Genomic DNA, 144,179 nt, shown 5'->3' on the forward strand with positions numbered 1-144,179 from the left:
AAAGGCATCTTAATGAATTCATATTGACCTCGTGGTGTTACAAATGATGTATACTTCTGACTATTAATATGAACATTCACATGTAAAAATCCATTTTTTAAATCAAGCGAGGTAAACATTTTTGCATAAGTTAATCTGTCTAATTGATCTTCAATGAGTGGTAGTGGATATCTTTCTTTAATAATCTTCTTATTCAATTTCCTGTAATCAACACACAATCTATAGTTTCCATTCTTCTTTTTTGCAAGCACAATTGGACTAGCATAATCAGACTTACTTGTTTTTATTATTCCTTCATCAAGCCATTCTTTAATCTTTAATCGTTTGTCAACAATGTTAAGCTCCAAAGGTGACAATCGTCGTGGATTCTGATAAACTGGTACATCATCGGTTAATAATATTTTAAGTTTTACATTTGATGCTTTAGTACATCTTTTGGGGTTATATTCTTTTATAATATTCTGTATTTTATTCTTATATTCTTTATTTTCAACATTTGTGATATCTTCATTTTCATTCTCTAGCATTGTAAGGTGTAATATTCTTGTTGCAGTGATAGTTCCAGATTTAAAATTGATTTCTACTTCTTTCAGTACAGGATTTCCTAATATAATGTTGACAGGGATAGCGCCATCATCAACAACATAAAATAAAGTTTCAAAATAACAATCATCAATTTCAATTTTTGCTGTGAAAGATCCTTTTGTATAAATTTCCTTTTCAGCTATTCCAGTTAAAGTTTCTGTTGTTCCTGAACTATAAGATAACAATTTTTCACCTTGAATCTTCCTAAAATAAGACATAATTATTAAATTAGCATCGCTTCCGGTATCAATCAGGGCTTCTACATCAATATTATTTATTTTCAGCTTCTTGAAAGGTCTCACATCAATATTATTTTTAGTTGACATAATTTCCAAACTCTTTTTTATACTTTTAGAACATTCAGTTGATTTATGGCCAAACATGTTGCATTTAAAACATTTAATGCCTTTAGTACAATTAGGCGACTCATGATCTAAATCTCCACAATTGAAACATCTCTTTACTCGTAGTGTTTTTTGAATTTTCATGCCAATGGACTTTGATACTGAATTACTTTGAATCTTATTAGGTGAATATGATTTTTTCTTAATTTCTGAATAAATGTCTAATTTCTTTCTGAATTCTTTAATGTTACAAGCGCCATATAAAATATTTTTGTTGGACTCACTGTCTTTAATACCGTCGATGACATATTCCATCAGGGCTTCATCTTCAACATTCCCAAGTACTGCAAGTTCCTTCATATGTAAAAAATATTGCTGATGAGTCTCATTCATCTTCATCCGGCGAGTTGAAAGTCTCTTGTGAACAGTTGCACTGTTCAACTTCTTACCAAATTCCTCACGGAGCTCAGACTTAAGTGTATCCCACGTGGTGGTCCCACTTAGTGAACGTAAAAATAGCTTGGCGGTTCCCGCGAGAAGCCGCTTCGAAAATATGAGTTTTTCTATTTCGCCCCATTGCATTAAAGAGGAAATATCTTCAAAATCTTTTACGAATGTTTCGATGCCATAGGCATCATCACCCGAAAATGGCGTCATTGATTTCTCTAAGTCATTGAAGGAAATACGCGGCGATGGTTCACCACAATCATCATCATCTTTTACTCGTTTCGGCGGCATGTTGAATAATGTAAATAAAAAGTTTTATAGTCTTCAAGTCGTAATCGTATAATCATAAGCTTCTTTAAATCTTAGTCTTCGTTCGTAATTCGTAAATTCATAATCAGGTTAAATCACCGGCATCATAGTCTTCGTCTGTTTTTTCTTTATTCCACCATCCCGTATCCCGGACGAGCCCCCAAATTATGTGGGGATGGTGTAAATGAAAAGCCAAATTCGCCCAATCGATTTATTTCCCAGACACCGGTTACATATCAAAAATACATTTCAACAATCCTCCATTACATCGTACCACAAAACACAAAGTCAAGTCATAGACAACCAAAAATCTACAGTCTACAGATAACATGTCCACAGATTAAATAATAGAAAAACACAGACTAAAAATAAAACTAGTAATCATGAAATACATCTTAATATTTTATCCTATTCCCACATATATTAAGATATATATAATATTAAGATTACTTACCTACCTTTAAATTGTTACCTTGAATTCCTGTGATTATAATAAACATGTTGTAAACATGTAGATAATATTTTTGTAAGTTGACCACAGAAGTAATAATAGACTCTATTTTCAGGGTCCTTAAAATTCGGATACATTTTGTGTTAACGTTATTATCCCAAATGTAGTTAAGTTATAGAAATTACGCCCTACTTCGCCTTGGTCTATAAAATGTCAATTATATAATATGAACCCATTTTAATCCCCATTAATTAATAGAGTAAGAACGTTTAAAAGCTTTGTGGTTTCAAATGTATGAAATCTACACTAATATTATGAAGAGGAAAACTTTGTTTGTTTGTTTGTTTGATTGTAATGAATAGGCTCATAAACTACTGGGCCGATTTTAAAAATTCTTTCACCATTCGAAAGCTACATTATCCACGAGTAACATAGGCTAGGTTTTATCCCGGAAATCCCACGGGAACGGGAACTATGCGGGTTTTTCTTTGAAAAAGCGGGCGAAGCTAGTGTAAAATATGGTCAAAAATAGTTTAATTTACTATTATCAAACTTTTTAACTACTTAGGTAGATACACCTATTGATTTGAAAACAAAAATGTTGTCACTTCAACAAAAACGGATCTTTGGCAAATAATTGATCTAGTATATATACATTTATTATACCTAATACTAGTTTTCCGCGCGTGGCTTCGCCCGCTGTGTCTTAATGTGCTGTGTGTGTTATTAGGTAATAAATGATATAAAAACCTTTCTCTTGAATCACTCTATCTATTAAAAAATCCACATCAAAATCAGTTGCGTAGTTTTAAAGGTTACATACGCATACAAAGGGACATAGGGACAGAGAAAGCGACTTTGTTTTATACTATTAGATTTCCGCCCGCGGCTTCGCCCGCGTTTGCAAAGGAAAACACATAAAACTCAAAACTCAAACTCAAACTCTCTCTCTTATACTATGTAGTGATATAATATGTAAATATGTAATACCTTTTCCGTTTATGGAAGGTAAAATTAAAGTAATTAGGAACTAAGGGTAATATCGAAACTTGTAATTTTCCGATGCCGAGGGCTATTTGAATTTAATAGAGGTTTAATATGATGTAATCAATAGGTTGGTTATAATAGCACCTTAACAAGTTAAATTTGAAGTATACCTATCAGTATTATGCCACATACTTATTGTATTTTTTAATTAAATACATATTTCCTAAATGATTCGTGTCTTGTTAAATAAAACGTTATATTATAGTCATACTAAATATGTGTTACTCTTATTCCTTTATTTCCTAATCTAATTTAAATCCTAGTAATTTATACTTCAATTAATAATCAATTTAATCAGTAACTTTAACATTATTGTGACGCACCAGTTCATAGGGACAAAACATAATACATATAGGTATCCTACGTTACTAATTATACAGTGTGGAAATTTTCGATGGGAATGTTTCTTTCCAAAAATAAAGGAATGTTTCCTTTCAGCAACATTTGCTATCTTTAGTATTTTCTTTCCCTCCAGGGCCCATCAAAAATTTCCACGCTGTAGATATAACTTACAAAGAATAAAATAATTTAAAATCGGGTTTTTAATTCGAAACCAACGAACAAAAATTAATCATTTCGTTTATATAATATATAATTTCTAAAAAATAAACCTAGTAGGTAGTATTTCCTAAGCTTGAAGTAAAATGTATTCAGAGAACGACACTTTAACACGACCAAAGTCCAAATAAATTATTCCCTCGATACAATTTACATCTATACTGGATAAATTTACTTTGAACGAGAAATAACTTTTAAACTACTAGATTTGAATACAGTTTGTATTTGCGTATTTATTGACAACTCTAGAATATAGGGTTGAACAAAACGGCAATTTAAAAATGGCCTATTATAAGGGTTTTCCTTGATCGTATTTTTAATACAAATAAAAAACTATGAAAGTTGTTATGTTATTTTAGTAGGACCACTAACTATTAATAGTAGGATTTGGCGTTTAAATAATGTCAGTAGGTAGTAATTAGGATTATAATAGGCCTATACGTCTAGTTAAGTGGTCTTTTTGCTTTTAAAGGCAATTATCAATAGAAAAAATGTATGTACCTATATAACATTACTATAAAATACTTTTCATACAGTAGGTAACACTTAAGATGGATACACTTTTATTGCGTATTTTGCGTCAACATCTTAAAATAATGGGGAAAACCTGTCAAGTGGTATGCCTTGTCTATATATCTAATGTTTGTGTTTAGTTTTTTATTTTGTTCTCGTTATTGGAGTATTAATAGGTACTTTATTTATTGGTGATCGAAGCTTTTTTAAATCGTAAAACATTATTTATAAATAGGCTCCACTTTATTTTGACATACTACCTACGTAGGTATAATTGCGCAAAAAACGAGTCGATCCAAAAAGTGTTATTTTTACAGAAACAATCTCATTTGCCTCCTACTCCACCTTTATAAGCAAACCGTAAGCCAATACAAAGCCCATGCACTTGTGAAACTTAAGGATACTGAAGCTTTTACTAGAATGAGAAAAACATCACTTTATAGAGAAGGAAGTTTTTTTTTTAATAATTGGAACAATTAACACGACAGGTTTATACATTTATATAAAACTAGCAGTCCGCCCCGGCTTCGCCCGTGGTACATTTTTACGTTTTCTCTCCATAAGAACCATCCTCGTACTTCAGGAAATGTAATAAAAAAAGAATTAACGAAATCGGTTCAGTTGTTCTCGAGTTATGCGCTTACCAACACATTTTGCGATTCATTTTTATATTATAGAAGACTAGGTGCATCAGCAAACGTTCTGACTCATCGCCCCTTTTTCGTGTCTTTTTCTGTATAAGAATCTTCCGAATGAAGTTTGGACAAAAACTATTGTATTGGTACTATTGTATTGGTAGTATGTGGTCTGTGGACAGTGAACCTGTTAACAAATACTTAGCTTATATGGATAGTTTTAAACAAACCTATCCATACAGGGTGCAACTGCATTTAGTTAGCTCCGAACAATAATTTTAAAAACAATAACGTCGCACCAATGTCAATTGTCGTAAATTTAAACCGTGCGAATGAATTTTTCCCTCGTACTGTGCCAACATGTATTGCGAATGGCAACTACAATTATTATTCATGAAATACAAACTTTACTTTGTAACAATATTGATGTCGATAAAATTTTTATAAGTTCCTTGTTAGTTTTGAGTGCTGTTTGCGGTTGTTTGAATGTTTTATGTTGGATGATAATGAATTCAATTTTGTAGTGAGTTTCAATCATATTAATTATAATTTAACTTGAGTATTTATTAATTTCAGTATTGCATTCATTGTTAGAGTTCTCAGAGCAGTTACTATTTCATATTTGATCTACAAATAGAAAGGAAGTGTCGGATAATTAACAAGTAAATAAAATCGCATTTTACATACGCTGTAATGTCCTAATTTTTTATTGTATAGAAAAATATTATAATGTTCCTATTTTGAATCAAAATCTTAGTTAAGTTATGTCAGTATTAGAACCACATTTTTCCAATATAAGTCAACAATTACTTATGCATATTGGTCTTTAGAACTTAATCATACAATCGCTACGTCACACGTGTTTCACAATTCTTCGTAGTTACAGTTGATGATGTTCGAATATTCTCTTAGACTGGCGTCCAATTAACATCTGTTGGCTGTTGGCTGTGTCGAGACTTTGCATCAGATGCGGATTTACAGACTTTGACTTACAAAGTACTTGCTTGTGTATGGGAGGAAGCGAGAGCGATTTAATTTTGTTGTATATTTCGGTATAATGTGTCAGGGAAAGGTAACTTCTGTGAGTTTTGAGTTCAATTACATTTTTCAATAATATTTAATGTATCACTCTTTTCTCAATTTCTGGCTCGCCGATGATAGAGAGATGGTATATGACAGACATATCTACATTCTACACATACACATGACAGACACATGAGAGAATTCTGCAGTGAAATTACTTTTTCTACATTACTTCAGATCGAAATATCATATTTTATGTACTAAGAAAACATAGCTTTGGAGGTGTTCGTAATTCGTAAACAGGTTACGTTAGAGCTGCAGAACCGATGAACCGATGGATAGTAGTAGATGGTAGTAGCCACAACCATTGTTATAAACATTTTCAGAAACAACTCCTCTCTACGACTGCTAGCTGTAAAAGAAAAAAATACAGTTAGTGCCATAGACGAACATTCTAAAATTCGCCATTCGCTTCGCATAGACAACAACATTCTAGAAGCTACCACGCCATTCGCTTTGCTTGTCGCTAATCGTTGTTATTGAAACAGCTATATAAGATAGTTTTAATTAACGAGGAAGACTTACATTACACACGGTAATTGAAACGTGTGTGTGTACTAACAATTTGCGAGGTAAAATGCGAGACCAAATGAGTTAGTGTCTTCAATTATTTGTAGATACGATTTCCTTTTTGGTCAATCTGGCGAGGAACAATACCTACTCAAATAAATAATTAATGCCAAATTTACATTTTATCAAAAGTTTTTGTATTTTTTTAAATATCGTTCCTTTTATATAATCCTCCGATGACCTTTTACCTGAAATAGAGGTGATAATATTATAAACAGAAATAGAAGTAAACAATAAATACTTTTTTTTTAATAAATAATAAGTATTTTAAATGTAAAATACCGTTTCTAATATTAAATATCTGTAAAGTAATAACAAAAATTATCTTCGCATAATTACACCACAATAAATATGTGGACATGGCCGTATCATTTTTGTTTTACAAAAATGCATACGTAAATATTGAAATTACTGATTTCTCTTTATTCTAATTTCCAACAAAGGCCATATATAATTCATAAAAACATATAGAGATCGTTTTGTTAAGCCGTTTTCTTAGAAGCTCTTCAAAAATAATTCCCTTTAACAATCTGATCGGATCAACATCTTAACAACTATCTCTTGGTACCTTCTGTGGGATTGAATCCTCTCCAGCTAGTATTAGAGCTGCTAATTGGCTCCTTATCGATAAACGTTAGTCTAAACGTTTAGTGATGTGATGGTTTATCGATAAGTTATATAATTTGTATTTCAAATTTACCGTTGAAATAAATGAAGGTCGTGTGTATAATACAAACAATTACTTTATCCAAAATCTATCATTCTATTTGACTTCAATACCACACCTAATATCCAATACATGTACTGCCGACCTAATTTAGAGTTTTCTGCCAACATAATTCACTGCATAATAAGTCCGCACTGTGCCTTGTAGATAGCTAAGTTCTGTTGCATGTTTTTTTTTTCAAAAGTAAAATATAAATAAACACGTCTTATCGATAAAGTCGCACATCACTACTGTAATAACACCCTAGGTGAGGTTATAAAAGTACCTTCTTAATGATCCAATTATACCATCGAGTACGTATTTCAACGATATTCTTGGGGAAATTATATAATCAGCTGTCATAGAATTTTAATATTTTCAGCAAAAATTGGATTACCTTATTAGGGTGCGTTAATCTTATTTATTGACGTCCATAAAGCATCAATTTGTAGCGATTTTTTTAAATCTAGAAATAATTTGTCGCCGATTGTATACTATTTTTTTCTTAATAATATGAGATTGTTATAATTACCTGAAGAAACAGACGTCGCAGACGTTAATCGTTGCCTTGACCTATAATCTGGTTAAAACCAAGATTCATCTTTAGAATCTCTGATGAGCCTCGCTAAAACCAAACTAGCTAAAAATATTTATATCTAATCGATATATCAATACAATTTTCAATCTAATATCAGTCGACCTTAATAGTGAACTAAAATGGAATATTTTATACCTTTTCTAGTTAAAAAAAGACTCACAAACGAAAAATGTTGTCACCAAAAAAATTTGTATTCTTGAAAATTACGGAACCCAGAAAGTTCCTTAAAACATACCATGAATATTAAATTGAACCTTTTTAAATTAGAGAATAATGTTCCCCTGTCTTTGTTTTTTATGGCTCAAACTTAATTTTGGAGGAAGCAGGAAGCGGAAAGACAAAGCGCAGAGCACCAGGTGTAGACGAAATGAAAACAAAAATAAAAATGAATTCAATTGCATAAGCAATTTTTAAAATTAGAAGCGAAACTTTTTTATGTGTACCAAATTGAAGATGGTAAAACAAGGGATAATGTTATTGATACAATTTTCATGTTTGTGGAAATTATGGAAGAAATTAAAAAAAAAAATTACAATTATTTTAATACCTATATTTTTACCCGCTTCTTCACCTACGGTATATGATTACGCATTATTTTCAGGCATTTTGAAAAATAATTTTGATTTACAATTTCATCTAAAAACTATCTAATTTAGTCTATCTAATATAGACGCAATTTTTTTTGTTCATGAATTGTATTTTATACTAAGCAAGTATTATTTCCGCTCTTAGCTATATTTATTATTATTTAACTACAATAATTGTGCATATAATATAACCATTCGTAAAACTTCAACATTCTTTCTATTACAGGAAAACCAACCTGTGGTTCGTATCAAGTCGTGCGCAAAATATTTATTCCATTGTTATTCATACAAATCGGTCGGTGTTTATTCAATTGAGGCTGGATAGCATGATACAATATACGTAGATTATTTAGATCGACCTTCACTAAAATGCGATGGCGTGTGGCAGGATCACGTAATGTGGGATGAGGCGGCGTGAGACGTGTTCCGCTCACGCCACTCCATGAGGGTAGAGCTGGCAGGCTCTTAGCTTGTTTGGGCCCGGCGACGGGCTGCCGCTGATGGGGTCACGGATGAATTCTACACATACCCGTGGCCCTGTCGCTGATGCGGCTTGACGGAACACAGTGGGGTTTTGGTCGGTAGGAATCCGACATAACCCACGGCCTCTTCCCCGGAGGCCGTGGGTATCTATGCAAGATTTCCCCACTAAAAAAAAAAAAAAGGATCACATAATGTAAACATGAGGAATCATGAAAAACAAATAAGTTTTGCGTAGGTTATACTACCATATGGGTTATACTACGTACGGCTTATAGGTAGTAGTTAGTAGGTACGGCATTAAGCACATAAATGACAAAACCATTTTTCAAAAATTTTCTATCTGTAGATTACTAATTCTAGGTTAGCTTATAACTCTTCATGTTCCTTTTCTCTCCTGATTTAATTAAGAGCAGAGCAAGAGAGGGTGGTATAGTTTTAACTAGCTTTAATTTTTTATTACTTTAATTACATATTTCATTAATGTAAAAAGTCCTTATATTTGAATGAATGTAAAAGTAAACAATTGATGCTCTTTTAATTTAAAATTGAATTTTTACCTAAGCTTTTTACAGGAAAGCGCCTATCCTTAACGGTGATAAAACGTTCGAACTACTTCCACAAGTCATTCCTGTTAATCGACTTCTATTAAAACTTCACTCGATTTGTGGTGTGAAAAGATGTACAGAAACACCCCTGGGGCAATAGCGATCAATCTTTGGGTCTCCATTTCTTCAGTACTGCAATACGTAGACTTAGCTTAGGTCGGGGCCCGACCGCCGCACGGCATTATTCGTTGTGACGCGGCCGCCGGCAGCCGACTGACTACTAAACGGTAAGCGGGCATCCATGTTCGAATTTTATTTTTTTTTACAACGTAACGGCCAGTAATAAAATATTATAAGAATAATTTATATTCTTTTTTATTTGGAAGCGTTCGAATTTTAAATTTTTGACTGCGTAAAAAGGTTTCATGCTGTTCAATAGTTGGAAAAAACTTTTTAAGAACTTTGAAACGCAAAATTTAAACTCTAAAAATCATATAATTCATTATTTATTTGGAAAAAATATAACTAATATTGAATGAAATAAATTAAAATCAACCAATTAAAGCTTTTGTCAACTCATCCAGATGCGTAAAAGGATAAAATTAATGTAATACAATAATTCTATACGACGTTATATTATATACAGAAAGAAACAAAGGCAGAATACCGTTTCAGTTTTAACTTCTATGTGTAAAACTTTGATTCCTTTCAACGTGTATCGTACGAAGTTTGAAGGAATTTTTCATAAAGTTGTATGTGAACGTTTGCGAGCGTTTCGTAACTCATATCTTGTTACGGTTTCAAATATTGTCTCTTACTCCCGTTCTTTTATTTTTAAATGTTACATAGATTATGTAACAAGAAGTCATTTTGTTAGTTTGTATTTTGTGTAAAGTTTTTAATTGTTATTTATTGGCCTGTGGTCTGGTCGTTTTTGGTGAGTTTTTCGATTATATTATAGCATTTCAGTAATAATGTAATCTACTTACAAGAGTATGTAAAAGCCCCGCCCTTTTAAAGACCATCCGTTGTAAGAAAAAATAATCGTATTGCATTTCGTTCTTTTAAAATTGTGGATTGCTAAATAACATAAGAAAAGTCTTTTTAACAAAGCATTTATAAACATTATTGAATTATAAAGGCACTTTAAAAATTAATATTTGTCGATATTAATAACAATGAAAAATTAATAATTAAACCAGAATACACAAAATATAACTTTTAAAAATGTACAAATACTATAATAAAATGAATTGCACAGGGTACGTAACTAGTAACTACCTACCTATCTCAAATTTTCGTGAATAATGTTTAAAATTACTTAGTCCCTTTTACCTCTTCATCATCACTACATACCTAGTAGGTATAAAACAAAGTCGCTTTCTCTGTCCCTATGTCCCTTTGTATGCTTAAATCTTTAAAACTACGCAACGGATTTTGATGCGGTTTTTTTAATAGATAGAGTGATTCAAGAGGAAGGTTTTAGTATATAATTTATTAGGTTTTAGACAAAGCGGGCGAAGCCGCGGGCCGTAAGCTAGTTTATCATAAAAAAAGTTACGTGATCGAAGTTACCACTACAGTCTTATAATAAAACACAGCATGCCCAACCCATTTGTCTAGTTGTTTTAATTAAAGCAATACTGGACGTTTTGTACGAGAAAGAATTTAATAATTTCATATCCAATGTTTACGAGGCATGATATCACTCGTAGTTTGATGACGTCATAATGTATTATTGGTACCCCTTTAGTATTTCATTTGGTTGATGTATGGGCAATATTTTTGACAATTTGTATGGAAATTTGGGAATAAATTGTATAATTTATGATTGTGTACTATCGCTAGATATACACATATATCTATTGTAATAATGTTGTGTAGGTAATGTTCTTTGTAACTACTGAATATTCAGCTGTAAATCTAGGTCAAAAACAAAAAGCTCATAAAACTATTTCATCTGTTTTCTAAATTATAAAAATTCTTTTGAGTTTGTAAGACAAGCCCACATAAGTGGTGAAAAATAAAATAAAATAAAATTCAAACGAACACCAAAAATTTCAGTTCCGTATTTCATGAACTTCACTCGGTCAAAATAACAATCTGTAGGTAATCGTGATTTATATATTTTCTCATTGACATTTTACTTCCCGATTCGAATAATATTGCAATTGATCAAATAAATAACTTTTTACTAGCTGTGCTTCGTGTTTTTACCAGCAGTGTTCCGATCCTGTTGGCCTTCCTCGATAAATGGGCTATCTAACACTGAAAGAATTTTTCAAATCGGACCAGTAGTTCCCGAGATTAGCGCTTTCAAACAAACAAACAAACAAACTCTTCAGCTTTATAATATTAGTATAGATTGTATAATGGTACAGATCATACGACATCGTACGTTTCTATCAATTGATAGTTGTTATTGCATCCTTGTTATTTGCAATAAGGAATACTGTCAGGGCTGCCAACCCTAACTGCGCTTTACTTTTATAAATTTAATAGACAAGTTATTAAACAGGTACAAATAAAAGGTTTTTTTGCTAAGAATAAGGTTAATTAATAATTTAGGAAAAGTTAGATAAAGAATACCTAGTGTTTACAGAATGTAATAAATCGGTTAATCGGGAGTTTCCTTTGGTACCTATAGGTAATAATAATATGCGAATCTTCTGAAAATGGAATTAAAACTTAAGATGCATTCGAATTTTATGACCATTATTTTAATACTAATATTTTTTTTATATAAAACTTTAGCTTTACCTCTAATTAAAATAAAGAGTTACTAATTTATTCTTGATATGAACGGCGGCAGTCCAGTATTTTGTTCTTTTATAAAAAAAAACTTTTAAATATCGTCGTTTTCAACACATTTTTAAAATAAAACGACTTAGGATAAGACCACCCACATTCACACATACTTTTTTAACATTTTTTTAATACACATCGTATACAACGCTATTTTTTCCCTAAAAATGAACGCACCCCGATCCTTGACTGTTCTATATTGCCTGTCGCGAGCTTAAGTAAGGGCCATTTATAAAGATTTTTAAAACTGAAGTGTGCTAAATAGAACCATAAAAATAAATGGGCCAGGCGATTGCCAGGAAGAATAAATTGGAGCGGTTCTAACACACTTCAGCACCTGGGAGTTCTCGTTGAATTTTAATAATTTTATACGAAATAGCTTTTTGCAAGCTTTTGAATGTCGAAACAATATCGGGATTCTTCGCCGATTCGTGTGTCCTTTCTAAGTATTTGTATTGAATGCTTTCAGTAAAGGTTTTCCTAGATTTTATACAGTAATGTGATTTTATATGTAATGTTTTTGTTCCTTTTGTATTGGAATTACTAAATTATTCAAAATTCAAATAAATGCAGTAGATTTTTGGATAATTATGATAAAATACATCATCTCATAAACCGCTTTCTTTTACGGCTTTTACCTTAAAATTAGTATAAAAATATAGCTTCCCTTTCATCTATCTATCTAAATCATTAGGCCAGTTAAAGCATGATTGACAAACAATCATACACATTTAAAATTATAGGTTAGATTTAATTGGAAAAACGATTGCACATAAAACATAAGATTGACACTTCTTGTTCAAAGAGCATTTTGTAGTTAATAGTTTGATTGATAAATTGTGTATTCATTGATAAAACGATACGTCTTAGTACCGTCACACCCCGGACACTCCATACAAAATTATCCTTTTGACAGTCACACTGTAGAGACTGCAAATGTGTGTGTTAACGCTTTATGGTTGGCACATCACAAAATCGATAATCACAAATCCAAAATAATAAAATTACTTTAAGTCAATTTGATTAATGTTGTCAATCTTCGTTGCGTATCGTCCTTGTAGAAAAATATGGACCATTTTATGTCTGATCGTGCGGGGTGAGGTAAGTGTTTAATATTGGCGGGAGGCGGAGAGTGTCCGTTCTGTAGCGTTTAGCTACTATTATGTATTCTGTGGTACCGTGTTGATATATATAGAGAGCATATGGGTTCAAATTATGTGCATCGGTATAAAATATTATCAAGTTCCATTTTTGAACGAATATAATATTATGTGCTTTTTAACGCTAAAATTATTATAATCAATTTTTATACTGAACTAGCGATCCACCCCGGCTTCGTCCATCGTTTACGTTTTCAATCCATAAGAACCATCATCGTATTTGAATAAATAGATATTATAAAAAAATAATCAACGAAATCGGTTCAGCCGTTCTCGAGTTATACGCTTAGTTACCAACACATTTTGCGATTCATTTTTATATTATACTTACTTAGATAGATATTAGATATATCATATTTTTATATTAAAGGTACGACAAAATATTATGATTATTTACATTACTTTTTGCACATTTTCTGTTTGTATCAATTTATTGTTTTTACGTTTATCATCAATACTTACAAAATAATTATAAATTTTCATTTTAGTTAAATGGATTTTAGAATTTTAATAATCTTATTTGCTTCTAATTAACGCTCAAAATATGTTTAAAATCTTGAAGAAATTACGTTTGGTTTTGCAGTAATTATATGTATAAGAAAAAATAAGGTTAAAAGTCAAGTGTTTATTTTTATAAAATCTGCATTAATTTTCGAAGAAAACAAGTCCATGATACGTTATTCTTCTTCTAATATATAAAAATCAATGCCACTTTTCGTTGTAATTCCATATAGAGAAAACGTTAATATGTACCACGGGCGAAGCCGGGGCGGACCGCTAGTTTTTTATGAAATTTAGTGGGTAGTTCTCTCAATTAAAAATAAAAGTATTAGCAAAGCTTGCAATTTCGTTCATTTTGTCTTTATCACGAATATTATTACTATTTATTTATCAACTATAGGTACATAAAAAATCATAATATATTCTAAATGAGAAAAGCCCTAACGGATTTTATAACTCTCTTGGAAAACAATTTTTTTTCCAGACTTACAATACGATTTATCCATAACTTATAATATTACTTTATTCAAAATAGGCAGTGACTACCATTAGTTATTTGCTAAAGACTTGACAACTGTGCCAAATTTGTCAAAGTATTGGCAAACTTAATGTCGACATTCTACAAACTTATTGACAAGTGAAAATTAAACAATGCAGCTGTAAATAGTTACAGTAAGTTTATGTACAACTAGCTGTGCCTTGCGGTTTTACTCGCAGTGCTCCGCTCCTGTTGGTCTTATCGTGATGATATAAAGCCTATAGCCTTCCTCGACAAATGGGCTATCTAACGCTGAAAGAATTTTTCAAATTGGACCAGTAGTTCCTGAGATTAGCGCGTTCAAACATGAAACAAACAAACAAACCCTTTAGCTTTATAATATTAGTATGGGTTTAATATACAATTTATAAGATTAGATACAAGTTTTCGATAAAATAAATCTTTTCCTGTTGTTAATACAATCAAATATATATTATAAAGGCGAAAGTTCATACATCCATACAGGATGTATGGATGTATGGATGTTTGTTACTCTTTCACGTAAAAACTACTGAACCGATTACAATGAAATTTAGAACACATATAGAGAGTAACTTGGATTAACACATAGGATATTTTTTATCCCGGAAATCCCACGGGAACGGGAACTATGCGGGTTTTCCTTTGCAAACGCGGGCGAAGCCGCGGGCGGAAATCTAGTTGTAAAATAACGTAATTTTTCCGGCATGTACCTGATTTATTGTCGTTTTGGTGCACGATATTTGCTCGAGCTGGTCATCTTTGGCTGCAAAGAGGGGGTTGGTCTTTGAATGTTCCTCTTGTATTGTATATTTCGTGAAGCAGCTAAGATATGACAGCTTAAAAAAATAATAATAAGTATCTCGATTTGTTACTAAATAATAATTCTTATAATTCCCTATACTTATACCTCCTCGAATTATCTCCTTATAGTGTGGGTGATAATTTTGCCATAATAGATCCGCTTTACTGTAAAAGGTACTGAATAATTTTGATTTTGAGTAATAATAGACTAAAAAATTTGTAACGTTAGTTCTTCCTACATACTACCCTATTGTTTTTAGGTAGGCACTATAAATGAACCTTCTCAAACATAAATATTATCTCTACAATCTTTAAAAGTTGTTTGAATCTAGATGATCGAGCATAATATTAATTAAGAAAATTAGTTTTCTATAAAGTATTATATTATCTGTGCTATAATTAAAATAAAACCTTCATCTCTCGACCTCTTTGATGATATCTTCCCTTTGAGAGATATGCGCTTTTTGAGATGCTCAGATTGCTGATAAGCCATGAAGGCGTAGAAGGCTTGATATGGAATGCCAATCAGTAAGCCACTTTGATGAATTTTAATTATAATGTTCAATTCAGTCAGCACTTTGAAGAATTACAGTGCACTTTAAAATCATCAATTGGTATATAATTTGACATAATATATTTTAGCTTTAATTTATATAGAAAATTATATAATTATGTAATTGTAATTTTAAAACCCCAGATAAAAAAAGGATTACAATATCTAGTAAAAAATGTAGAAATATACTAATTCCGTATTACCAGGTAATTATTAAAATTAAAAAAAATTATACCGGCAGAATTGATAACCTCCTCCTTTTTTTCGAAGTCGGTTAAAAATAATTATTAAATATTACTAGAACATCAAAAATTAGAAAAATTATTTTTCTTATAAAAAACGTTCAGTCAATTTTTATAAATTGTTCATGGCTATTGCGAATTAAAAATAATTTTAAAGATAAATTTAATTTAAAAATAAAAAAGGTATTTGCATCGGCCGGGAATCGAACCCGGGCCGCCCGCGTGGCAGGCGAGCATTCTACCACTGAACCACCGATGCTTGCTGATCGTAATCGAAACATGTAATACTTTCAAATAAATTCACTACTTTCACTCGATTCTACACTTTATTCGTATTAGAGTAATGATGATATCTCAAATTTCTCAGTATGAATGGTCTGATGACGTCACGATCGTTTGCGCAACTGTAGAGAGGTCATAATGAAGAATTGATAACGTTTTATTTTTGTTACCATTATTATTTACTACTTAAATTTGATTAATCCATACTAATATTATAAATGCGAAAGTAACTCTGTCTGTCTGTCTGTCTGTTACTCAATCACGCCTTAACTACTGAACCAATTTGCATGAAATTTGGTATAGAGATATTTTGATACCCGAGAAAGGACATAGGATAGGTTTTATCCCGGAAATCCTACGGGAACGGGGTTTTCTTTGAAAACGCGGGTGAAGCCGCGGGCGGAAAGCTAGTATTATCTAAATTATAGATTTTTAATAAACTGTACCATCTTTTGGACATACCTACATATTTTTGCCAATACATAGAATCAAAAATCCTCTAAAACTGTCTAAAAGATGAAATATTGCATTTCTCATAGAGCTCAAATATCAATAAATATTAAATACCTACAATTTTTTCTTTAAAATATTAATTTTATAGATCCACAATCAGAAACCACCTAGATTTTAGCACCAATGGCTTTATTTACCACTAAAAATGTGTATACTAAGTTAACAATAATAATTTTTGACCTACACTCCATATTTTAACTTTACGGTTCATTATAATCAGAGATAACTTTTAAACAAGCTCACAAATTCACAATGTCAATTAATGTCAAAGTTACATCCGTATTCAGTATTAAATTACGGATAACGAGTTGAATATTAATTATTTTCCACACCTAATTCATTTCATGAAGTCAAACGCATTATTTGTATTAATATGTTGTATCAAAAGTGAATACGGATTACACAAAAATAATCATATTTCGAATTTAATCGTTACTGATTTTAGTATAAACTAGACGTTTTTCTGCTCTATTACCCCGTGTGTCTGAACAAAAACCTAAAAACGTTAAAAAATTAGCCGAATTGGTAGAGCCGTTCTCGAGTTTTACGCTTAGCAACACATTTAGGTATTCATTTTTATTAATTAATTAATAATTAATAAAAAAAAACTTAACATTGCCCTTATAACTAGTATGTTTTAATATTTTAGGCGGGTAGTTTATAATAAAATTAAACATCGCGTATTAAAACTACATACATTTATTCTTAATCAGAACATTGAGCCAGTTTTATTTACCTAACCAAAAAAATGTGTGTACAAATAACCTTATAGGTACTGTTTCCTGCGGTTTCACCCGCATTGTTCCGCTCCTGTTAGTCTTAGTATGATGATATATAAGCTATATATCAACACGCTAAGACTATAGGCTATATAATATAGCCTATAGCCTTCCTCGATAAATGGGCTATCTAACACCGAAAGAATTTTTCAAATTGGACCAGTAGTTCCTGAGATTAGCGCGATCAAACAAACAAACAAACTCTTCAGCTTTATAATATTAGTATAGATAAATAAATGTTAGGCACTCAGAAACTTCTGATATATAACGTCAGCAATAAATTCAAAAAAGTAAGGAGTTAGGGAAACTAATTTCAAACTCAAACTGTTATCGAAACGTGTTCGCAGATCTTATGAAAATATTAATAAATTTTGATTTGGTTCTTTTATTAATCTTGTTATTGAGAAAATCTTTACAAACAATCTTCATATCAAAGTACTTCATATACTTAAGACATTTTGTTTGTTACGTTTCCACGACTAAATCATAGCAACATTTTGGACAAAATCTTGGAGCAAAAGAACTCGAATGCGCAGCACAAATAGTTCAAAAAATACATCTCTATAGTTACCTAGCGGTTGAAATAAGAGATGAAATTTTTACCGTGTTTTTTCTTGAGATAAAACTAGTATCGTAATATAGTAGCTTCAGATAATTTTATAAGAACGTGCCGTATTACATAACAATTTTTAACTAGTTTATTAGGTAGAGTCATCTCATTTTAACTTGGCAAGTTACATGTTACAGTTCTTTCACTAACTTCACTTCTGTGTAAAACTACTTATCTAATGATATTACTGGCCCGTCTATCGTCATTCTGCCAGGACATTTACGAACATTTATAAACCAGACATACCGAAGGAGTACAAGTGATAACTGCGTTAAAAACAACCGACTTCAAACTTGCACTTGCAAAATTTACAAATACCTACAGACAAAAATGCTCATAAAATAAAAACTACTGGGCCTATCCGAATAAAATTTTTATGGGACCAATTCGACACCATCCCGCATCGAACAAAAAAAGAATCACGTAAATCGGTTCAGAAACCTCGGAGTAATCGGTGTACATACATAAAAAAAAAAATATACCGGCCGAATTGATAACCTCCTCCTTTTTTTGAAGTCGGTTAATAATTAAAAACTGGGTAGCGAAACATCGTTCAAAAATTAATTATGCATAAGAAGTCTTTAATAGTAGGAAACTATTTTTTGTCCTTTCCATGTTATTAAGATGTGCAATGTGTCCTGTTGTAAATATTTAAAACGTGCCAACTACAAAGACTATAGATCTAAAATCAATGTTATCTACAATACCAACTTTACGCAAAAGAGTATCTTTCAAATTTCAATCAAACCTTTGTAATTTGTTCTATTTCCATAAATTTAAGTTCCAAACAATCAGTATTTTCACATAATATACCCGTGAAGTATGAATATTCAAAACACATGCAAGATAACTACCAACTTGTAACTCACTTTGAAATCGTATGCAAATGCGACGCGATAAACATACTTAGAAACACATTTGGGGTGAAATGTTCAAATAGTTGAAAGGCTTAAAGGCGTTACGATGGTAAAAAGTTGTTTTATTTTTACTGTACATTTGTAATGTATGATGTACTAGCTTGTAGCCCGCGGCTTTAACAGTGCCGGATTAAGCCAGCGCGGGGCCTGTAGCAAATTCTGTCAAGAGGCCCTTCGTTTGCTATAGTTTCTCAAGTTAAAGGGTATTAAATAAAACTGTACGTACACGGTGCTTCTGTGTGGGTGTTATGTTACCAGATATTGAAAATTTTTCCCCGACTACGGAAGAAAGAGGGTTATGTTTTTCGAGTGTATCTATGTATAATATTTATTTGGCACGCCCTGCAGTATAAACCGCTGAACCGATTTTGATTTATGAGGTGACATTGCAATCATCTGAATTAATATGGTAGCGGCGGTGTTAGTGCCGTTCTACATAAATTAGCTGTCAGGGTTTAATTTTAATTTTAATATAAATATTTGTATATGATAATTTTTTTAATATGTTAAAAATTCTTTTGTTACATAAACGATAAATTTTTAATTAAATAAATTACATAAAAAAAAATGTTTCAAAATTACAATGATTACCTATATTATTTTTTATTTTCAAAATATATAAATGCGGATAGCGGTAGTTTTTAGTCTAGAACACGGGACATTTTATTTTTAGAAAGAAAGAAGGAAGAAATCATTTATTCCAATACACACAAACACACAAAAATAGCATTGTAAATTATGAATAATAGGTAATAGAAAACATAAATTTATGTATGGTTGCTTGCGCTAAAAAAGGAAGCCACTCAGGATACCTGAGGCATAATACCTTAACACTGATTTTCAGTGACACCTTACGACATCCACATTGTCAGCTGCTTTACTGGATAATAATTAAATATAATTCCTGAATAATAATAATTTTGTCATATCCATCACGGAGTTCAAATGAATTAAATCGCGGGCGAAAACGACTCTGACGTTTTTAAGCTATATAAAAGTAACAAAATAAAAGTATTATGCTTATTAAAATTATCTTATAATGATCATAAACCTTTATTGCACTATAAAAATAATCACATTCACGATCGAAAAATCCAACAGCACTACTATCTTTTAACCATTTTACCGTTTTACCCATAAAAATGGCAAATTCATTTTCAAAATACTGGCAGCATACGTTGAAGTTTTGTATTCCTTCGTTATTCGTATATGTAAAATTATTATTTGTATAAAAAATGAAATAAGCCAAATAATCTACAGAGAACCTGTAAAACGATCTTTTTGTTTGTTTTCGGGAACAAATTTTACAGCGTTTTAATATCACATTTTTTACTAAAATAGTAAACCCCTTTGACGTATTGCATGACACTATAGTAGGGGAGCCCAAGAGGGGATTTTGGGATTTACTCGAGCGCGTCAGATTACTATAAGGGACGGTACCTTAGCTATTCATTAGTACCTCTAGTCAATATGAGCAGTTATGGTTGGTGGGTGCGCTCAGGGGCCCCGCTGGAAAATTTGAATAATCCATAATTCCCTAAGGTTGAGCTCGAATCGTCAGATTAGCGAAATGGGGACTTCTTATATTGTAATTAACCCCCCCATATATTAATCTGACGCGCTCGAATAATATTACTTTAATTTTTTACCCTTTCTTCATAGCGATTAAATCGCCACTTAAATCGTCAGATTAACGTATACTATTTTTCAGTGACGTCCTGGAGCATGCAAAATATCAATATCTAACGCGCTTGAGTATTTCCAAGCCAATTTTTTTCTTTTTTAAATTAAAAAAAAATCAAAAAACCCTTCCCCACCGCTAAAAGTGAAAACATTATAGGACCTTTTTTTCTCGCTATGGTCTAATCTACCAATTCTAATAGGTTCCCGTGACGCTCGAGTAAATCCACATTTAGCATCCTGGGCTCCCCTACTACTATAATCGCTGTAGCACTGGCGGAGGTTCGTATTCGTTATTGATTTCGTATTTTCTTTGACAAGGGCGATGGATGATTGTCATGCTCCATCTGCCTTTTATTTTGTAATCTAAGGTTTGATAGTCGATAGGATCCTATTTTATTTGATCGGGTTGTTACGACTAGTTCGTTCGATGACAATATCAGGGGATTCCCCTGTTAGTTTTGCCGTGCTACCAACTTGCGTGTAGCGCAGTGCAAGCAATACAACACAACTTTTGGTGTAGCCAGCGCTCAATTGTAGAAACGTGGTAAAATTTTAAATTATTGTTGTAGATTTTGATACCAACGTTTCTCGTGGTAGGTGTATTTTTTTACGGTACGTGTATTATAAATTGATATTTTTTTACGGTCAGACAGGTATTAGACCGCGGGGCCCCCCGAGTCGCGGGGCCCGTAGCATTTGCTACTCTTGCTACGTGGCTAATCGGGCACTGTGCTTTAACCACTTTGTCTAAAACTTAACAAATAATACCTTCCTCATGAACCAATCTATTTATTTGTGCTAGTTGTTCAAATGTTTAGATCATTCATGACATACCTAGATAGTAATATAATCGTAAAAAAAGTTACATTAAACGTCTTAGGTTCAGGAATCATCATCATCATCATCATCATTGTGAAAGAACTTTTGTGATTAAATGAAATTAAAAAAAGACGTGTGGCACTCGGGGCCTGCCGCGGTAAAGCTATTGCATAGCATGCCTTCAGGCTACACCTCCGAGCCCGTCGGAGTGGGGAGCGTGAGGTTTTTTCGTTACGGAATTTCTCGATTTAGTCCCCGCGCTCAAGGCCCGTGATAGAAGCTATGAAATAGCTTAAAAACATCGAAGAAAAAAGTTGTACTTCTCTTGCCCATTGAAAACTTAATTTCATCTGATTCTAACGTACCTATGATCTTTTTTGAAACAAAACAGTTTTGTAAATGGGAAAAGCTTAACGTCTTTCATCTTTCTTAGGCTTACTTTTAATAAATTCCTAACTTTATGATTTAACGTAAAAAAGATGCACATAAATTTGAAAATCAATAAGCCCTCACCATTATTGAAAGTGGTATACCGTATCCTATATTATGATAATCCGCCTTTGTAAGGGCCTTGTGTCCTGAACACACATTCTGTTATTGGAATCACGATTTTTATTGGATATCCTTAACGTTTTTATCGGAAAAGGGTTCTCAATTTTTTCTTTAGAGGCTGTGAAGTGGTCTAGTCGTTATCAATAGGTATGAAAGTTAAAAACAAACATTAAATCTATTACTAGATTTGAGCTATCCTTTTTATATAGTTACCTAGTAGATATTGTAAAGTTACCTTTTTACAATGTAACAATAATATTTATTTACTAGCTCACCGCCCGCGGCTTCGCCCGCTTTGTCTAAAACCTATTAATTATATACCTCCTTAAACCTTCCTCTTGAATCACTCTATCTATTAAAATAACCGCATCAAAATCCTTTGTGTAGTTTTAAAGATTTTAAAGTGACAGAGAAAACGACTTTGTTTTATTGGTCTAAGATCCGAATATAAGTCGAAAATCGAAATGCAACGGCGTGATATAATAGAATGAGACCAATTTTATAATAAATTTAGTGTATTAAAAAATGTATTAAAAATGGGTTGACTGGGAAAATCCTGGACAGGATATTTTTTATTAATTATTAAAAAATCTTTTATTTTCATTGCAGTTTCGAGATAATAAAACAATTTTTTTAGTTGCATTTCGACTTATATTCGGATCTTAGACCATATTATACTATAGTGGTGTTATACATAATTAAAACATACATTTAATTGGATTACAAGATGGTTATAATATTTTTATTAACTTATTATTTTTAGTGTTAAAAATATTGATTACATAATTATGATAGGTATGTATTTAAACAACAAAAAATACCTACCAAAACATTTTTTTTGGAAAATAAAACCTCTCTTTCTTTACAAATAAACATTGTGTAAAAGTTTTATAAGAAAGTATATTTAACGATTCTTTTTGTTTTCAGATACTTGACGCTCTTCGAAAAACACGTAAGTGAATTTTTTATTTACTGCTTTCAGTACTTTAACTGGAGTGTTTAAAATATTTTTGTTGACTTTTCTTTTAGGTATAAATTTTGAATTGTCTAAGTTCGCGTATTTGAGTAAATTTCTTGTTAATACGGTTTATCACTTGGTTCCGTATATTATATACAATTAATATACAGAATATATAATATATAAGGTATATTGTAGGTATAGGCGTGTTCGAATAAACTAAATACATAGGTTTATAACTGATATTTTATTCTATGTGAAACTGAAATATTATCATATTTATTTAGTTTAGATTCCATGGTGCTATGCTTATTAAAAAATAATAATAACTCAGTCGAATTATACTTACCAATAAAGTATTTCTTTAATAAAAAAGTATTGTATTTGTGTCAGGAAATTCGTTTCTCAGTCCGTCTTTCAATTTCAGGAAATTATATTTTATCTGTAACAATTTTAATCTGTGATGAAATTCTTTTTGGGACATCTGCTTATCAATGAATAATGAGAACATTTTACTTGATAAAATTTCCTGAAAATGATGATTAAATTTGGATAATTTTACATAGATAATAGAATTTCCTTAAAATGATTCCTTAAAAGAACAGACATTATTTTTCGACAAGGCCTTGATATGCGAAATAATTTTCTATTATATTTTACAAAACACCTATTTAACGCTTGTTATTCCTAGTTCTTAATATGTTTTGGTTTGTTATATTTATGTCGACCTTGATTATGATTAACTATTGAGAATTTAAAAGCCTACAAAAAACAACAACTCTAACTCATAGTAAATTAATAAAACGACTACCGTACATTAACATTCCTACATAATAAATAAACAGTAAAAAGACATTTCACGGATTACAATTTGCTTTCCACTTAACTCAGTGCACTCGAGCTCAAGTAGTTTAAGTTGCATTAACCTAAATAGTCATTTAAAATAGCAGTTTAAAACGTGCTCGTGTTACAACGAACGTGTTAATACAGCCTCCAGTCTGGTGGAAAATTATAACAAGGATTTAAAGTAGTTTTTAAGCTATATAGCTTAAAAATAGAAGTTTTTTTAGCATAGCTTCTATCGCGGGCCTTAAGCGCGGGGACCGAATCCAGAAATTCCGTAACGAAAAAACCTCACGCTCCCCACTCCGACGGGCACGGAGGTGTGACTTGAAGGCATAGCATGCAATAGCTTTACCGCGGCCAGTCCCCGAGTGCCACACGTCTTTTTTGAACGTTTTTGTGACAGACTTTTCTTAGTCGAAATGTTCATACGAAGACGAAGAGATGTATATGCCTGACCAGCTGCGCCCCGCGGTTTCACCCGCGTTGCTCCGCTTATGTTGGTCTTAGCGTGATGATAATATATGCCTATAGCAGTCCTCTACAAATGGGCTATCTAACACCGAAAGAATTTTTCAAATCGGTCCAGTAGTTCCTGAGATTAGCGTGTTCAAACAAACAAACTCTTCAGCTTTTTATTATTAGTATAGTTAATCATGGTTTTACGTTAAAGTTTTCATCAAATAAATGACACAGAAATAATCATAATAGTTTTGCATTCGAATGCTATTAGAATTCAAATCATACTTAATTAATCAAATTCTAATCCAATTCAGTTGTTGATTCATCATCCCTTGGGACCACTTTGAAAGTTTGATTTCCTTTGATTGGACCCTTCACCTTATGCAAACTATACCCTATTACCAATACCTCTATAAATTAACTGATCGCATAATTTTGGTTTCCAATAAAAGGAATCTTTTCCCATTTTTCCAGCATTTATCAAAGACTTCAAAAAACGGAGAATTCTCAATACCTGCTTGAACTTTTGACTGGTTAAACTGAATTAGATTATACTCTTTTTATTTGAAAACTGATGTCTATGGTAAAAGTTAACGCCTTCTTAATATGACAACTAAAGCTGGTTGCAGAGCTTGACCGACCATCAGTGCGTACGTCAGTCGCGCTTGTCATATGTATGGAAATTCATAAAACCGTTCATAGCTAGACCGACCATACGCACGCGTATTGTCATGCGTATTAGTGTCATAGTCATACAATTATTGTTGATGCGTATCGTCAGGACCGACGGTACGCACTGACGGTCGGTCAAGCTCTGCAACCAGTCTTATACTAACGCCAGAGTACAGTTTCATCACTTTAAGCTTTAAGTTGAACTCTATGAGCTTTTATTATTAAAACGTAACATAACAATAAATTCCAATATATCCAGAATTTTCCATCTACACTAATATTATAAAGAGGAAAACTTTGTTTGTTTGTTTGATTGTAATGAATAGGCTCATAAACTACTGAACCGATTTTAAAAAATCTTTCACCATTCGAAAGCTACATTATCCACGAGTATTATAGGCTAGGTTTTATCCCGGAAATCCCACGGGAACGGGAACTATGCGGGTTTTTCTTTGAAAACGCGGGCGAAGCCGCGGGCGGAAACCTAGTTTTCCATATACAAACAAATAACATATAATCCTCTTTACCATAATTAACATATTGCTATTAAAGCGTACACAGAATACGTCCCGAAATTAATGTTTTCTCGTAAAACAAAAGTGAGCTCCATTTGGACGTCAAATGAGTGTTTTAATTTAATGAATATTGGACGCTGCATGTGCATAAACTTTGTTAATTAACATTTAATATTTGAGTTTTACACCCATTATTTACCTACGATATGTCATGTTACCGCGATACACACAAACATACAAAAAAATCTTCGTAGTTCAGTTCTTCAAGTTTTTTTTTTTTATATCTTTCGAATATTATAATTAACGTTAAAAATTTGTGAACATCATTAGATTTCTTCACTCTTTCACGCATAAAACGGTGATCGGATCTCTATAAAGTATGGAAGAGAGACAAATTACCCTGGATTATCCCATTTTTTACTTCGGGCTTTTATCCGGGCGCCACGCATGGGAAGCTTACAGATTGATTATAATACCTATACTTGCCACTCGTCCTGAATAAAAAATTAAATATTGCCCATGTCCAGTAACAAGTGTGTGAAGTCCCATGTCCCCGTAGTGGGGTAAGGGGCAGATGCATTATGCATACATCTGTTTCACTGATCGATTTTTCTTTAGGGACAAGTAGGCCTTCTGAAGGGACAAGTAGACTTCTACCAGACCGAGACATTTTTTTTCTTCGTCTCCACCGGGAATCGAACCCAGGGCCCCTCGGTTCTACGCTCACTCGTCAACCACTGTACCAGTAACAAGAATGTATATTAAATACTAGTGGTCCGCCCCGGCTTCGCCCGTGGTACCTACATGTTTAAACTATCCTATCTCTCAAGTTGGATCGAACTGCACATGGTGTGCGAATTTTATTATAATCGGTTGAGTGGTTTAGGAGTCCATTGAGGACAAACATTGTGACACGAGATTTATATATATTATTAAGATTAAGATAAGATTAAGATAAGATTTCTGCTGGTTAAATTATTTTTAAATCCCCTATAAATATTTTGACAAAACTTGTTACAAACGAACAATCGTATACATAAGATATATTAAGAAGAGCTGGAACGTCAACACATTTACACATTGCACATGTTAGGCCGGGAGATACTGACACAAAAATTCGGGTCATTTGTAACAGGATGGTGGTCTAGAAGGGTCTTATAGTACGCAATGACAAAAAGAAAAATGATGGACAGAACGCTGGTACCGGCGGACTACATCTTTTTTATAGGCTATCGGTAAATTCTAAAATTTTTGTGTTACAAATCGTTTGACTTTCGCTATTTATACGACGAGTTCAACTAACGCCCACGCGACTAGTCCGCCGGTACCAGCGTTCTGACCATCATTTTTCTTTTAGTCATTGCGTAATAAGACCTCTGTAGAACCGCCATTCTGTTACAAATGACCCGAAATTTTGTGTCAGTATCTCCCGGCCTATGTATGTGTCATATTTTGCAATTGTTTATAAATACAGGGTGATGGTGTAGTAGGAATATCTAAAAATCTATGAAGAATTTTGTGATACAGTAAATGGAAGAATTATAGACTATTTTACAGTATTTAATAAAATCATTTAATTTTTTGTTCATTTTCATTAGAAATGTCAATTTTTCTCACCAAGATTGGAGGATAAGGATCTTGTTAGAAAAATATAAATTTTGACTAAAATCGGCATTTTTTTTTCAAAAATCAAATTACTAATTAATAATCAGAGTTATCACATTATTAAAAAAAATAAGCCAAACTATACACAATTTTTACTTGATGCAATCCTCAAAGATCATGGACATAGTGTATTGCGCCTTCCACCATACCATCCAGAACTCAACCCAATAGAGTTACTATGGGGCATAATTAAAGGGAAAGTAGCATCACAAAATGTGAACTTTAACTTGAAAACTGTGGAAGAATTATTTAGAAAGGAAGCAAATGCCATATTAGTCTGGATATGTTTAGTGACGTTTGGAGAAAGACGCGAGAACATGAGGAAAAATATATTCAATTAGAACCAAAAGTAGATAATTACACTGACTCATTTACTGACGGCGAGTTCTTCGAGCGATGAAAGTTTCAGTGAAGTAGAAGATTACGATTAGGTATGATTAAATAGATTCTTCTTCTTCTCTATAGATACTGCTCTCTGAATTGGTGGTAAATGTTAAAACTGTTAAACTGCTAAGACGATTCAAAAGTGCTTCTAGAAGAAGTCTAATTGTATAAATGTTTGAGTTTGAGTTAAAAACCAATAGTGTGAAAATTATACAATATACATGTAACACATATTTGTTAGCGCGTATTGGTAGGTATTACGTACTTACTACAAATATAATATTTCTTAGATATCTTTACTCGACTAAAGTCAGGACAAGACTGCTCCGCAACTGCAGAAGACGTCCGTTATTTAAATCATTATCAAAACAACCATCCGTGTGTTGGGAGTGAGCGCACGTGTTATTTGTATTGTTTTTATGACCTGAAATTTAATTATTATTTGATAATTGAATGATTATTAATACTTTTATCCAATTGATTATTATTAGAATAAATAATTAACTTCATCAATTGATTTACTTTTAAAGTATAATTTTACAGGTGAATTATGAGAGCTTTCATAATTATATTTGCATAATATATTTATCTACAACGCACCCATTTTACAATTCAAGTCTAAAATGAAACTAGAGTCGCATTTATTTTTGAACATACTGTAAGTGAAATTGCATAAGTGTGAGTACTGTGAACATGCCAGCTTTCCTTAATTGACCTTGTAGATTTGCGTTTAATGTATGTCAATTCACATCAGAATATTGATTTGCTTGCGCTAGAATTCCAACACATCCTCATGTACTCATTTATATTAACAGTAGATTATTATCTTAACGAGAAACTAATTTGATCAAACAATAATTAATATTCAAATTGGGCTAGCATAACCGCATTGTTATAGCTAAATACATTCTAAATACAGATAGTGTTTATCATCAATGCATGCCGGTTTAACAATTTAGCAACATTTTCATATTAAATGTTCTGGAACAAATGCTATAGCGACAATCCGACGCATCTGCTGTGTCAACCACATTAGTATAATATTTTACGCTTGCTTTGATTATAAATTTGAAAATAATATATTGAACATACTTATGATTTTAACGGATTTTAAACGTGATTTATTCATTATACATTATTAACGACGTTAGACGTTTCTCACACTTTGCGGTGAAAATGGTCACGGGGAGACGAAGATTTTTTTTATCAAAGTACAACTAATGACGGAATATCTCTTCGTTTATGTCACAATATATGATTAGGAAGGTTTCCATGTTTTTAATAATAGGTATAGTACATAACAACGATTACACATAACAAAGATTTTCACCATTTTTTGTTGTTATATTTGTTATAAAAAGAAGGAGACTAAAGAAAACAATTCAAAATAATGGGAAATTAGAAAATTTAATAAAACTTTTACGTCAGCTACATAGTTATTTATAGCACATAACAACGATTACACATAACAAAGATTTTCACCATTTTTTGTTGTTATATTTGTTATAAAAAGAAGGAGACCAAAACAATTCAAAATAATGGGAAATTAGAAAATTTAATAAAACTTTTACGTCAGCTACATAGTTATTTATAGCACATAACAACGATTACACATAACAAAGATTTTCACCATTTTTTGTTGTTATATTTGTTATAAAAAGAAGGAGACCAAAACAATTCAAAATAATGGGAAATTAGAAAATTTAATAAAACTTTTACGTCAGCTACATAGTTATTTTAATTTAAGATCGAGTGATTTTGTCATTTGAGTATGTTGTGATAAATAACCATGTTTTGGTCCGTTCCGATAGGGAAGCGACTTAATTGGAATTAAAGTCAATATTTTCCTGTTACTTCAGGCCATAACGAGCAAGTACCGTCGTTGCCTGAAGGTAAATTACTTTTTCTTCTTCGATTTTATCCTATCCTTTGTTATATAAATGTGTATGAAAATGAATTTTCGTTTTGAAAAGACCATTTTCCGCAACATTTAATAAGTACGATAAAATCGTCATAGACGCAGAAAATGTGATACTGAAAAGAACAATTAGTCAGTATAATAATGTATGTACCGTTAAAAAAAATATCTGACTATTAAAACCACGTAAATCTCTTTATTATCTAAAAATAATCCCTATTTCTCTTGGTCTACATCATGCGTGGACAATGGACCGCTTTTGATAATTATTTTTTTGATGTGTTCGTTATTGTCAGAAGAATCCTTCTTCTGGAAAAAAAACTAAAGAATTTGGTCTAAATATAGGACAACATCTGGCAGATTACCGGGTACAGTTGGTATATAAATAACTAGCTGTGCCCCGCGGTTTCACCCGCATTGCACCGCTCCCGTTGGTCTTAGCGTGATGATATTATATAGCCTATAGCCTTCCTCGATAAATGGGCTATCTAACACCGTACGAATTTTTCAAATCGGACCAGTAGTTCCCGTGATTAGCGCGTTCAAACAAACAAACTCTTCAGCTTTATAATATTAGTAGTATAGATAAAATAGCATATTACCCATCCCTCCTTCGTATCTACAACACAAATACTAAGACACCGTCCTGACATTTATTTACGTTTTTCATATCTTTAAAAATGTTTGTACAAAAAGGCCCATTATTTTTTGTTTACACATTAAATTACTTCCCTTTGTCTGCGTTAATCTGTAAGTTATGCGTGGCAAAATTGACCTTCACACTCAAAAGGGTTTGCGATACGATACACCTTTTAAATATTTTTTTTAAATAATAAATCGAGCGCCAATAAAAGGATCATGTTAAATATAGTAAGATCAACTAAATGTGATGATTACTATTATTTTTATAAAAGTGCGATTGGCATAAACCTAGTGTATTTTTAAGCTATTGCATAGCTTCTATCGCGGGCCTTGAGCGCGGGGACCGAATCGAGAAATTCCGCAACGAAAAAACCTCACGCTCCACACTCCGACGGGCGGAGGTGTGGCTTGAAGGCATAGCATGCAATAGCTTTACCGCGGCAGTCCCCGAACACGTCGTTTTCTGATATATTTTTCTGTCTGTCTTTGTTTATGATTTCCCAACGATATATTCGACTACAACAATCCTGAAATACAAATATTATTTCTATTTTCGCATGTTTTTAATAACAACTGGCAAAGTTAACAGTATTAAATTTCACCAGATCAATATTTTAAACGTTTTTCATAGAATGCTGAACTATTGGCGGTTAATAAAAAACAAATATTGTTTTTACCCTTCATAAACCCTGTATAATTACACGAATTAATTGCTCGGGCAAGGGTCGGGAACGTCAAATAAAAAATTGCCAGCCCGGGATGCAAATGAGCTGAAGAAAATAGCTCCTGTTTCAAAAATTTTCATTTAAGAATAATTGTATTATTCCTTTGGCTTGAATCGTGAATAGGATGAAAATAGCTTTGGTATTTGATTATTTATGGCTCTAGGCGTATTATAGAATTGAATTATATTGAATTGTATTGTTTATTTGTTCTTTTAGATGTTACCAGTAGCTGGGGTTTCAGAGAGGAATTTCAAAAATTAATAAAAAAAATCTAGATGATACTTAGTAATAAATGAAATAGTAGATCTTTGGTACAATTGCATCAGTTTTCTGACAGCTGTAAAAAATAAAGTTTATCTGCTTAGTTAATAAATAGTTATCTGCCCCATTAAGGCTGCAGTTAGACGACGAGCGCGGTCATCGGTGGCTGTTCAGTTATAGCAAATTTATGTTTTATTAACAAGGACGTAAAGTTGAAATTAATTTTGAGTAACTAACTGTTATGTAAAGTAAGTAACGCTCGATCGCGTGGCGGCCGCGCGGCCACCGCGCAGTTAGTTACTCAAATTAATTTCAACTTTACGTTCAACTGGAAATGGTCCAGGTTCGCAGTGGCGTGGCTGAGCGCGCGGCGGCCGCGCGGTCACCGTACTTTCGCCGCGCGGTAACATTCCATGTCATATAAACGCGCCCTAAGACTTAACGTTTCTATGAGTGAAATCATTTGGAAATCATTTGTGTGTTAATCCATTATAATCCTTAACTTAGTATAAGGCACCTGGAACGTACAATTATATGTACCTTTCAAGCAATAAATTTTTGACATGGAAAAGCGTCTAGTTGTAAAACACTCAATATCTAACTTTAACTACTGTTATTACAAGCCACAATCTCGCAGACTTCAATTCATCATTTGGTTGAATAACTATCCTATTCAATTATTCATTCAGATCATATTCAGTGAATAATCGAATAGTGAATTTTCAATGCAAGATCTAGTTAGGTTTAGAATTTGTATGTTAACTTTGAATACTGATTGATTTCATACATACCCTTGGTAAACTATTCAAATGTTTGATTTGAAATTCAATTCAAGGAATATAATTTAATCGTATGCAATTGAATTTGTATAAACTTAACTTGTATTCCATATTTAACTCCATTATTTTAGACGCTCTTAATTGATAACGTATGTTATCGATGAAGAACAAGTGATAACTGCGTTAAAAACAACCGACTTCAAACTTGCACTTGCAAAATTTACAAATACATACAAAAATGCTCATAAAATAAAAACTACTGGGCCTATCCGAATAAAAATTTTATGGGACCAATTCGACACCATTCCGCATCGAACAAAAAAAGAATCACGTAAATCGGTTCAGAAACCTCGGAGTAATCGGTGTACATACATAAAAAAAAACATACCGGCCGAATTGATAACCTCCTCCTTTTTTTTTGAAGTCGGTTAAAAAATATAGATAGCTACTTAGGTACTAATTGTTGGTCTTCAATACAATTTATTACTTACTTTAAGCTTATTGTATTTTTTTATAATATGGTTTACCTACATCTTTATCCTTTAACATTCTTTAAACATTTTTATATTTCTTCAATACAATGGACATGAAGTATGAAAACAAAACATAAGAAAAATTGGTTGACTCATTCTTACACTGATTTTTAAATATGTGTTTACAAAAAGGCTAAACAGAAATTGTTATCCAATAACAATACGCTCACAAAGCGACTCCTAAAAACCTCAATCGTAGGTATATCGGAAACTCCAATTGAACCCTTTCTGAGAGATTTGCGAAACGCTTACCAAGCAAATGAGATTGCTCTCTGAGCTCAAACTTTCATAAAACGCGGGATTTTCTTGTTGATGAAAAACGTTGGAAGTTATTAAGTAATAAATATGTTTTTTTTAATTAGATGAGGTTCAGATTTAAGAAGTTTTTTTGGCTGAGTTTGAATATTATTAGCAAGGAATAGAAAATAGGCGGGTCCACACAGAACAAGATACTGCAATTGGATATTTAAATCGTTGAAGCAGGTTCGAAATAAGTCAATATTTTCGCAATTATTTCATATCTATACGAAAAAAAATGAACGATTTTTTGTAGAAGATTAACAAATTATGCAATCATTGTTTAAATACACATGAAAAAAGCTATAACCTATCTCCTTCATTATATACCGTGTAATCTATGACAATATCATCAAAAGAGGAAAAATACAGATTTTATAAAGAGAAATAAAGAACAAAGGCGATGCCGCCATCATTATGGCTCGATTTCTTTTGTTAGTATTTAGCATTTTTCTCTTTAGTGCGTTGGTATATTTCCGAATTATGTGCATAATGTAAACGCACCTTTAACGTTGTATCGTTCGGAATTTCATATTTGAATTCCTTTGATCCCGGTTTGGTTTTCATGTTTTTGTTATTAACATACTTTTTTAATTACACGACATTTTATGCTAATGAAATTGTTATTTTCAATTTGTGATATTAATTCTTTTGTCAGATATAAGGGTGCTTTTCTACCAAGTGCGAGTATGTGTAGCGAGGAATGTGTTTGTCAACCAATAGCATCGCTTCAAACTTCAAACTAAATGAAGCGATATGATTGGTTATTTAAAATTATTAGGGCCGATTTTTCAATCCTTGGTTAAAATTTATCCGTCCAATAAAGTATTACACGAACATTTTAAAATGTCACCTGTAAACTGTCAAATACGGACAATTAGAATACATTTTTGAAATGGTAGTTTAATACGTTATTCGATGAATAAGTTTTAACCAAGGATTGAAAAATCAGCCCTTAGTGGAATAGCACCTAAGGCAGCTTGGGCCGATTTGATTACTTTTCTAGCAAATAAAAAAAAAACTCTTCGTCTTTATTTGAGTATGTATAGTAATGGCATACAACGTAGTTGTGAATGTAATTTATACAGAAACTAACATTAAAACTTTAACGTAATTACTCAAACTTGTCAGAGCAAACAGTACGGAAGCTTCAAGTTGCAAGTTTATTTTGGCAGTAACCTTGCTTGTACAAAGTTTATTTGTCACATGTGCTTGTTTTATTTTATATAATTAACGATAGAAGTATTTTAATTGTACGATGTCGATTTGATTATTATGAACTGACTTTAAAATGAAATGAGTTTTTATGGAACTCAATTTTTTCTTAGGTACCTACGAGTAGATACTCGTTAATTATTACCTATAGTATATAATTTAAATATAATATATAAAATATTTTAAAATATGTATAATTTGGGACTTTTTATTATAAAAATCATTCGTTTCAAGAAACATAACCGTTTGAAAGGTAGACATAGGTACTTTTTATCTCTATCTTCTTCAAAAATGTATGAATTATTATTTAGTTATTTATGTGAAATTATTCATAAAGAAAATAAAATCACGAAGTAAAGGGCGTCAAAATATTCCAGAGTGTATAATAAATATAATCAAGCATTAGACTTATTCAATTACCTTCTTTACTTTACTACCATGGCAACCCGTGCCATAATAAAAATAAAAAGATATTCATGTTTTTATATCTATATCTAGCTTTCCGCCCGCGGCTTCGCCCGCTTTGTCTAAAACCAAATAAATTATGTACTATAACGTTCCTGTTGAATCCCTCTATCCATTAAAAAAAACCGCATCAAAATCCGTTGCGTAGTTTTAAAGATTTAAGCATACATAGGGACATAGGGATTGAGAAAGCGACTTTGTTTTATACTATGTAGTAATTATGTAGACGAGAAATATGTGTAAATGCGTTGTGATGTTTTAAAACAAAACTTCTATTTTACGAACTAAATAAATTTTAATTAAGAGCTGACGTGTGTAACGACTCTATCCCAGGGGGATACTTCTGTTCATTTATTTACATGTGAAGGTACCTAAGAATGTAGTTACGGAAATAAATGTATACTGTGGCGCACTATGTCAATGGGATTAGTAGAACTTTCCTACACTTCTCATTAAGGGTGCCTTTCCACCTTATAATTTAGTTTGAACTTTGAAGCGTTTAGCGTTTGAAGCAATACTATTGGTTATTTACATATCATTCCTCGCTACATATCCTCGCACATTATGGATGTTAGACTATTTAATTTTATGTACGGTTTTCCGTTACTAAAGAAATATGTAGCATTCTAATTCTGTAACAAAAAAAATACCTAAGGCTCCTTATAAACCACATTTGTAAATGTGTAAATATTTCTTACTTTTTTAAACTGTAGTATAAAAATATTCTAATCAACTCGGTAATGTGCGACTGTTATTTTTTACATGACTATTATGTTTGCTTGATTTGTATTCAATGACCTATTATACTAGTAGACGCGGCATACGCCAACATCATTGCACTAAAAACAGCGTAATTAATACATACCTACTTACTAACGCATTATCACCAATACAGTTGTTCTCTCTTTCACTCTCACGCACGAGACATATTACATGTCTCACTCATGTACTTCGTAATAACAACTGTCGATTAAAATACAAAAAGAACGTCCAGCCACGACGCTGAATGGTGCGTGACTAAGTGAAACTCGGGCACTTACCTGAGTTTTTTCTTGCCAAAATAGAGAGCGGGTAACGTATCTAGCTCTTTTATATATCATAGTTTGTATTACTTTTCTTGTATACTCGTAGATAATATAGGAAAATTATTGTCTCGAAAACAAATCTTCAAAGAAAATATGGCGTATACATTAGTATGGGAAGCGCTGGTCCTGCGATAACGAGTAAAGTACGTGAGCGAAGCCGCGGGCGTAAGGAAGCTTTAATCTTCCCTGTAGTCGGAAAAATATATTTTAGAAAAAGGCACACTTTTACATTAAATGAAGGAATTTTACATTCACTAAGAACATCCATACTAATATTATAATTGCGAAAGTAACTCTGTCTGTCTGTCTGTTACTCAATCACGCCTTAACTACTGCACCAATTTGCATGAAATTTGGTATAGAGATGTTTTGATACCTGAGAAAGGACATAGGCTACTTTTTACCCCGGGACATAGGATCTGTTTTATCCCGGAAATCCCTAGGGACCGGGAACTATGCGGGTTTTTCTTTGACTGCGCGGGCGAAACCACGGATGGAAAGCTAGTATTATATAAACTATTTATTTTACCAGTTTTATTGTCGAATAACAGCAAATCTTGTGAGTACTTAATCATTCAAAATTTCTAAAATGCCAACGTAAATTAATTATTCTAATGTTATGAAAGGTAATTTATTTCGTAATACGAAATATAATAATAAGGCTGAGAGGCTGGAATGCTTTGTAATTACTATTATTTATTATTTTAACTTTAACAATTAATCGCGTTATTGCTTCAGAGAAAGATGAATGACTCAATTTAGATTAAATCATTTTATTTAAAATCTAAATTCAATCTTAAAAAGCGTCGTATTATTATATAGGTAATTAGTTATAAAATTAAATTCCTGTGACCCCGTTTGGTACGGGATACCTCATTAAAAATGGGATACATAAATAGATGCTAGATGACTTGTATAATATGGAATACGGAACAAAAATGATATAGAATTATTTATGATACATATTCATTCTATTCCATTTCAAAAAGCACTTACAAATTTACAAATATTATCATATTCAAAAACTCCACAAAAAACTTCAAACACGGATATACGTAATACGAATAAGGAAACATTTCCAAAATCCACTTGTATTCCATTATCCAAAACGTATGTATCATAAATTCTGTCCTATCGGTCCCATCTCCCGACCTTCCGTGTTTATACAAACCTTTTTCAATGCACGAATCCAACAATACATCCCTATAAAGTATGCCACTTGGATATTTCGACAGATTTCTGAAAGAACACGATCACGTGCGAATATAAATTTTCCTTTCATAATATGGGACAGCAAAAGCATTCACGTAACACGATGGAAGGTATAAAGTGCGCTAACAATAATATTATAAGTAAATGTAGATAGGTTACCAACACAACATTCGATTTTAAACGGCACACACACACACGGTTAGACGTCAAAGATGGCATGATTTAGTTATCGTGAGCAAAAAAGACAACTGAAGTAAAATGTTGCTATTAACCTATACCTTATAACTCACTAGTTGTGCCCCGCGGTTTCAACCGCATTGCTCCGCTCCTGTTAGTCTGGGTGAAAATATATAACTTATAACCTTCCTCGATAAATGGGCTATCTAACACAGAAATTTTCATATCGGACCAGTAGTTCCTGAGATTAGCGCGTTCAAACAAACAAACAAACAAGCTCTTCAGCTTTATAACATTATTAGTATTAGTATCAGTATCAGTATTAGTATTAGTATTAATATCATTGCTCGTCAATATTTTGCTTCGCGTGTGTGACAACTGTGAAGCCCTGGATAGGTTTTTATTACGTCCCTAGGGGACACTAACAAAACATGACAGCCTGCCAAAGACATACGGCATGACTCTTCCATTTCATTTTATAACATAATTAAAAGATAACACGGAAAATCACTCAGTGAAAAACAAATTATGACTGCTGAAACAATAACTAAAGTAAAAAAACGGGTTACTGTAATGATCCCAGTTAGGTCTTAAGGCATTGAAACTTAAACACCGATAAATCAAATATTGATCTAAATGCACTTCAAGATCGTTAAATTTATTGGAAGCAATCTAAAACCGACAACCATATAAATGAATGTAAATCCGAATCGTTAATGCTATTTGGAGTATTTGGTATACGGAAGCTTTCTAGTTTTGATTGCAACCACACAAATTGAATTTATTTTCTGGCTCTAGTTCCGATATTCTAACAGCGTCTAGGTTATCGAGATCCTGAATATTAATGGACGTGAACCGATTCGAATAGGAACTATTCAAGACGGTGACTTGGGAATAGAACTATTTATTGACTGTACGGAATAATGCTGGGTTAAGTGTGTGTCCTTGAGGCACCCCAACCTTTGTATCGTATCATAATATGTTGTGACAGAGACTATTATTATGTAAAATTTCAATGAATAATTAATTAATTTTGTCTCAAACTGTTTATTCATATTTTGTTTTTGTTGATATCTATTAAACTACTATTACTTTCATACTGGAACAAATAAATAAACAATTGCAAATCAATTTTGCTTAACTACCATTAGACACGTCCGTTATACATTACAATACAAGCGGGCAGGAAAAAGCATTATTATAGAAGTTTGTTTGTTTTAGCCTTATGGCATGAAACAACATACATACATTTCTACAAGAAATATTTCATAATTTATAATAATATGAAATAGGTACCACCTACTACGATACCTATAGGTTTCTAATTTCACCCAGAAATCTATATGTTGGTGATGATAATTTCACAACTGTTTCACATAATTTTTCTTTAGGTACCAGCTTTCTGTGTGCTTTGAGATCAAGATTTTTTTGTATTTAGTCTCCTTCAGATACTGAAATCCAGACTCCTTAGTTTTTAACTCAATCTTTAACCATTTTACGATAAAATCAATGTTAAATTCACAGCACAGCTGTATTAAAAGTAAAAGAAAAGTTTCGAATAAAGTTACTCATATGAACTAGAATATTCCTACACAATCTTAAGTTCCAAAGTAGCTAATATTAAATTGCATTTAAAACTTATACAAAAGGAAATTGTGAAAGAAAACTTAGCAACATTGTTATCGGGATCGTCTCGAGTCTAGCTGAAGCGACTGAATTTTAATAGAGAACTATGTGTGGCTAATTAATTGCTCAACAATTTTGAGCCTTCTTCACATTATGTTAGAGTAGCAATTCATTATTCATGATGATAACTAGATTCCGAGGAAAGTTTGTTTCAAAATTCAGGTAAGTATAGGTAAATCTTTTTTCGTCAAAAGCTTAATAAAAGTAACGCGAATAATACATTATGTACTAAAAAACCCTAGATTAGTTACGAATAACTCATGAAATTATTAGATAAACAATGGTAAATCTTATTTAATTAAAAAAAATCACAAAACAAGTAAGCATAGTCACGTGTCTAACCTAGTAACCTTACATTTAATACCTTACCTTAATACCTTACCTTTAATATTGACCGCTAAACAGTTCGTATACAGATTACCATCTCAGGTTATCGTGACCCTCGTTGAAAACATAAACACGCAATTTTAATTCAAAGGTGTAATAACTTGCCATAAATTGGGCTAACAATTCGATAGAGGTTGTGAAGTAGGCATTGTGATTAAATTATGCTTAAGGCACAGAATACATAATAGTAGCTAAACGCTACAGAATGGACACTCTCCGCCTCCCGCCAAAATAAAACACTTACCTCACCCCGCACGATCAACCTAAAAATGGTCCGTATTTTTCTGCAAAGACGATATTTATTATTTTGGATTTGTGATTATCGTTTTTCGTAGAAAATGGTTAGATATTGTGCTGTTTACGGATGTATTTCATCAGAAAAACGCGATTTTTTTTTTACGCTAGTCACAAATGTGCCAACCATAAAGCGTTAACACACACATTTGCAGTCTCTACAGTGTGATTGTCAAAACGATAATTTTGTATGGAGTGTCCGGGGTGTCCGAGAAAGGACATAGGCTACCTTTTATTGCTAAATATGTACCACGGGCGAAGCCGGGGCGGACCACTAGTGAGGGAATAAAAAAATGATCCCTTACATCAAGTTACGCCAATCATAAAACGTATAATTTATTGTATATTACTAAAAGACTTTTTACCGCATTTCACGACTCGCTCGTAACTTTTTTACGTCATTTGATTACATGAAATGTACATTAGAACTTAGAAGTTAGAAAACAATCAGGCACAAAACATGATATTATAGTTATAATAATGATACCTTTTCTTATGGTGATAAGTAATCTATCCATTAACTTTTTGACTTGTAAACGTTACGTTAAAATATAATAATTTTGGTTGATGTTAACAAATTTCATATATTTTCTAATATTAACTCACTTTTTTTAAATTTAATGACTTCACTGTGAAGACTTTTTAGATTTTAATACTTAATTTTGAGCCAACTCCATGTAGTATAATCAGTATTCAAATATTTATCAGCTCATGCAATCTTTCAGAATTATTATTATAATCTAAAACACAGGAGTATAATAAAATAATACAAATATTTTTAGTCGTGTCTTGTTAAACGATAAAGATCATGCAATTTATATATTGAGAAGAAAGGTTCTAAGGGTAAGGTTTACAAAGGTTTAGGTAAGGATATGGATAACCCATTCATCAATATAAATAGTAAATAAGGACAAAAAAGCTTATCTTCTCAAGGGTGAACCTTCCAGCTACAAATATAATAACGTTATATGCGCTAGAGCATTTATTTATTCAAATAATTATTTGTTTTAGGATCATTTTTGAATGAATATAATACGGAAGGCAATTTTTACAGAGAAAATCTAGCAAAAATATCTTTATAATATGCTCTTTTTGAATCATATACTTACCTCAATTTTCCTCAATACACAGTTATGCCAATAATAAAATTTACACAGAAACACAAATAATAATTTTAAGACAAACTTAGCATTAAAAAAATATTAAAGTATATTAATTTGCGTTGCATTTATACTTTTGGTTCAAAATTATTTAATTAAAAAGTCAACGAATAGAAAATGGTTTATGGTTTTATGAATAAAATGAACTAGTTTTCTTAAACCACTCCTCCAAATGTCGGTAAATGCAGCGAGTGTGAAACATTGTCTTCCTTATTTTAGTTTTTATATCAGAAATATTAGCATTTGAAAAAGCTTTCAAAGTTAGTCAAGAATATTACTCTTTTCTCTGAAATATTCCGGTATGTTCTCGTATATACAGTTATGTATTTAACAGGATATTTAAGGTAGGTATTAGGTATGAAATATATAAATGTTTTATTATCTATTATATATCTATAACGGTAATACAAATGCATGAAAGACTATGATCATACATAAGTGTCCTGAAATAATTATAGGTAAGGTAAAGTATTGGAGTAAGGACCGCAAAAAATCTAATTATTTTATTTATATACCTACACATAAACACATAATATAACGCTGCATTTACATCAAATGAATATAGAGCTAGAGCTGGAGCAAGAACATTCTTTCGTGGTCTTTAAGTGTAAACAAAAACTCGTATTCAGTGTTGTTCAGCATTAGAACTGTAAGTAGAATCTTTTCGAACGCACTAAGAACAAAGAAAGAATGTTCTACGCCTGTAAACACTAACAGAATTTGACATAGTGGGGTTAGAATGACCACTCGTTTGATGTAAACGCACCATAAGAAGAATATTATGTTAATATTATTTTGCTTCTTGATGAAAACACAACCTATAAGTATACTTTCTCTTTGTTTTCTTTGTTTTCAAACCTTGAAGGCATTGGCATGTCGGATCATATAATATGATTGGATTTGATAAGAACAATCAATTCTTTTTCCCATTCAACGTCGCATGTAACATGCAATACACAAATTTTCAACTTCGATAACGGGCACGGGTCTCGATTTAAAGAAATTTATGGCAAGTAATTGTAAGCTTGAATAAGAAAATCATAAACAAATATTACGTTTATTTGAACACTAGCTGCTCCGCGCGGTTTCATCCCCGTGGCTCCACTACTGTTGGTCGTAGCGTCATGATAGCCTATAACCTTCCTCGATAAATGGGCTATCTAACACCAAAATAATTTTTCAAATCGGAGCCGCAGTTCCCGAGATTAGCGCGTTCAAACAAACAAACAAACTTTTCAGCTTTATAATATTAGTATAGATGTATGGAAAAAGGTACTTGTTCCTACGCAACAACGCAAAATGAGCAAGGATACGATTCGCACCTTTTAAAAAGTTTGATGATGTAGGAAGAGGAACTGATACTGTCAACAGAAACTTTAATAAAAAAAAGTAAAGTTAGAATGAAGTCATTCTTTAAAGCTTAGTCCCTTTTATTAGCTGCTTGAGCTGGAATAAAAACTAAAAGAGAGAACAATATAGCTCTACCTTAGGCAAATCTTTGCAGTAATGGGTTTTTTTTTATAACGGTTGTATCGTTTTTGAGCTTTTGTCTGAAAAATAAAACCTTTTATTTACTAACTTGATCGTGTTTTAATTTCTAAATATATTTTTAATTTTATGCTCACTATTCGATAGTTATTTAATAATTGACAACCCGCTTTGCAACCCCTTCATACAAAAACAGCATAATCCCACCAACACGTCTTTACAAGGAATTTTTAATATCGCTGACCCAAATCAGATTAAATTTATCGACTCAAAGATTTATTACACTAGTCGGCAAATATAAGGTAATTTTGGATCCATCAATCAAGATGGCCGCCGTCGTGTAACAGTCACGTGGGTTTAATATAATTACGTTGGGGTCATAGCTGGGATTTACCCTTTAATTTATTAAACACTTGTGGTATAGAGAAGTGTTTTTATTGCAGAGTAAGTGTAACTCTATTCATCGTACAGGATATGATATTTTGTCAATGTATGTACCTATGTACGAAAGTAATGTTTTTCTTTACCATCATAATAGAATTTCTGCAATAGAAGCATGAAGATTCACGTGATTGTAACTGCCTATTAATATAACAACACATGAGTTGATTGATTTTAAATAAGGACAAAAACAGTTCAGAAAAATTAATTAATCTAATAACTCTATGTGCTCAGTAATACACTTGGCCAACATGAAATATAATTGTATAACAAATTCTTTGTCTTTCTAGAAAGAAAAAAACGACGTGTGGCACTCGGGGACTGCCGCGGTAAAGCTATTGCATGCTATGCCTTCAAGCCACACCTCCGCCCGTCGGAGAGGGGAGCGTGAGGATTTTTCGTTACGGAATTTCTCGATTTTGTCCCCGCGCTCAAGGCCCGCGATAGAAGCTATGCAATAGCTTAAAAATACTTCTTTGAAGCTGACTTGTTAGTATAATGAAATGAAATGAAAATTTATTTGTATGAATTGTGGTTACAAAGTTATAATACATTTTTCGTCCGCACAATTCGCCAACAATTGGCATACAAATATTTTAATTTTATAATTTAATTATTTAAACAATATATTATTTACATTAGTTCATTTTACATTTATTTACTACATACACATTATAAATTATAATATAGCAATATGACAATTTGATTATTACATTTTATTACATTATAATTGATTTCTTACGTCAATTTTTGTCAAGTTAGGTACATTTATCGTTTCGGTAATTATAATCTAAAAAATTCGTTTATGGAATAGAAACAGTGATTAATAAGCCACGCTTTTAATTTTTTGTGCATTAAATTTTTTGGTAGTTCCCTTATATGTTTTGGTATATGGTTAAAAATCTTTACACACATTACACTTGCATTCTTTTGGTAGAGTGCTGAACGGCAGTTAGGCATCATTAGACGTGTTGGATCTCTTAGTCCCAGTTTAGAGTGGTCTTTCATGTTTTTAAAAAGTTCACCATGTTTTTTGACAAATATACAAATTTCCAAAATGTATAATCCCGTGAGTGTTAAAAGATGGTGCTTTTTGAATAATGGTCGACAAGATTCTAAGGGACCAATATTGCACATAGCCCTTATACACCTCTTCTGTGCCAAGAATACATTTGTCACGTCTGTCGAGTTGCCCCAGAATATAATTCCATACCGTATCACAGATGTAACGTATCCGTAATATGCGGTAAGCGCAGCATTAAAGGACACTGTTTTTCGTAGTCTTCTTAATGCATAGACGAACTTATTTATTTTTCCAGTAATCATGTCACAATGTGCTTTCCAGTTGCAATTTTGATCTACATTTAACCCTAGGAACTTTATGTAATGTGTTTGTTCGATGGTATGGAATTTGTCCGTTACATTAAGTGGTGTATGTCGAGCTTTATAATTTGAAAATTGAATAAATTTTGTTTTAGTCATATTAGCAGATAGATTATTATCATTAAACCATGTCAATACTAATTCTAAATTATTATTAATTGTCATGTTATAATTTATCTCTTTGTGATCGTCAGAATAAATTATTGAAATGTCATCTGCAAACAATATACACTTTTGGTCCATAATGTCAGGTAGGTCATTTATGTAAATTAAAAATAATAAAGGCCCCAATATGCTGCCCTGTGGCACACCGAAACTATTAGGTAAATAGGGGGACTTGTATGTAGTGAACTCTAGCTTGGTATTTATTTTATTTATTTCAACACTCTGTTGTCTCTGAAACAAATAATCATGAATCCATTCAAGAGCAGGACCTCTAATGCCATATTTTTCACATTTATATAAAAGTAGTTTGTGGTCCACAAAGTCAAAAGCTTTTGACATGTCGAAGAAGATTGATGCAACTGGAATTTTATTATTAATGCATCTCGTTACTTCCTCAATTAAATAGAACGTAGCCAATGCAGTAGATTTATTTGTCTGAAACCCTGTTTGTTCTTTTTTAATTATACTATATTTGTTTATAAATTTTATGAGTCTGGCACTCATAGCTTTTTCTAGAATTTTTGAAAAAATGGATATAAGTGTAATCGGGCGGTAATTTTTTATATCAGTTTTGCTACCTTTTTTGTAGAATGGCTTAACAATAGATACTTTCAGGTTTTCAGGGAAGACGCCTTGTGAGAATGATTTATTAATTAAATTAGCCAATACATAGGAAAAGCTGTGTTTACATTCTTTAAGTATGCTTGTATCTATTGAGTCATAACCTACCGCCTTTGTATTCCTAAGAGAATTTATGATTTTAATAATCTCTTGCTCTGTGCATGGTGAGAGAAATATGCTGCTATTTATTGAATTTATTTTATATTTGTAATTATTTGATTGATTATTGGAATTTATTTTACTTGAATTATTATATGTCAAATTAGTAAAGAAATTATTAAATGTCATAGCAATTTCTAATGGATCTGTTATATCAACGTCATTGTGTGAGATTAGGTCAATACAGTTGCTATCAGACATATTATGCGTCCCTCTATTCTTTATCAAGTCCCATGTAGCTTTTGTTTTGTTTTTGGAATTTAATATTAGCCTATTATTTATTATTCTTTTTGAGCAGTCTATACAAGATCGGAGTATCTTATTGTATTTTTGAAATTCTAATTTTTTTTGAAAGGACTTTGATTTATAATGAATAAATCTTAGTTGTCTTTTCCTTGCACATGCTATTCTAATGCCTTTTGATATCCATTTCATGTGACTGAGAGTAATCGATATCTTTTTTTTGTACAAAGGGAAACATAAATTATACAGTAGGCAGAAAAACTCATGAAATATTTTGAAAGCTACGTTAGCATTTACTTCATTTAAAACATCGGTCCAATAAATAGAATTTAAATACATTTCAAATTTCCTTATATTCTCCTGGCAATAATCTCTTCGTGTTACAAACCAATACGATGGTTTATGGCTAGCTTGCTTTGGAAGATTTACTAATTGACATGTTTCATGATCTGAGAGAAATACTTTTAGTACCTTACCTTCTGCTCGCGGTATATTTGTTGCTATTATATCTAGACATGCCAGTTTACGAGTGGGTTGATTAATAATTATATTCATGTTGTAATTTTTAAGTAAGTTTTTAAACCATTTTGAAGACTGATTTTCTTTCATTATGTCAATATTAAAGTCTCCAGCCAATATGATATTTTTATTTTTGTTTGCGGTTAATTTATGAAGGAAAAGTTCAAATTTTTCGAAAAATTTTGATATGTTTGAGTTAGGTGTTCTATATATACAAACCACATAACAATTCATGCTTCGTATCTCAACAGCACAACATTCAAATATTTTTTCTACTGTATATTCGACACAGTAGTTAATAGTCTTGCAATCGAGGGACTTGTCTACTAAAATACAACAACCTCCACGCCTTTCTTGTGATCTACAGAAAGATGAAGCAACATAAAAATTTCCTAGAATGAGGTTGCATTCCTCTCCTTTTTTGATAAAAGTTTCGGTAAGACACAGTATACTAATGTTTTCTTCAATTTCTGCCAAGCACAACTCAAGCCACTCTATTTTATTCAGTATGCCTGCAATGTTTTGGTGCAAAAGATATTTACCGTCATATACTTTATGCTCGAAAAAACTCGGTCTCTTTAACATAATTTTCTGCGTCAATGGTTTGCGTAGCTTTATCGCTAGTATTATTAACATAATATGGTAACGAATTGTCAGCTTGGGTAGATGTATCTTTAAAATATTTATTTTTTAAGTTGGTAGCTGTACTGAATTGAATTTTATTAGTTGATTTTAATTTTTTTAACCAGTCTTTACAAACCAAAAATTCGTTACTGTAATGTTGGAATTCTAGTTCTGTATTAATTTTATAACAAATTCTATTAAGGTAATTACTATGCGAGTTACAATAATTGTCATTAAAATTCAAGAATGTGCAGTTCGGGTAATTTAAACATATTTGTCTTAAATAATTGTTAATAAGAATTTCATTTAAATATTTGTTTTTAACAACATTAAGTATAATTACACTAGTGTCTTTTAAATATCGGAGTATAGCCGCAGTTTCGGCCATAAAGTGGAAAGGGTTCTCGTCGTGTTCTCCTAAACTTAAAATAAATTTATCCGTCGGTCTTGTTTTTATTTTGTAACATGGTGCTGTTATGTTTTCCGTGTGGGCAAAAGGTTTGGTTATTGATGATATTTCATATTTTGCTGTTAAGTTAAATGTGGAACGGTGAAGTCGAGCAGCCAAGCCTACACATTGTTGGCCGCCGAAAATAAAAAGACGTTCCTTAGATTTATTTTCCATTATTCTATTGTTGGTGCTCGGATCTGGTTTTTGCAAGGCTGTTAAATTTTTTGACTGATTGTTTAAGGTTAATTCTGTAGGGTTTTCTTTATCAAAATCGATTCTTCGTTTAACTTTTAAGATATTTAGCGATGAAAAAGTTGTGATCCTTTTTTTAGTTTTTTGATCTGTGTATAACTTATTAAATACGGTAATTTTTCTTTCTAGGTCGTTTATTTTTTTCTTTAAACTATTATTTTCTAAAATAAGTTGGTCTATTTCGCTATTCGCGCTGTCTAATAAGGTCTGTAAACTAGTGATTTTTTCTTTTAATTCGTCTAATTCAAAGTTCATTGTAGAAAGATCTGGTAAACTTTTTGAATCATCGTTGTAGGTAGGTGAATTAGTCTCTAAACAAATATCATCCAAACTCCGATTAACCTTGCGTTTGCGAAATGTAACATATTGCGATTCCATGATTATTACTTCTTATAAGAAAATTGCAAATATAAAATTTTAAAATTAAAAATTATAATAATGTCTTGGGGAGAACTGTTAGGATTCGATCTCCGGGCCTTACGGTTGCGAATACTTCAGTTGTTCACTTACTGTACGGAGCCATCATTGCTTATTAGTTGCTTTCGAATTGTTAGTATAGTTTATACGTTACAATGTTGATTCATGACATAAGTGAGTCATCTTCTTTTGTTCTGACAGCTGTTGATACACTTGAACACTGTTAACGGTTTTTATATTGACAAAACAAAATAATGCTTTTTTGCCACTTATTATCACTGCAATGATTAATTACTTTGATTCTATGTTTATTCACAATAGTATATGTATATAGTTCTTTTTTCTAAAGATAAACATACCTAGCAAAAACTTTTAAGACACTTTTACTTGCCGTGATAAAAATAAACAACAACAAGTGATAACTGCGTTAAAAACAACCGACTTCAAACTTGCACTTGCAAAATTTACAAATACCTACAGACAAAAATGCTCATAAAATAAAAACTACTGGGCCTATCCGAATAAAATTTTTATGGGACCAATTTGACACCATCCCGCATCGAACAAAAAAAGAATCACGTAAATCGGTTCAGAAACCTCGGAGTAATCGGTGTACATACATAAAAAAAAAAAAATATACCGGCCGAATTGATAACCTCCTCCTTTTTTTTGAAGTCGGTTAAAGAACATTTGTAATACATTAAACTTCTAAAGACTTAAAATATACGTCACTATAGTGTAACAGACATAGCTAGACTAAATCTGTGTCAAGCTAAAAATTGTCAAGAACTGCTCAAAGTTTTAAGACGCCTGACATTCCATTTGCTTTTTTCAGTTCCTATTCGAGTAGATTTCTACCCGTGAATGCGTTCCTATGAACTACGTTTTTATTGATTTAGCTCTTGCCTTTTCTTTCTCTAAAAGTCCTTTCTTAGTGCTTTCCTACATTGTAAAAGGCAGAGCGTTGCCAAAATTGTTTGATTGTAATGCTCTCTAATGGTAGTTTGGCTGTGCGTTGATATTTTAGTGTACCTAATCAATCTTCAATTAATTAATAAAATATTTTTAAGCTATTGCATAGCTTCTATCGCGGGCCTTGAGCGCGGGGACCGAATCCAGAATTATCATGACGAAAAACCTCACGCTCCCCACTCCGACGGGCGGAGGTGTGGCTTGAAGGCATGCTATACAATAAACAATAGCTTTACCGCGGCAGTCCCCGAGTGCCACACGTATTTTTAGTTTTCCTTTTGATGTATTAGATGCGTATTTAGAATAATTAAAGAAATGGGTTTAAAAAGTCAGTAGTTTTCAACCCGTTTTAAACTTCATCACGGTTTTTTAAATAATTTTAGCACGTAAAAGGGGGAAAATAATATTTTGTGTTTTCATTGCATATTATTCACCGATGACGTAGCGATTATTTGGTATATTCTAATTACCAATAATAATTAATATCCAACCATCTGTTATCAACAGATAATGATTTCACCAATGAAACCGCGCTCAATTACTTCATGTCTATTTCATACTGCGATTTCATATCATTTACTTTGTGTAGTTTGAAATTTAATTACAGCATGCAGATTAATTTGTATAATTATGTGTACACTCATATGTATGGAATATTAGTTTGATTGTAATTACTATTGTTTTGAGCCTTCGAGTTATAGTTGTAGTTTACATTTTTCGATCCCTACAAAAACTCATTTTATGAAAAAAGAAAGTACTTTGTTAATAAAATTGGAAGTTTACCTTTTTATGTCAATTTAGAAAACGAAAGCGTATAAAAATTTGCGTAATTATTTTTAAAGATGTTCAACTTTTTAAGAGAATCATTATCTTTTGAATATTGAATTGTAAGACTTTTTTATTCATTGGAAATTATAAAAACTGTTTCTTAACAATGTCTAAAGACCGTTGTATCTGTGGTTGTATCGAATTATTTTTATAATTAACGATAAGTCTCTTTTGTAGTTAAAAACAAACGCCTTGTTATTATTTTTTTATTCTGTTCTTTTTTAGCAATCAACACATTATATTATTTTAGAATAGAGTAATACTTTATTAACTTTTTCATCAATCTTTTATAAATCTAGGTACATATTTGAATTTACGTCTCTATACATATGAACGATAACGCAGAAGCAGTTAATGATTTTTTTTTTCTTTAGATAATGAAATAAGGTTACTTATTTCTGATTTCCAAATGTCATCTATCTTTTTATGAAAAGTTTGCAAACCCCTACCAAAATTCAGACGAAAGAACAATTACAGTCGCATATCTGCAGTTTAATTATAACAAATAAAATAACAAATATTTCTCGTGTTTAACCCAGTATGATGAAAATAAGGATGAAAAAGACAAATACTGTCCAGCGACGAAATATCACCAAAAATAAAAATAAAGGACATTCTTTAGAAACTGCACACAACAAAAAGATAAGTGAATCACCAACTACACTAAATGTGAAACTTGAAGCAGAATAACTTCATTTTGAGATAACATACTTTAAAACTTTGAAAAGAAAACAGTGTTTATTTTTATAAAGACAAGCGAGCAGAATGTATTGCTTGCGGGTGAACATTTTGTAAGGCAGTTTATACAAGAACATTTTTAAAATAACATTTATTCTTGAGTCTTGGGTAAGGATATATTATTGTTTGAAAAACTGAAGAGACTAGAAGCCCTTATAATAAAAATGAATCGTCAAATGCGTCGCTAAGCGCAAAACTCGAGGAAGGCTGAACCGATTTCGTTATTTTTTTTTTTTTTTTTAGTATTCCTTGAAGTACGAGGATGGTTCTTACGGAGAAAACGTAAGCATGTACCACGAACGAAGCTGGGACGTACCGCTTGTGTATTTCGTAGGTTAGTACAAAGAAAGGAATTATATTCCAAGGAAGTTAAGAGCTACTGAAGATAATAATCTTGCTACTCAAAATAGATTCTTCACATGCGATAAAGATTGCGAAGTCTTGTACCAGGGCAATTTATGATAGTCTAGCAATTACCAACACGCATGAAAACCCAGAATATACTTGGCTAATTTGTGAAAATAGTATTAGTATTTAGGTATTTTTAATACACCTCAAAATTAACATTATGGATTATTAGTGTCATTACCTATATTCAGAAAAGTTCTCAAAATATCTACGGTTAACATCTAAGTAAAATACTCAAACATTTATTTATTCAATAAGACTTCTTCGAGAAGCACTTTTGAAACGTCAATACATATTTTTAACACTAGCTGCTCCGCGCGGTTTCACCCCCGTGGCTCCACTCCTGTTGCCCGTAGCGTGATGAAATATAGCCTATAACATTCCTCGATAAATGGGCTATCTAACACCGAAAGAATTTTTCAAATCGGACCAGTAGTTCCCGAGATTAGTGCGTTCAAACAAACAAACAAACAACAAACAAACTCTTCAGCTTTATAATATTAGTATAGATTTACCACCGAGTTGTAATCCCAGAATAGATATTTAGGGGCATTTGGCGTCTTCTCTTCAGTAACATATCGGATATAATTTGAATTTGAATTTGAATTTGATATGCTAAGCACATTTCGAAGTACACAATACTGATACATATGTACACTTTCTTATACAAACATGTCTGAAAGTTTACGTGAAGCTATCGATCGTACTTGCCTTGCCAAACGTTACATAACGGTTTACGGTACCGAGTTTTGAACGCTCCTCGTAAATATACCTATATTGTAGTATAAGATCTTCGAGGCTAGTACTGGCCTGTAATACTACAAAGCTCTGGTTTGCGTATTTAGTAAGCTCCACTGTCTCTTTGTGGTATGATGTAGTTTGTGCTATCCCTTTCTGCTCGTAAAGATATACCTATATTGTAGTATCTCTGGGGCTAGTACTAGCCTGTAATGCTACAAAGCTCTGGTTTGCGTATTTAGTAAGGTCCAATGTCTCTTTGTGGTGTAGGTAGTTTGTACTATCCCTTGTTAGATGACAGTGTGATGAGAGCGATGTAAGCCTCTATTGGAATATTTATGTGGGTACTTTGATGTCTCCTGTTAGAGATCTCTGATATAGAAGACACATTACGATGTTACAGAGGAGGTTATAAACGTTTAAATTCAACATACTGTATCTTGTTCTCCCAAAAGACAAATTTAGGGAATAAATCTTTACTAATATTATAAAGCTTAAAGAGTTTGTTTGTTTGTTTGAACGCGTTAATCTCAGGAAATACTAGTCGGATTTGAAAAAAAAATTCGGTGTTAGATAGCCCATTTATCGAGGAAAGCTATATAATATCCAACTGGAACGGAGCAATGCGGGTGGAACCGCGGAGCACAGCTAGTAAAATACAAAATAATAGAAAATTCCTAAGTTTAAATATTAGGTTAGAAGGAGAATTTCCTCACGTGAGATTTTATTCCTTCATTCTGCCCTCAGAGGCCTTATTTCCGTGGGAATCGAAATCGAAATTTGGCCTGCTGTATCATTAATTCGCAAACCGCAGCACGAAAGAGATTGTGTAACGCGGTTTGGTTAGATTGGTCTCGTGTGTTTAATTTTGGTTTGTGTATTTGGGAACTCTAGGTTCGAATAAGTTTCTTATCGAATCTTATTCGAACCTAGAGTATTTGATATCGAGTAAACAGCTAAGAATATTGTGTACTAAGAACGTTAATTGCACTTCAAGATCTTTCCTCGAAACGTAACATAACACACAGGCGAAAAGCTAGTTATGTTATAAGCAATGTATGTTATATCTATACGTTCTCAGCTGAGATGGTGATAGAGATAATTTTCGGAAATGTTACAAACTCCATTATAATACACGAGGGTACTTGAATTCATCCAATTCTCATTTTACCAACAAAAAGGTTACCATATCCATTAAAAATCCAAACACCATGAACAAATAGTGCCAATATCCAACAAAAACATACCAGCCTATCACAACAGCCATAAAAATAGTTCAACCAAGGGGTTGAAAGTAAGGACTTTGAGACGCCATTTCAATAGCTCAGAGGCCTCCCTAATTATACTCTTGGACTCAATGGCTCATAAACAAGAAATATAGGCGTATAGAGAATTTCAGCACCTAACATTACTGACGTAATGAAAACCACAACCCGTGTTCATTTGAAACAGTTGCCTGCACGTTGATTGCGAGGCGACAAAGCTACTCATTTGGAATGAAAGATTTGGAATATTATGTATTTTGTATGGAAAATAAGTGTCGCAAATTGTATTAATTTGTTGTTTTAGATGTCATTTACTTTTTGATAATTGATTTGGTTTAATCTAATTAGGTATTTTTCTTAAAAAAAGTCATAAATTCACCTTTTATTATTTCCTTATTTAGATGATGTTGGTATTCGTAAAATACTATACCTAGTAGCAAATTGAGTTTCACTTTGACTTATTTTTGTTTTTTTTTTTTAGAAGTTTTTATTTGGTGTGACTATTTCTTTTAATATAAAGTAGATAAATTATATGGTTACTGATGGAATTTATTACTAAATAAAATAATTCAAATAATTTTCATCTAAATTTAGACAGAATTATTCTACTAGAACTAGAGACTACCCGGTTTTGTTGGTTTTAAGCTCGTAGTAATTTTCCTTTATGTTTTTATTATAATTGAAACCAAAGGTTTTCCGGAAGCAATGCAATTCCGCACTTTTAACTTAGCAACAGCTTATACTTATAGCATTGAAATAGCTAATAATAAACATAACAATTGTAGTATAGTAGATATTAAACAAAATGGCACAGCTGTAGACACCATTCACGCCATACTCGAGTTAAGTATTTCGCAATTCACGTATGCATAAGAACAAACTGTTTTCCATAACTTTCATAGAATTTAATTTAGTTTTTTTCTTTCAAAAAGAAGCTTCTAATAATCAATGTCAAATGTATACGATAGTGAATTTGTATTATTTTAAATTATTTATTTAATTACCAAAATATAGCTATTGGAGTTTCAGAAGAAGGTGTAATATAATAATTAATATATTTTCATAAAACTTCCGTATATGTAAATTAGTCGAGTTTTTTCCAAGATATTTACTCTCCAATATAATACCAGTAATTCAAGAAACAGTACCTAATCTAACAAACTAACCTAACCTTCATTAGTCGCTAAATACCTCAATTTTCAAAGGACACAACCAAAACATCTCGCAGGGACCAAAATCAATAGGTTATAGAAACACGCATAGTGCCATAAAGGACCTAACAGCTATAAATTTTGCCCAAAACTATTTATTACCTGTGTAGCTAAGCGACCCTTGTGATTATGAACACCTGGTCCGGATTGGATATTGGTAAAATATTTCTGAATATCTCCATAGGCGCTATGTTTCAGTAAAAGTGTAGGAATTTTGTTGAAAATCAATTCTTCTCTTTCTTTTTTGGATCACTAGATAGATTTTCATAGTAATTGTTTAGTAAGGGAACGAAATTTAGCAACAGAAAGGGCCATAATTTGCTATTTGACAACATAGTATAAAACAAAGTCGTTTTCTGTGTCTCTAAGTTAACCTATGCTTATATGCTAAGCCAAGCGTATGTAACATGTGCAACAAAAATACAATTGAAACTGTAAACACAATATGGTTTTTAAATAAATATACATATTTTTCATTTTTTCATGCTTAAAACTTTAAAACTACGCAATGGATTTAGTTGCATTTACATTAATTAAGCCAATAATTATGACCTAAACAAAACCTTACATGACAATAAAGGTAAACCTCATTAAGCACAACACAAAAACATCATTTTTATGAAAAAAAAAAGTACTTATAAGAAAAAAGAGAGCATCGTACAATTAAAGCGCTCGAAGCAATTAATTTTCGCAACGTTTATGTTTTATAGCAGAGTTAATTGAAAGCGAGTGAAAGTTGATAAAATCGTTTATTCACATCGATATATGAATTTCATGATTCCAATACCTAAAGTAATTGAAGTGACTGCAGTGAAACTTTGCTTTGACGATAAAGCCTGGGGACATGACAGCTTGTTTTGATTGTATCGTTTATATTTTGCTAGCAAACATTTATTGCACTAACAGTTACAGTTAGGAATTTTACGAAAAGTTAAAATGATTGTTTATATCTCATTGATATTTTCTTCCAAACTTTTATTGTAAAATAATAGTAGGCAATTTAGATTATTGTTAATGAAGACGCACTACACACACTTCTTTACGCACTTATTATAGGTACCATAATTATAAATTAAAGATAAATAAAAATTTATGTAAATTCTGAATCTGTTTTAAATATATTTATTTTGTTACAGATCAAACATGTCCATCTCCGAGTTCAGACGGAAGAAGCTCCTCTATGTCTTCAACGTTTTCTTTGGTAAGTTTTTTATTATATTTTAATCCTAACTAACCCATTAACTTTAGAATTTCGTATTGTTAAATGCTATACTTTCCTAATGTTTAATTTATTTTTTAGGTAAATCTTTCGATTTTTAATATCTATACATATAATAAATCTGTAGAAGGGTCAATTCTGTACATTGAAAATATTGAAAAAATAAATAGCAGGGGGTGTTACTGGATCGATACCAAACCCAAATATGTGATTAAAAAATTTTTTGTCTGTCTGTCTGTCTGTATGTGAAGGCATCACGTGAAAACTAGCGGTTCGATTTCGATGAAACTTGGTATAATTATACCTTATTATCGTGGGCGTAAAATAGGATATTTTTTATCCTGGAAAAATACGTAGAAAAAAATTAATCTTAATTTTTCAGTTTTATCCATAGACGTTGTTCCGTAGAACCGCGAACATACGTTGCGTATTATTATAGGCCTAGCCGTATTTGGGAATTGGGTCCAATATATATTTATAAGATGTTATTGACAGAGGTACTCAAAATGGAGAAATAACCATCCACGCGAAGACCGACATCCGCGCGGACGGAGTCGCGGGCGGAAGCTAGTTTATAAAATAAAATTTAATTAAATCAATTATTATTGAAAGAAGGTCAAAATTATAAATTGTGAACACTATAACGTAATGACATTAGTACTTTTCTTGAGTATATATTTGAAGTGATCACGATTTAAATTGTAAAGGTAATAAGAAGAGAAATCTAACATTTTAATTATAATGTTTTATTTTTAGATGTCAATCAGAGCGGTACCATTGAACGAAAAGACTTCGAGCTGGCCATAGAGGTAACGTGCAACATTTTGATCATAATAATATATCTAAGTATAAAGCAATTTTATTCTTATATTTTTCAACAAAACTATAAACTAAGAATTCCTTTTAAAATAGATGTGAGACTTGTGAATTTAATGTTTCTTAATTTTGAATAATAAATAGGCTCTATCTGCTGTTTATCATGATCTATTATTAATATTATTCCTAACGAGCATAAGAAACGTTAAATATTCTAATTGCGATGATCGGGAACATTCCACATTCAAGACCTTCACCCATTAATTATAAAACGGTCACATACATATAATATTCTACAGAAAATCTGCAGCCTTCGCGGCTGGAAGCCCGGCGATGCCAAGCATTCAGAGACGCACGAAGTTATGATCCAAGTCTGGGACGGGCTTAGAAAACGAGCTGACTCCAATAAAGATGGACAGGTATGTCTGTTTATTAATACTAGCGGTACGCCCCGGCTTCGCCCGGGTTGACCCGGGATAAAATATCATAAAATATAGCTTATGTTCATCAGGGTAATGTAGGAATCGGAGCTTAATCAATTTAAACAAAAAAAAAACAATCAAATATTTATAATATTAGTGTAGACTAGCTGTGCACCGCGATTTTACCCGTATTGATTTGAGGAATATTGGTCGTAGTGCGATGTATATACTTAATATAAATACTTCTTAATATACTTATATTGATATTAAGAAATTGAATTTTTAACGGGTATTAATGCGATTTATTCATTATATTTTCGCGTTGTAAAATCCATACTAATATTATAAATGCGAAAGTAACTCTGTCTGTCTGTCTGTAACTCAATCACGCCTAAACTACTGAACCAATTTGCATGAAATTTGGTATGGAGATATTCTGATACCCGAGAAAGCACATAGGCTAACTTTTATTGCGAATTATTACCACGGGCGAAGCCGGGGCGGCCCACTAGTTGTTTATATGTTCAATAAGTCAAAATAAATTATATAATAAATACTCGTTCACAACTACCTTTCATTTGTTCACATTATTTACTGAATGTAATAGCCTCTTAAATCAAACCTTATTCAAAGCATTCAGAAGACTTTTCTCAAGTTTTCTACATCTAGGCGGGAAAATGGCAATCCAACTGCAAATCCATATCACTTGGTAGTAGATGGCCCTACACTAGTATGTCAAGCTGATTCGTGACCTTTGAACGACCATTTCTTAACCTCTTACAGAGAAAACTTATAATATAATCGTTTCTAAAAATAAATGATGAGGTAATTTTATGTTGTGTTAGTGCTAGTCGTTAAAAACGTTTTCGTGTTAAATCCCTTCAAAAAATTAATTGTCTACGTAATGATGTTAAAATTTAGCTTTTTAGTATCACACCTGAATTATGACTAATTTAGTTATAGATATTTTCTAAATTTAATTCAATTTTATAAACTTATGAAATGAAACATTGACCGCGTTGATTTTTGCTTGTGTTATAGGAATGAAACGACTGTTTAAATGTTATATTGTTAAGCTATTGCATAGCTTCTATCGCGGGCCTTGAGCGCGGGGACCGAATCGAGAAATTCCGTAACGAAAAAAACCTCACGCTCCCCACTCCGACGGGCGGAGGTGTGGCTTGAAGGCATAGAATGCAATAGCTTTACCACGGCTGTCCCCGAGTGCCACACGTCGTTTTTTATACATTCTTACTAGATATACATATTATGTACAATATACATAGTTACAAAAAAAAAACACTAGGTATATCTATACAAAAATATTTATTTTCTTACCTGGCATCGAATCCACAACCTTTGATAATAATAACACAGCACCTCAGCATCAATAAAAATGTCATATATATTTCCATAGCCCCTTTGGAATTTACTATCAGCACGTGGTATAATAATCGATATTCATGGTCCCAGTGTAGCATCGGTTGATCGTAAAGAGGATTTGTAAATGCTATTCGAAATAAGCCCTATGGGATGATAAGAGGGCTTAGAATTGTTTCCTTTGTACTAAAATAATAAGGACTTCTACTGATAAATTTAATAAGGAGATGGTGTAGGTGTGATTAATTTGTCGATTTTATGTAATACTAGCTTACCACCCGCGGCTTCGCCCGTTTGGTCTAAAACCTAATAAATTATATACTAAAACCTTCCTCTTAAATCACTCTATCTATTAAAAAAACCGCATCAAAATCAGTTGCGTAGTTTTAAGAGGGACATAGGGACAGACAAAGCGACTTTGTTCTTTACCACATTATACTATGTAGTGATGATAATAATACTTTTTGTTTAGATTCTGATAGATTGAATATATCTAATACTACTAACTTACTCTTATAACATGGAATCCTTTAAAAAGTGTACCTTTAAGTATCTGAAAAAACCAGCAGCAAGCCAAGGCTAATTAATTCCTACGATATCCCTCTCTTTCCTTTTTATGGACAGCAACGCATCCATTTCCCAGTGGAGTGGATGTTTATGGGCGGCGTGTATCGCTTAACACCAGGCGACACGTCTGCTCGTTTGCTATCTGACAACATAAAAATAAAAAAAATAAAAAAAATACTACCTTAATAGTTCATACAATCAGAAAGTATTATTATGTCGCATAATCGATAACTAAATCTATAAATTACGCTAACAAAAAAGAAAAATGGTTTAAATCCATTTTTACTCGAACATCGTACCTCTAAATCTTTTTTGTCTCTTTTAACACCATAATTTGGCGGGCCGGAACCCATAAAATAAAATGTTGCGGTAGCCCATTTATCACTGGACTACCCATAAAAATTAATCCCATCAGTCTCGCTTTAATCATTCTGAACACATTTTTCACTGGAATGGCTCGCAGTTGGCTTTCATTTGGACAATGAAGCTTAATTTTTATTTATACATGGATCAATTATTGTTTGCAATTTTATCTACGTACTTAAAATAAAGGATAATAATCATTGTTTATTACGACTACCGAAAATATGGTTTAAAGATATTGGGTAATATGCATTACATACTTAACATCGTTTCATTTATGTAATCGCAGTATTAAACAAGTAAATATTATATTTTAGTAGATAAGCAGTGTCAGAATTGTAATATGTAAATAGTACTATCTACTTTACACGGTTTTGAACAATTTTATTTTATTTCAGTATTTTTCATGATTTCTGACATAAAATATATATATTTCCAACTAGCTTTCCACCCGCGGCTTCGCCCTCACAGTCAAAGAAAAACCCGCATAGTTCCCGTTCCTGTGAAATTACGGGATAAAACCTATCCTATGTCCCGGGGTAAAAATGTCCTTTCTCGGGTATCAAAATATCTCTATACCAAATTTCATGCAAATTGGTTCAGTAGTTAAGGCGTGATTGAGTAACAGACAGACAGACAGAGTTACTTTTGCATTAATTATAATATTATTATAGTATGGATTGAGATAATATCTAACAAAACATATTTAAAAGCTCTATATTTATCCTTTATACTACTACAAAAATATTCCAGACAGTTTTATCACCGGATTAAAGTATTGCGCAGATAAAATAGGTTTCAGGTTGTAGAAAAACCTAAATAAAGAACCCGTTAAGCAAGACACTTTACGATGTACCACTTTATCTCACTTCTATAAACTGTTGTTTTAATGTCCTGAGATTAAAGATCTTTGGAAAGATTAACTGACTATAAGACAGATTTATTTTATATGAGAGATGTTTTTGTTACTCTACGTCTCTCTTATGGCACCTTTTTCTTGAGGATCATTATAGAATTTTATCTAACAGGAACAGCGTTTTATTTAGAGATTAGTTGTTAAGCGACACAAAAACAAATATTAAGGTTATTTATATTAAATAACTTAAAATTTGTATCGCGCCCAAACCTCTCCCTTGGGAATTTCCTTTGACCAATCGGGTAGCTTTCCACCCGCAATAGTTATATTTTCTTAGTAATATTATAAATGCGAAGGTGTGTTTGTTTCTCTGTCACATCGCACCAGAGTGATTTTATGATATGATTTCTGTCATCATGGCAAATCAAGTCTCATCATCGTTTGACTCTCTGAAATGATATGATTTGTGTCCTCTCATTACCATGACAAATTCCTTTAACCAGGCCTATATAAAAGCTCATATAAATAATTACCTGTGACCACGCTATTAAAACTTTTATGCACTCCCAGGTATCCGTAGAAGAATGGGTGTCCATGTGGAACGACTACGCGCAGAACCCCTCAGCAGCCCTGAAGTGGCAGCAGCAGTACTGCCACTTCATGTTTCAGCTGGAGGACGCCAGCGCAGATGGGACCATCGACTGTGACGAGTTCACTACCGTGTGTTCGTCGTATGGCATCAACCCGCAGGAGTGTAAGGCCGCTTTTGGGAAGATGGCTAAGGTAATTTGGTAATCTATGTATTGAGATCTTTTCACATACTTATTACTAGTAGGTATAAAAAGATTTTTACATCTATGTAATAAATATTAACTACATATTTAGGGGTTATGATACTGGTCATAACGTTGTACAGAAGACAGGGCAATGTGGCTTTTGGCAAGATGGCTAAGTAATGTTTTATAATAATACTAGGTATGCAAATTGTTTTGACGTCTTCTAGGGTATAGATATAGGTATCTATATCTCATCTAGTTCAGAAGACAGAAGTTCAAAGTTGATAAAAACATTTTATATAGGTATTATTTTTTAATGAAAATAATAATTTATCAAAATGTAAAACTTTGTATTCATCCCTTAAAAAAAACCTTATTTCGTACGAATTAAACAGTTCATTTTTCGTATTATTACTTTTTTTATTAAAATAAATATTGAACAAACAGTAAATAAACACTCATTTCGTTTTATACCACCATCCAACACAATATTTCGTGACTACGCCTCATTCTATAGTTTATAGCATAGCAAGAATATATTTCGACTTTCAACGATCACTTATTTACGAGAAAATAAAATAGCTTATCGAATATTTTCTTTGGGCAAGCACACAGCCGTGTCAATATACCTAAATATTATTTTTATAATATTTTGGTATACTTATGAAAACTAATAAATGAACCCTATTGTTATCAAAATTATGATTTCTTTTTTAAATATTAAACAGTACATATAGTATATTTCCATATAATATTTCAGGTATTGCTCATAGCCTCGTGTGTGCGCAACTAAATTCGTGCCGAAACATAAATATTCGTGTAATATATGAAAAATAATCATAACATAGGGATTCCCTTGATAAGCATATTTTAATCAGGCGTATATTTTCAGAAATTGTAGCAAAAATGGAACGCTTTGTAGAAATAAGCCAAGCGAAATGCAACCTTATGTGCCACAGCATAAAGCACTCTAAAGCTGAGATTTATACAAACACAACCGTTAATTAAATTTTCTGAGAACATGTAATTCACTCCAACAGGGCAAGGCGAACGTCTCCTGGGAGGAATTCCAGGAACTTTGGAAGGAGTATTTCTCCACCGAGGATCCTAACGCACCAGGAAACTTCATTTTCGGCAGAACCAGCTTCTAAAGGGAACCCGTGGCAAGATCTAGAACATTCCATTTAGATTCGAGGACCGTTTTAAATCGAGTCCGACGCGGGCACAATTGGATTAAATTTTCTGAAATAATGAACGCCCGCGTCAACATTACATTTTAATTTTGCGTGGTGTTCAGAACGTATTAGTGTAATTTACTCTTCTATAGTCTTTCTAGACTCGTTTTCATCCTCTTAAAGCTCAAATTAGACATTTTCAATCTTAGCTATTTACAACGAACGTTTACGAATGTATTTGTAATTGTAATTGTGGTTTTAAATTCCTTAAAATAGTGTTTAATTTTAATATTGTCGAAATTAAGATAACTGCCATCGACGCATATGCAATTCCAATTTTAACATTTATTATATACTATTGGAATTTAAGTATTTGTTTGAAATTTTAAAATATATCATTATAATCCGCTATTACACACCTAGATCAATTTATTGTATGTATATATTATAATTAAATAATTGAAATAAATGATTTAATGTCCTTCCAATGCGTGTTTTATTTTAACATCCCCCTTACACCTGCACAAACAAGAGCTGAAGATGTAGATAATTGCATTCTTGATCATAGTTATTAGCACAATAGTTTAAATAACACAAAAGATAAGAATAAGAAACTTTTTAAAACAATAATATAATCATGCACCCTACTGTACATAAGATATAAGTTACCTTTATCAGATTTTAGCGTAGAGATTGAAGAATCTTTTAAGCGTTGGTACTATACTATCCATAATTTTAAATTAAAAAGAATACACATACATTTCTCTAAACAGAAAATTACGGAGTAACATTTTTTCGAGTTGAAACATAAACACCCATACAACTTTTAATCACGTAAATATCACCAAACATTGAGAGCACATTTATCAACAGAAAACTTCGAAAACAGTCATAATACCAAATTTCCAAAAAGAACTCGTATCAAAGAACATTATCACAAAGCAGAGATATAAAGTTGAATTTATGCGGTTGAATTGAGGCCATCATGAAAATTACCCTAATTTGCCAACCATTTTTGAAGTTACCGCAAGTTATAAAACATACCGGAATGGTTTTGCCTGACTATCACACCGTAGCGCAAAATATACCTTTGGTAATGAATATTAAGGTTATTTTTGTTTTGACAAAATAGCTAATATTAATCGTGCTAAATGAAATTGGGGGAAGCATTTGTTTACTTATTATAGTATACTAGGGGTCCGCCCCGGCTTCGCCCGTGGTACATATTTCGCAATAAAAGGTAGCCTTTGTCTTTTCTGAGGTATCAAAATATCTCCATACCAAATTTCATGCAAATTGGTTCAGTAGTTTAGGCGTGATTGAGTAACAGACAGACAGAGTTACTTTCGCATTTATAATATTATAGTATGGATTTATTAAAGGCGGAAAATAAGTAGGTAAACGACACGATAACAACGACTATCTTTACTCTATCCTAAAAATATGTCTTTAGAGTCATTTTTCTATTTATAGCTTAAAATACTGATATTAAAAGTTTTAAAATTATTATAAATTAGGTCATGCTTGAGTCTCGTGGGCAAACTTTTATTATGTCTTCAACTAAAATTGATTAAAATAACCATAATTGACTTCAAAATTAGACTGTCAGAGCATCGTTATATTGAGTGGTTCTCCTTAGAGATTCACGGCTTGTAGAATGTATAAAATACCAACTGTATTTTCAAGAAAAGTCCTGGTAGTGTTTCAAAATAAAATGTTTTTTTTTAGGTTTTTTACGATATTTTTGTCAGTCTTTCACCGTATAAACATTTACTAATATTATTAAGCTGAAGAGTTTGTTTGTTTAAACGTGCTAATCTCGGGAACTACTGGCCCGATTTGAAAACTTATTTCGGTGTTAGATAGCCCATTTATCGAGGAAGGTTATAGGCTATAATATTATATCATCACGCTACGACTAACAAGATTGGAGCCACGGGGGTGAAACCGCGCGGAGCAGCTAGTAAACATATAAAATGTTTACGTGAATATAATTCTGATAAAAATTTCGATAGAATATGTAGAAATTTAAATGCCGTAAAATAATATTTTATTCGCTATTTTTTACATATTTTAAAAACTTCTGTAGATGTTATTATGAAATCCTTTGATGTTTTATTACTTATTCCTAAATTGATTAAAACAATTAAATCTAATATAAAATGAGAACTGTGTCTAATGATGGTGTGACACAACACCATACCGCAACTCATAAGCGAACAAAAACTTATCCCATAAAACCCCATTAATTATAAACATTTTAGGCAAAAAGCAAACGATCCTACCCACAATGTGTGTTGACTTTGGAATTATGAAGGGAAAAACGAATATTTGTGAAAACATGTGAAATTTTTTTGCAAGATTAAAATAAAAAAAAATTAACATAAGTTTTTAAAATTTATTTTAAACTGCCATCCCGTAAAATAAGTTCTTATTTCTGCGTTTTTTTATATATACATATTACCTATTCTATTAGTCAAATATTAGACCGATTTAGAAAATTATGTATTTTGTTTGAAAAGTATTGAAACGAAAAGTGACCACGGAGATCTCTATCAGTAAACTCTCCAAAAGTAATTCGTCACTAGGTTCATGGCAGAAAGTTTTTGCCATGAATGATGAAGATTCACAAAGTAGGTACATAACAATATTTCAAGAAAAAAGGGAAAAAGATACGTTACCTACTACCTAGTCGAAACTAACAAAGGCTCAGTTTGACATTCTAAAGAAAGGGCGAAAGACGCGGGTTCGAATCCTGCCTCGTGACCGATTTTTTTGTGATCTTCAAGAATTTTTAAGCTAAAAAAATCAATCAATACAATATAGATGCAAAATCATAACATAACTTCCTTAGAATTATTATCAAACAAAAAAAAAACAATTCCATTTATCCCCTTTGCAAACTAATTTATCATTTTATATTTATTCAACTGATTGTAAATCAATATTTGTATTTCATTAAACCTTGGCTTGGCACCAATAAGGTTTGGCTTCGGAGTTATTGAAAAGTATTTTTTTGTTATTTTTTAATTATTTTTGTGTGAATAAGCGATAATGCCTTAATAAAGATTTTGTCAAAAAATATGTTTTTGTTGAAGGCCACTTTTCAGAAAATATTAAACATTTTTTAACTCTACGAGTATAAAATGACGTTGGTTAGTAATTAGTATGTTAGTGTTTTAGTTACTTTTATTTATTTATTTATTTACAAAGGATAGCCAACAATTGTTTACACTATATATGGCATAAAAGGAAAAATACAATTTAACGTATCAAGTGTAACAATTACTTACAGGCTAACACTACATGCTTTTGAAAACGGTTATGACTTATGAACATTAAAAAAAACTGATAAATACACAAGATAACGTTTAACAAATTATCAACAGAATATCTATTTAAAAACTAATGTCAGTCATATTAAAATAAAATCGGCATACAAAAATTACAATTTTAAAATATTAAATTAAAGTAGTCTAGTAAATTTATAGTCAAATGAGTAGTTAATTTTTAAAGTAGTTGTTAATTTAACATAATATGATTTTGATTTGACAAATAAATCATATACATGATAGGTAGAGTTAATGAAAAAATAATATAAATAATGGTTGCAGGGTGTTTTGAAACATTAATCATTTTATAAAACAAGACGTATTAACTAAACACGAATGTTTGGACATTTCTTGTTTGCAAGTAAATACGATAAAAACAATAAAATTAAAAACGAACTATTGTATTGATCAATATGAAATTATGCGTTAGACATGTGATGAACATAGATGTTTAGATGTTTGCTCGTGTCTGGGTGTTGAATATTTATATAAGTATTTATTTTAAATTATATATGTATGTTTATCTGCAGCCATCTGGTTCCCATAACACAAGCGAAAGCTTAGTATAGGATCCGATCGTGCCGTGTGTGGAAAACTGTCCTGAAAATATTTATTTATTATTATTATTATTTACTTTCTTTAACTTGAATATATTATGTGAATAAAGAGACATCAAAATAAATATCTTGAGGTTTTCTTTATGAAAACTAATAATACGGTTCACAAACCTGACAAATGATACCCCTTTATTCAGTAAATAAACAGGTATGAAAAATCATGACAAATGAATGTATCTTTCCAACCGGAGCTAATGTATGCGAAGAATAAATCATTTTGGAGTCAACTCAATGCGATTCATGTATGCGACAGGGATTTATATTGTGCATTCGATAAATACTTTTATTTTCACGGTTTAAAAGTTTGTTTATAGAGAAATTCGCTTATTTGGATATTTTATGCCACAATTTATAGGGTAAAAGCCGGATAGTTGCGCCAGTGGGATACTTGCCGCAGTTTCGAATACATTATGTTACGGACATTAGTGGCAATAACGCCTTACTATAATTGTAAGTACCCTTCCCGCAGACCTTAGTGCCACGTCAATCGTTAGTGAAGACGCAAGCGTTTCATTCCTGCGAGCGAAATTGTTCCGCGGTGAAACTTCGATAGGCGTTGAAACTATATTGGCAAGTCATTTGTATTGAATATTTTTGTTACTTATTGTGATTTCAATATAGTTTATGTTTCTTTGCGTGCATTAGACTTTAAATTATACTGTTAATTACATTTTATTGCAAAATATTGTTGATTTATTTCGCAAATAAAAAGGGCAAGTATCCGTATCAAAAAGGATAGTCGCCTTAGAAACTTGTGCGGATAGTTGCTCTCGGGGCAACTATCCGCAACTATAAATTCTTTCACTAGCAAAGGCAGATATTTTCTGTTTGCGTTGTTTTTACTCATTGTGACTATAACTTAGCTTGAATAAAATGTGACTATAACTTAGCTTGAATAAAATAAGTATTCTGATTATAGGTCCATCTCATCCATGTAAAATCAAATAAATTGTTAACGGTTTTAGGTGAGCAAAATGCCTCGCAAATATCAACGTAAAGCAGGCGTGGCACAACGCCACATAAGCTGGACAGAAGAAAGCTTAGGAAGAATATTTAATATGGATGAAACTGGGGACCAACTCAATAATAAACCTGGTAAAGTATTAGCCAAGAAAGGTGCAAGACCCGTTATCAAGAATCTGACACAGATTATATTTAATTGACCAAAGGCTCTTCCTTTGGTCAATTCCCTTTAAGAAAGATAAGAATACAATATTACAGTTCTGACAGTGAAAATGAAGAAAATATATATGTAAGTCCGAAAGCATTCAAAGGAAAAGCCAATGAAGGACTACCAATACAAGTGATAACTGCGTTAAAAACAACCGACTTCAAACTTGCAATTGCAACATTTACAACTAGATACAATAATGCTTTACAAAAATGTTTTGGGAATTATAATTTTACTAAATCGAAATCAGATTGGATTCAATGTGAGATGTGTCAAATGTGGTTACATGAAACTTGTACAAAATTTGCAAATTATTGCATGCAATGTGGAAAGATGAAATCCCTCGCTTCTGATGATTAATGCCAAAGTTGATAGCCAGATTTGATTATTCTTCTTAATGATTGTGATTATAACTAAGTAGCTTGCCACCCGCGGCATCGCCCGCGCAGTCAAAGAAAAACCCGCATAGTTCCCGTTCCCGTGGGATTTCCGGGATAAAACCTATCCTATGTCCTTTCTCGGGTATTAAAATATCTCTATACCAAATTTCATGCAAATTGGATCAGTAATTAAGGCGTGATTGAGTAACAGACAGGCAGACAGAGTTACTTTCGCATTTATAATATTAGTATGGATTTAGATGCTATTTTTGTTATATTGTTATAGTTTTATAGAAAAAAAATGTATAATGTTGATTAGTTCTTAATTAAAAAGCAAAACAAATAATAAAGACTGATTAAGTGAATTGATATAAATTTGTTTTTATTTAAAAAAATATTGTGAGGCGTCTATCCCCTCACGAGGCAAGTATCCTCTGAAGTATTATTTACGATAGGCAACTATCCGCTAGATTAGGCAACTATCCTTTATTTGAGAGGTCAAATAAAACAGGATTTACTCAAAACTTTTAATAATTATGTTTAATAAAATAAGGTAATATGATGGTTCAAAGATCTATGTTTTGATATACATGTTGCATTATTCTTGTACATAATTTTTCATAATATAGCTTTTTTGAAAAGTGGCGCAACTATCCGGCTTTTACCCTAGGGATTAAAAAGAGAAATATGCACTATTAAAAAGATAAATATATACTTTGGACGGTATATCTTCTATTATTCAGAGAATAATTTTAACGAGATTATCCTAAACATATAATTCCTATTTCCATAATTATTTTGCAAATGGCGCTTGACCACGATCTTGTGGCCGATAGAGCGAAATCCCAAAGTTTATTATTAATTTTAATGAGTAACCTATACTATTTTTATTTCCAAAAATGATTATCTTATAAATTAACGTCCTTCACGTTCGTTCTTTAGTATGAATAAAACACAAACACTAAAAGTAACGACACAAGTGCACAGAGATTGTAGCTGCCAATCTAAGTCTAACAGGGACGAATAAAACCTTATTGTGCGCTATAAATTTGCTATTACGACACGATAAAGTGCTTAAATAAAATAATAATGTACTGTGGATTTTACGAGGGGTTTGATCTTGATTCAGTTTAGATGTTACGCCAATAAGGCCTTTCATTTTCGACGGTTTTAAACGTTAACTAAAAACGGGAGAGATTGCCTTTTCGAAGTTGATTGAAGTGCTTATTTGAGTTTATTTACTTGTCTAAATTCTTCACATCTTAATATGACATGGGCAAATAAAACTAGTTTTAGTATCTACCTCGGGATATTCTGTAGTCTATATTTATTAAAACAACCGTCAATTTGTAGATTTTAGCTTTACCTTAATAAGACGAGAGTGAATAGGCTCTTTCTGGACAGGCATCGTTTGCGATCGACCGCATCTACGCTTACCACCAGGCGGGATCGCAGACAAATGCCTGCTCTATTATGGATAAAAAAAACACGAGAGAACACCGAGAAATAGACTGGACTAATGAGCTTTTGTAACCTCCTAATACCCTTTTCAAAACACACAAATCATAACGCATCAAAATTCAATCGAGTAGAAAAAATGTATCACGAAGCCAAAGAAAATTCAATTAAAGATGTGTTCTTTAGTGTTACATGTAATCCCAAAAACATATCCCATAACTCTTGTCCACTGTCCAACGTCACGTTTTTTCTCTAAAGGTTAATAAAAAAAGTAATATTGACATTTTGACTTTACTACGTATCTAAAATGGGATTCCTTCATTTCATCACGATCATACTGAACGTGACAAAACTCGCTGTTATAGTATTCGTACCGTTGCATAATGTTTACTGAGTAAATCGCCCCTAAATTTATATAAAGATACATGCATAGCTTAAAATATAATATATAGACGTACTATTTACAAAATTGTGGTTCAAATAGTGCGAGCAACCTCGCGAAGCATTTTGTGCGCGAAACAGCTTGACCTGTCGTCTGAACGTGCCACGCAAGCGGAAAATTGTGTTTTCTTCGGCTGAGCCAGATCTACACTGGCTGAGCATTTTCGCACATTAGGACCTGCCTATAAAGTCTTCAGTGTTTGATAAAAAGTCTTCAATGAGTAAAAATTATTTTACGTAGGTTATATAGCTACGTATAAAAAATCGATCAACTATGAGTCGGTCTAATGACACTGTGTTCCGTACAAATAAGGTAAAAATATTGTCAGCCTTTAAAAATTATGACCGTGCCGAACGTTATTAAACATCGATTATTTTTTTTATAGCAGTAACAGAAATTTACATCTCTATAAAAATTTCAAAACTCACGGTGCTAGACAGCCTCGTTTCAGAGGGGCAGACATATTTTGCTATTTTGGTACGGACCCCTAAAAAAAACAAAATTACCAATTACTGTGTTTCACAACATTGAGATAAAACTCGCTATTTGCATATTACTCGTAAAGCAAACATTCATCTTTCATTTATTTATTGCCTCCGAGCGTTATATCATTTTTCAAATACTCCCGGGGTAATTTTATTTTCTGACCTTTGTTTCCACGTGACATTTCATATGAAGCTCATGTTGATTTTCTGTCCAAATGTAATTCGAATCTTTTCATGAATGTCGTTACTATTTATGAGGTGCTTTTTGTTATTTTGGTGTTTACTTTTATGAAACACTAGCTGCGCTTCGCGGTTTCACCCGCGTGGCTCTACTCCTGTTGGTCTTAGCGTGATGATATAATATAGCTTTCCTCGATAAATGGGCTATCTAAAACCGAAATAATTTTTCAAATCGGACCAGTAGTTCCTGAGATTAGCGCGTTCAAGCGCAAACAAACAAACAAATTCTTCAGCTTTATAATGTTAGTTTAAATATAATATCTATTCACAGTACTTATTAAGTTTGAAACATGATAAACTCAAGCAGATATCGAAACAAGTTGAAACATTCTACATCTTACATAGGAATATTCCAAAATTTGTCGATTTTAATTAATAGTTTAGGGCTTAGACTCTACTTCACTATTCTTTAGGCTGACTTATCATGTTATAATCAAAATGTACTTTAAAAACTGGCCTTAAAAGTGGTAGCATTAACTGTTACTTTAATGTATGTAGATTGTAGGATAGAATGACTGAAGAATACTTCTTCTTCTAGTCTATAATCATGTTTCAACATTCATTTCACAATTCATTCTAGTTTAACATTAGAATTTATGGACTTATGGTTAATACTTGTGCCTAGTTTTAGAACGATTATTATGAAAGAGTGATACAAATCTTATCCAGAATAATCTTTGAGAGTTTCACAAAATAGTTTCTATCTAATCGACTCACTGTCTATCCAATTTAAAATGAAATTCAAAGCGTCAAAGACAATTTTATTTACACTAATCTATAATATAAAAATGAATCGCAAAATGTGTTGGTAAGCGCATAACTCGAGAACAACTGAACCGATTTCGTTAATTCTTTTTTTGTTACATTTCTTGAAGTACGAGGATGGTTCTTATGGAGAGAAAACGTAAAAATGTACCACGGGCGAAGCCGGGGCGGACCGCTACTGAAATAATAAAAGGCCAAATCATTAAAGCAGTAACAAAAATAGCCTTTACAACCCTAAAATATTAAAAACTCATCTTGTTACACTTAATTAAGAACGGACAAAAATTAAAGTCTAGTTTAAAACTTTAGAAGCTTCATTTAATTCTACTAAGAGCACGTTTATATTACAAGTTTATATAACACTAGATATCCGCCCGCGGATTCGCCCGCGTTTTCAAAGAAAAACTCGCATATCCGGGATAAAAACTATCCTATATGTTAATTCAAGTTACCCGCTATATGTGTGCTAAATTTCATTGAAATCGGTTCAGTAGTATTTGCTTGAAAGAGTAACAAACACACACACACATCCTCACAGACTTTCGTATTTATAATATTAGTATTAGTATGAAGTCTTTTTCATTTTTTTTTTGTTATTTCTTGTTGTATTCTATTTGTGTTAACAAACTACTTACTACGTACAACGATAAGCGAGCAAACATGTTTATAATTTTTATTATTATTTCTCTGTAAGTGATTCAAATGTAATCTTTTTGAGAAATAAATGTCTTAAACCGTAAGTCTACTACTATTAGTATTATGAAAGCATTAGCAAAATTACTGCTTTTATTTTAATGCCCTAATTCCTTTTATTATACATTTGGAACAATTAAGTACCATGTGTTACCGTTTCGAATGAGTCCTTTTAAATGTATATAAAATGTTTTATATGTCCATAATATTAGTAGATCGTTTAACAGCCATGATAAACCTGAAATCTAACACTTGGATGACGAAGAGAAATTATGAAATTACACTTTTCAAAATTTGAAAATAGTTTTGTTTTAGAAACAAAATATGATATCATACGTTCTCTGTATGAATATGATATGTATATGATACGTTACGTAAGTACCTATATGATACGTAAGTATATGATACGTTCACTCAAAAAACAATAAGTATATCTGGAGAATAATTTTCAAAAAAAGTTATCTTCTTTGCACGTAGTAATCTGTCACATAGTCTGTTTCATAGATTAATTATGCTACCCAATCATACAGAAACGTCTGAACAAATGATGAAATTTGATACACCTAACAATAACTGACAAATCTAAATGTATATCATCTTCATCATCTTAGTTTTAGGTTAAAAGCTAGTTCATCTCAGGAATTCTTCAAACCAGGTAAATCCAAGAAAAGTGGCTAGTTTACAATCACAATCAAGATTACCTTTAAACCCTTCTAAATAGCTTTCTAGGTTGTTTCGTTTTTCATATTGCTATTATACGAGCAGTTCGTGAGACAAACTTTTAATTAAAGGCTTATCGGAATTTAGGGTTTGTACAGAGTAAATAAAACACAGAGTCAGTTCATTTTCATTTAATTGTTAAAAATACAATGTATATGTAATTTTGGGAATAGATATCTTCACTTTAGATTAAACTTCAACCTATATAAGGAAACTAGATAGCAATATTGGGTGAAAGTAAAAAAAGTTTTGTTTCTTAAAAAAATATGTAAAATGTCAATCAAAACAAGCCTCGACGGCCATCTTCTTTGATAAACCTCCACTTTATTATGATTTTTTTGAAACTTGAGAATATATTAAATAGGTAAGTTAGGTTATTCAATAAATAAATATTTTTTTCTTCTCGTTTAGGTACTATCTTCAATCACAAGAAGCTTATACGTTCTTACTTCCTATTAAAATTGTCACTCAATTTACAAAAGTTTACGTGACGATTAACACCAAAACGCCGCCTTCAAAACGACACCATGAATTTTTAAACCTACTCGATGACACGTTACGTGCATACAAATTCCGCTTCGCTGTGAAATGTCACGCCATTTCGTGCGTGAATCTCCGGCTAGTCGGCGTGCTACGTGACAAGTGACAGCTGGATTAAGTGTCACCGCTCGCAGGGAACGGGTTACGGAAAAATTACACTATTTCTTGTTCATTTGGTTGTTATTACGCTTTGGATTTGTGGGTATATTTCATGTGAAATGTGGAACATTTTTAAACTATACGATACAGGCAATGCATGCATGAGTAAACCCTTATTTAAGTTCTTTTGCAGATATTCACAGTCTATGTAGTCGAAGATAGTTATTAGAAATAAAATGTTACCCATTTTGTGAATAATATTCACTTAACTTAGATTAAGGTTTATTTTCATTTGTGTTTATAAACAAGCATAATATTATGAACACATAGTAATTTTATTTAAATCAGAAGCACAAATATTATATTACTAAACTGGTGATTTCTCAAATTTGTTAAAAAAAATTCAATACCTAATAATTTGATTTTATACATTTCAATAATTATTGCTCTAAAGTTAATCTATTCCTCATTACTCTATACAGGAACATAAAATTATGATTTAGCTATCGCTTGTCCGGTGAATTAAATTGGACAATGGCGGCCTTTTGCTTTAAAGTTGGACAATAAGATAGATTGATTAACTAAAGCTTATTAATTAGAAAAAACTCTGTCACTCCAATTTAGGAACATCTCTAACCCTAAAATTTTATCTATACCTACTTAATATTATGAAGCTGAAGAGTTTGTTTATTTGAACGTGCTAATCTCGAAAACTACTGGTCCGATTTGAAAAATTCTTTCGGTGTTAGATAGCCCATTTACAGAGGAAGCTATATATCATCCCCAACGGGAGCGGAGAACTTTGGGTAAAACCACGGAGCACAGCTAGTGTAAAATATTTATCATACCAAGCAAATAACATAAAAAGCAAGTCCAAAATCAAAGTCCAAGTTTTATAATTTACTAACCCAATGCACTAACAACGAATAGCAGTAATTTTTGCAATGAAAACTGATAAATTGCAGCCATTTGGCACCTCTATGCATCACGGGAGTGTCCTACAGACTCCCGAGGGTATTTTTGGACAAATTTCAAGCTCTGTGATGGAAAAAGTTGAGAAATTGCGGTCAATATATTATAACTGCATTTGGTAGCTCTCCAGAGTATTTTGTTGGAATCAAGCTTTCTGACATGGAAAGGGTTAGTTATAAATAACTTTAGATAAGTCTCTTTTTTTTTTTTTACTTAGGTTAGGGAAGCGCTTGACCACAATCTCGCCTGATGGAAAGCTGAGATGCGGTCTAAGATGGTACGCGCTTCCCTAGTAGGTACCGGTTCACTCTTCGCTTGAAGAAGATTCTTTGATATCTGTACTAATATTATAAAGCTGAAGAGTTGGTTTGTTTGAACGCGCCAATCACAGGAAGTACTGGTCCGATTTGAAAAATTATTTCTGTGTTAGAAGCCCATATATTATCACGCTAAGACCAACAGGAGCTGAACAATGCGGGTAAAACCTCTTTTTTTTTTTTTTTGTAAGGTGTTTTTCAATGTTAGCCAGAAGGGCTTCTACATTTTAACGCGGACGCGGGGGTGAACTGAAGGTTCACCCTGGTAGCGACATGCACAAGGGCGTCCCCCCTTGACGGGGATCTCGAACCTCGGCTTGGGCTGTCGCTTGAGTGGAGGAGGCCAGAAGGGCCCTAATCGGACGGGCGGGTAAAACCTCGGGGCACAGCTAGTATAATATGGTTAACTGATTGCGAGATAGTCTAAATATTTGTGTTTTTTTATAAAATAATACATTCTAACACGAATGCAGCAAATATTTTCAATACAAGCCGATTGACCTTCGAGTATTAAAATATATGTTCATGCAAAAAACTCGATTATAATATTTTCATCCCCAGTCCCTACTTTTCGAATACTTAACGAAATAGACTTTCATTATGAACTTTTTGAAACGCAATTCCATGAATAATATTTATTTTTAATCCTATAATAACTCTTAAAATTCTTCCTAATCCGTTCAGTTGAGTCGTCAAAGCGAAACAAACAGAAAGAGTAACTTTTCACATAATTAGAATGAATTTAATCCTCTCGGTGTCTGTTCTTAATTGCAATAATAAGTCATACAATAAAACCTTAATTCAGATATAAAGAAAGGCTATTAACAGATAAATGTAAACCCTTTTACTCTGTCCTTTTGTATTAACTGTGTCATTTGTTTTTAACTGATAATTGTTGAAGAAAATGATTTCTTCACTACATAGTATAAAACAAAGTCGCTTTCTATGTCCCTGTCTCATTGTATGCTTAAATCTTTAAAACTACGCTACGGATTTTGATTCGGTTTTTTTTATTAGATAGTGAGATTCAAGAGGAAGGTTTTAGTAAGTATAATATTATAATTTATTAGGTTTTAGACAAAGCAGGCGAAGCCGCGGGCGGTCAACTAGTTAAAAATATAATAGGTATATTATATGATCAAGTAGATATTATATGATCTTAATATATAAAAAACTAACTGTGCCTCGCGGTTTTACCCGCATTGCTCCTCTCCTATTAGTCTTATGATAGACTTCCTCGATAAATGGGATATCACACCGAAACAATTTTAGAAATCTGACCAGTAGTTCCTGAGATTAGCGCGTTCAAACAAAAAAACTCTTCAGCTTTATAATATTATTATAGCAAACTATAGATAATATTATAAAGCTGAAGAATTTAAAGGTGTGTATCTATTTAATATAAATCTAGTAAATAAAATCACTATTTAACTTTATGTTGCCTCACAAAGAAACTGTATAGATTTATACATAAAATATCGTATTTTATTTTATTTTATTTTTATTAACAACTAGCGGTCCGCCCCGGCTTCGCCCGTGGTACATGTTTACGTTTTCTCTACATAAGATCCATCCTCGTGCTTCAAGAAATATAATAAAAAAAGAATTATCGAAATCGGTTCAGCCGTTCTCGAGTTATGCGCTTACCAACACATTTTGCGATTCATTTTTATATATGTATAAGATTTCCAACAAAGAAAACATAATTTAAAAACTCTTAATACTAAAATTGCTTATCGTATAATAACAATATAATATGTTTCTTTACTTATATGAAATTACAACAATCGTATATTTAAACGGATAACATGATATTGTTATCCGTTTAAATATCCGTATAAATATATTATGTATGTATAACTTAAGGGCCCTGAGTAGGTGAACACGGCAAAATGGACTGTTTTCTATGAGCTATAATTGAAAATATTGAAGTTTTTTCGCACTGGAATTTCTAATATGTATTACAGAACGTATGTGTGATGGGATGACTGTTTCCAAAACACGATTGGAAAAATTTTGCTCGATAAAAAAAATTCCTGAAGTTATGTCTAAAATATCATATAAATGCTCATTACAACCGTATTTTACGATAATAATTCGTATAAAATCACAAATATATAGGTATTTACCTTGTCGATTTCGTGACTGTTTTAGATTTTGAAAATACTAAATATTTTCATTCACTTTTTGATAAAAATGTGAATGGCGCTTACGATTTTTAGTTTCGAGCACGTTGATTCCATACTAAACGCGGACCCCCTCACCGCTTACCTCAGGCCCGAATAGCTGAATTTTCGCTGACCGCCTAACCCCCCTTAAAACATAACTCAACTTGTCTCTTCCTAATGCAAACTATTTCACAAGAATTTATTCTCATGTCTGTCTCCAGGGTAATAAAAATTATCCCCTTGATAGTTCTAAAATATGCATGGAAGACATTTCATACTTTATAGATAGGGAGGCGAGGTAGCTAAATGGCGTAATTAAACGGCGCCGTCGAGACTTATCAAAATCGATAGATAAAATAATTTCGAAAAGAAAAGCTTCTATGGTAAAAACCATTTTAGCGGTGGGTTTGGCGTGTACGGATTTACAAAAATGTAAAAAAAAATAGTTACTTGGGCATTCTCGAGCGCGTCAGATATTCATACTACGTATGCCCCAAGTGCCTCTGATAACAACGGTATACTAATCTGCCGGTTTGCGTGGTGGGGCTAGGCATATTAATTCGTCAAAAATGCACAAAAAAAAAATTTACTCGAGCGCGTCAGATTTTCGGATGGGGTGTTAAGTAGGCCCCAAGGAAGCTCCCCTTAAAAAAACTGACGATTTCGGCGTGACGATAAGTTACGATGAATTTTTGAAAATGCAGAAAAAAAAAGTCCTTTTGAAATACTCGAGCGCGTCAGATTTTCATAGGGGAGGTTTATCTCGGTCTCCTGAAAGCATATTTTCTTAATCTGACAAAAATGTTGGTGGGTTCTCTTAATCTGACCGTAAAAGGTTTGAGAGTTTCTTTTTTTTAATCATCGTTATTTCATATCAATTTTTCATAACACCCTCAGTTTTCGAGATATACTCAAAAAACCGGGAGTTTGAGTTTTTATGATGCTTCAAGTCAAAAAGTTTTAACTTTGGACAAAAATTTAAAGAGACCTTTTTTGTGTAAAATAAAATTACCTTTTTTGTTTATTCAAACTTTTTTTTTGTAAAATGTATCGTTCGCGACTTATATACTGCAACGCGTTTTTCGGAAGACGAAATGGCTCCTCCAGACTTCCGGTCACGCGGAAACCGGCAGATTTTGTATTTTTAGTAAGTTTTAGATTATATTCTTCAAAATAAAAATAAAAACAATCGCGCTCGAGAATGCCGGATTAACGTTTTTTTTTTACAAGTTCGCGACCCTATAACTTGGCGGCGTCAAGGACTTATCGTCAGATTAGTTAAATTTAGTCTTAAAACACTAAAATCAACCCCCAATATCTTAATCTGACGCGCTCGAGTATTTCAGACTATCGATTTTTTTTTACTAATCTGATCGTCTATCCTGGGCGCGCGTCACTACTTAAAGAGCTAAATAGTTAACAAGGTTGTTCTATTAGGTCTAAGGTATCTCTCATATCTTAAACTGCCACGCTCGAGTATTGCAGAAAATTCCCCTCTTCGCCTCCCTATCTATTACAACTGTAAGTGGTCGCGTCAAAGATGCACTAGAATAATTCCGTCTGGGAATTAGGTTGCTTTTACACCAGAGATGTGCTTTGCAGCTATTTATTTATTTATTTATTTTTATTTTATTTATTTATTTATTTCTATGAAATGAATGAATGAAAAATTATTTAATGCACACTAAATACATAAAATAAGAGCTCTACAAGTAATAACATGTACAGAGGGCGGTCTTATCGCTGTAAGCGATTTCTGCCAGACACCCGAAAATTTAGAAGGATGCTACGAAAATGTAAAAATTATGTTATGCAACAATGTGACTGTTTCCACTGATACTAAGCTATGTAGCGGTGTGAGCCGCAGATAGCTGTTCGAGTAAGAGCGCGAGCTATGCGATGTACCTATCGATAGTAGGTGCTCTGCACGCAGCACGCATCCATAGCACACAACCATAGCACACATACATAGCAAACATCCATAGCAAACATCCATAGCACGCATTCACAGCACGCATCCATAGCACACATGCGCACACATCATCCTTTCATATTAAAAACATTGCTGAGACCGTTTCCACCAGAGCTACACTATGTGCATGAATGAATATAATTGGTGGATAACAACCACATCCACAGCAATATAGCAGTACATCTCTGGTGTAAACGCAACCTTAGGGTGAGTGCAGATAATCTCATTCTGACATTACCCTTGGTAATACGATTGGAAACTTACATTGTGTACGAGGCTTTATCGATCTTTGTTAAGCTAATTGGGCGCATGTTCTTCGTTTTGGCATGGTTGTAGAAGTTTGGTTCATGTAAGTTTTGATAGGAGATATGAAATAAGCAATAGGGTAACCTTTGCAGTTCATGTAAATTTCAATACAGTTTTTAGTTTTATAGTACTGTAATATTTGGATATTTTTAAGGAATAGGTATAAAAATTATCATAAATTAAGATGATATATGATGATTATCTGATGGTGATAGCTGCAAGTTCGAATTCCGACTCATGATCAATATTTTCTACTAGCTGCTGCGCACGGTTTCACCCCCGTGGCTCCACCCCTGTTGGTCGTAGCGTGATGACACATAGCCTATAACCTTCCTCGATAAATGGGCTATATAACAGCGAAAGAATTTTTCAAATCCGACCAGTAGTTCCCGAGATTAGCGCGTTCAAACAAACAAACAAACAAACATACAAACAAACAAACTCTTCAACTTTATAATATTAGTATAGATTCATAACAATTTTTCAAGTTACATCTAGTTAAATAGATTTTTATTCGCTTTTTGCTTGAAAGATCTATGTTTCAACGTAGCTTTATAGACGTTAATTAAACTGTAAATATATTCCTTATAACGTATATAAGATATGAAACAACTGAAAAATAATTTTATGTGATTGTAGTAATAACTTATACGTAATAATTAGAACACGGTCTCTACATTTTTCTATTAATATAATGTAATTGTAGAGTAGAAGTAAAAATTAAACAAAAATATAAATTATAAATTATCTGCAAACCAAAAGGTAAGGAAAGTAGAAAATATATGAACTGTATTATCATCCATATATTAATTTATTTCACAGTAATTGAATTCGGTATTTCGAAACAAAACCTATCAGGGGCTATTCAATATGTACCGTGCACAATAGAAACGGAACAATGCAGTATTCGGGTTTACACAAAAGGTAGTTAAATACAATGGGATGCAATGACTGATAATACAATAATATTTAATATGAATCTACTTATTGAATTTTGGCTGCTGCGGGCAGTAAATAATAAAAAAAAGTGTAGGTATTTGTGACTCAGAGCTATCGCGCAAGAGCAACTTTTGTCTCCGCAACTATTTTGTCTCTCCCATCAACTCTATGGGCTAGTAATAAAGTGCGCGCACGTAGCGACGCAACTTCGTATAGAGTTGATGGGAGAGACAAAATAGTTGCGGAGACAAAAGTTGCTCTTGCGCGCTAGCTCTTATTGGGTTCGTTTACAACAGTACTTTATAAACTCTACATTTTTCTATGAAACATTTTACTGTTAAATGAATAAATATTATAATTTTTAAATAAACTTCCCGTGTTTCTATTACACAATATCATAAATCATATTAGCCATATAAATTCACACCGTTTATTAACTGTGTCTAAAATTTTCATATCTGTCTTTATAACCCAACACCACCAAATCGGCTTGATCCATTCTTTAACAATTATTGTGCAAGTATATTAGGTAGGTGTAAGAAAAGGTCATAAACAACTTTATACCCGTAACCAATAAAAGTGTCCTGGAAAAACAACGTTCCGGTCACTGTGTACTATTTTTGATACACACAACTGTGTAGAATGTACATACACATATTTTCAGTAGTTAACTACTAACAGTTCCAAATAGGGAAGTACTCATACTTCATGGCTACCCTTTGTTTGACAATCATTGATGCCTCATTACGTATCCACAATACAGAACCAATTGCCTCTAGGGACTCTATTTCATCGCATATGAACTGATATTTGTACCAACGCTTAATTTATGCACAATTTCTAGGAATGCTTTGCATAATTTACTCTTAAATTTCATTGGAATTACATTTGTGTTATTAGAACTGAAATCATTCGATTTCAACTTTGTGGACAATATTCTAGAGAACATATTCTTGGTAATATTTAAAGTAATATTACAGGATAGTAACGCAATCTCTAGTTTCTGGATACTAGAGGTTAAAGTGAAAGCTAGTGTATTAAAAATAGTATAAAAATAAGTTTGGGGAAGCAATTATTCCATTTCGAAGTTGAGGTAAATAAGTCTGTGTAATCTACACTAAGATTATAAAGAGGAAAACTTTGTTTGTTTGATTGTAATGAATAGGCTCATAAACTACTGGACCGATTTTAAAAATTCTTTCATCATTTGAAAGCTACATTATCCACGAGTAATATAGGCTATATACCAACAGGAGCGGAGAAACGCGGGTGAAACCGCGCGGCACAGTTATTATATAATTTAATATATTTTTTCATAACCATAAATGCGTTAATACAAAAAAAATAAGACATATTGTATTGTGAATACAAACTAATAAGCCCAATATTCAGTATCGTGGTACATAAAATTTGTTTGTAATTTTCTTGCAAACACTACGATCGTGTAGAAAACGAAGGAAGAAGGTAAAGTTAGTTTCAAAAACTTATTCAACGACACTATAAAATACTGTATTTGTTAACATAATAAAAGTAAAATTGGATCCTACAGTACAAGTTTTAACAACGAAAGACTAAAGTTATTCTTGTTAGACGTCTTATAAGACGAAAAGAATGAGCGTAGGTATGTTATACAATAGTTTTTATATCATACTGTACGTTATTTTTTATTTTTCTGAGTTAGTTAAGTAGGTACTTGTCTTCAAGTAAGTGTAGAAATTTCGTGTCTCCTTATAGGGCTGACCTTTCACATTAAATTTCATAAGTGAATTTTTCTTCTATTTTCTGTGTACCCGAGAAAGAAGGAAAGCAGAAGGTAGAATTTTTATACTTTGTCTCCACCGGTGATTTTATCTAGGATCTTCCAGTTATGTGTACATGCGTTTAACATTGTACTAAGGAGGCAGAAGACATCTAGTTGATTTCCTGCAACAAATAGAAAACATTTTAAATTGGAGAAAGGGTCATTCAGTAGCTATTCACCATCTCTTTCTCGCTGCTGAGTGATCACCTAGCTCTGTCCTTATCGTAGAGTTACATATTATGTTCAAATTTCATTTATTTTTTAGTTATTTAGATTAATTATTATAAATTCATTAAAAAATCTATTTAAAACCCATTCATTGTTATCCGAAACTCATATACAAATGCAATAATCTTGTGGCTGAAAGCTGTGAAAATTATTCAGAGAGTAACGAACTACGCGACATTAATATTGTATGAATATAACAGCTTGAATTATACTATTGTACGTTATAATTTATTACATAGTTTTATTATTGGATTGTGTGATTAATATTTATTATGAATTAAAAAGTCCTAATTCTATGGAGACAAGAAAGCGAAATGTAACAATATCTAATTTTAATAATATTTATAAAAAAATCCTATTATGTATTCGTTTACAGTCCTTCATTCCGGAAAGGGTCACTTAATAGTACTGTCAGAATTGCGTCGCAAATAAGACGAGATAGCATTACAAGGAGCAACTTTTATCCCGGCTCATTAAGATTGTTCTACCGACCTCCTTCAAGGTAGAGCTTTGCAATGTGGAGTTCGTAAATTATAGAGAGAACTTACCGAACATGATTGTGAAGAAAATGGTGCTGGGCCTGGACGTGCTTGTAAGTGGTTCAATTAGTCTGTTTTCTATGAAGATGATAAAAATTTGAGTAGCCTGGAAGAGACCATTGTTATGTGATTAGCCCATTTTGTGCTTGTTAAATTTAAAGATTAATCTAAAAGGCTGCTTTGGTTGTAAGTGCAATGAAAAATACATAAATTACTCAAAATCGAGGTGAAAAATCTCATTCCTATGGAATTTCCTATGGCTACGCGGAGAAGCAAGGTAAATATGGTAAAATTAAATTTTCAAATGTCCAGGTGGATTATCATGCCGTTTTAAAGCAGTATTATTTACACAATAGGAAAAAGATGGCGCTATGTTTGTGACCTATATGCCTATATGACTGTCATTTTTCACACTGGAAGGAATACTGCTTTAAGACATCGTTTCAACTCCCCATAGAGCAGGCTCCAAGGAGATGTTCGTTTGCAAAAATAGCGGACCTAAATCTGACTTCTGATATATATTGTATAGATCCCAGACATCCTATAGACAGATGTTGCCAACCAGTTTTGTGGTCCTCCTCCCCCCACCCCGGTAATTAAATATGGCATACAAAGAAAAAATAAAAATTTCCAAAACATGTCGTGTGTGAAATCAAATGAAAGAGCTTATTGAGTAGATCACGAATATATAGCATACTATAACATTTCTTACACTTTCTCCAAGATTTTTTAGAAAATTTACGAAAATGCTCCATTTTTGAGTTAACTTTAAACCACTATAGATTGAAAACTCATGAATATATTTTTTAAATTATTATTTTAAATAATTAACAATAGTCCATGTGAAGTAAATAAATGTACACATTTATTATAATAATGTAGATGTTTTCATGTGGCTTTGGGTTTATTATGTTACATAATATAAACCGGTACATTCATTGTACACCTAAATAAACATAAATACAATGACACGATCTTTCTTTGTTATTTTTTATTTATTCTTAATAATTCTTCCCCCCTCCTAAAATCTCCTAGGGTAAACAAATAACATTACTTCATAAAATATAAAAAGCTAAATAAAAAACATTATTTTTGTTGCATAAACCATTAACCTTATTCTTTTTCATACTTATTAAGTTTGAACCCACATTGATAAACCAATTATTAAACAAATTATAATTAGACATAATTATTTAAACTCCAATATTGTATCAAAATGCTAGTTACATTCCATGTGTTTGTAGTTAGAAGAACGGGCGAGATCTGACTACGTGTTGCCGGATAAGAGAGATACCAAAGGCTTTCATGTTACATTGTGTCATAATATAGCATAGATTGTGAAATGGTGCGAGAATAGGTATTTTAGTCTTAAGATATTTGTGTTTAAAACAGGTTATAAGGTGGGAAGAATTGTGTATGTATTGCTAAATATTTAATCATAACTTATTTAATGGATACCTACGTCTTTTTAACCGACTTCAAAAAAAAGGAGGAGGTTATCAATTCGGCCGGTATATTTTTTTTTTTTTTTTTTTTTTTATGTATGTACACCGATTACTCCGAGGTTTCTGAACCGATTTACGTGATTCTTTTTTTGTTCGATGCGGGATGGTGTCGAATTGGTCCCATAAAAATTTTATTCGAATAGGCCCAGTAGTTTTTATTTTATGAGCATTTTTGTCTGTAGGTATTTGTAAATTTTGCAAGTGCAAGTTTGAAGTCGGTTGTTTTTAACGCAGTTATCACTTGTTAGTAATTGTTGTGATAAAATTATTGTTTGTTTAAAATAGTCAAACCTTATGGTTCTTGATATTTTATAATGTGGTTAATCCATACTTAATATTATAAATGCGAAAATAACTCTGTCTGTCTGTCTGTTACTCAATCTTGCATGAAATTTGGTATATAGATATTTTGATACCCGAGAAAGGACATAGGATAGGTTTTATCCCGGAAATCCCACGGGAACGGGAACTATGCGGGTTTTTCTTTGAATGCGCGGGCGATGCCGCGGGTGGAAAGCTAGTCTAGATATATGGAAGCTATAAAACTAGTCTAGATATATGGAAGTCGGAAAACAAGATTAGAGGTGGGTGAAATAGGAAATTGATATTTTTTAAAAACATCGATAACGGAAAACTAGTATTTTACAATATTTATAACATCATACAATCTGAAAATTCAAATGTATGTTATACTAGCTTTCCACCCGCGGCATCGCCCGCGCAGTCAAAGAAAAACTGCATAGTTCCCGTTCCCGTGGGATTTCCGGGATAAAACCTTTCCTATGTCCTTTCTCGGGTATCAAAATATCTATATACCAAATTTCATGCAAGATTGAGTAACAGACAGACAGACAGAGCTATTTTCGCATTTATAATATTAAGTATGGATTAACCACATTATAAAATATCAAGAACCATAAGGTTTGACTATTTTAAACAAACAATAATTTTATCACAACAATTACTAACAAGTGATAACTGCGTTAAAAACAACCGACTTCAAACTTGCACTTGCAAAATTTACAAATACCTACAGACAAAAATGCTCATAAAATAAAAACTACTGGGCCTATTCGAATAAAATTTTTATTCTTTCTCGGGTATCAAAATATCTATATACCAAATTTCATGCAAGATTGAGTAACAGACAGACAGACAGAGTTACTTTCGCATTTATAATATTAAGTATGGATTAACCACATTATAGCCCGGTCAATTTAAACATTCGGTGCTACATAAAGTCCCAACAGGCTGAATTTCTGTGAAGTTGTTGAAAACATAATTATAAACAATGTCTAAAAGTTCCCCATCATTCCACTGTAAGCTAAAAATTTTATTCACGGTCAAAGGTCAAAAAAATGAGTTTTTCGCGATTTTCAGCAAAACGGTAAGTTTTATCATAAAGTACCTCAGGCAAAGATTGTAGATCATAAAATTATCTATAACAAATGTATCAATACTTTTTTTCTTACGAGCCACCGTTTCTGAGATATAACGATTCAAAAAGTTATAAAAGTTGTTATCGTCATAATATGCATGGTCAACAATATATTAGAGCCAGTTCAAACTTTACTTCCACCTGCGCCGGAAAAACTGCTGAACACTATTTTTTGCAACTGCAAAAAGGGATGCAGTGCTAAATGTGGTTGCAAAAAGTCGGACTGTCTTGTTCTTTGGCATGCACAAATTGTCAAGGCCGGTCGTGCTCTAATATTGAATCACAAACAATGGAGGATTCGTTTGACTCCGACGAAGTATCATGCGATACATCGCTATTGACGCAATTTACTTGCATCCAAAATGAAGATGAAGAAGAAGCAGGAGAAGAAGAACAAGAAGAAGAACAAGAAGAAGATCAAGAAGAAGAACAAGAATTTGAAACTTACGAATAAGACGAATAAACTTCAACCTTTTTTTTTTCATTTACATCGCTTTTATTTTTCCCAATCTTTGAAAATTTCCGTTATTTCGCAATAGTTTTACATTTAACAGGATCACAACTGACCCGTGGAGTAGGCCTACTGGGGAAACCACGTTAAAAAGCTAGCGCGTTTTTTAACGTGGTTTCCCTACCTCATAGGTGGCGTGGAAACGTGTGCATATTATGACGATAACAACTTTTATAACTTTTTGAATCGTTATATCTCAGAAACGGTGGCTCGTAAGAAAAAAAGTATTGATACATTTGTTATAGATAATTTTATGATCTACAATCTTTGCCTGAGGTACTTTATGATAAAACTTACCGTTTTGCTGAAAATCGCGAAAAACTCATTTTTTTGACCTTTGACCGTGAATAAAATTTTTAGCTTACAGTGGAATGATGGGGAACTTTTAGACATTGTTTATAATTATGTTTTCAACAACTTCACAGAAATTCAGCCTGTTGGGACTTTATGTAGCACCGAATGTTTAAATTGACCGGGCTATAATGTGGTTAATCCATACTTAATATTATAAATGCGAAAGTAACTCTGTCTGTCTGTCTGTTACTCAATCTTGCATGAAATTTGGTATATAGATATTTTGATACCCGAGAAAGGACATAGGATAGGTTTTATCCCGGAAATCCCACGGGAACGGGAACTATGCGGGTTTTTCTTTGAATGCGCGGGCGATGCCGCGGGTGGAAAGCTAGTCTAGATATATGGAAGCTATAAAACTAGTCTAGATATATGGAAGTCGGAAAACAAGATTAAAGGTGGGTGAAATAGGAAATTGATATTTTTTAAAAACATCGATAACGGAAAACTAGTATTTTACAATATTTATAACATCATACAATCTGAAAATTCAAATGTATGTTATACTAGCTTTCCACCCGCGGCATCGCCCGCGCAGTCAAAGAAAAACTGCATAGTTCCCGTTCCCGTGGGATTTCCGGGATAAAACCTATCCTATGTCCTTTGTCGGGTATCAAAATATCTCTATACCAAATTTCATGCAAATTGGTTCAGTAGTTAAAGCGTGATAGAGTAACAGACAGACAAACAGAGTTACTTTCGCATTTATAATATTAGTATGGATTATGTAAACTTGAGAAAACAATTCTAAATTGAGTTGTATTGAAAATAAATTTCAAAATGAAAAATTTTAGCGTTTAGTACAGAAATATAAATGAAATAGCGTTGGCAAAACATACTGAAATCGGGCCAAGTCTTATCGGATGTGCCAAAAGCATGCGCGCTATCAACAGTCATCTACAATAAATTGTATTATCTTAGATTTCTCGAGAAATCTCGAAATGGAATTAAATTTATGATCGAAATTTATTCATATTTATTTTATATGTTTTATCCATACAAAAATTATCTTAATCGTATTATGATGAATCGTAATAATTGAACAAATTATCTTTAAAATAAGGAAATGACAAAAATCTATAAAAAAGTAAATTTAAAATCAATAATTAATAGAAACACAAATACAAAATATACATGTGACATGTAATAATAATAATAATAATAAAGCTCATTTATTCCGTGTAATAAATCAAAATTTACATTTCAAATGTTTTGTTAGTTGTTAGTTTAACTTAATCTATTTTAGTATCTAATGTTAGTTTAATTTTTTTTCTTATTTCCACGGACCCCTTATTGGGTAAAAGCCTCCTCTCTCCTCTTCCATGTAATCCTATCCTGTGAAATTTTCATCCAGTTTTTGCCCACCGTTTCTATTAAATCATCAGCCCATCGCTTTCTTGGTTTACCTTTTTTCCTTTTTCCTGTTGGTCCTGCCCATTTAGTTGTCAGTAATGTCCATCTGTTATCTGTATATCTCGATATGTGCCCCGCCCATTGCCATTTGAGATGTAGAGCTTGGCGGAGAGCATCTGTTAGTTTAGTTTTATTTCTTATGTCTTTGCTTCTAATCTTCTGTATTTTTTTTATTTTTAATATACTTCGTTCCATTGAACGTTGGCATGTGGTAATTTTGTTTTTAATTTTCTTTGTATATGTCCATGTCTGGCTCCCGTATGTCAAACTAGGTAAAATACAGGTATCCATCACTATTCTCTTCAATCCTATGTGGTAGTCTCCTTTTAAAATTTCTTTTTGAGCCCAAAATTTTTTCCATGTCCCATTAATTCTTCTATCAACTTCTTCTTCATTACAGTTTTCGTTAAATGATACTAGCTTTCCCAGATATATGTAGCTGTTAACATATTCGATTTTATTACCGGATATTTGTATTAGTTTAGTTCGAGAATTGGTCATTATTTTAGTTTTTTGAAGGTTCATATGTAGGCCTACTTCCTGGCTGGAGTTCGATAACAGTTGTAGCATTTGTTCTAGTTCGTTGGCTGAGTTGGCAAATAGAACTATGTCATCTGCGAATCTTAGATGACTAAGATATCGGCCTGAAATCCACAGCCCTTTGTTTTTCCAGTCAATACTCTGGAAGACATCCTCCAATACTGCGATGAACAGCTTTGGCGATAAGGGGTCGCCTTGTCTAACTCCTCGTCCGATTTGTATCTCTTCTCCTTTGTTTTCTAACCGTATTCTGCTTACGCTATGAGAGTAGATGTTCTTTAGAATATTTATATATGTGGTACTTATTTTGCATGATTCGAGCGCTTTCCAAATTGAACAGTGAGTAATGGAGTCGAATGCTTTTGAGTAGTCAACAAAAGCTACATAAAGCGGGTGATTGAACTCTTTATATTTCTCTAGTACTTGGTCTAACGTGTGGATATGATCTATAGTTGAAAAGGCTGAACGAAAGCCTGCTTGTTCAATTGGTTGTTGGGAATCTATTAGTGGTGTTAACCGACTCAAAAGTATGGATGTGAAAAGTTTATAAATACTAGATAGAAGGCTAATAGGTCTATAATTAGCAATATCTAATGGATCGCCTTTTTTGTAGAGCAAAACTATCTCTGAGCTGTACCATTGTTTAGGTACATTTTCGGTTTGAAGTACTAAGTTATAAAGTTGTGCGAGATATGGAGTGAGTACTGGTGCACCTATTTTTAAAGCTTCATTGGTAATATTATCTGGGCCTGGACTTTTGTCAGATTTTAGTTTTTTGATATGTTTTAATACTTCGTCCTCACTAACAAATTCTTTTACAATATCTTCCTTATGTTGCGTACTCAAGGACTTTTTCTGTGTAGTTTGTATCATTATTTCTGGTTTCTTATATAATTCTTTATAAAATGAAGTTGCGTAGTTAATAATATCCTGACGTGTTTTAGTTGTGCCTTGTGACATGTATGGTTTTTTAAAAAAACTTTCATGAAATGACATAAACTAACACAATCAATATTTCATTAAAAAAAATCATAATTTGTCCGATCTCCGCCTACATCAATCTCCGAAAGTCCAAAAATGTTTTCATAACAATTTTAATCCTGTCGATAGCGCTAGCGAGTGAAGCATGCATGATTGGTAAATTTTCTCCAAGCCTCAAACCGTCACTTTCATGCTTTTCAATTTTCACCCTTATAAACACTATCACAAGGCTTATAATATTGTAATACTGTGGCTTTAGTCTCAAGCCCGATTAGCCAAGAAAATTCCTTTCTTGGTCACAATTTTTCCTGCAAATTTAGTAATAAGTTTATGCGAAAAATGTTGACAGTGATTGTTTCTGGCTTATATCATCATCGTGTGCCGTGGGGAAATATATCTATTTACTTTGAGATCTAAACATTAACCAAAGATCTTGGGAAATAGTTGCCTTACCTTCTTATTTAAATTTTTACTCTTTTATGTACCACTATGGGAATATCTTCCATATTTTATTTATGACGGTCTTGTGCATGGCTTAGGTTAAAAGGTTTAAGTTATATTTGGAAAGAAAAAATGTAATTTGAACCCATCTCTTGTAAATTATTCGCTCATAATATTATGACTCCATGTTCTCTCGTCTCTTGTAATGCTTATCTTTAAAACTACGCAACGGATTTTGATGGGGTTTTTTTAATAGATAGAGTGATTCAAAAGAAAGGTTTTAGCATATAATTTATTAGGTTTTAAACAAAGCGGGCGAAGCCGCGGGCGGTAAGCTAGTAAAAGTATATAAAGTAAATAAATGATACAACTAAAGCATTAACCTTTACTTGACTTACTAAAAAATAAATATAACTAGATCCAAACAAAGTCGTGATCCCTTGGGCACAACAACCCGCCTTTTTGCCCGCAAATAAAATCGATCAGTGTAACAGATGTACCGTAACATCTGCTTTGTATTACCGTTAGTGTGTTAGATAAAACGTTTATTTTCTTTGATGGGCAGAATAATTCTTCTTATTTTCTATTTTGTAGTGTAAAATGAGCAACTAGCTTACCGCCCGCGGCTTCACCCGCTTTGAGTAAAACCTAATAAATTATATACTAAAACCATCTTATTGAATCACTCTATCTATTTAAAAAAGCGAATCAATATCCGTTGCGTAGTTTGAAAGATTGAAGCATACAAAGGGACATAGGGACAGAGAAAGTGACTTTGTTTTATACCATGTAGTGATAAGATAGCGCCACTATAATGTAATAAAAACATCAAGAATATTACCTACGACGTTTTTTAATTAGGTATTAGTTCGATAGATAGCTAGTTTAATTGACGAAAAAAGGTGTTTGTTTCTTTTTATGTCAAAACCAAAATAATTTAGCTTAAATTAAGCTGTTTGCAGGTATATAGCTTACTAGTACTAAAAACACATTAAGGTTAGGTTAGACTATCGCTATAATAACAAAGGCTTCCAGAGAGATAATTTTACTAAATTTGAATATTTAAACCCTTCCTTTATCATACTTTTACAATCTCAATTACACACACAACGGGTTAATAGTTTATAATATCATATTCAAGTACCCTTGTAAATTTGTAATACGATATTATATCACGTATGTGTAAAGGTAAGTGGGGATATAGGTGACATTTTAAATTCTTCACTCAGTGGAGTATATGCTTATAAAATTGGCTTAAAATTAAAGAATACATGAACAACAATATAAGTGCGATATATATATTTTTATGATGACCGATGTAAAATACATTTATTTCGTTTAAAATCCTTTTTCTTTCAGTTTAATATGTTTGTGGGTAAAAGAAGCTATGTAGAGAAAAAATGATTTTTCTTTAAAAAAAAATCTTCAACTTCGATATCAAAATCTATTCTCCAGATAGTCAAAGTTCAGGCAATATAGTAGCAATATGTTTACTAGTTTTCAATAGAAGCTATCTCACTATGAAAGGCCGTAACTGAAATATGTTGCACTGCCTGAATGCAGCGCCATTTGCAATGCAAAACTTCAACCGGTCGCTTGTGACGTCATTTTGCATGAATTACTATGAAATTGTTTTTAGACGCAAACACCTCAATTAGAATAACGATATTTTTTTTAATTAATTATACTTCTGGAAATAAGGAGTTTATGTAATAAATTAAAACAATAAAAGATACATGGAATTTAATAATTTTTAATAAGTAATTATTAAGATACTATTTCAAACACTTGTTATTCATTCCCAATTTGATACGGAAAATAATAAAAATAAGTATGTAAAATGTAACTTATCCAGAGTAATCATTAAAGTGGTTTCGTTACATAGCATTTTAGTAAGAACATTTAAAAAAATCCACTCATACGTTAAGGTACTCTATTATTACGAGAGACTAAATTTATATTTATCGTTAAAATTAATACCGAGAATAAATTAATACTGAGATAGTAGTTCATTAATACGAGTTTATCAGTGAGCTATTAGGTACGGTAAAGACATTCCGACCTTCCTGTCTAGCAGATTTATACTCTATGGCGATTAAGCAGCTCCGAAGATATTATCATGAACATTTATTAATAGTATTAAACTAACTTGTGAGGTAAATGCAGTTTACTTTTACTATTATATACTAACGATAATTGTATTACTGATCGATTTTCTTTCGAGTTTATGTAGTTAAATGTGGCTTAAACTTTTTTATTAAAACTAGGTTTCACTGAGGATCTAAATAATTTAAAACTTTAATTCAAATATTTATAATACAAAATAATTGTAATATACGCACAATTGTATCGTAAATATTATACCATATTGTAAAATTAACTTTACTTGTTTTTAAATCTTTGTATTATAAGTAGGTTTGTAGAAATTATTTTGATAATACTTTCTTGTAATTTATATTGAAATTGCTTTCCCAAAAAAGTAACAATACATTATTGACTATAATCTCTCAAGTTTTTCCATCTGGAAGCTGGCAATTTGTCCCGTAATACCTCTGGGGATTAAAAGGACATTGCTATTTGGCGTAATCTATAGTGTTGGTAAAACTATCTATGTGTTTTTACTGCAAATATTCTTTTTAGTAGAAATTCTTGTATCGGAAAAAAATATATAATGTACATAATATAATAATATGAAATATTTAAGGAGGAAAAAACATTCTATACCAAACAATATAAGTGAATTGTTTTTTTTTTTCTATTTGATTCGATAAGGAATACAGTTTTATATAAACTTATATTACGCAAGTATGAATTTAGTTAATAATCCTAAATAAGACTTTATTGTTTATGTTGTAATATGTAATTCTTATAATCCTTATATTCAACTTTATATTAAGTGTTATTAACGAAATCAAGGCTCTCTAAGCAAATAAGGCAGAATTTACACTAGATAAAAAGTGGTAATTAGGTGCGTAGCATCTCTCGTAGCACGCCCGCACGTAGCGCCATTCTACGAAATTACTGTTGGCTACGCTTCGTAGCTTAAGTACTTTTCTTTGAGAGTTCTTTATTATACATTTTAAATCGTTTATTATTTGAAAGATGTAGAATGAAAATTGTAAGACCAATGAATAAATGTTATTTTGCTATATTCCTTTAAAAAAATAACTACCAAACTATCATTAACTTACTAAAATCATAACTACTAATTAATATATAAACTTTTTGTTTGTTAATACCGCGAACTAAATAGCTAATTTACTTGTTTAAAATAAAAAGGACATATGGATAAGGCTATAATAGGTCTATTTTTTGCTTAAAAAACATTCCGGTATTTAGTTTCTAACCTATTTATATAGGTATATTTACGTTGCCATGAAAAAAGCTTCATCCAAGACCATAACCTTATCACACAACCTATAAGCACCATGAATCCAGTACACCTAAAACTAAACTCAAAATCAATGTACCCAAGGATCAATTTGAAATAAACAATCATGACAATGCGTATCATCGGAATTCCAGAACATTCGTTGAATCTAAATCTTCACTTCCAGTTTTCACTTAACCCAGAGATGTGTTATCGCTCCATAAATGTACGAAAATGCCAAATAGAAAAACATTTGTGCGTATTTCTATTTATCTGTAAATACGAGATAACGTGGAGTTAAATACTGTGGTATTTTTCTTTTGTTTGATTTTATGCATCAAGATCAAATGAAAACGTTTTTATAGAGACAATTACGTGGCTTGAATCTAAAATAAATGTACCTACTATGGAAAAATAAAGTTTATGTTATTGTACTGCATTTTTTTATAAGCATTTAATAAAAGGAACAGTACAATCATTTTAATTTATTTTATACACAATCCATTTATTATATTTAACAATATAACCTAATTATATTCCATCATGTAATCTCCGATAGTTAATTAATCTTTAGAATGCGGTACAAAAAATACCTTGTAATTAGTAAAGTAACATGGCAATTTAAGAACTATGTTTGTACTTTGTATTCCTAAATACTGTTAACAAGTACAAACGATCTGACCTTTATCTAAACCGATCCTACGCTCCAACAGGAAAACACTGCTTTTATTTTTTATATGCCCATAAAAATTAAAGAATTATTGATTGCCCCTGATAGCCTCTTTGTCTCTTACCTACATTTGTATACACTATATTTTGGTGCTTTAATTGTCAAATAAGATAAAATAACATGAGTACAAGTGATATGATATTTCATTTTAATTAAACATAATTTAATCAACTACTAATAAATGTTACATAAGTTGATGAATTTTAATGGGCTAACTAACCAGTGTTTGATATTTAAATAATACGGTTGTTAAAATAATCGAAAAAGAACAATATCGAAAAATACGTTTTATATACAACTTTAATTACAAATCCTACGTTACATGTATAATATTATGCTCGTAAAATACCTATTCAATATAATAGATTACAATTCAAGGCAAACTTCAAATTTACGCAATAAACAAAACAAGACAACGAGGAGCAAGTTTTATGACCGTAATACGACAACTGGTACAACCCTATTGTAACAAGACCAAGTTTTAATAAGACGCTATTGTAACTAAGTTGTACCCTGAATTATTGTATCTTCAGCGTTGTGATGCAGTTAAGTTTGTCTTCGTGAAGTTTAATAAATAAACAATGCCTTCTTTCTAAAACTACCTACCGCTTTACAACAGTACCTGCATATTTAAACATTTATTTATTCAATTAGACTACTCATAAAATTACTTTTGAATGGATCTTACATAGTTTTACTATGTAGTATTAGTACTATGTAGTGTAGTATTAATATGTAGTATTTATTTACAACCGGTTCGGAAAGCAGTTGCAAAGAACCTGCATTTAAAATTGTATTGAAAGCTAGCTGATGCCCGCGGCTTCGTTCGCGTTCAATGTACAGACACGGTTTTTTACTGTTTTATTATATTACTAGCTTACCGCCCACGGCTTCGCCCGCTTTGTCTAAAACCTAATAAATTATATACTAAAACCTTTCTATTGAATCGCTCTATCTATGTATTAAGGGCCCTTAGTAGGTGAAAACGGCAAAATGGACTGTTTTCTATGAGCTATAATTGAAAATATTGAAGTTTTTTCGCACTGAAATTTCTAATACGTATTACAGAACGTATGTGTGATGGGATGACTGTTTCCAAAACACGATTGGAAAAATTTTGCTCGATAAAAAAAAATCCTGAAGTTACCTCTAAAATATCATATAAATGCTCAATACAACTGTAATTTACGATAATAATTCGTATAAAATCACAAATACATAGGTATTTACCTTCCCGATTTCTTGACTGTTTTAGATTTCGAAAATACTAAATATTTTCATTCACTTTTTGATAAAAATGTGAATGGCGCTTACGATTTTTAGTTTCGAGCACGTTGATTCCATACTAAACGCGGACCCCCTCACCGCTTACCTCAGGCCCGAATAGCTGAATTTTCGCTGACCGCCTAACCCCCCTTAAAAAAAACCGCATCAAAATCCGTTGCGTAGTTTTAAAGATACAACATATAACATAGGGCTATAGCATACAACATAGGGACAGTGAAAGCGACTTTGTTTTATACTATGTTGTGATATATAGATGTTTCTTCACTCCTTAAACTTAAAATATAAACAAATAAAAGCAAATAAAATATTTTTCAACATAGTACAATAAATCTCAACCTTTTCAACTCTATTTACAAAGAATCTGTGTCATAACGTATCTTATATTTACCTTTCACAGGAGACTGCGTTGTTTCTATTGCTGTTTGGTCTAGAACAATATCTAGAACTAGTAAGTCTATATGAAATGGTAATGTAAAACACACAGCCTCAGATTAACCGATTTCGCAACTCCGGGATATGTTTTGTTTAGCCTATCAACCAGTTTAAATGTCAAATAATGTAAGAAAATATATTATTACATATGTCACAGGAAGTGCTAAATACGCTATTCATCATTTACCTATTTATGTATTAGTACAGAAAAAAAAAACAACAGCACATAATTAGAAATGAAACCGACGCTTAGGTATGTTCTTATCCTACACTAGCTGTGCTCCGCTTTCAAATCGGATCAGTACTTCCAGAGATTAGCGCGTTCAAAAAACAAACACACTCTTCAGCTTTATAAAATTAGTTTAGATTATTGTAATTATTACCTTTTGTTATTTTGTTATTAACAGCTATACTAGAAATATGAAAATACATTAATCTCTCGTGAGAGTATATGTACAATGTCTGTTTCTAATTTCTACTGACGCTTGTTAAAATTTAATGGGTACTTAAATAACCTTTTAGACACATGACCTAATCCAAATTACTGGTGGATAGCTATTTATACTTTAACTCTTTTGGGAATCACTACATAGTATAAAACAAAGTCGCTTTCTCTGTCCTTATGTCCCTTTGTATGCTTAAATCTTTCAAACTACGTAACGGATTTTGATGCGTTTTTTAAATAGAGTGTTTCAAGAGGAAGGTTTTAGTATATCAATTATTAGGTTTTAGACATTGTTGTTAGGTAGAGATATAAATTAAGGACATCTAATCGTGGCCATTTTATGTATTTGATTAAATACTTAACTTGCAAATCTCATCTTTATTCAGACAAAGCCGTGCACAGAGCATTAATTATAAGAGACAACAGAGACCGTCCTTAAACCTCAGTGTATCTTGATAAAGCAAAGCTTAAGTACTATGTTATCTATGTAATATGTATCTGTGCATTTTGCAACATACATATTAGAATAGTACTTTGTTGTTGTGTTGTCAATTGTGTAATAAATGCATTTTGTATACGTTATTAGTTATCTTGTTATAATCATAAAATTCTTACTTAGCTTAAGTTACGTAAGAAATACCAACCAGTAATTTTTTTTCTATCCATACTAATATTATAAATGCGAAAGAAACTCTGTCTGTCTGTTACTCAATCACGCCTTAACTACTGAACCAATTTGCATGAAATTTGGTATAGAGACATTTTGATACCCGAGAAAGGACAAAGGATACGTTTCATCCCGGAAATCCCACGGGAACGGGAACTATGCGGGTTTTTCTTTGAATGCGCGGGCGATGCCGCGGGTGGAAAGCTAGTAATCTCATATAGATCAAACATCTCATTTAATTTATCTTGCACAGTAAAACGAGGCAGTATTCTTTTTTAATACGCATTTTTTTTTCTCTGTTATTTTCATTCAGGTATAATGCATAATTTACTGCAAAGATATGAAAAAAAAGAGCTAAAAACTCAATTTTATCTTTAACTGTTAAAACGAAACGAAAGGAACATGTCCATTTTGAACTCATAATGTTTCTCTCTACATTTTTATTAAAGAAGTATTTAATTACAGACAGTGCAATTAATCGCTAAATGAAAAGCAACGAGCGGAAGTCCTCAGATGAAACTGTCTGAGATTATAGTTCTCATCGTGATATTAAATCCAAATACACTTCAAGACTTTAAATCTAACCTTAAATTATATGATCGTTATATTCTCTCTACAATTTTATATTTAGTTTTATAGTAATAACATATTTACATTACCTATAGGAAACATTCCATTCGAGGCGGGATTCGAATCCACGGCCACATCTTTCTGTCAATGCGGGTTTGAATACCCCCTTATGATTTTCTATTCTTTATAATCTCTACATTCTACAACCTAAAATAACTTTAGACTTATTATATTATTATGCATTCATTAGTATATCTATAGTATTGAAGAACTCAATTGTATTACCAAAGAAATCTCCTCTAAATTGAATGGTTAAGCTTGTGAACATTGCCATTGTTAAGTTTCTATTGTGCATGGTCGACATATTGAAATCGATCATGTTTCGTTCCGAAATGCCAAATTCAATTATAATGGTTATGGATTTATTGGTGACAGGCCAGTGCCTGTATTGTTATGTGTATAATAGAGGTATTATAATATATTACTAGCCTATATATTGTACTTGAAATTAGTCGCTTCAAATTTTATCAAATTATCGGCACGTAATTAATCAACAACTGTCAATATGTAATTAATGTTTTATTTTTGTGTTGGTATTGCTGTTGAATATAATATTTCACTTGTAGAAATTTCAGGATCATATTATAAAATAATATATAAGATATTTGAAGCATACTTTTATTTATAAGCGATGTCCATTTTCTTCCCCGTTACAATAATAGGTATTTGTCAAATCGGAGGTTTACCAAGACAAGCTTCCAAGTATATTCAGAAAAACGTAATGTACATCGGAATCTATAGATTGGAAATAAGCTACAGTTCATAAACTAGCAAAATAAGAAAGCTTTAACACAAATATATAAAAAAGAAAAAAAAAAAAGAATTTCAGCAAAAGTTTACTTAACAGCGAGAAAGAGCTATTTTCAAAATTACATATTTCAGGACCTACCTATCTGTAAGTTGCTTGCAGCAGTAATTTAATTTCACTCCTATATTTTTTATAGAAAGTTTCAAGTCCTGTTTCCAAATTAAATTACACTGGCTTCGTATTATAATACTGCATCGCGTTTTATACTTTACGTAGCGTGTAATTTTAACCTGAAAATACGGAGAAGCTACGGTTATGATTTTAGCCCCTTCATACGTTCATCTCTTTAGATAAAATTATTTGGATGAAAAAGGTAGCATAAGAGAAGTCTGGTTCATTTGCTGTTTTTAACATCATAGTACATATTATTATATCGATACTATAATATATATATTATATCGACACTCTATCTATATGCATATTTCATTGTGTAATAGTTTTCGATTTTTTCTTGAGATGATTCTTGAGCTGAGTCGTAAACAGACATGAAACAAAAAATCGTTATTCTTTGTAAATTATTATGAAGTAAGATTAATCAATATATCAGTTAAACATAGGTAGGTTGTAATAACTAGTGAAAACATTATTAAAAACAGATAATAAACGATTTATATACTTTTAAATGCAAAATTTATCTAATTTGGTTTGAACAACAGTGAAAAACAGTCGATTTAACAAAAATTTAAAAGTCGTAATCAATGAGTTGCTGCTTTCGTAACGAGCAAACTTTTTTTTGAAAAGGATTTAGTTTTTTTCAAATAATCATTAATCTTAAATTTTGGATAAATGTTTTTTCGTCACGAAAAGTGGACAATCACCATCGAGCCTCAAGTAGGTACTACTTGAATATTACTTAGACTACGAATTACAATTAAAAAATGAGCAAGGTTTTTACAGCTTATAGCATTTTAGCATTGGGAATTGAAATGAATATTACTATTATGAATATAAAATCCGTTGCGTAGTTTTAAAGATTTAATACAAAGGGACATAAGGACAGAGAAAGCGACTTTGTTTTATACTATGTAGTGATTAAAAGAGACGTTAAAGGATTTTCAATCGTGTTTTCATATGAGAAATATTCTTAATTTTCTACTTCTTTGACAATCCATACTATAATATTATAAATGCGAAAGTAACCCTGTCTGTCTGTCTGTTACTCAATCACGCCTAATCTACTGAACCAATTTGCATGAAATTTGGTATGGAGATATTTTGATACCCGAGAAAGGACATAGGCTACTTTTTATTGCGAAATATGTACCACGGGAGAAGCCGGGGCGGACCTCTAGTATTTTATAAAGGATTAATGTCTAAAACTCGTATTTAGATGACCTTCATAAAAATAGAACTATTGTACCTAAGTATCAAACAGTTTACAACACAATAAATAGACAATTGAAAATTGAGGTCACAAAGTCATGTCACACAGAATAATACATACGAGAAACGAAGCAGAATATAAGCAGATGACCGTCCAGCCTCAATGTCCTCGATGCTCTGAATAAAGAATGAGCCAGTGGTCGAATGGTACTATTTTATGGCACTCAGTACCTTTAATAATTCCCTATAGGACCCTATATTTACATAAAGTTATAGATAGTTACAGAGTTGCTGGAACGTGAATGTTTGGATATTATTCAAATTTTATGGCTTCAAAGGTGGCTAGATATACATAGCTTTAGATTTAGAAGGTTCTTGACCAACTCTTATAATGATTATGTCATGTATGTTCAGCTTTTCATAGGTTCAAGAGAGAACAAGATCCGATGAAGGATGATGAGGATCTATATTTAACACATACATGCTTTTTGGATCATTGGTAAATATTAAATTATATCGATATTTTGACCATTCATAAGCGCTTCTAAAAAATTACTGTTATATAATTAAACTAACTTTTCATCTGAGGCTTCGCCCGCTTTGTCTTAAACTCAATATATTATATACTAAAACCTTCCTCGAGAATTACTCTATCATTTAAAAAAAGCACATCTAAACCCGTTGCATAGTTTTAAAGATTTAAGCATACATAGGGATATAGAGACAGAGAAAGCGACTTTGTTTTATACTATGTATTAATGTCTGAGATTGAATTCAAGTTGTGTTAGAATTACACCAAAGTCATAACTACACTTTAGTGCTAATCTCCAATGTAAAAGAACATTCGAACTGAAATTAAACTTATCGTTAAACTCAGGTCATAAGAGAACACGCTGTAACGCGAAATGGGGATAAAACGTGAAATAAATCACATTATCAGATAAATCTATCTAAACCGAATTTCATTGTTCTTGCTAGAAACTGGGATTTCTCACGTGGATTTTCTTAATCGGGAAGATTTTGGGTAATGGCGGATTACTTATGTGATACAGAAGAAAATGGTAACGTAGCTTTTACATTTTCTTCTCTGAAGTAAAAACGCTTAAAAAGTCTAAATGCCTGTTAATTAAGAGTGATTATTTATTTCTAAATGATTGATTTTATTTCAAATAGTAAAGTAAAAATACATAAATTACTTAAGAAATTTAATATTCGCTATTGCTTTACCAAAGAATGTGCTTTGAACAAATCAATTACGCAATAGTTATAACTTATAACAAACTAGTCGTAAGTCGTAACTAAAATTACATTTATTTTATACTAGCTGTTTCCCGCGGTTTCACTCGCATTGCTCCGCTCCTGTTGGTCTTCGCGTGATGATATACATAGCCTATTGCCTTCCTCGATAAATGGGCTATCCAACACTGAAAGAATTTTTCAAATCGGACCAGTATAAGTTCATGAGATTAGCGCGTTCAAACAAACAAACAAACCTTTCAGCTTTATAATATTAGTATAGATAATTTCTATTGAGTAATCAGTTCGTTTGACTTTCAAGTTGGTAAGAATTATTTAAACATTAATTAGTTTATAAGTACGACAAAAGTTATTTAACTTAATTGAATTTTTTTATAGAGGGTTTAATCGCCTTTTAATTATATTCGACGAACACAAAAAATAACAAGGTAAGGTAAATTGGCTCGTAAGTGGAGGAAAATCGATAGCATATAAAATGCACCTGCTCTACACTCCATTAGACGTTTTTAGAGTTTATTCAATATTTCCCGTTTCATTTCGATTCACTAAAAAAGCTAAATATTTAAAACGGTCAATTAGATATTTAGGTTTTAAAATTAGTTTCGTGGTTTTTGATGGTTATCAAAGACATATGAAAATTAATTAGTGCGTAAGTAACTAGGCTTAAGTAGAAGACAATAGCCTGAAGTAATAATATCTTATTCAATACTAGCTTCCGCCCGCGACTCCGTCCGCGCGGAAAAATTAAGATTTATTTTTTTCCACGTATTTTTCCGCGATAAAAAGAATCCTATTTTATGCCCAGGATAATAAGGTATAAATATGCCAAGTTTCATCGAAATCGAACCGTTAGTTTTCACGTGATCCCTGAACATACAGACAGACAGACAGACAGACAAAAATTTATTTAATCACATATTTGGGTTTTGTATCGATCCAGTAACACCCCCTGCTATTTATTTTTTCAATATTTTCAATGTACAGAATTGACCCTTCTACAGATTTATTATATGTATAGATTATAGTATCAATATTATATTATTTTAGAGGTCTTTATATTCTAAATCTAGAATACTAGCGTAATCGATAGAAGGTAGCAACGTTGACAAGAGAGAATTTTATTATAGTTGGTTCTTTGATATACTGTTCCTCTTGCTATTTCGGTTAGAGTCCGGGCTGTCTGGCTGGCCGCAGTGGTTGCGTTTATTAGTGCGCATCTTATCTGCACAGGAAAATATCCTTAGCTTTAGTCATTTTCTATACTAAAATGTTTTTTTTAAAACGTTGCTAGCTCCCGTACCATAAAATCAAACACAGGAAAATATTGTATTAGTATTATTTATCACTGGTCATATATTTTATTGTGATTTTTTCTATTACTGTTTTAAAACGCTGAAATAGTAAACTTGAATTTTCCTCCACCTGTACATCAAAATATTTTAAACCTGCTTTAACACCTAGGTTTAAAGATGTGAAGTATTTTAAAAGTTGTTAAACCTGCCAGATAGTTTGATGAAATTTAGCGTGGAGAAAATGGGAAAAGTTTAAGGAAACTTTCAGTGTGTATTGGTTTTAGTATTAGATGAGGAAGTATAAAAAATTCAGTTAAAAGCGCATCTTTATTTTTATAAAGTTTCCAGATTCTTGACTTTGATTACAGACAAGTTTCTTTAAAATTAGTTTAAGAGAAGATTTATTTAAGGACTGCTGTCTGCAGTGAATCAATTATTATAATCTAGTTTTAATATGAATTGTTAAAACTAGTAATATTTATTTGTATTATAAAAAAAACGATTTGTATTATTATTGTATTTAAAGCACATTTTCTGACGATAATTATATAAACTGTTGAAAAACTTTACCTACTTACTTCAAATCATGAACAACAAAACACAGTAACCTTTTAATTTATATAAAATCTACATTCACACTCACATTGCTCACACTACCATCAAGAAACAGACGTGTGGCACTCGGGGACTGTCGCGGTAAAGCTATTGCATACACAGATGCACAGCATGCCTTCAAGCCACACCTCCGCCCGTCGGAGTGGGGAGCGTGAGGTTTTTTCGTTACGGAATTTCTCGATTCGGTCCCCGCGCTCAAGGCCCGCGATAGAAGCTATGCAATAGCTTAAAAAGTTTTACTACAAATCCATAGAAACAACAGAGAACATAACAAATGTTCAAAATCATTGTAAAGCACCGTGCATTTACATTTAAACTTGCCTTGAATTAAATAATCATGTTTCTGAACTCGAAACAGAAATGTATCAAACTTCTTCGTAGCTTGTAAGATAAATTTCCGCAGAGTTTGCTCATAGGGTACAAGCTCTTTACCACAGATTATACAAGAAATAGAAAGAGCAATTACCTATCGTGTCACATTTACATGCAAATTAGGCGCAAAACTCCTACTTATTATGTAGATAGCTTTGTTTTTTCTTAATAGTAGAGTTTTTTTCAGTGAGAACAGATTATATTTTAGATACATTTTAAACCGGATGTAGCTTAAATTTAAAAATAATTTATTTTAAAAGTAGAATAAGACTATACACAAAGCCGTGGTATGAAGCTATATATAGGTCATAGATTATTCAATCTTTTTGATTCAGTTCAGCAGTAAGTCGTGAAACATAGTAACGACTTCTTGAACGAAAAGCTCGTTTAAATAGAATCTCTATAAGTGCAATTTGAAAATCTTGGTAGTTTATGGATAATAAATCATCTGGTATCCTTCTTCAATTTTGTGAATTATTTTTAATTCTACTTTGTTATATGGTCAGACAATAACGGAGAATTGAAACTGCTATAACACATAACATTGGCTTAAGAATCGGCCTTACTTATAAGTATTAAAAATTTCGAATTGTGAATATGTTTGATTGTTTGTCCTTAACGGATCGATTGTATGATGTGATTTTTACATCTGGAGATAGTCAGAAAGCCAAAGATAATGTACCATTTTACAGCGATGGAAAGTCAGTCTACGCGGGTGTAAAGCTATTAAGTATAAGTATTATTTATTTGAAATATATTTTTAAGAGACACCTAATGCGAAACGATCAGTGTCGATATGCACCTACAGCGCTAGAGAAGTAAATAGTTCTTGTTTTTCCCTATAATAATGACGTTGCTCCTTCCAGATTTATACCTCCATGGCACAGCTGGTATAATTAGGATGCAGTTACAAGCGGGCTAATGAGTGTAGCAAGATGAACGTCCCGAGAAACTGAACATAATACAGCGTGGTTAAAACTATGAATTAACGATTCGCCTTCGCTTCGCTACAGTTTCACGGTAGCTGAAGATCAGTAGTATAATTATAGCTTCCTTTAAACATAGATACCTATATAGTAATTTTAACGAACGTTGTAATACCTATAAACGAAGATATAATACAGAAACTTTGCAAATTTTTGGAATGCCAAAAAGTCATAATGTAAAAGATTACATGTGTAAAGCAGATAATCCATACTAATATTATAAATGCGAAAGTAACTCTGTCTGTCTGTCTGTTACTCAATCACGCCTAAACAACTGAACCAATTTTCATGAAATTTGGTATGGAGATATTTTGATACCCGAGAAAGGACATAGGCTACTTTTTATCCCGGGAAAATGACGCAATCCCGGAAATCCCACGGGAACGGGAACTATGCGGGGTTTTCTTTGACTGCGCGGGCGAAGCCGCGGGCGGAAATTAGTTGGTTATATTTCCCACAATAATTTGAACTAATATTATCAAAAGCAATATCAACTACATTTATTCTCGTCTCACAGAACTCAACAATATAAAAGAAAATACCAAAGTTTTGCCTAATAAAACCTAATATTGCTCGTTCAATTTACGACCCGATCGCTCAGTACCATAACCGAGTTAATTTTACATGCATACTTATGCGAATTATTCGCATGAATTTGGGACGAAATTTGAATAAATATAAAATATTCATATTTGAAGATTGATTTTATCGGATTGCTTACAATTCCCATTACCTGTGTTACTTAAAATGTTTTGCATGTATATAGATTTATGCTTGCCTGGTACTACTATATTTTGTTTTACGTTTGAATTTATTACCATTTTCATAAATATTATCGATGTACATTCATACCTACCCTTGTAGACCACGCGACCTCACACGTCATTTTTAGATACGCGACTACTGTAGGGTTAAGAAGCAAAAAAATACACTAAGTTACATTATAGAACCTAAATATTATAGTTTCTATAAAGTTCACAATGAATCTATCTATACATATAATAAATCTGTAGAAGGGTCAATTCTGTACATTGAAAATATTGAAAAAATAACTAGCAGGGGGTGTTACTGGATCGATACCAAACCCAAATATGTGATTAAAAAAATTTTTATCTGTCTGTCTGTCTGTCTGTCTGTCTGTCTGTATGTGAAGACATCACGTGAAAACTACCGGTTCGATTTCGATGAAACTTGGTATAATTATACCTTATTATCCTGGGCGTAAAATAGGATACTTTTTATCCTGGAAAAATACGTAGAAAAAAATTAATCTCAATTTTTCAGTTATCCATAGACGTTGTTCTGTAGTAGGTACCGCGAACACACGTTGCGTATTATTATAGACCTAGGCGTATTTGGGTCCAATAGATATTTATAAGACGTCATTGTCCGAGTTACTCAAAATGGAAAAATAAACCATCCACGCAAAGACCGACATCCGCGCGGACGGAGTCGCGGGCGGAAGCTAGTACATATAATAAATCTGTAGAAGGGTCAATTCTGTACATTGACAATATTGAAAAAATAAATAGCAGGGGGTGTTATTGGATCGATACCAATTTTTTTTAAAAAAATTTTGTCTGTATGTCTGTCTGTCTGTATGTGAAGACATCACGTAAAAACTAACGGTTCGATTTCGATGAAACTTGGTATAATTATACCTTACTATCCTGGGCGTAAAATAGGATACTTTTTATCCTGGAAAAATACGTAGAAAAAAATTAATCTTAATTTTTCAGTTTTATCCATAGACGTTGTTCTGTAGAACCACGAACACACGTTGCGTATTATTATAGACCTAGCCGTATTTGGGTCCAATAGATATTTAAAAGATGTCATTGTCAGAGTTACTCAAAATGGAGAAATAAACCATCCACGCGAAGACCGACATCCGCGCGGACGGAAGCTAGTTGAGAATACATTACGTTTTGATCTTCATTTTTAAGAAGATATTTAACAAACAAGTAACTATTGTTCGCAGGACGGCTATAAATCACCGGAATAGCTCTAGACAGCTGAGACCAAGATATTTTCGATCTGTAGACCAACATCAGCACAAAGATAATGTTATTAGTTACGTTTGGACTAAAGAAGAACTATAGGATAAAATGGTTTTTCTGTATGCAAAGAAATGTGATAATGTGGCAGTAATAAAAAAGTATGTGATTGACCTGTATTATATGTAGAAACATTTAATGTAATCTATAATATACATATTATCTAGTATGCTAGTATAAAAAAAAAACTAAAAAGTTTGTTTGTTTGTACGCGCTTATCTCGGGATTACTCTACCGAATTCAAAAATACTTTCTAACAAAAATACTTAATATCACGTTGGATATCTATAAGTTTTAAATAAATATACCACAGGCGATGCTGGCCCGGACTGTTAGTGTTTTATATATTATGTATTTATAAAGAAGTTGTGGAAAACTCTTTTCTATTCAATGTTCTATTATTATTTTTGTTTCTAACTGACTAGAACCTCCCGAATACATCCGTTAGACTTTTTTGTTATTTTATCATTATTTTAGTAGGAAAATATAAGAATATAGACAATAGTTTACAACTTTGTAACAAATGGTGCGAATCGCGGGAACGCACTAAAAATAATGTACCTCTTTAACTATAACATTTTATGTTATGATCTCCGATACATGAACGTGGCATATATTTAAAAGGAGATGAAAATGATGGAAAGCTATAAATCTCGTGTAAAGCGAGCATTGTGCATCTTAGTTCCTCATATTATGGTTCATTAAGAGTCCTTTCGTTTAGTTTTATTATACACTAGCTGTGACCCGCAAGTTTACCCGCAATGCTCCACTCGTCTTAGTCTTAGCGTGTTGATATAATATAGCCTATAGCCTTCCTCCATAAACTGAAATAATTTTTCAAATCGGACGAGTAGTTCCTGAGATTAGCACGTTCCAAGAAAGAAACAAACTCTTCAGGTTAATAATATGAGTATGAAGATGAACCAGTTTATTCCCAAGTCAGTTTAATTCTGTTACTTTGTTTTATTAGCAATTGTTTTTTTTTTTGTAGAGATATTGTGTTTAGCAAAAGATACTAAGTACTAAAATAACCTTCTCAAAGTATCATAAAATCTGGAATACCTATAAACAAAAGGTTTAACATATAAATGAATAATTATTATCCTTAAACGAAATTAATCTTACACGCTATTCTTTTTTATAACAAAACGCATCTCTTATCTACTGAAATTAAAATGAAAGTATATTATTATAGTATATTGAAATTATAAAATAACTATGAGCATTTATGTGTTTGATCGCTTCAGTGAACCCTTTGAAGAATTCCATAGTCTTTGTGAGTCGCAAATCTAATAGACTTCAGTAATGTCAACTGGGATTATATGCATTGCACTTCTAGATTGGATAATAATTGTTCTATGACGTTATTATTTTCATGTCTGGCGCAGTTATTGGTTTTTAATTTCAGAAGATTCTGCGTAGAATGAAATGAACAATATTATAGGTTGATGGCTCATATACGGTCTAAAATATAACAAACTAGCTTTCCGGCCAAGGTTTCGCCCGCGTTTTGAAAGATAAACCCGCATAGTTCCCGTTGCCATGGGATTTCCGGGAGTGCGTTATATTCCCGGGATAAAAAGTAGCCTATGTCCTTTCTCGGGTATCAAAATATCTCTTTACCGAATTTACGCAAATTGGTTCAGTAGTTAAGGCGTGATTGAGTAACAGACAGACAGAGTTACTTTCGCATTTATAATATTAGTATGGATTAGCAGATGTGATGTGATATGATAATATCTAATTTTCTTACTGTGTTCTCTATTTCTAGTTTATTTTTTTAGACATCATCTGTTTCTCGTCTTCTTCTTCTTTAAAAATGACTAATCGATGCATGCCTGCTACCTACGTGATTATTAAAGGTGTTCTAAGAAACAAAGTCTGACGAAAGAAAACCTAATACACTATTATCATGTAAATGATCATAATATTAGATCTAAAGTTACCTTACCCACCAGGTAATTAGGTCGAATTTTACTTTAATCAACTAATTTGAATCCCAGCCCCATTTAACATAATTACAATACAAAAAGGTCTGCAGTGATAACACCACTAGATCACATTGACCCACTTTGCACAGCCCTTTGCTGATTAAACGAACGCTCATTTACCCTTCGAGATTTTGCAGAAATGTATTTTCATACTTTGTAAAAATTTTGCGAAAACATTGTTGGAAATTGTGAAAAACGCGCGGTTATTAATGCTGTTTATTTTTTATCTAGCGGTTGTCCCGGCTTCGCCCGTGGTAACATATTTTCTCTCCAGAAGAATCATCCTCGTACTTCAAGGAATATTAAAAAAAGAATTGACGAAATCGGTTCAGTCTTTCTTAGTTATGACTTATGCGCGTACCAACACATTTTGCGATTCATTTTTATTTTATAGATTTGTCGTAGGTGGAAGTACTGGCATCTGTATTTGTTTATTATTCCTTTTGAATTGTCAATTTACACACCGTCATTCGTTAGTTTCCATTTCACCCGCGATAACCAGGAATAAATAATAAAATATACCCGGACTTGATATTTTAAAATAGGTTAAGAAGTTAAGAGTTGAATCATTACAAAGAAACAAAGAAATCTTTCGTCTATAATATCTCTATAATTTTAGCTCTTAATGTTTTATGTTCAATGCCTTCATACTTTGCTTCCTGTAATTTTATATAATAAACCAAAGCAATTACAAAATTTTCGTGAATAGAATTTTATGCCATTCAAATTCTGACTCAAATTCATTTATTTATTTAATTAAAGTAACTTCTTCAAAAGTACTATTTACAAGTATATTACAGTTTAAACCAAAACGAAAGTCTTGTAACCTACATTTTAATTAATATTCATTTTCCCAAGAGGTAATATTATTTACTTCCACCATGTGTAAAGGGGTTAAAATCTAAGGAAAACATCAAGACTAACAGCTATTATGTTCATAAATTTGAAGTTATCGTCGGAATTCCCTCCTGGAGGGCTTTTACTCTGAATAAAGGAGATTCACAAGGGTCGGTAAATCCCTGTTTATTGTGTAGTCCTTTCCCAGGGATAGGATAAAAAGAATGGTTGTTAATTACGAAAAAATAATGCAACACATATATTTTTTAAAGGGACTAATTTTGTTGGTTTATTTTCGTTACGAGTGTTTCTTTGTGTCGCATTTTTTTTTCGTTAAATTTAGGCAACTCGGTACATAATGTATACTTAATGTAAAATTTTCTATTTTTACGCTAAACTGGCTTATTTTTTATCACAAAAGAACCTATAAAATAATGTTATAAGAGAGGAAATTTGTATTTAAAAGCAGCTGCCACGTAAGGTAGAATGCACATGAGCGAAACGGGTGCAAAATTATTTTCGTGTTATAAACATTGCTTCAAGGAGCTTTCATAATATGCATAATAACCCATAGTTACACGACCTATAACAAAACATCTTTGAAAACCAAAAACAAGCAGAATAAGCATTACCTATTTATTTTCCATTGCATTAAATATCCTGCGACTTTATTTAATGATCCACCGAATACATGACCCCATTTTTTTGTTTAAATAAATATCAAGACGCTCCCACTTATTCTTCTTATACCATCATCATATAAATTCATTAACATCACCAAAAATCTCAAATTCCACATCTTAGCTAGTAGTATAGCTAGTAGTATCTAGTAGTATCTAGTAGTATCTAGTAGTATCTAGTAGTATCTAGCTAGTAGTATCCACACAGGTATACTTGCCACCCGTACTACCTACTAGCTTCAAACCCTCCATGATCACGTCCTTTCTTGGTAAGAAGGGTACCCTTGCGAAGACCACCACATCACCAGAACTGCAGTCTTTCATGAGCAGCAAGTTCTTCTGAACGAACCACTGATCTGGACCTTCGGTGGCCAATTTTGTTTCGTTTCCTGTAAGAAGAAAGGTAAATAAAAATCTTCAAAATCAATTACCTATCAGACTTCTTGAGCAATACTAGTTTTGTCTTAGAGATATTTGTATTTCTGTATTTTAAAGGTTTGTAAGAAAAGCACGAAAATATTACCAAAAAATTCTGTCACCAACAGGAAGCTCATTATTCCTGTGTGGCATTGGCGGTATTATATTTTATCGCAAGTCAATTCCAAAGTCATTATTTATCATTAAAAGTATATTTTATATATACTTAATACAGAGTTATTGAAAGTAGAAATAATTTTATTATGCTGTAGTGCAAAATAATAGTATTTTGTTTACAATACGTAGGTCGATTATTGATATTTTAATCAACAATTTCTCAAGCGTTATTATTATTTATCTAAATATTTTCTCTTAATCTGCATATTTTTAAACCTTTGAATACTGTTCTTATCTGATAATATCCTTTACTAAAAATGTAAACTTTATCCAAAACGTTCACACCGAGCTTATTTACATTCAAAACTACATCAAGGAGACACCAGCTCATTTTTCAGATGTTCCACGAATTCTCTTTAAAGAAACTGCAACAAATGCATCCGAAGTGGAAAATTTGGGGCATAATTTAGCTGAGTTATGAAATGTCGAGTGTAGGAAATTTACGACTATGGCTTTGTGAATTTTGACTTTCTTTGTCACAATCTTGCCAAGTTTCAGTGGTCGTGATAAATGACTAGAGAAATATCACTACATACTTACATATTATAAAACAAAGTCGCTTTCTCTGTCCCTATGTCCCTTTGTATGCTTAAATCTTTAAAACTACGCAACGGATGTTGATGCGGTTTTTTTAATAGATAGAGTGATTCAAGAGGAAGGTTTTAGTATATAATTTATTAGGTTTTAGAAAAAGCGGGTGAAGCCGCGGGTGGTAAGCTAGTTTAGATATATTTGTTCAACAATGTACATAATTTATATAAATACAACTAAAATTGTCATTGTAAAATACTTATTTTATTTCAATGAAGAACTAGATGATTTTACTTTACTAACATCAACAAAAAGGCTAAAGTCCATAGAACACTTACCAATTTCTATGATTACGTTTAGTAATATCCCATGACCTAAAGAAGTCTCTTGCAGAAAATGTCTCATTGCAGCTGATTCCGACTTGATCTCCAATGTACAATTATCCCAAAATACTTTATTTTGAAATGATCCATATTTCTGCGCATTTAACTTCCTCTCCTGAAATGAGCATTATGTTTCATAGACATGTAAAATTTACTAATATTTTCACGTATCTTCGTCTGCTCACAAAAGGCTTATTTAATTTTCAATATTTTTTTCATGATCCGTTTATATTGGTCACTAGCGGTCCGCCCCGACTTCGCCCGTGGTACATATTTACGTTTTCTACATAAGAACCATCCTCGTACTTCAAGGAATATAATAAAAAAAGAATTATCGAAATCGGTTTAGCCGTTCACACGTGATGCCGTGAGAACGCGAAACGGGTTTCATTTTTATATATTATATAGATAGCATGATACTTGTACAGTCTATTACAATAATAATTACTTTTTAACACAGAAATTATAAAAACAGCTTTAATATTATAATATTGTCATATATATATTAATATACTTACGATAGTATTTAATGATCTTATAAGAATTTTAAAACACGGCACTTTCTCCGTTGCTTGATAATAAACAGTTTGCCACACATCTACCATGTTGTGTATATTTAATTTATTCTCTTTGAAATGTGGACAAATACTGTAGAATTTCTGATCCTCGGTGCTCACACTTACATCTCGAAATCTAGCAGTATCTGTTCCAAGAGATTTAGCCATTTTATAAGTCATTTTGTATTCTTTGATATTATTATCTGTAGAATTAGTTTTTCTTTCAGCTATTACAATTCGATTAGTTTTGTTTCCTTTATCACAATTTATATTTGTATTAAATTTTAAGAGAATCACTAAAATAACAACTTGCTTGTAATGAGACATCGTAAGTTTCTTAAGACCCTCGTAAAGAGTGAATGTTTAAAACTCTAGGCTGTAGGTATTGTATCATACTATTTGTTGTGATTCGATTTGTTTATAAATTATTATTAAATGTATGGTTTGTCATCATGCCTTTGTCTAGTGTTCTTTATTTATTAACAATTGATTATTTAATGTTATAAAAGTGACATGTATCTAAATTGAAATCATCATATTCTATTAGACACTACTGTAAAATTTTAATACAATTTTTTTTTCACAACTTTCTATTGTGTTTAATTTTTAAAACTGCAATCGTTAAATAATTGTAAGATGGTATTACCTATTTACATGAATATTAATTCATATTGTACAATAATAAACCTGTATCACTTGAGGTAATGTATTTAGCAACTTATGTGTAGAATGTATATAATCTATACTAATATTATAAAGCTGAAGAGTATGTTTGTTTGTTTGTTTGAACGCGCTAATCTCGGGTACTACTGGTCCGATTTGAAAAATTCTATCAGTGTTAGATAGCCCATTTATCGAGGAAGGTTATAGGCTATATATTATCACGCTACGACCAACAGGGGTGGAGCCACGGGGGTGAAACCGCGCGGAGCAGCTAGTATAATATATGTATATAATAGTATTTCAAGCAGACGTGAGTTGTGAATTTCTAAAGCCTGCAACATATCTACACTACATACTACTTAGGTTTCAAGTAGTTTATCGATTTTCCTAATTACACTGCATGAGGCTTTGAACATGTTAGTGCTCAAAGTTCCTTCCAACTTCAGTGAATACGCAGAGTTAGGCACTATTCAATTACCTAGAAACATGCACTCGACTTTTATGTAAACTTCTAATGACTTTCTTTTTACTTTTTTGTAACTTATGCGTATATAAATTTAGGAATCTAGAAATATAACGAAAATCAACAATTTGGTCCATCAGTATTTAGAAGGCTTTAGGTAAATTTTTAAACACAATATGTGAATTTCAATTTTCATGTCGAAAAGTCGACACATTTTTTCGCTTGCTCTGTTTCTTCCTACACTGTGGTATAATCATCTGTCATCGAATTATACATTCTTAATCAAACTTCGTTATTTTTATCTTATTATTCCAAAATGTAGGTATATTGTTCAAAAATGTATTTACAATAATATTTCTCGAAAGCGTCTTTATAACATACTAGCTTTCCGCCGGCGGCTCCGCCCGCGGTTTCAAAGACCAACTCGCATAGTTTCCGTTCCCGTGGAATTTCCGGGATAATAGGTTTTATCCTATATTACTCGTGGATAATGTAGATTTCGAATGGTGAAAGTTACATTTTTTCATTCTTAAAATCGGTCCAGTAGTTTATGAGCCTATTCATTACAATCAAACAAACAAACAAACAAAGTTTTCCTCTGTATAATATTAGTGTAGAAGTGTTATGTGTAGATATTTTACAGTAAAATTTACACTAACATCCATACATACAGTTGTACGTTCAGTGGAACATGAGTTTAACAATGCGTCACGAACTAGTATAACGGATGAGATAACAAAAACGTTTGTTAACTTCGCTTCGAGTTTAAAGTCGTCTGTTTCTCGTCTTGGTTTTGTTTCTATGAAGAGCGATTTAAATTATTATTATTAAGTTTTAACCTAAAAATGACAAATTGAATCTTATTTGTTTTTCCTTTATTTAATTGGTATTATAACTTATATATAAAAATGAAACCTGTTTCGCGTTGTCACGGCATCACGTGTGAACGGCTCAACCGATTTTGATATTTTTTTTTTTTTTTATATTCCTTGAAGTACGAGGATGGTTCTTTTGTAGAGTAAACGTAAATAATATGTACCACGGGCGAAGCCGGGGCGGACCGCTAGTAACCAATTAAACTGTGAAGTTGGATAATATTTTGTTTGCCTGCTCAGTTTACCACAGCGGCAAAATAAAATTGAACTATGTACTTATTGCTAATTATTATTAAGCGCTTTCTGTAATTAACTATAAACATATTACAGAATATGATGGGTTGATTTTCTAGTCTTCGGTTCGTTTTTACATTACGAAAACATATATGACACAATTCTGTAATTGTGTTGGAAATTCTATTTCTTTTCATTTTCCTTATTATTTTGTATTTGTGACAAATACGTTTTATTGACGTGTATGCAAATTATTGTTTTCTTATCTATGCTGAAGAAATTTTTATAATATTTATTCATTGTTATTTGTTGCCTACTAAATGTATTTCTATCAATCAATCAATCAATCAAAAAACCTCCGAAAACTGTATTTCACATAAAACAATACATTTTTCTGTACATTTATAAATAAAAAATAAACCTAACTACGTTGAATAAGACAGCTCTTTTTATTTTGGTATTCGGTTAAAAGATCCCCAAAGTGAATCTATTATTCATTATGAGGCTTCACCAGGATAAGCAATTTGTCAGAATGGTTCGTGCTCATTTTTATTTGTCTCAATATAAAATATACCTGTGCGTGTTCTGTCATAGTTTTTTTATAAAATGAACGTTGTTATGATAAAAATAAATAAACAAAAAATAAAATAAAACTTTTATTTTCTCACATCAATTACATAAATAAGTTTACACATTTTCAGTACAAATAAATAAAACTAGGTAATAAAAATTACCTGTATTTTAGGTCACCACACCCGCACTCTTTGTTGAAAACCTAAGCACAACTTCGTTGGATGCTAAGAAAAAAACATTTTAACAGCATTAATCTTAGTTTACGACATTTCATGTAAGTTAAAAGCAATTATATTATAAGTAAAAAATTGTGGATAGGTTATTAGTACTCCATTAATTAGCCACAATCTTGGCCACAATTTATTTCAGTTGTCTGTTTTTCGCTCACGATAGTTGAATCATGCCATCTCGACGTCTAATCGTGTGTGCGATAGTGTACCGTTTTTGAAGATCGATTGTTGTGTTCGTCTAACTATAGCTTTTTATATATGCACTATTTTTAAGGAGCACTAAGCTGCAGTAATTTACCAATTAAGGTATATGTTGGGGTAAGGTCGGACGGTTTTCGTGTGTGTTTTTGTGGTACCTACTGTATGAGGCCTATCTAATGAGTAACAAAAGCTCCAAAAAGTAAAAATTATCCCCATTTGCATTCCTACACGAGCTCATGACAGATTTGAATGTATACAAAACGCAATAAATTAAAACTTTTTGAATTATCATACTTCACCACAAATAAAACAAATGAACAACAAGGAAATGTCTGAGTTATTTCTTTATAAAAATACTTGTAACAGAATCATATTTTTATTGCTTTTCCTTTGCGATGAATACCACAAAGTTTTCGATTGTGAGTAGGTATCATTTTTTATTTTCTTTGATAACTCGTGAATATAATTCTATTGAGCTGTAGTAAAGTTAGTGAAGTTATATAAATTTACGATTCTGTGAATAAATGAGCATCTTTGATAAATTGGGTGCATGCACATTACATAACAGTATACAGATACAACCAGTAGGCAATCTTCATACAAAACGTTTGAAATGGCTCACGCACACAAGCAAGCGTGTTTACGAGAATGGGTACCGATTCAATTGTGCTAATATGTACCTATAACTCACACCCATGTACTATATTAATACACATAATCTCACTCTCGCATACTCACACACATAACATTCTCACACTCTCTCACAAACACATACCTGCACATGTTTGTCTTTTTAATTTTGTATAAATCGTCTTGCTTACTTTTATCATTACTTTGTGTCTCTGTTTTGGAGATATGAATGTTAAAATTTGATTAGTGGAACTACTAATGTTTGGAGGTGGGCGTTGGCACCTGTGCCGCAGCTTATTTAAGCTTTTATGGGTGCCATCGTGCATAAAGTTTTTGTAATGTGTTGTTGTGTTCCAAATAAACAATTTTGATTTTGATTTTTGATTTTGATTTTTTGATATTGTGATGCATGTGTGTTAAAATGATTTAAGACACACCGGTAGATCATGAATTAAGTCAAACCATTTATCAATATTATCACACTACTCGGCTTTGTCCAGGTTCAATAATAATGAAATTTACCAAAAAAACCTACCAATACATAGATAATTATGTGTTTTTCGTACAAATCTAACACTACCTACTATTTTTGTTAAAATTGCAATATGTTTCGGTTTTAAACTTTGTGTTAAAGATATGTTATTGGGAACATATTGACAAACTAGATTTCCGCCCGCGGCTTCGCCCGCGTTTGCAAAGGAAAACCCGCATAGTTCCCGTTCCCGCGGGATTTCCGGGATAAAAACTATCCTATGTGTTAATCCAAGTTACCCTCTATATGTGTGCCAAATTTCATTGTAATCGGTTCAGTAGTTTTTACGTGAAAGAGTAACAAACATCCATACATCCATACAAACTTTCGCCTTTATAATATATATGTTACCGGAAATGTATGAAATCAAGGAATTGTATACAATTCCTAGGAAATGTGTACAATTCCGATACCATTTAGGAAATATATAAAATATTGTTTAAAAAACTATTTAATGCATGCATATCCTAGGAAATGTATAATCTTCCTAGGAATTGTATGCAATTCCTATATCGTATTAGGAAATGTGTAAAGTAAATGCTTTCTGTAATAAAACACGTTGTTATTTTTTTTTATTATAGCTCTTATTGATACAAACGGGTAACAGTCATACCGTAAAATTGTAATAATATTATGTTCATAATAATATCTTCGATCGTTCGATCTTCGTCGACGGAGCCCCGCTTCGCGGGGCTCCTATTTCTGTGTAGTTTTTTTTTAACAAACCTAACCTAACCTAACCTAACGGCTAACCTAACCTAAACCTAACCTAACTTTGAGGGCGAATATCTCGGCTATTTTTGATTTTAGAGAAAAGTTGTTCCTATAAAACATGCTTATATAAGCGTAATCTTTACGATAAAACAATAATAAATAGGTGTTATAATGACACCAACTCCATCAAAATTTTTAAGTCCTGCGCCCCCTTTGCTTTAGTCCAACCCTTGCCTGCGACATATCAATATCTTAAATGTTTTACATTTCCGATAGCTATTTAGGAAATGTATAGATTTCCTAGGAAATGTATATAAAATAATTTATTTCACACATTTCCGTACGATTTTAGGAATTGTATAGATACGTTTGTCTACAGCTTACGTCAACCTCATACATTCGTAGTCTATTCTATTGAACGCTACGCTAACAGAAAGCCACTTGGCTAGGGGGCCTGATCCCATACCAAGCTTTCGCTTGTGTTATGGAAACCAGATAGCTGATAAACATACATATATAATTTTAAATAAATACTTATATAGATATTTAACACCCAGACAGAGAGCAAACATCTGTGTTCATCACACAAATATTTGCCCCGGGTGGGAATCGAACCCACGACCTCTGGCTTGGAAGGCAGGGCCACTACCAACCAAGCCAACCGGTCAGTCAAAATCAAATAGCAGACAAACTTACAATAACACGAATTAAACATTGTGACTAAAAAGTAAAAAGTATGTCCTTTTGTTTCCAAGAGAAAACTTTACAAGATGTAGCTATAACACATCAACAATGTAACAAAGAACAAGCTTGAAGGATGTAAAACATTTTAAAACTCCAAATTACGTACACAAAATAAATTTTACAGTCCCCTGTTTGCGAGATCCGGTTTACGCGGGCAGTAAAATTTATTTGGTTTTATTGTATCTTTAGTAGGATATCAATGTAATATCTTTTACAGTTTGAAAACTCAATAGTATCTTAATACTATTGAGTTTTCAAATTTTCTCTTAAGAAAGATGGCTTTTTGATGAAGATCATTTAAGTAACGATAAAAGATGAAGAATGTTGAATAAAACATTTGGTATTTGGATTTAATCAGGCTTACACATATACATTATACATATAGAAATATACTTCGGATATAAAACACTTAAAAAAAATTCTTATATGACAATACTGACTGCACTCCGCGGTTTCACCCGCGCATCTTATCGATAAAGAAGGCTATCTAACACCGAAATAATTTTTCAAATCGGACCAGTACTTCCTGAGATAAGCGCGTTCAAACAAACAAACAAACTCTTCAGCTTTATAATATTAAGTATAGATTTTATAACTTCTTTATGACAATATTTATGAATAACCCTCTAATAACTGTATATGCTTTTAAATTCCCTTTTAAATTAACCATTTGACTGAACAACTTGACGTTCCTTTGCCTCAAAGAAATATCTAAATTCCAGTGTCACTAGACAGACCAATTACAGAGAACATTCAACGACAGTTATTCTTAAGAATACACTGTTTCTCATAGCCTTAGGCTAGCTTGGCTTTTAGACACAGCCTTAACATTTATTCTTTTAAAATTGTGTTTATATTTTTCAGAAAACCTTTATTTCAATTGTGCTCTTAATTTACTAGTTTTAAATGTAATTTTTATTGTAAATTGTGTCAATCAATCTTCAAGAGGTAGGTATGCATTGATCGTTATTGCCGTGAAACTTCTTTAGGCGCGTTGAGATTAAAATTTCAAGGTCGCGTCATGGAGTAAGGCGACGATTGTGGTATTTTTTGATCTTGCCCAAGAAGTTTCACTTCTGACAATTGTGCTCGGCACACACGCTCATTTTTTTATTTAAAACCTATAAATGAATCCATGAACCATTAAAGAAAAGATAATAAAGTTTATGGATGCAATATCAATTTAAACTTTTAATCCTATCCGAGTATTAAGCGTAAGCTTAGTTAATAGTCAATTACAAGACAGTTAACTCCAATATTACGCTGAAAGGGGTTAATGGCCGAGTATTATAACATGAGTGCCTACTCTAATAGGAATATAGGGTTTATTAAATACTAGCTTTCCGCCCGCGGCTTCGCACGCTTTGTCTAAAACCTAATAAATTATATACTAAAACCTTCCTCATGAATCACTCTATCTATTAAAATAAAACGCATCAAAATCCGTTGCGTAGTTTTAAAGATTTAAGCATACAAAGGGACAAAGGGAAATAGGGACAGAAAAAGCGACTTTGTTTTATACATACTATGTACTAACTTGTGATAATATGTATAAGAAACATACTCTAAATGATTCTTCGCGTAAAAACTACTTAATCCATATGGGCAAAGCTAATATAACACTAGACATATTATGGGTAAATTTCATATACTGAATGCAATTAGATTGCATATGATAAAATCATCATCATCATCATCATCATCATTCCAGCCTTTCAAGACGTCCATTGCAGGACATAGGCCTCCCCCAAAGATTTCCAAAACGACCGATCACCAGCGGCCTGAATCCAGCGGCTCCCCGCCACTTTGATCAGGTCGTCTGTCCACCTCGTTGAAGGCCGTCCCACACTGCGACGTCCTGTACGTGGTCGCCACTCTAGAACCTTTTTGCCCCAGCGGCCATCGGTTCTGCGGGCTATATGCCCAGCCCAGCGCCACTTCAACTTACTAATACGGTGGGCTATGTCGGTGACTTTAGTTCTTTTGCGGATCTCCTCATTTCTGATTCGATCACGCAAAGAAACCCCGAGCATAGCCCGTTCCATAGCTCGTTGAGCAACGCGAAGCTTGTGCACCATGCCCGCGGTTAGCGACCACGTTTCGGATCCATAAGTCAACACCGGTAACACACACTGCTCGAAGACTTTCGTCTTCAGGCACTGAGGGATTTTGGACGAAAAGATGTTGCGTAGTTTCCCGAACGCTGCCCAGCCGAGTCGGATTCGACGATTGACCTCTTTCCCGAAATTGGACTTACCTAATTGGACGCTTTGTCCCAGGTAAACGTATTCGTCAACAACTTCGAGAATAGAGTTTCCAACTGATACCGGAGTGGGCACAACATGGACATTTGACATGATTTTCGTCTTATCCATGTTCATGCTAAGGCCCACTTGTTGTGAAACTCTGTAGAGGCCACCGAGCATTGTATTGAGGTCTTCCAGGGATTCTGCCATGACTACGATATCGTCGGCAAATCGAAGGTGAGAGATGTACTCGCCATTAACATTGATGCCAAGTTCTTGCCAGTCCAGGAGCTTGAAGACATCTTCCAAAGCAGCGGTAAACAGTTTCGGAGAAATAACATCTCCTTGTCGGACCCCGCGCTACAGAGGAATTGCCTTTGTGCAATGCTCCTGAACCCGGACTGACATAGTGGCGTTTTCATACAAACTTCTCAACACTTCGATATACCGATAGTCAATGCGGCAACGCTGAAGAGACCTCAATACGGCCCAAGTCTCGATCGAATCAAAGGCTTTTTCATAGTCCACAAACGCCAAGCATAATGGCAGATTATACTCCTCCGTCTTCTGTATAATCTGCCGCAGCGTATGTATGTGGTCCATGGTGCTAAAGCCTCTTCGGAAACCGGCTTGTTCGGGAGGCTGGAAGTCATCAAGCCTGCGTTCGAGACGATTCGTAATGACTCTCGAAAACAGCTTATAAACATGGCTCAGCAGTGATATTGGCCTGTAATTCTTCAACAGGGTTTTGTCTCCCTTTTTGAAGAAGAGGACAACCATACTGCTGCTCCATGCTTTTGGCGCAGTGCCCTCGAGTAAGGTGGAAGTGAATAACCTCTGTAGCACTCTGAGGATTGGTGTGCCACCCGCTCTCAGAAGCTCAGATGTGATTCCATCCTCACCCGGCGCCTTGTTGTTCTTAAGCTGTTTGAGAGCCATTCTAATCTCGTATAGGCTGATGTCCGGGATATCTTCGGTGTAATGTCGGGTTAGTCGGGCTCTAGGATCTTTCGCCGGACTCGCAACAGGCTTAGCAACGGAGGTGTAAAGGCGTCCATAAAACTTCTCGACCTCGCCTAGTAGCTCCGGTTGAGACGACACAATTTTGCCACTATCCGTCTTCAGCTTAGTCAACCGGCTTTGCCCAATAGATCCATCTCTTGCGAACACTTTTGAGCCTTTATTTCGCTGTATCGCTTCTTCAATGTTTTTCGTATTGAAGGAGCGGATATCGTGTCGCAAGGACTTTGTAATTCGTCTATTGAGCTGCCTATATGACTTCGCTTCATCGGAAGTATTCAGTAGCAAAGAGCGTCGCTCTGCCAGGAGCTTGAGGGTATGGTCGGAAAGTTTTTGTGTTCGATTCTTACGGGGAATCTTGCAGTGATGCAACCCTACCGTACGAATCGTTTCGATAAGCCTGTTGTTCATATCGTCCACAGATACGTCATCGCCTAGGCAAGCGAAGCGATTTTGGAGCTCGAGTTGAAAGCCTTCGGGGTTCTGAATTAGGGTGCGGAACGGTCGAAGAGTTGACTTAATCAAGCGAGACCTTTCGAGTTTCACATCTATATTCAATGTGCCTCTTACCATACGGTGATCGCTGCCGGTTTTGACCCTGTTGATCACAGAAACATCATTGAATATATGTCTCTTTGTAGTCATGATAATGACATGATAAAATATGATATCATGATATGATATGATAAAACGGCTTCGCCCGCTTTCTCTAAAACTATTTGAAATTAAACTATCCATCTCTCAAGTTGGATCGAACTGCATATGGTGTGCGAATTTTATTACAATCGGTTATGTGGTTTAGGAGTCCATTGAAGACAAACATTGTGACACGAGATTTATATATATTAAGATAATGTACTTAAACAACTACGAGATGTATGTTACAATATCTATTACTTATATGGCTTTTTCGTGTGCAAAACTGTTGGTAAAATGTATATATATATAGTATTTATAAGCACAATAGTCAGAATATTAATTTTAGTTTCCTTAATTCAAAGAAATACCTAAAGTTTTATAATAATAGAGAGATCCATCTCACCGTCGTCGGGATAAATGCAAAAATCATATTTAGTGGATTTCAAACATCCGCTCCGATCTAAATTGAATTTTATCAACTTATTTCCGATTTGCTGTTCGTTATTGCATTTTCATTCACATTTATTTAGCGCATCTGGCAAGAAATGCTGTAAAATATAAATCTATTTGCATCTGGCATTTCCTTGTTCAAATATAAAATTAAATTAATATCGGAAGTCGTAATGTAGCTTCATTTTTTTATTTCATAAAATAATATTCCTTACAAAATGATATCATATTATGTAAAAAGTTATATAATTAGTGCCTCAGGAGTTGCACTTCAAAATGTGGCTAAAGAGCTACGTTTTACTTCTATGGCCTCTTTTTGGCTCACGATAGTCGAAGCATGCCATTATTTGATCAATCGTGTGTGCGTTAGTGTACCGTTTTTTAAGATCGAATATTGTGTTGTAACCTTTTTATTTATAACTAGCAGTCCGCCCCGGCTTCGCCCGTGGTACATATTTCGCAATAAAAGGTAGCCTATGTCCTTTCTCGGGTATCAAAATATCTCCATACCAAATTTCAGTCCAATTGGTTCAGTAGTTTAGGCGTGATTGAGTAACAGACAGACAGACAGAGTTACTTTCGCATTTATAATATTAAGTAGGGATTTCCTTGTTGCTACATTATAGTCATATTTGGTACATATAATTAAATTTAATTAACACCTTGCAACGAATAACGAAGTTTTTATTATAGAACATTCAGACTGAATGAAAACATGTATCTAGGAGCTTATAAAACAAATGAAACATTTCGTCCGACCATAGTTCGCGTGCAAAAGTTGGTACAATGAAAAACTTAATTTCGTTTAGTTCGTAGCGACACGTACCGCAAAATGTAATAATGTCGCTTTTTCTGAACAAAGCAATATGAGATTTCGTGATATGAGCTGGAGCGGTTGAAAATCACATTTTACGGATAATAATCGCATGCAATACTGTGGTATTGTGATACTGCTTCCTATTTTGATCATTTTCGTTGCATTTTGTTTGAATATGACTGGTTGTTTCGGGAATGCTGTCGTATTTTCTATTATCTACAGATTATATCTATTGGTTATATGGAACATGACCAATCTCGCGTTAGCATCACTACATAGTATAAAACAAAGTCGCTTTCTCTGTCCCTTTGTATGCTTAAATCTTTAAAAGTACGCAACGGATTTTGATGCGATTTTTTTTTTAAATAGATAGAGTTATTCAAGAGGAAGGTTTTAGACAAAGCGGGCGAAGCTGCGGGCGGTAAGCTAGTAAGCTAGATAAGCGTTTAGAATAGTGTACCTATATCCGCGATTTTGGAATTGGGTGTGCGATAAAAAGAACCCCAGCATGAAATAATAGGAAAAATAGTATTTTTCATAGTCAGGCAGTATGTTACATTTATTTTGTTTATCCTTTACCTAAGGGAAGCCAGAAGGCAGCCCGGAAGAGATTGCTGATAAGCGATAAGTTTGCCTTTGTACTACCTCTTTCCTTTCACTTTCTTATACATATCTACATTACAAAATACAGTAAATAGTATAAGAAATAAAAATAACTACCTACGAAGTATTCAATGTCAAATAATACAATAAACAGCAAAAGAAATAAAAATAACTATAAAGTATTTTGCATTAGCTCATAATTCCTATAATCATAGTGAAAAGTGCTCAAGAAAAATGGCGTCCTATAAAAAGGTTCAGATGTACAGAACGGCAGAGAGCTCATTACGGAATGTCGTCGAGAAAAAACTGACAAAGCCTTTGATAAAACGCTCTCACTGGATTTCGGATGTGCCGAAATTAATTGTCCGTTTTCTTGTTTCAATATTTAAGTTTATAATCGTCGTTTCTTTTCTGATATATTGTCTGTCTGTCTGTTACTCAATCACGCCTTAACTACTGAACCAATTTGCATGAAATTTGGTATAGAGATATTTTGATACCCGAGAAAGGGCATAGGCTACTTTTTACCCCGGAAATCCCACGGCAACGGGAACTATGCGGGATTTCTTTGAGTGCGCGGGCGAAGTCGCGGGTGGAAAGCTAGTAGTTTATAAAGCAAAATTATTATAGGTTAAATACATGAATAAATTCTTAATTATAACAAAACAATTACCTATACAGCTATGAACTACCTACCTTTTTAAATCATCTTTACCGTCGCCTGTGTCAACCTGAGTGAAATCGCGGCAAGCGGATAGTATATTATAATATCACTTAGGCCCGATTCAGTGCGACGCGGACCGTCCGCACGCGGACTAGGTTTTGCGTCCGTCGCGGATGATTTTGTCGTTCAGTGCGATGCGGATCGGGATCGACTGTAACCCTCTCGGTTTGCACATTTGACGCAGCCGCCATGACAACGACAGTACTTTATATCCGCTCCGCGTAACTGTTGTCCGCTGAGCACTGAACATTAGAACCAAGCACCGTCCGCCCGTGGACATCCGCGGCGCGGAGGAGCGGCGCGGAGCGATTTCGTCCGCGCGCGGATAGCTCTCCGCGACGCGGACAGCTCCGCGTCGCTCTGAACGCGCTGTAAGGTTTCATACATTTTACCGTCCGTCGCGGACGTCCGCGTAGGTCATCCGCGTCGCACTGAACAGGCCCTTAGTGGTTTACAGTCAGTGAAGCGAATTGAATCCGATTTTACGCTTCAATGCTAGGTATAACTTAATGTATTTCTTATTAAATTGAATAGAATAATCCTTATAATAATAAGACGTATTAAAATGTCTGATAAAATAATTAGAACACGTATATTACTTTTAAAAAGGTATACTTTTTAAATCATCTTTACCGTCGCCTGTGTCAACCTGAGTGAAATCGCGGCAAGCGGATAGTATATTATAATTTACAGTCAGTGAAGCGAATTGAATCCGATTTTACGCTCCAATGCTAGGTATAACTTAATGTATTTCTTATTAAATTGAATAGAATAATCCTTATAATAATAAGTATTAAAATGTCTGATAAAATAATTAGAACACATATATTACTTTTAAAAAGGTATACTTTTTAAATCATCTTTACCGTCGCCTGTGTCAACCTGAGTGAAATCGCGGCAAGCGGATAGTATATTATAATTTACAGTCAGTGAAGCGAATTGAATCCGATTTTACGCTCCAATGCTAGGTATAACTTAATGTATTTCTTATTAAATTGAATAGAATAATCCGTATAATAATAAGTATTAAAATGTCTGATAAAATAATTAGAACACATATATTACTTTTAACTATAGATATGTATATTTAAACTTCTAGTACAACGTAGATTGACTTATGCAGAAGATAATAAATCTATACTAATATTATAAAGCTGAAGAGTTTGTTTGTTTGTTTGAACGCACTAGGTAATCTCGGTAACTACTGGTCCGATTTGAAAAATTCTTTCAGTGTTAGTCCCATTTATCGAGGAAGGTTATAGGTTGTATTTCATCACGCTACGGGCAACATGAGTGGAGCCACGGGGGTGAAACCGCGCGGAGCAGCTAGTTGTTAGATAAAAACGTAATTGAGTGTCCTTATAGATAACCTGAAAGTTTATAAAAATAAATACAAAAACAATCACCTAAAACGGGATACAATGCAATTGCAACATGTAAACTATCCTAAAGACGTAGCCGTAACTGCAATACAATACTGTTTGATATTTATTGAATTCTCCAGATACCAGACTAAAAGTATTTCGAATTTCCGCTATCTGGAATTGCTGCATCGCGGTCGACTTACTCAATCTTACAATAGATTTTACGAGGAATTGGTTAAATTCATTATAGATATTTAGTGGATAGAGGTGAGTTGTATCTAATAACTGTTTTAATTTTATCTATACCTACTTAATATTATAAAGCTGTAAAGATGAGGTGTTTGTTTGTTTGATTGATTGAAAGCGCTAATCTCGGGAACTACTGGTCCGATTTGAAACATTATTTCGGTGTTAGATAGCCCATTTAACGAGGAAGGCTATAAGGCTATAACATAAAATATCATCTCGCTAAGACCAACAGGAGCGGAGCACTGCGGGTAAAACCGCGGAGCACAGCTAGTTATAAATAAGATTTTTGCTAAGTGATATTGGATCTCGATTTTAATTTTTCGATTTTATTACCACATAATAATATAGATATTACTAACGAAATATATTTCTGAGAAATTAAGTGTCTAATGTTTTTAAATTTATTTCTAGAAGCCACATATTTTTAACCGATTTCAAAAAAGGAGGAGTTTATCAATTCGGCCGGTATGTTTTTTTTTAATGTAGGTATGTACACCGATTACTCCGAGGTTTCTGAACCGATTTACGTGATTCGATTTTTTGTTCGATGCGGGATGGTGTCGAATTGGTCCCATAAAAATTTTATTCGGATAGGCCCAGTAGTTTTTATTTTATGGGCATTTTTGCAAGTGCAAGTTTGAAGTCGGTTGTTTTTAACGCAGTTATCACTTGTTTGTAAACCTATACATTAAATTAACGTAAACAAAAGATGAGTAATATCCATAAAGTTAATTATTAATTACCCTTTGAGAAACGATACTATGTAAATTTTAATTTATTTACATTAATTATTCCGTTTCGAAGAATGAGTTGCATCAAATGAAACCGTCCATTATTAATTCAAATTAATTCAGAAGGATATTAAAAGAAAAATCATGTTCAATTTTAACTGGATTGCTGTCATTATGAGTTTTATTTAAAAAGAAATGGAGATTCGTCATTAATCAAAATTGCTTTTACTGTATTTTTCACATCTTAATATTAGATTGAATTTAATATTGGTGGGAAGTGTCATCTCAACAATAAATAAATAAATATTTCAGGACATTTTTCACACACGGCACGATCTGGATCCCATACTAAGCTTTCGCTTGTGTTATGGAAACCAAATGGCTGATAAACATATATGTATGTTTATCAGCCATTTGGTTGGTATATGATTTTAAATAACTACTTATATAGATTTTAATTAACACCTTAGGGTAAATATTTGTGTGATGAACATTCATCACACAAATATTTACCCTGGGAGGGAATCGAACCCAAGACAAGTGGCTTGGATGGTAGGGTCACTACCAATCAAGCCAACTGATCAATCAACGATATAGTTAATAAGTTTAAAAAATAATGTTTTAAAAAGTTTTAGTTCTAAGTATCTCGTATTATTTCTGTTATAGAAAGCATAACATAAGGTCATAAAATCAACGACATGAGACATCTATTTAGGATGATGTTAATATGAATGAAAGCGGTTTATTTATGAGTTCGTACGAAGGTAAATATTTATATACGAGTTGACTTTGGCCAGATGTGTCTCCAACATTAATATTTATTACGCATATTTTTGGTGCTCCATAATATCTATATTAATACTAGCTGTCCCTGCAAACGTTGCTCTGCCTTACTATTATCACTTAGGGGTATGAAAAATAGATGTTGGCTTTTTTTTCAGAACATAGGCACACTGCAAAATTCATGAGAATCGGTTCAGCCGTTTCGGAGGAGTATGGTTACTAACATTGTGACACGAGAATTTTATTATAAAGTGTTATAAAGCTGAATATATTATGTTTGTTTGGTTGGTTGCAAGGGCGGATCCAGCTTTAATGCCAGGGGGGGGTCACATAGTCGTCGTCAAGTTACAAAAGCTATATTTTGATAAATTTAATTGATACGTAGATAGTACATTAAAAAAAAACCGGCCAAGTGCGAGTCGGATTCGCGCACCAAGAGTTCCGTACAAATATTTTTATATGTTTTAACTTTAAATTTATTTTTTGTAATTTTTCCTTTATCTGTGCTATAAGACAGTGTGCTTCCTACAAAATTTCAAGATTTTCTGTTCACGGGAAGTATATATACCCTGTAGGTTTTGATTACTGCCGAGTGGCGACACTTGCGAACGGCGAAAATTTTCAGCATAAACGGCTGTAGGTATCTTTTTCAATGCGTTTGCTAGTATTTTCATTTATTCACAACTGCATGGGACAATAGAGTTGAGTATACAATATAAATTTCAGCATGATCGCTCAATGCGTTCATGAGAAAATGGGTTCTAGAAAGGTAAGAGAAGGCAATTTCGAAAACAATCCCTTGACGTTGATCTCTTTTTTCACCTAAGTATTAATATTTATAATTTTAATTTAACGCTGCCTCTGAACGGTATTTTAAGGTTTCCAACGCGGCGCCAAAAAAAAAAAATTACTCCTGTAGCGTTGAAAATTGTAAAAAAAAAAACATTTAATTATAGAAGATTGAAATGCTTATGCTTATGAAATAAAACCGGCTGAGTGCGATTCGGACACGCGCACCGAGAGTTCCGAACAAACCTATTTTTTATATTATGATGTATTTTAAAATTCATATTTTTCGTAATTTTTTCCTATATCTGTGTGTACCAACTTTCAAGACTATGTGTTGATGAGAAGACGTACGATAATTTGCAGCATAAATCTTCTGTATCTTTTGATTGCGTAGATTTGAGTACCTATAAGATATAAATTTCAAATTTTCGTTTTCATCCGCGCGTTTCTGAGAAAAAAGGTATGTTTTTTTGCCATTATTCTTGTATCTGTACTATAAGATTTTGCTTCGTACCAAATTTCAAAATTCTGAGTTTACGGGAACTACCCTGTAGGTTTTGATTTCCTTGCGAATGTCAAAATTTGCAAAAAAAATAATTCTATCTGTTTGTCTGTCCCTTTTACTCAGGAACGCGTAAAGGTAACAAGCTGAAATTTATATCGAATACTTTAATCTACGGCCCCTTGATGCTGTGAAAAAATCAAACGTATACCCCCAATGCAATCAAAAGATACAGTCGTTTATACTGCAAATTATCGCAAATTTCGACATTCGCAAGGGAATCAAAACCTGCGAGGAACTTCCCGCCTTGCCTCCCGTTAACACAGTCTTGTAATTTAGCAAAAAGTATCGTCTTATAGCACAGATATAGGAATAATTACGAAAAAAATGATTTTTTTTAATTACATTTAATGAAAAATATATTTTTTAATAATTAATTTTAAACCTACAATCCACACCGGAAACGAATCTTGAAATTTGGTTTTATAGCACAGTTAAAGAAAAAAATGTTTAAAACAAAATTTAAAGATATTTAAAAAAAATTGATTTATTCGGACTTCAGAGCCCTCGGTGCGCAAGTCCGACTCGCACTCAACCGGGTTTTTGCCCTAATTTTACTGTATTTTCTTTTGTTATTTACCATTTAAGCGTGTCCCAGACAGACGCGGCCTGCGGTGGCGGTGGCGGTGGCGGTCAGTTGGATGACTTGAAAGTTCTAGGAACGACATAGACACACGCGGCCGACGCGGTCACAGCGCGGCTTACCGCGGCCGCAAGCCCCGCCCTCTCCGCCACCGCTTCTGTGTGAATGAGCGCGCGGACATGAGGCGGTCATTACGCGATCAGTTGTAAATTTTTGCAACAGGCCGCGTGTACCGCGTGAAATTATGCCTACAAAAACACTGAGTTGTTTATTCAAACAGTGCAAAATTACCCAGTTTTGTATGATACATCACATAAAGACTAAAAAAACAAAAGAATTAAAGACAAAATATGGGCAATAAAAGCAATAAAACTTCGTACGATTGGCCATTACTAACGTCCACTTGCAGGTGAGACTCGAGAGCTAATGTGCCGCTGTAGGTTAGAATGACCGCCACCGCGGCCGCGGCAGTATATTGTTATCACGGTCAAGCAAGAAGGCAACAGCAGATCGCCACCGCAGGCCGCGTCTGTCTGGGACAGGCTTTATTGAACCTGATATCTGAACTGTAGCTGTCGCCTTGTCTAATTAAAAAAAATTTTGCTACTTTATGTCGTATCCACGAACTGGGATATTTTGATATTTGAGGTTTTTTTGAGAAAAGTGTAATCAGCAAAAGTTGAAGAAAATATTTTAATTACCTACAACTTTAATTCCGCAGTTACAAACTTTTTTCGAAAATCGAGAAAATTTGTTTTTTTTTCCTTAAATCGCGACCCCAGATCAACCGTAGTTAACTTTTCCTCTAATTTTTGTTATATTTTCTAACGTTTGTAATTACTTTCATTGTTCTATATTACTTTACGTTTCAAAAGTTAATAATAACATCATGTTAAACAATATTCATTTGTTAATTTAAAAAAGTTAATATTAAATTAGTGATCCGCTTAGGTCGTGGACCTAGCCCAGGGGGGGGTCATGACCCCATGACCCCCCCCCCTGGATCCGCGCTTGGTTGGTTGAACGCGCTAAACTCAGAAACTGCGGATATTGCATGAAACATTTTTTCAGTGTTAGATAGTCCATTTATCGCGGAAGCTATAGTCTATATAATATGTATTATTATCATGCTAAGACCAATAGAAGTTGAGCAATGCGGGTAAAACCACGGGGTACCTACAACTACTTAATATTCATCATAAAATATATGTTATCGGCTGGATGAACGTTTCAACAATTAGTAACGTATAAAATAATATACTGTTATTAACCACTAACCGCATTCACAGCTGCAGAATTGCAGAAAAATGTAGGCCATATATTTTGTGCTGATGATGTGAATTTCGATTCTTTGTTTTATAATTATAATATAATGTACAGGTACATAATATTAAATAAAGGTCTTTATTTAAAGTAAGCGTGTTAAATAAAAATATTATGTGTAATATTCATCCAATTGCGAATGTTTATGATTTTCTATATCGCTTACATGGTAAAAATACTGAACTGATTTTGTAAAGACATAACATAGAGATAGTCAATAATGTGATTTGAGATTGTTGAAAGCATGCTTGCTGTTTTCGAAGGCAACATATCAATTAATATTTTTATTGGTTTTCCTTTTGTTTTAAGAATATTAAAATACAAATTTTTTTTTTTTTTTTTTTTTTTTTATGTTAGCTCCAACAAAAGAGCAGGCGACTCACTTTCTGGAAGTTCGTCGCCGCCCATGAGCGTTCGCACTGTCGGAGACTTTACGAACGTTTTGCTGGCCTTTCAGGTATGTGTAGGCTTTCTTCTTGAAGGTGCCCATGTCAAAGTTTTTAGGAAACACAGAAGCAGGTAACTTGTTCCACAACAGCGTGGTTCTCGGCAAGAAGTGTCGCGAGAATCGCACTGTAGACGAACGCCACGCATCCAGGTGGTGTGGATGGTATTTAAGCTTGTGTCGTGCAGTGCGGTTGTGGAATTGCGCAGCTGGTACCAATCCAAAAAGTTCATCAGAACACTCTCCATTGTATATCCGGTAAAATATGCACAGTGATGCGACATCACGCCGCAGTGCAAGCGGATCCAGCCGATCGGTGAGCTCGGGTCGGTCGACGATTCGAGAGGCTCGACGTTGAAGGCGGTCAAATGGAAGCAGCTGATATTGGGGTGCTCCAGCCCAGAGGTGAGAGCAGTATTCCATATGTGGCCTAACTTGGGCCTTATAAAGTTGTAGGCGATGAGCTGGCTCGAAATACTGTCTCGCTCTTGCGAGCACCCCTAGTTTCTTTGAAGCTAGTTTAGCCTTGTCTTCCAGATGACCCCTGAACTGAACGTCGCTCGCAATGTCGACCCCGAGGATTCCGATGCAAGGCGTGGCCTTAAGGAGAGTGTTTTGAAATTGGGGCGCAACGTCAAAATTCTTCTTTTTCGCGGTGAACGCGCAGACTTGTGTTTTGGAGGGGTTGAACACAACTAAGTTATTCTGCCCCCATATTGAGATTTCATCTAGCGATTTCTCAATTTTCGACACAAGTTCTTTCCTGTGCTGGTCCACTTCCTCCTGAGAGATATTTTGAAAGCCGGCATAAGCGGCATCACCCGTACTATCGTCCGCATAACAATGTATGTCACGTATTCGCAACATATCATTGATGTGCAATAGGAATAGCGTAGGCGATAGCACGCAACCCTGTGGAACACCAGCATTCACAGGCATGGATTTTGAGCACGATCCGTCGACAACGACCTTGATGCTTCTTGCCGTGAGAAAGCTGGCTATCCATTTGCAAAGTCTCTCAGGAAGGCCGTACGAAGGCAACTTGGAGAGGAGCCCCTTGTGCCACACCCGGTCAAATGCCTTAGCTACATCTAAACTGACTGCCATAGCTTCCCCCTTACTCTCAATCGTAGACGCCCATCGATGTGTTAGGTAAACCAAAAGATCACCAGCCGAGCGGCCTCGGCGGAATCCGTATTGATGGTCGCTTAACAGCTGATGATCTTCTAGGTACCGCAACATCTGGTAGTTAATGATAGATTCCATCACTTTTGAGAATAAGGAGGTAACAGCAATTGGCCTATAGTTTTTTGGGTCAGAACGTGAGCCTTTCTTGGGTATTGGGTGGATCAAGGCAGTCTTCCAAGCGCCCGGGACGTTGCCAGAAGTGTAAGAACACCGAAACAACTGCGTAAGAACTGGAGCTAACTCGGGAGCACAAGTTTTAAGTACAATGGCAGGGATTCCGTCCGGCCCGTTCGACTTATTTACGTCAAGAGAAGAAAGGGCTTTACGCACGGCACGTTGTGTGAATTTCACGTCTGTCATCGTAAAATTGCAATGTGGGATGGTCGGGGGTGCCCTTCCTTCATCGTCCAAAGTTGAATTCGACGCAAAGAGCGTGACCAACGTATCAGCCTTCTCCCTAGCCGTATGAGCCAAAGTATCGTGATCCCTGCATAATGGTGGAAAAGACGATTTACAAAAGTTCCCCTGGATGGCTTTGGCGAGTGACCAAAAAGCACGTGTACCTGAAGGGTAGCGTGCTAGCCTCTTGCCGATCTTCGTAATGAACTCTGACTTTGCCTTAAGGATCTTTTTCTTGTACTGTCTAGAGGCAGCATTAAACTTTTTTTTAAAGTAACGAGCTCTGGGATTCTTTTCTGCTGTCGCTTTTACCCAGGCCTGAAAACAGCCCTGTTTCAGACGAGATGCCGCTTTACAGGACTGTCCGAACCAGGGTTGAGACTTGCCACCTATAGGTACCACTGAGTAGGGAATATAAAGTTCCATACCCTGTGTGACCACATCGGCGACAGAGTCAGCGCAAGCATCAGAATCCTCAGACGTAAAGCAAATTTGCCTCCATGGGTAGGATGCAAAGAAGGTACGCATGCCATCCCAGTCAGCTGATCTATAGTGCCAAACACGTCGGTTACCTGCTGGTCGAGGCCGAGTTTGTCGTATGATTGGCACAGTGCTCTGAACTAAACAGTGGTCAGACGATCCAAGTGGAGCTGCAACGGTTATCTGATAGTCATCCGGGTGAGAGGACAGGAAAAGATCTAATAAAGATGGTGTGTGATCCTCCACGTCCGGGATCCTTGTGGGTGCAGAAACCAGTTGAGTTAAACCATAAGAAAGAACAAAGTTATAAAAAGAACGTCCTGCATGATCAGTGGTTCTAGATTTTAACCATTCGGCATGATGAGCATTAAAGTCGCCGAGAACCACTATTTCAGCGGAGGGAATCTTTTGCAGTAGTACATCGATTGTAACCTGAATGTGCTCGATCAGTTGGTCAGTTTCGTCATTCCCGCTGTGTCTCCTGTAAAGGCACGCGTAGATACGGGGATGATCGTCGCAGTCTACGCGTAACCATAAGATGGATAAGTTATTATTACCTTCAAGGACGCCAAGGCGGCGACAACAGACATCCTCTCTAGTATAAACGCACACGCCGGCACGTGGTACAAATGAATGTTCCAGCGCGTAGCCCGGGTAGTTAAGGTAGGAGATGTCAGCAGGAGTAGAGATCTGTGTCTCCGTCAAAAAGAGTAAATCCGGCTTAGACGTCTCGAGGTGTTGGTGGACGGCTGTGAGATTTGAATGAAGTCCCCTAATGTTACAAAAGTCCACATGTAGTGGCATGATAGGGGACGCCGAGGTAGTTTTACTTTTTTTGCGCCTAGTGGTGTAAGAAAGCGGGATTTTGCCCCCCCCAGAATACGTGGGGCAGCCTAAGCGAGAAAGCTCAGGGAGGGATTCTCCAACATCATCGACGCTGGTACCCTCCTGGGGTAATGCTTTTTTAAATACCGCTGCCATGTTTTTTTATTTGAGGGGGTTAGGGAATGGGCCTCCGGTGGTCTCACAAACTCATACGAAACGCAAAACGATGCTTCACGCAGGTATTCAGTGAGACAGTGGTAACTTCCCCGGACGAGCTACAGCCCAGTCGTGCTACATACAAAGATGACATGTATGTAGCTGTAGCTCTACCACTGTTAAGAAAAACGCCAGAATAACAGAATAACATAAACAAAATAAACTCTCCTTTAAAATTTTCAGTTAAAAATTGGAATTTTATTATTGTGCAATATATCTTTAAGAAGGATTGAAGCTATCCTCGGGTCCGATCGCATTTATTTATCCAAGTCCTTTTCCGACGTGATGCTATTTGTAAAATAGAACCTTATCTAATGTTTATTATTATGTTATTTTTAACTTTATATTATGATTTGATTTTTAACACGTAGTTTATCATACCTTGGTACGAAATTTTATATGTAGGTATATGTTACCGGAAATGTATGTAATCCGTCATTGTATACAATTCCTAGGAACTGTATATAATTCCTAAAATCGTAAGGAAATGTGTGAAATAAATTATTTTATACACATTTCCTAGGAAATCTATACATTTCCTAAATAGCTATCGGAAATGTAAAACATTTAAGATATTGATATGTCGCAGGCAAGTTGTATATAATCTGGCCGTTTACAAACGGTTGGCATTTTGTAGTAACTATGCCGATTATTCGTAATCAGAAATTTTTGGTTTGGATAAGGGGGTGGGTTAGGTTAGGTTCGTGTTTTTTAAAACTACAACTGAAATAGGAGCCCCACGAAGTGGGGCTCCGTCGGCTCGTGATTTTGTAGAATTTTGGAAAAAGATGAATTTTCGGCATGTTAAAACAGCTAGCCGTAATGTAATACGGCGGATTGTACAATCCGACTGCGCCAAATATACTCGAGGACAGCGGGACGAGGGGACTGATTACTTGCAAAATGAAAATTTGATTTTATAGGAATAAATATAAGTTGATTTTGTGATATTTACGTTAAAAGTTAGATAGTTGATTTTTAAAATGTTAATTAGTAAGATGATAATATGAACATAATATTATTACAATTTTACGGTATGACTGTTACCCGATTGTATCAATAAGAGCTATAATAAAAAAATAACAACGTGTTTTATTACAGAAAGCATTTACTTTATACATTTCCTAATACGATATTGGAATTGTATACAATTCCTAGGAAGATTATACATTTCCTAGGATATGCATGCATTAAATAGTTTTTTAAACAATATTTTATACATTTCCTAAATGGTATCGGAATTGTACACATTTCCTAGGAATTGTATACAATTCCTTGATGTCATACATTTCCGGTAACATATACAATAATATGCATAGTTGAGTTTTACCCTGTTATGGTGAAATAAAAGTATTTTCATTTTTCAGTAATAAATCAAATAAACACAAAGACGTTTTAAATTAACCAGAGCTCAACACCCAAGTCCAAAAGAATAACGACTACATTTTTAATGAAACAAGGCTCAAACATTAGGCCTTACCAAAGATAAACAAAAGCTGAAAAAAGGGTCAAGTCAAAGCAATTTATAAAATTTGTAGTCATTGCTGTTTTCCGACGTTTGTACTTTGTGGACACAGTCCTAATTCTAAGGCTTATAGTACTTATAACAAATGCTAGTTACCTACCAAACAAGTCATATTTTTAGGTAACGGTACGTTCACACGGTGCCGAGTGTGTCTCTACCGTATCGGTATTTGGCAGTATTCGGTTGTATTTCAATTAATGTTGTTGTATTTCAGTTTCAAGACACGGCTAAAAACTGAATCTTGATGAAGATGACATTTGATTTTGCGACTGCAATCCGATCCGGCCGTACTGCAAAATATAAGATCCGGTATAGCGCATTTAATCGTAATATTTTAAAAAAGGCAACTACGGAGTTTCTTGCTGGTTCTTCTCCATAGACACTGCTTTCCGAATCGGTGGTAAATGTTAAAAATATGTAATGACGATTCGAAAATGCTTCTAAAAGAAGTCTGATTGAATAAATAAATGCTTGAATTTGAATACATGCGTTCATACACACACGCTCTTGCTAAAAAAGAGCCGGATGGTGTTTACACATGGGATCTCGATACGAGACCGTCGGATACGACAATGAAAGAGGTGCTGTGTGAATACAACATTCTGTTTTTCCTGATGAAAATAATTCGGCAAATTGTGGCTCCGTGTGAACGTAGCGTACGTCCCAGTTATAGGTATTTAGTTAGACGATGTATGTGGAAGATAAAATAAGGCTTAGTAGGTATTATTTCTTAGATTCCTTATAGGAACATTTACATGTTATACATATTTACTAAAACTATTTAAATAAGTTTTTAATGTATTATTTCTGCAAATCGCTGAAATTAAGTCGAAAACTGGCTATAAATTATCCAGAGGTGTTTCTAATTATAAAATGTCGAATAAACTACATGCGATATTAAATTATGAAAAAAAAATATAGATATATTAGGTAATATGTCCTTTTGGTTAGGTAAATATGAAACTAAGCATAATGCTAATTGTTACTTCACAATAATACCTTAACAAGAAAAATAAATTTGTAGTATCGAGAATAAATAAGAAAAGCAAGCCATAATACAACGTTATGAGTCCCAGGTGTGGCCGAAATTGTAACAATTCCCATTTCAACAAATTCAGCAAAAAAACAAGAAAACCTTTCCTACGATTACTTTCTGACAAAGCATTCTTTTTGGATTTAAACTCTTGTAAGTTTCTGAACGAAATACTATTGTGTTCAATTGTCAAGCTTTGTGCTGGTTGCAGACCTTGACCGACCATCAGTGCGTACGTCAGTCGCGCTTGTCATATGTATGGAAATTCAAAAACCGTTCATAGCTAGACCGACCATACGCACGCGTATTGTCATGCGTAAAGTGTCATAGTCATACACATTGTTGATGCGTATCGTCAGGACCGACGGTACGCACTGATGGTCAAACTCTGCAACCAACCTTAGCTTTGAAAACTTTTTCATCGCAAGAGATACTAACGATTTTATGCATCACAACTAAAATTTATTAATACAGAATGTAAATTAAATATCTTACACTCTCAAACACATTATAATAATCACAAATACACCAAAAACTCACTAATTTATAAATAATAATAATTATTATTAATAACACCTTAACACACGCAAGGTGCTTTTTTGTGCTTATTACAACATTAATCTTAATATATCTAGTTATTCCATTCATATTACAATGAAATATACGAATACCCTTTATTTACGTCTTTGAACGTTAGCTGGACCCATTATAACACAAATATAAAATAAATATTTGTACAAGAAAATTGCATCATCCATCTTAGAGGCAATTTATTCACCTATCCGTAACAGTTTTACCAGAACGAGGCTAAATAAATGGACACACGTAATATACCCATAAATAAGTAACAAAAAAATATCCAAGGAAAGCAAAGATTGCCAATATTCGTACATTAATTAATGACAAAGTATGTGGAATAAAATATAAAATATTTAAACAAAAACACGAAGAAAACGTATTTTAAAGCCAGTATTTTTTAATAAGATTATTATAATATTGTCATTCAAATGCTACTAACTTTTTAAATTTTAATTATCTTCAGTTCTCATAAAGTTATTTAATATATTTTGATACAAAATAAAAGGTTAAAAAATTAGCTACCTCAGAGCCTTTTTTTATCTCTCTACGTCTATAGCTTGGCAAGTTATAGTCAATTATCGGTTTTTTATTTCTCCTGAACAGTTGTGTTTTTGCAGTTATCATTTTATTCTCCGGGGACGGCGATGTCTGAATCTATAGATACTTATATTATAAAGCTGAAGAGATTGTTTGCATCATTTATTTCGTCGCAACGCTGCTCGTTCCTTGTTCAAGTCGTTCGTTTCCTGACAAAACTGTTATGTACATATTCATAGATAAATTTGGATTGTTATATCAAATTCTAGGAAAGATCAGATGGTAAAGAAAAGGAGTTTCATCTAGCCTCACCATTTATAAGTAAAATGATTGTACCTTTAGCCTATCCCCATTAGAAATACAAGTAAATTTAGTAAAATAATTGCACCATACACAATAAAAGCCCCCAATTTGTGGTTCAGGTGCCCATGCCTTATCGGTTTCCCTTCCAGAAAATATATGTTTACGTTACCTTATCTTAAGAAATATAACGGTACAAACGGTCGCGTTGGGATCATTTGTCCAGGGTTGCCACTACATTATTCTTATTGTTTATTTGAGTGAAATGTACCATTATCTTTGTAATGTTAACACGTTCACTGCGGCACAGATATAGCTGTACTTTCCATTACTGCGTTACGGGTCGTTTTAAACCTTGTCCTATACCAGAGATTGTGGCGGCACGAGGCATATTAAACCCCACCGCCCGTAGGAGACCAAAATCCTTTTTTTGGCGCCAAATAAGACAAAGTGTGCGGTTTTTCTCCTGATTATTAATAACAATGAGTTGATTGACCTAAATCTACCGCCGCCCGTGGTTAGATTAGTTAGTTTAGATTCTATGGGTAAAATAAAATTTGGGGTCTGATGTACCCCATACCGCACTGAACAATAGCAGTTTTTCATACAATTTAGTGATGGGAAAAGAAATATCTATTTTATTTAATTGTATTTATTTATCAAACTTATGGATGTTTTTCATTAAAACAGGCCAAACAATAGGTAATATTGTTTGCAACCAGTGCATTCTGTGACAATTTTCTTTACTTTTTTGTCAGCCTCACGACTTGTTAAGAAGGTGCGGAGTTTTTAGTAACATCCTACACGTCTCCTCTTCTTTGATCCCTTTAAGAGATGATGTGCCTTGTTTGTTGGCTTGTTGACTTGGGCAAGAGTTAAATTTTGATGAGCCATACACCGATTGCCGGGTGTTTTGGATTTGCCGCTAGTTGATTCAATGAACAAACACACTAATAGTAATCATGATTATCAACCTACCTATTTGAAGAAAGTTACTCAACATGTCACATTCACGTTTCTATTAACGATATTTATTATAACGAGTACCTAGTTAGGATGTTTGTAAATTACCTGTATCTACATTCAAGTCATTCTTTGTAAAAGCTTCAATAAGTTGTTCCACAAATAGTCTCGAATGCGTTGCACAACACTAACCGACTACGACACTAACTAAATTCTGCCGAGTGTTAAAATTGGGTGCGAGGGTATTCCTTTCAGCAATCAAGTAAAGAATTTAGGTGTAATTATGGACCAAACGCTTTCTTGGTCGCAGCATCTCCAGCATATCAGTCGCAAATTATATGCTGCATCTAACTCCTTACGACGCCTCCGTAACTTTTTACCCATACCGACCAAAATTATGTTAGCACAATCCCTTCTCCTTCCTATTCTTGACTACGCTGATGCTTGCTTTCTAGACTTAACATCTGAGCAATTGGATAAACTTGAGCGACTTCAGAACTATTGCATTCGGTTTGTTTACGGTCTCCGTAAATATGACCACGTTTCTCATTTTCGTAAGAAGCTCAAGTGGCTCCCGATCCGCCTTCGCCGGAATGTTCATTACCTGCAACTCCTGTATCGTATCCTCTTCAATCCCAAAACTCCTTCTTACCTAAAAGACCAGTTCCAATTCCTGCACTGTGATAACTATTCTCTGCGATCGGTGGACAGGTTAGTGCTGTCTATGCCTCCGCATCGCACACAATTCTACGGTGGCTCTTTTTCCGTAAGGGCTACCGGATTATGGAACTCTCTGCCAGTTAGCATCCGACAAGCTCAAACGCTGTACACCTTTGCCAAACAAGTCCGAAGCCACTATTTGAACTTGGCATTTAACTCGGATTAGTAAGATTAATTTATTTATTTATTTGTGTTTTACTTTATTTTTCTATCTAAACTACAGTATGAGTTTATGTATGTATTTATATTATATTATTTGAATGTGTATTATATTGTATTATATTATATGTAATATATATAATATTTTATATGTATGTATTTATTATAGATCATATATAGCTATGTAGGTATATATATTTATATATATTTTGTACTTCCTACCTACCTCCTCTTTCATAATATTACTCCACACAGTAGGTTGCCTGGAAGAGATCACTCTTAAGTGATAAGGCCGCCTTCTGTGCTGGACTAGTTATAAGTTTTAATTTTAAGGATTTATTTGTATGCCAGCACAATAAAGTGTAAATAAATAAATAAAATAAATAAATAACCGCGTGAGCTAGCTTAGGATGCGGTACGAGGTGCGCGGTGGTACGAGGTGTTCGCAACCTCGTTCCGCACTGTGTTAGAATTTTTATTTGTTCAGTGCGGCACGAGGTCTTATAAACCCGGTATTAAGGTCGGTATACCATTGAACTAGGAATCAATAGCACATCTCAGATATATAGATATCACTTTCCTACACTGAACCAGATGGAAGTTATGCCTCCCGCACGACAGAGAAGTTTACGTTTTTTCCTACCGCTATAACGACGAGACACGGACAGGATGTTTCAAGCCCTGTTTCGCAGCTAACGTGTTAATGCTGACATGCTGGTTTTCTTTGAGAATGTGTTATGTTATGTTCTGATACCAGACACTTTTTTTAATCCATTCTTAAAAAAACTCTATCGTCACAATTCCTTCCTCTTTGTAAATAGGAAAATACTTGATCAATTTTTATGAATTTTTTTGTGTATCTGGCCAGTCTGAGAATAAGTAATTAAGTATCTATTAGAAATCTAAGTGAGCAAAGTATCATTGCAAAACAAAAGACGAGTCGTCTGTTAATGAATAAATTAATAAACAGTTTCAAATGAATAAGTCCAAGTAATTTTTATCATAATGGAATTAATATTATATGAAATATGTTAGAGAAGACTTATTACATATTATTAGTATATATTAGTACTAGCTTACCGCCCGCGGCTTCGCCCGCTTTCTCTAAAACGATTTGAGATTTAAACTATTCTATCTTTCAAGTTGGATCGAACTGCACATGGTGTGCGAATTTTATTATAATCGGTTAAGTGGTTTAGGAGTCCATTGAGGACAAACATTGTGACACGAGATTTATATATATATATTAAGATTTGTATAATTTCACTCCTAATCGAATTTGACGGTGCTCTTCCCGATATCTTGAGTGCGTAGGTACTCATAGTCACTTCAATTTTGTACGAAATTTTTTCGTATAAAATTATGTAGGGTCAAACCTCATCAATTATTTAACTTATAAATTACATATTATCACATAAACTTGTGATCTCTATTAAAACTGCAATAAGTATTTATTTGGCTTCTATAGACTATACCTACTAGTCTTTATTTCACATACTTACGCCAAAACTATTGATAAAGTTCATCACATATTTACGAATAAACCCTCTGAATAAACCACAAAAAAATCTACGATGATATTATGTCTTGATACTTTTATTAGCAGTAAGTAGTTCAAAACAGACACCAACAATTAAAGTTCAAATTTCAAATTTTACAAAATTTCAACAAATAAAACTTATTCGAATTAAAAATGTTACTTTAATCTCAATTTATACGAACTTTTTAATTCAGTTTAACACTCCAATTAAATATATCTAGTGACAACCCTAACACCAGCCCTAAGCTGTTGATAATGGATTACCAAGGGCTTAGCATCTGTACCAATTCATCAGCTCTGATCACTTGATCGATTGCCTGATTTATCAGGTCAGCTAATTGAGTGAACTCATTATTTTGACTACATCATTGTTTATTTACACTTTGTGGATATTATTATAGATATTGTAATGTGTGATAATTAAAGGCTAAATGTTTATAATAACCACTTTAGTAGTAGGTATATAATATGTAAAAAAAAAACAAAGACAAGATTGTGAACACATGTTTAGAATCTCTGTTAATTGATTAAATTTCCTGAATTACTTACTAATTAAATCTTTCCGCATACACCTCGATTTTGTTTACGAAATTAAAATCAATAAGACCTAAAATCTTACGCCCGTAGTCTAATGTTTGAAACATTAAGACAATATAATAATCGTATTCAAATGTATGAGGTTAAAATAATATATTCCACAAGCTCGTTAGAAATGCAATGTATCTCTAAAGTAACAAGGCAAATAGAATTTATTTGCGTTTCTTAAAATAAATGAGATTACAAAGTCACTGCATTCATTTCAAAGGTAGTCGTTTTAAATTAGATGCTTTGCAAATGTAGTCTGCTTTGTGTCGCGTTTATTGAATTATTTTAAAATCATTTATTAAATTCAGAGAGCTAAGTGTATTACAGTGCTTATTAAAATGATTGATTAGGAAAAAATGTAATTGTGCACAGGTATGTAAAGTATTTGGATTTGTTTAACATTCTCTTAAAATTTGGTTTAATAGTTTAGACTTCAGATGATAGAGATAAAAATATACCATTTTTATACGTTCGTGTGACCCGTGCAAATAAGTCGTATGTATGCAGGTCCCTACCCCTAAAGTAAAATAAACACCAGAAATATCTCTTTTTCGGCTGCAGTGCCAAAAATCGCCAAATTATCGGATCTCTAAATACCTAGACGGTTTCTTTTTAAGCTGGTAAAAAGTCATTTCCCTACCGAATGGGCAATATCCTCAAAACTAATTTACTTCGATTGTATCAAACCATAGTTCATATTGAGCCTAACAAGGAATACCGTCCTTTATCCATTCACTACCAGTATAAAATAGGGTATCAAACAAGCTATTAACAACGCACGCACACGAAATTTGTCGCCTGACGTAAATTTACGGCCTCGTTTCAATTTTGGCAAAGTTCCTCCGCTTTGTGGCTGATAATGCGGGAACTTTAAAGTAGTTTAACTTGAACATATCAAATGTTTATCTATCGGCGTGTTATTAATGATAAAGGAAGCTCTTGTTATCTATACTAATATTATAAAGCTGAAGAGTTTGTTTGTTTGAACGCGCAAATCTCAGGAACTACGGGTCCGATTGGAAAAATTATTTCGATGTTAAATAGCCATTATATAGGCTAAATAACATCACGTCATCATCATATTATTATTAGTCTGTGTTTGTAGTATGTAATCGACGCGGATCCTACTTTTTGACACACTTTAAATAGACAGATTTAATTCAAGCTTTGTACACTTTTTAAGGATCGGTGAAAATTAAATAGTTTCACCTTATTAAAGGCTTGTGTACTTATATCAAACACTTTAATAAAATAAAGATTTTAAAAAATCTTAAGGATTGTTTTTTTATTATTATTTTAGCAGACCACAGAGTAATATACTACGTAGCAGACCACAGATAAAACAGAAAGCGCCTCAATTTGCATAAAATCAAGGTTACAGTGATAATTTCGTTTCAGGATTCACAGAAACGTCCGGGAAGGGTTCTTATTACTCTCAATGGTGTAATTTAGCATTTTTTATTTAAATTTTACTGGTACTTTGAAGTCGAATGAATAATATCACGTTTTTAGTGATTTTAGCTATGGCTGCCGGTAGATACATTTAATTTTTTAGCGAATATTATAATATAAAACTGTTTGCACCGAATTTTTAAATATTTATTTAAGACTTATACAAATAGAGAAACATAATGTCAAGATTATGATTACATGGAAATCTATACCTATATATATTATACCTATCTATCTAGTAGATATATTTAAGACTAGCTGCTCCGCGCGGTTTCACCCCCGTGGCTCCACTCCTGTTGGTCGTAGCGTGATGATATATAGCCTATAACCTTCCTCGATAAATGGGCTATCTAACACAGAAAGAATTTTTCAAATCGGACCAGTAGTTTCCGAGATTAGCGCGTTCAAACAAACAAACTCTTTAGCTTTATAATATTAGTTTATATAAACCTCATTCCTTTGGAGTGCTGCCAAACAAAGTACCTTTACGACTAAGCACTATTCTTATTCTTGCTATCAAAACACTTCGTTTTACGATTCAAAATATTCTTCTTAAAATTTGCCGAAAATAAAAAGCAAATGTATGGAACTCTCTGAAATATGTCTGTCTCCCTCGCACTTATGGGCAGTGCAATCAACCATGTGTGGTAATAACTTTTATGCTTTAATTTTATGATGAAGACTTCAGTTAAGAGTCATATTCAGGTGAGAATAACTCATAATATTTTTGCAATAAATCTGTATATTATTATTTATTTTCTTAACTCAACTGAAAAGATACGATTAGGTAGTACCTAGATATGGTTATAAATAAAAATTATTTTTTAATTAAGTATTAAAGATTTAAGAAAATAACTAAATAATGAAAATTCAGCACAATTATATTATTACACGCACAATAAAATACCTACTTACACGTATTAATTTTCCAACTTTCCAATACCTACGAAAGTAATAAAAACAACTTTTTAACTGACTTCAAAAAAAGGAGGAGGTTATCAATTCGGCCAGTATTTTTTTTTTTTTTTAGCTTACCGCCCGCGGTTTCGCTCGCTTTATCTAAAACCTAATAAATTATATACTAAAACCTTCCCCTTGAATCACTCTATCTATTAAAAAATACCGCATCAAAATCCGTTGCGTAGTTTTAAAGATTTAAGCATACTTATTTATCGCATTAGCTCATTTATCGAGGAAAGCTATCATCATCACGCAAAGACCTACAGGAGCGAAGGAATTTCGTTAAAATTGTCAAGTTAAATATTCCACAGAAGATGAGTGACGAGAAAATCGTTGTGAAAAAATTATAAGAAAACAATCTAGTTAACATAATTAAAACTGCTTTGTTATTTACTTACCAATTTTCAAAATACTTACAATAAGAAGAAAATTGTATCAGAAAATAGGTGCTTAAGAACGCTAGTACTTAGGTTACTTAGGTAACTACTGACACAGAAAATATAATATAATACCTACAAGTAAGTGCCTATACTTAATTAAGGGGATTATAAAGCTGAAGAGTTTGTTTGTTTGTTTGAACGTGCTAATCTCAAGAACTACTGGTATGATTTGAAAAATTATTTATACATATTATTATATTAACATCACGCTAAGACCAATAGGAACGGAGCAATGCGGGTAAAACCGCACAACACAGCTAGTGTAACATAAAAATAAATAAAAAATCATTAAGTATTTTATGAAATTTTAAAGATAAACATTGCTATTTTTTATACAACATAAGCATTTTCATCAGCCTTAAATTCGCACTAATTACGAATTCAGAAACACAATTTTTGTTTACGTTATCTGCATTCGATTTACATTTCATTTGAATAATTTATTACGTGTGGGATTATATATTAAATGTTTTATATTAAAATCATTGCTTTTCAAAAGGTACAGGTATATACTTACTGTTTTTTATGTAAAATTTAAATAATTATTTTTTTGTGTCAATACAGTAATAGATAAGATTTAAAATATTGTCATCAGAATGACGAGACCTTAGCGAGGGACGCATACATACCTACAATCTACATATTATATTATTATGCCCATAGGTATCTCATCAAATGTAATGAAAACCTTTTAATCTGAGTTTTATTAATTGTCTGTTATATCCCACAAAAACTTCACACTTGTAACTATATAATTAACTGTAAATATATTTTCCAAATACCACATACCTAATATTATGACGTACCTACCTACAGGCTACCTAAATAAATTCATATCTTAACTAGATAC

General features: G+C 32.9%; 2 protein-coding genes and 1 non-coding gene across 3 annotated transcripts; 1 reads left to right on the forward strand and 2 right to left on the reverse strand.

Moving 5' to 3' along the window:
- Positions 1-422: 422 nt before the first annotated feature.
- LOC123694760 lies at positions 423-2,097 on the reverse strand. The gene is made up of 2 exons (XM_045640326.1): positions 1,214-2,097; positions 423-789 (listed from the first exon to the last, which is right to left on the reverse strand). The coding sequence occupies exons 1-2, from the start codon at positions 1,665-1,667 to the stop codon at positions 734-736; spliced, it is 510 nt and encodes a 169-aa protein (XP_045496282.1). The 5' UTR covers positions 1,668-2,097; the 3' UTR covers positions 423-733.
- A 7,563-nt stretch (positions 2,098-9,660) lies between these two features.
- On the forward strand, positions 9,661-61,113 carry LOC123694757 (calexcitin-1-like). The gene is made up of 7 exons (XM_045640324.1): positions 9,661-9,748; positions 23,126-23,150; positions 54,593-54,657; positions 55,432-55,484; positions 55,791-55,910; positions 59,650-59,862; positions 60,896-61,113. The coding sequence occupies exons 3-7, from the start codon at positions 54,600-54,602 to the stop codon at positions 61,004-61,006; spliced, it is 555 nt and encodes a 184-aa protein (XP_045496280.1). The 5' UTR covers positions 9,661-9,748; positions 23,126-23,150; positions 54,593-54,599; the 3' UTR covers positions 61,007-61,113.
- On the reverse strand, positions 16,232-16,302 carry Trnag-gcc. Its single transcript has one exon. It is a non-coding gene; the product is annotated as a tRNA-Gly (tRNA).
- Positions 61,114-144,179: the final 83,066 nt, after the last annotated feature.

The sequence above is a fragment of the Colias croceus genome, chromosome 10, assembly GCF_905220415.1.
Source record: "Colias croceus chromosome 10, ilColCroc2.1".
NCBI lineage: Eukaryota > Metazoa > Arthropoda > Insecta > Lepidoptera > Pieridae > Colias > Colias croceus.

Excerpts from the sequence above, each read along its gene's own strand:
- LOC123694760 (XM_045640326.1), bottom strand. The coding sequence starts at position 1,667 with ATGCCGCCGAAACGAGTAAAAGATGATGATGATTGTGGTGAACCATCG. Across the intron at positions 790-1,213 it reads CATCGACGGTATTAAAGACA|GAAGATTCAAGGTGAAAAAT; the intron begins GTGAGTCCAACA and ends GTCTTATTTTAG.
- LOC123694757 (XM_045640324.1), top strand. The coding sequence starts at position 54,600 with ATGTCCATCTCCGAGTTCAGACGGAAGAAGCTCCTCTATGTCTTCAAC. Across the intron at positions 55,485-55,790 it reads ACTTCGAGCTGGCCATAGAG|AAAATCTGCAGCCTTCGCGG; the intron begins GTAACGTGCAAC and ends AATATTCTACAG. Across the intron at positions 59,863-60,895 it reads CTTTTGGGAAGATGGCTAAG|GGCAAGGCGAACGTCTCCTG; the intron begins GTAATTTGGTAA and ends TCACTCCAACAG.